Source organism: Ovis aries, chromosome 15 (assembly GCF_016772045.2).
Source record: "Ovis aries strain OAR_USU_Benz2616 breed Rambouillet chromosome 15, ARS-UI_Ramb_v3.0, whole genome shotgun sequence".
Classification (NCBI taxonomy): domain Eukaryota; kingdom Metazoa; phylum Chordata; class Mammalia; order Artiodactyla; family Bovidae; genus Ovis; species Ovis aries.
Genome location: NC_056068.1, coordinates 76210845 through 76349550, shown reverse-complemented (window position 1 = coordinate 76349550; position 138706 = coordinate 76210845). Strand labels below are relative to the sequence as shown.

The window sequence follows — 138706 nt, the reverse complement described above, 5'->3', positions numbered from 1 at the left end:
TCTTCTTTTTAAATACTTATGTGATTCATTTGGCTGCGCCTAGTCTTAATTGCGGCACGTGAGATCTTTTAGTTGCAGCCTGCGAGCTCTTAGTTGGAGCGGGAGGAGCTAGTTCCCTGATCAGGACCTGGGCCCTGTGCTGGGAGCGTGGAGTCTTAACCACTGGACTACCTGGGAAGCCCCTCCTTTTTCTTCTTTTAGATATGAGTTTTTGTGAGTTACCCGATCAGTATGGTAAACTTAGCAGCAGGATCATCTGAAAGACACTTGTTAATGTTAATATTTCCGAGTGTTAATTAGAAAGAGAAGTGAATGGGAAATTTACAGCCCCACCCCCCCCAAAATCAATCGTTTTAATTTCTGCCGATGAATAGGGTTTTCCTTTTATGTCCTGTCTCAGTGACACTACGATAGACCTAATCATTCTTTTCTTTTCTCTTCCTTTGTAGCATTACCAGGAGTGTGACAAGGCTGAGGTATGTTGAAGCCAGTGTGTATGCTTGAGCCCGTTTTCCCCGAAAGCCACTGCTGTTTGTTGTCCTCTTTAGGAAAAGGGACAAGCAGTCGGCTTTCCTTTTATCATGGAGAATGTTTTTATACAGGGTGGCCACCAGTGTGACCAGTTCTGTTGAAAACCATCACGATAGCGATCTTCCGTTTTGATTTCCAGGAGTCAGGATCTGGAAATGTACAGAAAGAAGTTTCATCTTCCTTTGACCGGGTTATCAAGGAGGTGAGATGGTTATGATCTCTCTGAATCAGAGCGGAGTGGCAGTTATGGAATCAGGATCATCGGGCCCGTATGTTCAGTGTTCCAAGGGAAATTAAACCTTCGATTCAATACGGGCTTTAGTGCATGCAGAACAGAAGGAGAAATGCATTGCTTGCTGTCTGGAATTGCTGCATTTCCAGGAAACATATTGTGCCCACTCATTTCATCTTTAATATTGAAGAGATTTCTATTGAAACTTCTTATAATAAAGTTGAAAATCTCTGGCCCAAAAGTGTTAACATATAGTAGCCAAGGCCCTGCATGTGATGGACATTATATATCTAGAAATGCTTTTACAACATCATTCTGACTTTGAAATGCCCTCATGATTCATTTCCCACCCCTGTCTTCTGCCGTTGGAGTTGGTTGCATGCCTAACTTAATAATACTCTTTTTTATTTCTTAGTCTTGACGTTATTTGATTGTCGATAGTAAGGTCATGATTTTCAGTAAAAGCTGCCCTCAAAAACATACTGTGGCTTTCTGGATGGCACAGTGGTAGAGAATCCGCCTGCCAGTGCAGGAGCCTCAAGAGATTTGGGTTCGATCCCTGGGTCGGAAAGATCCCCTGGAGAAGGAAATGGCAACCCACTCCAGTATTCTTGCCTAGGAAATCCCATGGACAGAGGAGCCTGCTGGGCTACAGTCCGTGGGGTCACAAAGAGTCGGACACAACTGAGTAGTGACTGAGCGAGGAGCACAGAGATACACGTATTAATATGTGTTTTGCATTTTCTTAACTGCATTGAGTTCATCCTGCGGCTCTTAGAACTACCCTTAGAATAGAGGTGAGGGATCTCTTAACTAAGTGCAGCCATGAGTGATAGACCTTCTGTATTTACGACCTACCTCCAAGTACTGCGATTGAATTTTCTCACTAACCTCTTTACAGAATCCTGGGTAAGAAAGATAAGCTGGGATAAATACAGGAGCTCCAGGATACTGCACAGTTGGTTACAGAGTTGTGGTCGAAAAACCAAACCAAAGTTGTTCTGCTGTCCTCAAGATGTTGGTGTTGATTAAACAGAGCCTGACATTTGCCTAATGTAGACATCAGAGTCTCTGAAATCACTCGCAATGAGAGAGCCGCTTAATAATCTAAACACAGTCCTCCGAGTTTTATTCCAGCCAGGTTACCACACCTCCTGCATTTCCAGCACAGACCGCCAGGGAAGTCCCTTTACCTGTTTCTTTGCTTTTGTTTTTCTTTGAGATGATAGTAGAAATCTGCTTTACAGGGTCGTTCTGAGACATGACATTGAAACCCCTGAGTGGGAGCTGGGCTAGAATGAGGTGGTGTCATACTGCAGCCTACTGGGGCTGCTCATCCTGACTCCAGGAAGGGCCTCCAGGAAGGGCAGGAGTGCTGTGCCGCCCGCTTTCTTACCCTTCAGTGCCCACCCGCGTGACTCTTGCAGGAATGTCAGTGTCGTTTTTTCAGATTTCACAAGTGTGTGTGTTGATTATTTCTAGACGACTCGGGAGATGATGGCCCGTTCTGCTGCTACCCTCATCACGCACCCCTTCCACGGTAGGTGTGCAGCGGGCAACTGAGATTCGGCTGTGTATCTCTCTATCATGACCTCTCCTGTCTATGTCCATAGGTGGACATGAGAGTTCACTAAAGTGCCTTGCCTGTGTGTTTTTGGTTTGCTTGTTTTGGTTTTTATCCAATTTATCCAGATACCAAAAGTGTTTGTAGGTGGGCAAACCTTTTTTTTTCAGGGCTATTAAAATTTATCTGGATGTAGGTTAAAAATCTTTCCTCTGTATTCTTTAGTGATCACTCTGAGATCTATGGTACAGTTCATTGGCAGAGAATCCAAGTACTGGTAAGTGTTTCTGTTTTCAAGTGTTACGGAGATCTGTTAATGCCAAATACTTTACATGTCTGTGATGCCTTAGAGCTTGCAAAGCAAATTCATATATCTTATATCATTTGACCTTCACACACCCCCACACACACACCCCCAAAGCTAGAATTCACCCTGACTCCATGTGACTACACCCTTAGGTAGCAGTATCTCCCCTTCTGTTTCTGAATTCATCTGTTTTTGCGGAATGAGGAGGGTAGAAAGCGGAGGAGGGTAGAAAGCGGAGGAGGGCTGGAGGTGTGACCTTGTCCAAAGTGGCAGTTGAACCTTGTAATCTGAAATGTACTTTACCTTTCCTCCTTCTAAACCCAGTGGACTTTGTGACTCCATAGCAACAATCTATCGGGAAGAGGGCATCCTAGGATTTTTTGCGTGAGTAAATTACTGATTTGTGGGTGTGATTTTTGTGTGAGTAGGAAGCTTTAATGAGAATGAGGACATGACTCCTTATTTCAGCCTCAGGGAAAATGTACTCTCTGGGTTTATTTCATGTTAAACTGTGTTTTGGCCCCTCTGACTTAAATGTTCTTGCAAGAGATCCCAAACTTTTGCTCTGCACATCTGAAATGGTTGAAAGGAGAGGGTTTTTTTAATTAATAAATTCATTCCAAGTTTCTACCCTCATAGTAAGTTCTCAGTTGCTATACAGTTGATGAAATGAGAAAAGTTCGTTTTGGAAAAATGGAAAGCCGTCTAATAGGCGTCTTTCTCCTCCTCAGAGTGTGTGTGTGCACCGTGTTCATTCCCTTGAATTTACTTGAGAGGAACTTAGGCTAAAGTAAATTACTACCTTAGTTCTGTTAATGACAAAAACTGCATTCTTAACTAAATGGTCCTTTTTAATTTTCAGTGTTTCTACATCGTTGATTTTTGTTTGAGTATCATAACTATTCTGGGAAATAGACAAGATAGCTATTATTATTCTCATTTTAGAGATTAAAAAAACAAAACTGATGCTCTGGGAAGTTGATTTGCTGATAAGTGGTAGAAGTGGCATTTAGTCCTTGGTCTTCAGTCTGAGAGGTAATCTTTGTCCCGTTGCTCCACACTGCCTCGCCTAGCTTACCTAGGCCCTGGAAATGTGTTTTCTGATGCCTCTCACCTGTGTCCATGTTTGGGCCATTTTCATTTTGTCATTTTTCTCATCTTTTGCATGGCCAAATTTGGATATCAAGTAGTCTAGCAGTAATCATATTTAAGTCTCTTCTCTGAAGTAGGCAAATTATTTACCTCCCTGATTATAGTTATTAATAGTAAAAGTTGAGCCATTGGCCATAGCTTAGAGGGATATAGCCTTTAAAATTCTCATTTTAAAAATGAGAATACAGGTCATTAGAGATTAGCTCCAAGAACAGTTGTATTAATTAGAATGAACTGGTTACGTTCTGGTATTCGGTTCCTTTCGGTTCTCTAGAATGTTTTAAAATCTCTATTTATTTTTTAATTGAAGGATAAATAAATTATTGTATGATTTATATAGATGAATATAAATGAGTGGATTATCTTTCAACTGATCAGACCTCTTGGTTCTTGTTTTTGTTGCTTCTTCACGCAGGGGTCTTATTCCTCGCCTCCTCGGCGACATCATTTCCTTGTGGCTCTGTAACTCGTTGGCCTACCTCGTCAATACCTATGCACTGGACAGTGGGGTAGGTTGGGCTCCTGATGAGATGTGCTGGCGCTGACTTCTCAGTCCCTGCCTGGCAGCTAGCTAAGATGGCAGTTGGTGATATGAGACTCACCATTATATAGCTAAATATTAATGGTCAGATTTTCAGAGGCTAGTGGAATGATCTACACTGCTTACCTCAGAGAGAGGCACCTGGAAAGGGTCTGGCAGGATGAGCCTAAGCTTCTGCAAGAAGATTGCTTCTTTATTGATACCTAATGTTAGAGGCCACCATGAAGCAGAACAATTCTGTCGTATATTCAGGGGTTTCGTCTAATTGGAAGTGCTAAGGGGACTCTTACGTTGCACTTGGTTACTGGAGTATAGAGCCTGATCTTCCCCACAGCATCTGGGACACAGCTGGGGGTATACAGAAGGAGTGACTTGGCCCTAAGAGTACCATCAACGTGGTTTCCGGGAGATGTGTTTCTAGGACATGGGAAAAGATTCCCAATCTCACTTCCTGGTGCTTTTGAAATCCTGAGGCCATTGTAATAGTTCCTAGAAGCCATCCTAGTCTTACATGAACTTGCCTGTTAATGTTGAGTCAAGGTGATCATTTTGACCACTTCTAGCCAGTCTTTTATGTTTTCATCCTGTAAATTAATTTTCAGGTTGTCAAAGAACTTGAATTCTGAAATAGACTCTTTTGATATGGGGAAGACAATTAGCTATTAATATCAGCTTAATTTTCTCACTCTTTCTAATAAAGGCTTTCTTCCTATTACAGGTTTCCACCATGAATGAAATGAAGAGTTATTCCCAAGCTGTCACAGGAGTAAGTTTTTAACCTCTTAACCTTTGAGGAGTAGTTTTGTTTTCTTTGAAATTTAGAATGTGTCGTTACTGTTCTTTGGTCAGAGGTATGAACAGCCCAGTGTCCCTGCATCACAGGAGCAGAAATAACAAACCCACATGGTTTGGCGCTGGTCAGCTTCCAGTGGGGTCAGCGGGCATTTCTCAACGCAGACCTGCCCCTCTTCCTTCTGTGTCCTGCCGAACGTATACTGAGCACTTCAGTCTCTTCACTCATGTGGAGCCTTCCAGTGGCTGACTTTTGAAGTGGCTTCCATTGTCTTTGGAAAGATGTTTATGTTTGCTTGTTTTCTTCAGGCTGTTTTGAAATGCTTATTGTACTTAGTTTTAAATGTTGAAGTTCAGTTGTATTTGAATGAGGCTCAGTCACAGAATAAGAGAAGTCTTCTGACCTTTGGTGAAAAGGTTGCCTGGTAAGAGGAGAAACATCTCTAGACTCCAAAATGTGTAATTTAGTCTTAACCTGGGATACAGAGAAAGCAAAAGCAGTGTTGGCGCATTGGACCGCTGCGGCGCTAGGACTAAGCGTGAGGAAGGAGAAACACAAGAGAGGCCGGGCGTGAGTTGATAACTGAGCTGTTTTTCCCTCTTGACAGTTTTTTGCCAGCATGTTGACCTATCCCTTTGTGCTTGTCTCTAATCTTATGGCTGTCAACAACTGTGGGTAAGTGCCTTGCGTTTCTTATCCTAGTAATTGGCTGCCTGTATGCCTGACAGGCAGAGCAGTCCTGGTAGAAATTTGGCAAGGATAAGTACAGGTGATGCTATGGATAGATTCCTAATTCTTTTCTGTCTGCCCCATACACCAGCAATGCCATCAATTTATATTATAAGCAGTCTCTTCATATCCTGTTTTGAACTAGAGAAGGGCACAAATAATATTTCTCAAGTACTTATAAATAGTTTGCACTTGCCAGTAGTCTGGGTTCTTTTCTGAAAATAGTGGAATAATGATCAGATTACTCTCACATCCTTTCCTTATATTAATCCTTATCCTCTCTTATGAACGTTATGAAAGGTATGTTAGGGATTGAATGACAGCCTGTACCTGTTTTTCATCAGGGCTTCATGGAAAAAGTGTTTTAAAGTAAGAAAAGTAGAAAATTTGGTTGAAAATGGAATGTTTCTTGACCTTTCATGTATTGACTGGGAAGGAGGGCCGGGGGTGGGGGTGGACACCATTGATTTCCACACGCCAGGTGACTACCAGGTTGGGCAGAAGCAGTTACCATATTCTGTCTGTTCTGTGATTTGCGGATCGGCTGCCACATTGTAGCCCAGAGCAGGCTTGAAGGATGAGATAAGTGTGTTCTTGTTACTTGCAGTTTTTTTTAGAGAAGTGGCTTCCCTGTGGCTCAGTCGATAGAGAGTCTGCCCACAATGCCGGAGACCTGGGTTTGATCCCTGGGTTGAGAAGATCCCCTAGAGAAGGAAATGGAACCCACTCCAGTATTCTTACCTGGAGAATTCCATGGACAGAGGAGCCTGGTGGACTGTAGTCCATGGGGTCACAAAGAGCCAGGCACAACTAAGTGCCTAACTTTCACTTTCAGAGAAGACAAGGGTAGGAGTTACACCTGAGTAAGAGCATGTAGTCACCGCAGTTTCACACCACTATCCATTGTCATGTTTGGAGTCTTTTGAACACCACATAGTTTTAAATTCCCTTTCTCAGCTCTTTAATCGTATAATTACTATGTTCTAGTAATTAGTAATTAGCTCTAATAATTAGAGCTTCCCTGGTGGCTCACATGGTAAAGCATCTGCCTACAATGGGGAGACCCGGGTTCAATCCCTGGGTTGGGAAGATCTCCTGGAGAAGGAAATGGCGACCCACTCCAATATTCTTGCCTGGAGAATCCCACGGACGGAGGAGCATGGTAGGCTACAGTCCATGAGGTTTCAAAGAGTCGGACACAACTGAGCGAGCTTCACAGAGAATTTCATTTGTCCACTAATTAAAGCCTAGATGTTTTAGAAAATGCATAACTAAAGTTTCTCTTTATGTGTTGATTCAAAACCTAAATGCAAGAAAGTGGTATCTGTTTTGGGTGCTCTGTCTTCCCCCTGTGCCAACAGAATTTGTCTCTACAGAACTGCTAAAATTGCTGCTCAGGGAACCTTCCAGGCAGAATATTTTGACCAAGATCTATTGAGCTCTTGAGAGAATGTTTTATAAATATTGACTTCGGTAACTAATCCCTTTTTCTATTTTAGGCTTGCTGGTGGATGCCCTCCCTACGCCCCAGTATATTCTTCTTGGATAGATTGCTGGTGCATGCTACAGAAAGAGGTACTTCTCTCTCATTCTCTCTCTTGCCCTCCCTCCCTCTCTCTGCCTCCCTCCCTCCCTCCTCCTCCCCTCCTCATATTTTCTGGAGTTTTTTTGCTTGTTTTCTTAAAAGTCTCTGGGATCCCAGGTTAATTCTTACAGGTTATCCTTTAGTTACCCCAGATAAATGCATCCTTCTCAGTGGCCCATATGTCCCTCTAGCGTAGCTGTAAAATATGCTGCTTAGAAAGAATCAGGAGGTGAAGAAGGAAGAATTCCTGGATATGACCTGGAACCCATTTGAGTGGTTGCATTCGAGTTACAAATAAGGTCTGGGCAGTCAGTTATTCTGGTTATTAAAATGATGCCCTGGATTTCAGATTACTTTTTCCAACCTCATCTTCTTGTAACTGGTCAGGATATATTCTGAAATTTATTTTCTAATATATTTAGAGAAGCTGAGAAGTAGTTGTTTGTTTACAACATTATTTGCCACCGTGCTGTCAGCGGAGCTGCTCTCTCGCTTCTGCAGTCACGTTAGTGGATGCGGTGCCCAGATTCCAGTGTGTTCTTTGCTTTTGCTACGGGGTAGGTCATCTCCAACCAAAAATTCTTGATCAGTCTAGGCAGAGCTTTAATAGGAACCAAAATAATGAGTGGCTGTGCCCTAAATTTAACATGGAATCACTTAGAGTGGCCATCAGTTGAAAGCTGTTTTTGAGTGGGAAGCACTTTGTAGAGGACTGTGAAGGAAAGTGTTTGAGGAAGCTCTTTGTTGCACGCTGTTAGAGCACTGTGACACCGATGAGAAAGGCCTTTTGTTCCCAGGGCTTAGGCTTCCCAGCCTGAACTCTGAATGTAGAGGCCTAAGCTGGGCGGCTTTTGCTCAGTGGACCCGACAAGCCCCTCTGTGAACCCAGGCCAGGACGCTTGGATGGTTGCCAGACAGCCCTAACATGAACATTCAACCCTCTGCTATAGAAAGAAACCAAATAGAAAATTATTAGGGTATCAGACACTTAACAGTTGAACCTTTACGTGCTTAAGACAACAGCAAATGTTAACTGATCATTCACTGTATACAAGGCATCATGCTAAGAGTTCTCCATGTTTCAGCTCATGCAACCCTCAAAATAACCTTGTGAGGAGAGAGACTATACTTTACCGTTCCGCCTCACATATGAAGAAGCTGGGACTTTGAACAGTTAAATGATGCCAATTGTGTAGCCCACGGCCACACATCTTGTATTTGGGAGAGCAGGATCTACGTGCAGGCTGTCTAACTTAGAGTCTGCTCAATTAAACTCACAACATGACTACTTTAATTATAAGATTTTATAAGTACTCCCTAGAGATCTGACCGTTCGTTCAAAACAAATAAAAGCTGACATGGGGACTTCCCCGGTGGTCCAGAGGTTGACTCCGCGCTTACACGGCACGGGGCACAAGTTCCAACCCTGATCAGGTGTGCAGCCGAAAAAAAAATACAAATAAGAGCTGGCACTTACTGCGTGTTAGGACTGTTCATGACCCTTGATATGAATTGACACACTTGATGGCCCAGCTAACTAGCAAACAGCAGAGCCAGAATCTGCCTAGGAAGATCTGTCTAAATAAGAAATCCTTGCCTTTATCCATGTGTCAAAATGGTAGGTAGTTCCACAGAGGCTCAGCTTGCGTCAGAGATGACACGTTGCTGGTCATTTCGTCATTTCATTTCCCAGAAATATGTCCAGTTGGATGTCTTTGCTGCTTTGGACTAGCTGACCTCATTTTCACGCTAGACTTTATTTGTATTTATTTTATTTTTCTTTCAGGGAAATATGAGCCGAGGAAATAGCTTGTTTTTCCGGAAGGTCCCCTTTGGGAAGACTTACTGTTGTGACCTGAGAATGTTAATTTGAAGATGTGGGGCAGGGACAGTGACATTTCTATAGTCCCAGACGCACAGAATTATGGGAGAGAATGTTGATTTCTATACAGTGTGGCGCGCTTTTTTAAATAATCATTTAATCTTGGGAAAATGGAGGTGTTTGGTGTCTGCCTTTTTTGTTCTTTTTCCCAGCACATGATTTACCACTGATCCTCCCCCTGAAATGGGACATTTTTACCCCAGGGTATTTTACTTAAGAAGTTGCATTTACCTAGAGGTACCGGCAAGTTGTCACGCAATTTGAGTCTCAATGTTTTGTAAAATGAAGAGCATACAGTCCCATGAAGAAAGAGAAATAATTCTGTAAAACTTAAGAAAATGAATAAGGCAAATGATACGGGAAGTTATAAATTACCTTTTCTTTGGTAGACCACAAAACTCAGCGGCATCCACTGGAACCTGCCTCCCAGCATATTATTCTTAGCACATTCAGTTAACCCTGTCTCATACCTCACAGAAAGGACAATACACGCCTAACCTACCCTAGAAAATCTGCACGCTGTTACTGCAAAGCAAGAAATTGTGTTGCCAACAACAAGAAAAAAGGACAGTTACAGAGAATTAGCAGGATTTGGAAAGGAAGTGTAATGTCTCCTTTTTGCCCCTCAAAGAAGTTCTTACTGTCATGTAAAGTGTGAAAAGCAAATACTGTAGCGTTACTTGCCAGTCCCTAAGTTACATCATCATACAGTTCTAATTGTATATAATCTTCTGTTCTTCAGTTTTTTATTTTGTTTGCATTTTTGTCATTGCAGAAGGTGAGTAGTTTTTCATTCCTCATGACACCCTTGGAAGGTGTACTTGTAATCTCACGTCTGATGGTGCAGACTTACATCCATAAGATTCTTAGACTATTGACCAGCTTGCATGTCATACCCTCAGTTAGGCATGTTAACATTCATAGTAGGGGGAAAAAATCATTTTAGAAGGAAATAAATTGTCACTCAAACACAAAGCTCTTATTTTACTCAGGCCTTTTCCAAGCAGGTTATAATGCTCTTAAGATGAGAAAGCATTTGGTTTTACTTATTTAAATAATCCACTGGGTTGTTGCCAAATGAGTAAACGCTTCATTTGCTGTTTCTCAGAAGAATTCGCTACTTCCCGTCAAAGCAGCAGCACCCACAGTGTTAGACTGAGCACGCAGGGTCTCCTCTCCACACCCCCACACCCCGAGTTTAAGAATGTAGCCTGAAGCTCGTGAGTAGCATAACTTACCTTGAAATGTCTTTGATGTCTCTTTGTCTCAAAAAGCAATGTAAATTTTATATTCTATTCAATATTATCTGCATTTGTTTTAATATAAAAATGTTTTGCATTACCTACTTTTTTTTCCCCCAAAAAAAATCTTCAAGTAAAGACGATCTAGGAAACTGCCATGTTTATGACCTGTGGCTTCTGTCTTCACACACGCCTGCCTAGTTCCGGGAGCTGGTCTGACTACGAGAACCAGTCTTCCACCAGGGGGCGCCAAGGCTCCGGTTTTGCCTTTGAAAGTTGGGCAAAGTTGTGGGAAAGTGTCACGGAGGCCTGGGATTAATCAGCACACTGGCTGATCCAGCTCACTGCATCCAAGCTATCCATCCGATAAGGGTGCTACATCTGTGCCTAGTTGTTCGGTTGTGTCCAGCTCTCTGTGACCCCATGGACTGTAGCTCCCCCAGGCTCCTCTGTCCATGGGATCTTTCAGGCGAGAGGACTACATCTGTGGTCCTCCATGAAATTTTATAAGCCATTAACAGAAGTTTATTCCGGGGCTGGTAAATGCAGGTAGGTAGGTGCTCTTAAGATACACACAAAAGAAATGATGAACTGACTCGTGTAAATCATGTAAACCTAGACAAGGAGTATCTTGTAGGCTGTACTTGTGAAACTGGCACAGGTGGTTTGCCTTGGCAGGGCTGAGCTAAGTTGCCAGGAAATACTCCCCCTGGGGAGTGTGCTGGTCACTGAAGCTTGACTGAAGGAGAGAATGTGGGGTTTCCTGGAACTTTGGGTGCTTGTAAAAGTACCAGGCTATACAGACAACTTCAGGATGAAAGAAACTTCAAACCTAGTCTTGTGTCCCAGCTTCTCACGTTACCTAAACATACCGTAATTCTGCTATAATTTCCTCCTCTGGAAACGTCCCGCTTCCCTCTCTCCCTTGAAGTGTTCCCTATGTGGTAAAATTCAGTTCTAGGGTCTTCTCTTTGTGAAGTCTCTCTTAAGTCCTCTCAGCTGGACAAGATCTTTGCCTTCAAACGCTTCCTCCCCCAAGGCTTGTAATGATATTGCCAACTAAGCTGACAGAAGAGAAGCTGCACCCCACACTGAGCTCAGGGCTTACATAGCAGTGGCATCACTTCTCTCTGATCTGAAAATCTGTGGGAAAAAATTATATTGATCCCTTTAAAACAGGCCCACGGAAACAGCAGCCTCCCCGGGCTTTGTAGGAAAAGTGTAGCTGGTGAAGTGAGTCGTGAAGTTGGTCAGTTTAAGGTGCCGTGCGTGGCAGACAAGGGAAGCGAGGAGAACAGTGGTGGTGGCTGTCCCGCCTGTCGTGTAAGCTTTTGGTACAGTAGGTATCTCCACTTGAGAAATAAAGAAAATGAGACCCAAGTAACTCATTCAGAATTATATAGCTAGTATGTTTCAGAGCCAAGTTCAAACCTGAGTCACATTCCAAGGCATGTTTGCTGCTCCCTAGGAGCAATGAAATGCCGAGAGAAAGTAGCCAGTCAGCCGAATGGTAAGGGGTTCATCCATCTGAGGACAAGTGCCCTCCCTCTTAGTCAAATCAGTGAACCAAAGGAAAGAGCCTTCTGCAGAATAGGGTAAAACAGTATTTGATCAGAAGAGACCTGTTTTTTTGCCTCTGCAGAATGATAACTAGGTGAAGCAACTGAAGATAGAAATGATCACCATTGCTTTCCTAGGCTACTGGGATTTATACAGCTCGGACACTTGCTGTATGGGAAGGCTTTATTCCTATGGGTACATCAGTCCAGTGTCTTGGAACTCCTACTCTACTTGAAGGCTAACAGTTTTTCAAAGTGATTTATTTATATGTCAGCTCGTCACTGGATTCTCTTTCTTTGCCTCGGTTCGTGGGATCTTAGTTCTGTAACTAGAGGTGAAACCTGGACTCTCAGCAGTGAAAGCATGGACTCATAACCACCGGACCACCAGGGAGTTCCCTCAGTGGATTGTTCCGAAACATACTTGCCTATTGGATGGGTTCATTCATGCTGCCTCCCTAGGTGCCATAGTAATTTGTATCTTTGGACTTCTGGGGTGGTTTTTTTGTTTGTTTGTTTTTCTTTTTAGTTTTGGTGGAGCCATGTAGCTCTGGGATCTTAGTTCCCCAACCAAGGATCAAACCTGTACCCTCAGCGGTGAGAACACAGAGGTCTGATCACCGGACTGCCAGGGAATTCCTCTGGAGTTTGTTTTTAAAAGTAGACAAAGATGTGTGTCTTTATCTCATCTGAAGTTTTTTGTTTTTTTTTTTTTTTTTAGGGTTAAGGATGTCACATGTGATAATCTCATTTTTTCTCCCTCTGTTGATCCCTCATTTTATTGTCTCATCAGACTTGAGAGAATCAGAATCTTGAACTCTTGATTTTTGTCCTAGAGAGGAAGTTGCAAATGAAAGGTCCTTTTGCCACCAATGCCCTCCCCCCCCGCCCCACGACAATTGCTGAAGAATATCTTGGCTAGTAACAGCAATTAGTTTTCTAAAGCAACTGTTTTCCCTTCCGACCAATTTTGTCCATATGAGTCAGCTTCCTCCTCTGTTCGCTGCCTTCCCACGCTGTCTTGGGGAGGCAGGTCTTCCAGACACACTGTCGTGAGAGGAAATGTTGAAAAGCCCACTTGCCTTTTGCTCTTACAAGTGGATTCCTCTGCAGCCGGGGCCCCAGTCTCCTGTCTGGGATCAGTTAGTCAGATCTTGTATTAAAAACCACAGTTGTTCTGGAACCAACTTACTACCACCCCCAAAAAGAATGTTTCCAAGTAGATTCAGATTAGTACCACACACCAAAAATGGCTGAAGGACAGTGCTTTGGAAAAGGGGGAGAAACAAAAATGTGACCTGGAGGAGTTTTTGAAGACTCGCCAGCTACCCGAGGGAGACTAAGTAATGAAATAAACCCACCCCGTCCCAAATCCAAGAAGCCACCTGGGGTGAGAAAACCTTTTCTAGCACTAATTTTTGCCTCCCTCAGGCAGCCAGAAGAATGGACTGTTCCCTGGTAATGCCACATTTCCACGGAAAAATCTATTAGGCTTTGCGGTTTTTATTTCCAGACTGAGTAGTGTGAAGAGCCAGAGGTGAGATAAGGACAAGCAGCAGAAGTGTGCCTACCGACTTTCCACCGAAAGTCCACCCTGTCTGCAGCCCTGCCCTGCTGGCACCCCAGAGACTGGTGAGTGTGTCCTCTGGCTGGAAGCGAAAAAGGAGGGTGAAAACGAAGCGACAGAGCTGCGCCTCACGTCAGACAGCTCCCCACCTCCTGCAGTCCAGCATCGCAGACCCTTGCTGCTGAGGGGACCACACTGAGTTTATACACACAACCGCAGCCACTCAGCACGCGAAGCCCTGCGCAGGGGCCGTGGGGAAGGTCCTACATCTCCACGGCCCCCTGGGCCTTCCTGTGCACTGAGGAGAGGACAGAGTCTGACGAGAGCATCAGAACTAGGGAAGTTGGGAGGATTAAATGGAACCACATGTGAAAAACCAGGGCCTGGGAGTTCCCTGCCAGTCCAGTGGTTAAAACTCCACGCTGCCAGTGCAGGGGGCGTGGGTTTGATCCCTGGTCAGGGAACTAAGGCCCCACACTGCGGCTTTTTTCTTTGAGGCCAAAGAACAAGTAGCAAGCCCTGGTGTACTTGCAGTGAGGCCAGTTGAAACCGAGCTCCCTGGGGCCCACAGGAGGAAGAGCTCACATCCACCTGGGGGACTCCGGGAAGACTCCATGGAGGAGTGGACTTTGAGCTGGTTCTCTAAGGGCAGGTTGGCGGGAGGGCAGCAATTCCCCCCTCTGTCACTTGGCAGCCCTGTGACCTGGGACTAGTTATTTGATTGTATTCAGCTTCAGGCTCCTCATCTCTGAAGTGAGGGTAACACTTACTGGAGCATAAATTCGAATCCAGTGTCATAGTAACTATCTGGAATGTGGTAGCTGTTGTGATTAAGGACTAGGAGGTACCAGTCCAGATAACGCAGGCAAAGTCACAGAACGAGGGAAGGCCGTGAGGGAAAGTGGAATTGCACCTCCATTGACAGTCCTCACATTTCTTCAGCGCTGCTTTTCTGCGCTATCGCAAGCACCCAGGACAGTCCCTAGCACACAGTCCTCAATAAATGTTTGTTCGGTGTCTTGAGATTCGGTGACATCTCAGCCCACCTCCCGAGCCTGCGCTGGTGCTTTACTCCGCGCTTGCTGATCACCCTGTTTCCCACGCTGAAAGCCCGGAGGTGACTCGAGTCCTGTCTACCCCTCCTTCTTCTCAGAAGTCGGGGCTGGATTCCCAGAAGTGCCTCTTGAGTTTGTCATCCTCCTTTGTCCCCATCGCCTCAGCGCGTCATCCCTGCTCAGCTGTCGCGGCAGCCTTCGATCTTGTCTTCCCGCCACCAGCGCAGGACAGTAGGCAGTAAAGCTGGGGCTCCGTGGCGTGGTCCGGTTATGGAGGATGGCTGCACCTTTCCTCTGCCGGAACAGGCGTTTGGCGAGGGACAAAGTACTTTCTGACGTAAGTTTCCTGAGACGTCCTGCCCCAGAATCCTTGAATTCATGCACCTGACCCACGTCGGGCAGGCGGCTCTCCTCCAGCCTCTTCTGCTCTGCGCATCTGTCCCTGGCTCGCAGCTGCTCTTTGTATCTGTTCCCTTCCGCTGGAGTCTTGTGCAGGAGGAGCAAAGCCGGGAGACTGGGATATTTATAAATAGAAAGTGGGTGTAGAGTTCTGCAGTGGCAAATGTTTTTTAAAATGGCTAATTCCATCTCCTCCACCATTTGAGCTTTCCACCTCCTCATCTTTCCTGTCCACCTCCTCATCTTTCATCTTTTCCCAAAAGTTTCTGCACTCTCCTTGGTCAAGGCCATGATCAATTGGGAAACCACGGTGGTTAAGAGGTGTCGCCTGCAAAGAGGTGCCCCTACAGACAGCCATACAGAGTAAAGCTGTCAAGATGGTGTAAGATGGTGCTGGTGGTTTAGTCACCAAGTTGGGTTTGACTTTTCTGTGAATCCATGGGCTGTAGCCCGCCAGGTTCCTCTGTCCGTGGGATTCTCCAGGCAAGAATACTGGAGTGGGTTGCCATCTCCTCCTCCAGGGGATCCTCCCGACACAGGGATTGAACCTGTGTCTCCTGCATTGGCAGGTAGGTTCTTCACCACTGGGGGAAGCCGTCAGGGAAGCCCTCCTTACCACCTAACGGTAGAGCATTTGCTGGCGGCCTGCTGCATCATCTGCCCATAGATCCATTAGCTTCAACCCATGAAACAGCCATATAAACAAGAAACAGTCCCATTTTATTGATGGAAAAGTGAAGCTCAGGTTTAACTGATTTACCCAAGACCGATAAATGACAAAACCAGGATCCAGATCTGGGCCTGCAAACCTGGGGAATATCTAATATGTCATGTGCATATACTGAGTTCTGTTTTTCTACATAAAAATAGGGAAACCGATTTAAATGAGGTAAAAATGAAATGATGAGAGAGAACTTGTGATCTTATAACCATGTGGATATATATATCATTGTATATCATGGTTGCATACTCAGAAGCCCAACAGACTGGCTTAATTAAGAGGTGGGATTTAGATAACTTCCCGGCAGTCCAGTGCTTAGGATGCCTCGAGTCCAATGCAAGGAGTGCAGTGTCAGGCTTTGGTCAGGGAACTAAGGTCCCACATAGCTCACGGTGGAGCCAAAAAAAAGGAAAGAAATTTATTGGCTCAAGCAACAAAAATGGCCAGTGGTTAACCTGTTGATGCAAACAAAGGCCTCAGGACTCCCACAGGCCACATCCCTCTGCCCCACCTCAGCCTGGTTTCCCTCAGACAGGCTCTCTCCACTAGGCAACTAGATGATAAATAGCAGCTTCATTCATGTGGTCACAGAGCTTGTAATTTCAGAGTAAAGATCTCGTAGGGAAGTTCCGTCTGTAAAGCGTCCATTCGGTATGTCTCGGGGATGGAGTACTCTACTGGCCAGAGCTGAGTCAGCCTCACTGAATCCATAGAGTCGGCCCTCTGTATCTGCAGATTCAAGGATCTAAGGGTCACGGGCGCGGTTCGTCACAGGAAGGCTCAGCAGGCACAGGCAGACACTGCAGGGTGTCCGGGAGGCCCAGCTCGGCCAGAAAGGGGAAAGAAGCAACGGCACAGTCCACCGAGAACGTGCGCCGTGAAGACCAGGAGCCTGAGGCCCGCACGGGTTGCTGGGTCCTGAAAACCTATGCACGGGGGTGTGTGTGAGTGTGTAGTTACTCGGTCACCCCGTCAACTCCGTAACATCCCCATTTTTCAAGTGAGAAAAAATGGAAACTCAAGAGAAAATTTGCTGGGAAGGGACAGGGCTAGAATTCAGATCTGGATAAGCTTGACTCCGAATCCTGCGTGTTTTCCGTGCAGCAGAATGGCAGCCCCGGAGAAGCCTCTAGGTGAGACTGGCAGGTGAGCGCTTGGCAGCTATGAGCCCTCGGGAGTTCACTTCCGCCTGCCCAGCCGCAGGGTGGGGGCTGGCAGCCGCAGTCCCACGCAGCTCCCTCCCTGCTGAGCGCCCTTGAGAGTGCCTCTCCCAGTGGGAGGACGCTCCTACCAGGGAGCAGCTCCGCCAGCCTGATCTCTGACCACGGGAGAGGACCGCCTGGCGCTGTGGGTGACACGGGGTCCGTGGACAGGTGAAGGAAGAAAGGGGTGTGCCGGCCGTGGGATGAGTAGGCGAGACAATAAATAATAGGGTCATAGGAAAATAAAGAAATGAGAGAAAACTTAGGATCTCACGTTCAGAAACTTAAATGGGAATGTGGCACCAGAGAGAGAGGAGGCTCTGAGATAGAAAATGAGGACAGCCTATCTTCGCTGATGGCTGAGATGATAAAGGAATCTGCTGGCGATTCAGGAGACCCAGGTTCAGTCCGCGAGGGTTAGCAGGATACTCAACCCCGATTCTCTTCACTCTTTTCAAAGAGCATTTCTAAACTGGAGTGAGGCAAGAAAATGTGGGATAGAGGAAACTGAAACTCCAGAGAAAAGACAGTAAGTAAGCCCAGACACTCATTTAAACAAGTTGTAAGACTTTCCTGGTGGCCCAGTGGCTTGGACTTCGCACTCCCAATGCACGGGGCACAGGTTCAATTCCCTGTTCAGGGAACTAAGATCCCACATACTGCGTGGTGCAGCCAAAAATAAATGAAATGGTGTTAAACGTTTGCAAAGAAGATCCTGGAGCCCTTGCCACTGCACATGAGGAAGCCATGCAGAAAGGAGCGGGCCCCCGTGGCCGATGGCTGTGAATGTCCTGGTGTGACAAAAGAGAGAAAGGTGCATTCTGGAAGCTCTAGGTGGGAACACTTCCAGGGAATCCCCAACCTTATTCTAGAATAGAATGAACTGGGTTTGAGAACACCTAGAAAAAGAAAGTGGCAGAAAGTGAAGAGGAACTAAAGAGCCTCTTGATGAAGATGGAAAAGGAGAGTGAAAAAGCTGGCTTAAAACTCAACATTCAAAAAACTAAGATCATGGCATCCAGTCCCATCACTTCATGACAAATGGGAAAAAATGGAAACAGTGACAGACTTTATTTCCTTGGGCTCCAAAATCACTGCAGATGGTGACTGTAGCCATGAAATTAAAAGACGCTCCTTGGAAGAAAACCTATGACAAACCTAAACATATATTAAAAAGCAGAGACATCACTTTGCTGACAAAGGTCCTTGGAGTCAAAGCTATGGTTTTTCCAGTAGTCATGGATGGATGTGAGAGTTGGACCATAAAGAAGACTGAGCACCAGAGAATTGAATTGTGGGTCATGGTTTTGGAGAAGACTCTCAAGAGTCCCTTGGACTGCAAGGAGACCAAACCAGTCAATCCTAAAGGAAATCAACCCTAAATATTCATTGGAAGGATTGATGCTGAAGTTGAAGCTCCAATACTTTGGCCTCCTGATGTGAAGAGCTGACTCATTGGAAAAGACCCTGATGCTGGGAAAGACTGAAGGCAAAAGGAGAAGAGGGTAGCAGAGGATGACATGGTTAGATGGCATCACTGACTCAGTGGGCATGAGTTAGAGCAAATTCTGAGAGATAGTGGAGAACAAAGAAGCCTGACTTGCTATAGTCCAAGGGGTCGCAAAGAGTCGGACACGACTTAGCAGCTGAACAACAAGAAATGAAAAGAACTGGTACCTTCACTAAAAACAAGATAATACCAACAGAAATCCAGTTTGCTATTATTTCTTTAGAAAGCCCCTAGGTACATTTCCTTGGACATACTGTACCCTGCTTCCAGTTAGACATCAAATGTCTTTCAATCGAGACAACCAGGAAAACAGTGGCTACTCCTAGATTGCCCATCTGGTGGGCTTCTAGCCCGTTTAACCACTGCGCTGCTTCCCTCAGGTTGCTTATTCAAGTGATGCAAATCCGAGGAGAAGCCTTAAAGTTCCTGCTTCTAGATTCTGCATTTGGTCAGCTCAGAGGCTGATCGTGTCTATCACACTGGGAATGCGGATGGCACCACGATGGGGAGGAAAAGCTAACATTTGGGTGTCAGAATCAAGACCCTAAAATATCTTGAAACAGTGGGCTGAAACTAACAGGGTGAATTTGAAAGAAGTGGAAAGACCTGTGTTTTTATGTATTTTTAAAAAATCAGCTGCGTTAGCACAAGATGAAGGCAGTTTGGCTTGACGGTGCATATGAAAAAGGCTGAGGGCTATCAGCTGACCTCAGGGTGAATAGGAGCCAGCAGGAACCCAGCAGCTGCTTAAAAAGATAGTGATTCTCCCTGCCTTTTTAAATTTTAGGTACAAAAGGGTGAAACACTGAAAAGGATGTCTTTCTCCCATAACCGTTCCTCTTGCCGGGAGGCAACTGCTGTTAATGGTTTCTAGAAGATTCTCTCAGAAGTATTCTATGCACAAAAAAAGCAAATGCGTACTTTAAAAAAAAATAGAAATGGCAGCATACTGTGCACTTTATTTCCTTAATATTTATTTCATAATTCATGAACCTGTTTGATTCATTACTCAAAGATATAGACCCAGTGTATACTCAGAAATGGTCATAAGGATCTCTCTCACCTAATAAACTATTACTTTAGAATTACAAAAAAGTTATTATAATAACTAACAGTATAGCTATAACACTTCCAGCATGGAGACCTGAACTTAAAGCAATTCTCAATTAAGTTTTGAATACAAAATGCATAACATTTAACAGATTTTCCAATATATTACAATGGGTTGGTCCTAAACTCCTCTTCTTGTTTAAGTGGAAACTCATGGGAACTCTTTCAGGAAAGCATCAGTGGAAAAGTGGAATTCTGGTTTAAAAAAAAAAATAAATTTTTAGGAAATTTGAGTCAGAGGAGAAAAGAGGTCATCTTATTGAAAGCAAAAGAGGTAAAATTATTTCCTTCCATAAAACTGTCTTCTCTCCATTTATAACAAGGGATGACTTTGAGGGCCAAGTACAGCCGGGGCAGACTTACGGAAAAAGAAGCCTGATGAGTAGTCTAGCCTGTACTGGAGTGCAGATTTTACATGACAGCAACAAAATAAAATTTCCAAACAATACCCATGAGGATCTTAGAGCAAAAGACGTAACCAGCATTCATTCAACAAATCTTTAATATGGAAGTCACATTCTAGAGTATATAGATGAAAGATATGTTAGAAATGATAAATTCCACGAGTAAACGGAAAATAGCAAGTTGTTGTTTGCTTTTTTTTTTTTTTAGGGGTGATGGGAATAGGACTGGGTTATAGACAGTTGTTAGGAAATATCGTCTCATTTGGTGATGTTCAAGCTAAGACATAAAGGAGATGAAAGACTCTCATGTAGAAAGCCAAAAACAAAAAGCCAGCCAAGAGTTGAATAATACTGTTTTAGGCAGGGGAGCGAATGTGAGGGAGAAGAGAAACGATACCTGCAGAATGCAGCTGCTATAATCCACGGCTTGTGGAGGCGATGCATGAAGCAGCTCTGAAAGACTTCAGATGACCACAGCTTGGCCGGACTGTAGTTCAGCTGCTCACCGATCGCCTCAGCACAAATGTGCACCTTGTTTTTTCCACTTAACAGTAAATCTTAGAGATCATTTCGTATCAATATGCAAAATGACTCCCCATTCTTCTATAAAGAGTTATTAGTATTCTATGTCTCAGAATTTATTGGATGGGTCCTGTGTTGTTATTGCAAACAATGTTGCAGTGAATAACATGTCATTTCAGATGTGGGTGTATATCAGAACAGCTTTTCAGGAAATAGAATCAAAGAGTTGAAGGGCATGCATATTTTAAAATTTGGTAGATAATGTCCAATTATCCAGCGGTACCGGTTGACCATCCCACTAAAAGGGTATGAATGTTTCTCCACCTCCTCACCAACAGAATATGTTATAAACCTATTGATCTTAGATAACGTGAGAGGTAAAAAAAGGATGGCATCTTATTCTGAGTTACTTGTATTTTCTTTTTTATTAACTGTTTGTTCCCTTTACCCCCTTTCCTACTGAGTCTTTTTTTCTCAGAGCTCTTATAAAGAAATTTGCTCTTTGTGCTATGAATTACAAACATATTTTCCAGTTTGTAGTTTGTCTTGACTTTGCTTCTGGCAGTTTGCTATGTTAATATGTTTTCCTTTTAAGCTGTAGTAAAAAGCTTAAATTTTTTTTAATGAATTCTGGATTTTATATCATACTTCAAACTTCACTCTGAAATTTTTTTAAATATCACTTGATTTTTTTTTTTGGTACATTTTTGGTTTCATTCTTACATTTAAATATGTGATCCGTTTGGAATTTGTTTTGGTATCAGGTATGATATATCAGAACATCTCCTGGAGAAGGAAATGGCAACCCACTCCAGTATTCTTGCCTGGGAAATCCCACAGACAGAGGAGCCTGGTTGGGTACAGTCTGTGGGGTCTCAAAGAGTCGGACGTGACTGAGCGTGCACACGTGCATGTGTATAAGATGTACGGATCCAACTTAGAGCTTTCTAGATGGCTGCCTAGTCGTTGCCATACAGTTTATTAAATCATGTGTCTTCTCTAAACTCCCACTTTTATAATATTCCAATTCCAATGTGTATTTGGATACATTTGAAAGAAATTAAAGTTTTTCTTGACATTTTAAATCACTTTTCAAATGAAAGGACTAAATATTCATTGTGGAAAATTTGGGAGATAGAAAACATTTTACAGAGTGAAATGTCCCTGAACCCACCATAACTAACTAGCTGTTTTGGTGTTCATCCAGTCAATTGCTGCGTAGTCATATTCTCTACCTGACTGATGACGCTATGTAAGTACCCACTCCCCCAATTTCCCAGCCCCCAAAGGTGGTGTGATCTAAGTGCCCAGAGTGGAACCAGTCATCATCAATGTCTGCCCCAGGCTGAACTCTTCCCTTCCGGTCCTCCCAGATGCCAGTGAAAGAGGCGGAGTCAATGCTCTTGACTCTTCCAGTTTCTTTACTTGCCCCTCACCTTCTAGTCACCAGGTCCTCCATGCGTTCCCTCCAGAGACTCCCAAGCCCTAAATTATGAAGTCTTCCCAGTGTACATCCACAGAAACCAAGACCCGGGGAGAGGAAATAACTTGTAAAAGTTGGAGTGTTTTTAACCTCAAGAAACAGAGAACTTACTCAAAATGGCTCCACCCTCTTCCATAGTGAGCGGGCCCTCGGGAGGGTGTGGAGTTACCTGTGCCTCCAATGCCCTCTGCCAACGTGGGCCAAGAAGGACCTGAAACATCAGCTCAGACGAGTCTGGGTTCGCGGGGAAGCTCAGTCAGTGTGCTGCCTCTTCAGTCCGACTGTGACACGTTCTAGCTCCCCCAGAGTTCCAACTGTCTAAGGCTGTGCAGTAACTCAAAAATTTCTGGTTTAAAACAGTCAGTTCTGTCCCTAGTGGATCTGGAAGAGCACTGGGTCAGCCAGGTGGGTCCCGCTTGGAGTTCTTTCGCCGTTGCCATCAGACTGTGCCTGGGCCCCGAGTCATCTTGAAGGCTTCCGTAGTCGTACTGCAAACAGTGGATGCTGGACCTCAGCTGGGGTCAGGGCCAGCGTCACAGGATGCCTTATACGACTACGCAGAGTCCCACACGTGGCCTCTATGCTTGGTGTAAGGCAGTTCTCACCACCTAAATTCTTAATTTTTGAACAAAAAGCTCTGTCTTTCCATTTTGCCCTGGACCCTGCAAATTAGATGACTGGTCCTGCCTCAGGCTGTTGGCCACCACATCCACACACAGCCTTTCCGTAAGGCCTGGGCTTTCTCACATCATGATGGCTGGATTCCAAGTGTGAATTTCAAGAGAGCGAACACCAGACTGAAGCGGCATCACCTTTTACGGGTGAACCCAAGGCCTCTTAGAGGGTAGTGTGTGGTCTCAGTATAAAAGCAAGGTGGGATGGGAGATGCCGTCACAGCTGTCTTTGGAAAATGCAATTTGCCACGTCTAGTCAGGAGCAGGCCTTGACCTCCCCATCTGCAGAAGGACCTAGGGATCTGCTTCTGGGAAAAGGGCCAACGGAGAGTTAAGAACTTGCTCCTCATAGCCACTCCCAACTTCCCCCATTCCCGGCTCTTTACCAAGTGCTCAGAGGGATTGGAATCAGGCGCCGTGGGGCCAGGAGCCCAGCCCAGGCGCTCTGAACGTCTGCTCCCCCCGGAAGGCTAAAATCTCCCAGGGAGGCAGGGACTCAGCGCCCTGACATCTGTTTCTCCTGCCAGCTTCTCTGCTTGGCTAATGATCCCTCCCCTTTTGTCTCTCCCTGGGGCTTGTTGTTGCCTTTCTCATTAGCTTCCCTTCAACTCCCAGCAAGGTCCCTCGACTCTGAGCTCTGCTAATTCCCCTGTAATCCGTCGGCAAACCAAGAAGCTAATTAAATTGTGAGCTTGTGTGCGCGTGTGCCCTCTGTCTCTGCAACTCTTCTCAGCCTCTCTTCCATCTGTTTCTGTCCTTTCGTTTCCTTTCTTACTAACCCTGTGTGGTTTAGATTGGACACTTTGACGTAGATTCTTATAGATCTCCCTGCCTCTTCTGTCCCCTGCCTTTCACTCTGTGGCTGGAACAATCTTAAAATACTGCTCTCGGCATGCTCCCTTCTGCTGCAGGTTAAACCGAGCTCCTTAGCTCAGCATTTAAGCCCCACACACCTTATCTGCCGCGTCTCTTCACAAACCCTTCCCTCTTCAACTAGCCACACACTGGCACATCCATGCCAGCTCCACGCCTTTGCTCAAAATTTTAACTTAGACTGGATCCCACTCCCTTACTCCTCTACCAGCACAATGTAAAATCCTCCCTGTCATTTGGAAATAACTCCTGTGACACCGCCCTGATTCCCCCAGGAGGCATTTCTGTACCTCTCTCCTGGTGCTGATCTCTTTTTACCTATTGTGGTTCTTTATACCCAAATCCCGCCGCTCTCCCTAAATGATCAGCTCCTTGAGAGCAGGATCTCTACATCCTATTCATCTCAGCTTCCTCCTGAGTACCCTATTTAACACTGTTTCAGAAAATTTCATTGTTGTCTCCTGGCCCAATGTGGCAACTGGAGCTCCAGCCTTCATGCATACATTCCAGGAAAAGGGAAAAGTGAGGGCAAAAAGAGTGGGCCTAGTCAGTCCCTTTAAACTACTTTCTCTCCTAATAATTTTTGTTGTTGTTATTTTATTTTATTTTATTTTATTTTTGCCAAGCCATAAGGCATGGGGGATCTTAGTTCCCCCACTGGGTATCGAATCCATACCCCCTTGCAATGGAAGTTCACAGTCTTAACCACTGGACCACCAGGGACGTCCTTCCTAATAATTTCTGCTTACATCTCACTGACAAGGCCTAGCTGCAGGAGGCACTGGATACATTGCCTCCCTTCATACTCAAGGGCTCATTCCCCATTTTACAGATGAAACCTAAGGCCCAGAGAGGATCAAAAAATCAGGAAGGCTGCAGAGGATAGAGGTCAAGAAGTGGGTTTGGAGCCAGATCGACCTGACTTTGAACCCTCTCTGTGCACTGACTTCCTTACTGCTCCTGTGTGAAACTGGGTTCGTGACATCTACTTCAGAGGATGTTTAGAAATTAAATAAGGGGACTTCCCTAGCAATCCAGTGGTTAAGACTCTGTGCTTCCATTGCAGGGGATGGGTTTCATTCCTGGTCGGGGAACTAAGATCTCACATCCCTCACAGCACTGCCATAAATAAATGGGAATTAAGGGGTGAAATGAAAAAGCACTTAACTTAGTTATGGTTCATTGTCTCAGTTTGAGATCCCCAAAAGTTGACCCTGAGAGATTTGGATACAAGTAGTTTATTTAGGAGGTGATCCTAGAGCAGGGTGAGCAAGTGGGGAAGTGAGGCAAGAGAGGAAAGCAAGCAAAGCCTACAGGGATAAGCAGGTCTTCCCCATGGACGACTTTGGTCCATTCTGCTGGAGTCTGAGACTGGAACACACCTGGGAATTGAGGATTGTCCCGCTTTCAGGGGGACTGAAAGCAAGAGGATTTACCCACTAACTCTGTACCCTCCTTGTTGAGGATTACCCTGGAGGGTGTTAATTTCCCACTTCCAGCCTGCCCCACCCTTGCCTCCATAGCTGGGAATGCCTCAGGAGAGACACGAGCAAGCTCAGGAGCTGCCAGGAGGTGGTCTCCACGTAGACCTGGCGGCTTGAGAGGGGGCCTGGTAGCATGCGCAACACCCAGTGAAAGGAACTTGCTATGAAAATTATTACTGTTGCTCCAACTTGTTCAGGACAGAGCTGGAGCAGGCAGGAACTGCAACTGAGCCCTGGGGCTGTTTGCTCTGAACCCTGCTGCCCCCTACCTTCCCTTCCGGGGCGCCCCACCCCCTAGATGCCCGCTAGTACATGGCATCTTCCTCCATATCTCCTTGCCAGGGGCCACCTCGTCCCATCCCTCGACGCAAACCCTGCCTCAGCCACCTGTCTCCACCCCCCACCCTGACTCCTCTGGTGAAACGTTTTGTGGACCCAGGGAGGGTCAAATGGCTTTCAGCCTGAGACAGAGCCCCACTGGGCTTAGCTGTTCTGCCTCTAGAGTCCTGCCTTCTTCCCAGTCCTCCCACCATCAGAATCACACCTTCAAAGCACACCTTCATGATGGCAACCTCAACCTCCTGGTTCAGAAGAGGCACTGGTGCCCTAAGAAGGGTTGTGGCTGCCCCAGATCGGCTTCCTGTCTTCCCCAGCCCTCCTAAGCCTCTCCCCACACCCCTCCTAGACCTTTACAGGCTGGTGAGGAGACAAAAGATAGTCCGGAAGGGCTGGACAGGGGCTTCATCCTGTGTTCCCCCGAATGCCCTGTGCCCAGCCAGAAGTGCCTCCATCCTTTCCTTTCTGTTCAGGTACATATCCATTCACCTCATCTTTCCCTCAACACCTGAAGAATATTTAAAGAGTTCATCACTGTCAACACCTTCATGATGACTAACCCATGCTGGATTAACTGGGGTCCTGTAGGTTCTGAGAGCTGCATGCAGGAGAGCTCCAGAGTGCAGGGGGTCACAGAGGGGCTGGGGCAGGACCAGGACTAGAACTTGGGCCTCCTGAGTCCGAGGGCTCCTGCTTCTGGCAGCTGGGAGTGGGGCTCTTCACGACCATCCATTCAGCCAGTGCATGCCCAGCACAGTCTTCAGGAGAGGACTGCAGCCTCCTGGAGGTGGGGTCAGAGTCCAGGGTGGAAGCGGTGGAAGGGCCCCGGAGAGTGCCGCGGTGGGACGGCAGCTGCTCCCAGCCCGGGGATCCTGCTGGGGCCTGCCCACCCGCCCTGGGCCCAGCTAGGCGGGGTGTCAGTGTCCCTCGGCACACAGACCCACTGAGGCCTCCCATCGCCTTTCTCAACCCCCTCCCTCCTTGCAGATGCTGTGAAGGCAGCCTTCCCGCCACAAGGCAATTCTGCAAGGACACCCCTCCTTCCTCGCCCCCTCCCCGGGGACAACCCCCTCACCCCCACCGGGCTGCCCCTCTGATGCCTGGGAGTTTGGTCTTCCTCCTTCCTTCCTAACCAACCATGGCCTTTTCCGATTTGGAGGGGAGGAAGAAAACGCGGTCGCTGTAAGCCCCTCCTTTCCTGGCGGCACTGACCCATTTATCCTTCTCTTCCCGCAGACCCCCTCCCCTGCCCTGAGCCTGTCCCCGCCGAACTCGCTCTCCCCTTCCGCTGCCCTTGCAGCCCCGAGGCTAGTCCAGTCTCCGCGCCCCGCTCCAGCCCCCTCTCCTCCAAGCAGGGAGGAGGCTGGGTCTCTAGACAGCCCCGAGCCACCCCGGGGCTGGGGACGGGAGTGGGGCGGGGGGGGGGGGTGGGCCTCTGCCTCAGTTTCCCCATCTGCTAACTTGGATTCCTGATGCCTGCTCTGCACACCCAGAGGCTGAAGCCCGAGGGAGGTCACGGAGGAGGACGAGGCGGGCGCTCGCGCGGCCCGCGCAGGGGGCCTCCGTGCGGTGCCCCTGGGCCCCGGCGCTCGGCGCGCCCCTCCCTCTCCCCCCCGGCCCGCCTCTGCCCGCCTCTCCCCGCGCGGGCCCGGCGGCTCGCTCCCCCGCAGTCCGCTTTCGCTCGCCGCCCCGCGCCCACCCGCCCCGGGGTCCCCGCGCCCCGCCCGCCCCCGGCGCCGCCGCCCCCGCCAGGCCCGGCCCCGCCGCAGCGCGGGCGGCCAGTGCGCAGCCCCGCGCCCGCCCGCAGCCCGGACCGGATCGCGGGCGCGGAGCGAACCCGACCGACCGCCGCCCCCAGCCAGGTGAGGGCTGCTCTGGGGCGCGAGGAGCCAGGCTTCCTCCTTGACGGGAAGCGGGGGCCGGGAATTGAATCCCTTTTTTTTTTTTTTTTTTTTCCACTGAAAGGAGGATCTGGGAGCTTCTACCATGAAAGAGGCTCAAGGGCTTTTCATCCGAAAGGATGGATGAAGGAAGGTCTGGGGGAGAGAGGGTCTAACGTACCATTTTCTGAGGGATTTTTTTTCCTTTTTTTAATGGGAAAGGATTAATTGGCTTCTTCCGAGAAAGGGGGACTCATCTTCTTGGGAGCCCGAGGGGCTTTCAAGGTAGGTGGAGAGGGCGCTTTGGGCAGAGCTTGAGGGAGGGGGTGACTGGGGAGTGGGGTTCGCTGGGAGGGTCTCTGGAATCCCCTTAGCCTGGCATGGCTGCACCTCCACGGTCGGCTCCGGGGCTCTGTCCAGCGCACCGTGTCCTAGTTTTTTTTTTTCTCTTTGAAGATGATTGTTTTGAGCCTCACCTGCACGAAGCCAGGAACAGCCATTTCCTTCCCTGGAGCTGTGACGCCCACCTGACACCCTCTCACCTCTGACCTGCTCCGGGAAGGGGGCTTAGGGAATGATGGGGACCTAGGGATCTGAGAAATGGGCAGGGCCCGGTACCGATCACACGGAGGACCCTCAGGCACTGGCAGGGTGCACGAGGCGCGGCAGGGAGATTACCGAGGGTCCAGTGGGCGGATGATCCCGGGCCAAGACCTGCTAGGAGAGCCGCAGGGTCAGGAAGAGTTGTGATGCTCCCATATTCCCAGGAGACAAAAACGTTAGTTTTTTTGGTTGGTTTTGCTTTCTTCCCCCTTAGCCCTAGATCCCAAGACTCATTCCACTTCTCTCCCCTCCTATTTTTGCAAAAAGGGAAACTGAGGCAGATAACAGGTTGGCTGGACATATCTACGTTTAGAAGGGAAAGGTGGTGGAGAGGAAAGCACACTGAATTTGGAGCCAAAAGGCCTCCATTCAAGGCTCGCCTCAGGGCCCCAGGGGTGACCGCGGGCCAAAACGCTTCCCTTGGTTGGACCTCAGCTTCTCCCCTGTAAAATGGGAGAGGGCCCACCCGCCTTGCAGGTTAGCTGTGACACCCAGATGGGTGAAGGAAGTGCCCTGGGAAAGGGACTGCGATGAATACTGGGAGGTGCAATCGTCACTGCTGCAGGGACCCCCACTCCCCCACTGCTGCCCTCAACAAGCGACTGGCTAGCCCAAGGGGCACCTTTGTAAGAATGAGGAAAGGTACTGTCTCTGGAAGGAGAGTGTTCAGCTGGGCTAGGGACTTGGGGGTCTTTCTTATGAGAAGCAGAAAAAGGCACACTCCCCAGCTGCAGCAGTTCCACACTGTTGGGCAAATAGGATGCGGGCCGCACTCCAGTGCCCACCTGCCTTCAGGTGAACGTCCTTGTTGAGCACAGCGCATCTGTGCGCCTGCTCCTGGCACTCCTTCTTGGCAGGCCCCCAGCATCTCTAAGCGACACAAAGGTACACACACTCCCAGGGCATTTCCTATAGTAGCCCACATCCTAGGCTGTTGCCAGCTCATTTTCTTTCCCGCTTTGCCTCCACTTCAGGGCTTCAGGGAATTCAGTCCCCAGAGCCTGTGCCCTACTAGGAAGCATTATGGAGGAAGCATCTCCCTATCTTCCGAGAGGCAATCCTCTGAGTCAAGTAGTGCCTTCACTAAGCTTCCAGGGGTAAGGGTTACTGAACCCTAACCCCTTATGCCAAGAACTTGATCATCAACTATACTCCAGTGTAATTTTTTAAAATTAGATTAAAAAAAAAAACTTGATCAGATCAGTTTTCCCCCAAAACTGACTGCACTGCCATCCAACAGAGGTGCTCACACCTGCTATCTCAGAGCATCCTCAGTAAGGTTGTTAGGCGGATATCCTCCCCCAGTTTATACAGAAGGGGCCGTGCCCGGAGACATTCGGGAACTTGCCTAAGGTTTCACAGCATGTAGAGTAGCGCCAGGACCTGAGCCCAGGTTTAGCTGCCAGTCTTGTACACCCCAGCGCTCCTACGGAGGAACCAAGCTGCTGACCTCAAAGGCCTGGCAAAGCCCGCTGGAACCCTCCGCCACTGTATCCCCAGCAGCCCCTGGCTCTCTCTTTCCCCTCAGGGACCAACCCCAAAGCTCAGAGGAAAGAGTCCCTTTCTCTTCTTACTCTGATTTTGTGGGGGGAGGGAACTACCTCAAAACCCAACTGTTCTGACCTCTTCAGCGCAAGAAGGGCCCCTGGTGATTCTGGAGGTCCAGTGTGGGAGCTGACCCTTCACTGGGTCACAAGCCAGGAAACGGGTCAGTTCAGTTCAGTTCAGTCGCTCAGTCGTGTCCAACTCTTTTCGACCCCATGGGCTGCAGCACGTCAGGCCTCCCTGTCCATCATCAACTCCTGGAGCTTACTCAAACTCATGTCCATTGAGTCGGTGATGCCATCCAACCATCTCATCCTCTGTGGTCCCCTTCTCCTCCTGCCCTCAATCTTTCCCAGCACCAGGGTCTTTTCCAATGAGTCAGGTCAGGGAGCAGCTATTTCCTGCCAAGATGGGGGCTTAAAAAGCAGCCATCAAGGAGGGTGCCAGTACAGACAGCCAGTGCCTGAGTGAGCTGCACGCTAAGGGCCATGGAACAGACCAGGAAAATGTAGCCGATTGGAAGCTGAAGATAACCCCGGACGCCCTGACCACCCTCTGTGTTTCCAGGGCCCCTGGGTGTCAAGGAGAAGGGCACATGGCAAGTGCAGCAGACAGGGCATTAGGACCCTTGAACCTGAGCATTTCCACTGGTATCTGCGAAATTTTACACAAAGGGGTTTGGTGGTTACAAAAAGAAAAAATAGGTCACTGATCTAATTGTTCACAAACTGTGGTGTCTGGACGAGCAGCATCTCTGCATTACCTCGGAACCTGTGAGCAATGGAAATTCTCAGGCCTCATCCTAGACGAGTGGGAAAGGAAATGGCAACCCACTCCAGTATTCTTGCCTGCAGACTTCAATGAACAGAGGGGCCTGGTGGGCTACTACTGTTCATGGGGCCACAAAGAGTCGGACACGACTGAGTGACTAAGCACAGCACATCCCAGGCGAGGCAGGGGCGTGGGGCCAACAATGTGTGTTTTAACAGGCCCTCCAGGCGACACCGAGGCCCACTTAAGTTTTGAGGTCTCGGTGTGTAGAAAACCAGAAGTCCGAGTTGTGGGTCAAGGGGGGGCTGTGCAGGGGGACCCGGCCGCCGGCCGCCCCTCCACAACCCTCGCCTCCCTCCCCCTCGTGCCTCCTGTCCCAGGCGCCATGCTGCTGCTGCTGCTGCTGCTGCTGCTGGGCCTGCTGAGCCCGGCGGCCTGCGGGGCTCCGGGCCCGGCCCCGGGGTCCGCGGAGCTGCGCTCGGCCTTCTCGGCGGCGCGCACCACCCCTCTGGAGGGCACGTCGGAGATGGCGGTGACCTTCGACAAGGTGTACGTGAACGTCGGGGGCGACTTCGACCCGGCCACCGGCCAGTTCCGCTGCCGCGTGCCGGGCGCCTACTTCTTCTCCTTCACGGCGGGCAAGGCGCCGCACAAGAGCCTGTCCGTGATGCTGGTGCGCAACCGCGACGAGGTGCAGGCGCTGGCCTTCGACGAGCAGCGGCGGCCGGGCACGCGCCGCGCCGCCAGCCAGAGCGCCATGCTGCAGCTCGACTACGGCGACGCGGTGTGGCTGCGGCTGCACGGCGCCCCGCGGTACGCGCTGGGCGCGCCGGGCGCCACCTTCAGCGGCTACCTGGTGTACGCCGACGCCGACGCGCCCGCGCGCGGGGGGCCGCCCGCGCCCGCGGAGCCGCGCTCGGCCTTCTCGGCGGCGCGCACGCGCAGCCTGGTGGGCTCGGACGCGGGCCCCGGGCCGCGCCACCGGCCGCTGGCCTTCGACACCGAGCTGGTCAACATCGGCGGCGACTTCGACGCGGCGGCCGGCGTGTTCCGCTGCCGCCTGCCCGGCGCCTACTTCTTCTCCTTCACGCTGGGCAAGCTGCCGCGCAAGACGCTGTCGGTGAAGCTGATGAAGAACCGCGACGAGGTGCAGGCCATGATCTACGACGACGGCGCGTCGCGGCGCCGCGAGATGCAGAGCCAGAGCGTGATGCTGGCGCTGCGGCGCGGCGACGCCGTCTGGCTGCTCAGCCACGACCGCGACGGCTACGGCGCCTACAGCAACCACGGCAAGTACATCACCTTCTCCGGCTTCCTGGTGTACCCCGACCTCCCGCCCGCCGGCCCGCCGGGCCTCGGGCCGCCCGAGCTCTGAACCCCGACCCGGAGAGCCGCTCGGGGTGGGGTGGGCTGGGGTGGGCTGGGGTCGGGGCGTGCATGCCGAGCCCGGACCCGCGGCCCGAACGCCCCGCCGGCGCGAGCATGACGGCCCGTCGCGCGTGGCGGACTCTGCCAATAAAGTGGGCCTGCGCCGGCGCCTGTCTGCTGGGGTCCTGCGCTTTGTCCTCACTGCGACGCTGTTGTCTTGGGGCGGGGCGGGAGAAGAGGGACCACCCCGGTGGGGGGTCGGCAGGCCGAGGGCAGGATTCTCCCTGGGCCAGCGAGGTGAGAATCTGATTGGACCCTTCCTGTCCGGTCTAACTCCGCGTGGGTCTCCCCTCTATGTCCGTTTCCAGTCGGTCCCTGTAGTTCTTCCCCGTTGAACTCCGACGTGATTTTTAGGGCCCATCTAGTTCCTTTTCTGTGACAAGGGACAACACCCCGCGGCCTCACTGGGTGTATGGGATTCAAGGAAACGGTACCTTCTGGCTCCCCGTAAGGGCGGTGGTGAATGCGGAAGGCAGCTGGTATCTGGTTGCCGATTCCTGCCTTCCCAGGATGGGTAGGGGGGTTTGCTCAGAGTCGCGGTTAACAAACGTATCTGACACAGAACGACACAGGGCTCCAGGAGGCCTGAACAGAACATTTTATGGGATGAGCTACACAGGATCAGAACCACTCCAGCCAGCCTCAATCTCCTCCCAACCTCACCCCCTTCTCTGAGCTTTGTTAGATGGACCAAAAAAACATTTCTCACTTCCCTGCCCCCCAAAAGATAATGTTTCTCCCCCTGCTTCCCCTCATTCTTCCAACAGACTGAACTAAAAATGTCCAGTCTATTCTCCTAGCCTAGATGGGATACTTGGGCAACTTAGGGACCCCCAGAGCCTTGGTTGGGTTTAAAAGAGGTATCTACGTAAGATTGGGCACTGGGCACTTAGAAGTTACCTGGGCTAGCAGGGCAGGAGTTGGAGGGTGGGAGCTTCCTTTTCAGCATCTCTTAAACACACTTCTCAAACACGCACACTGCCTGCAAGTCCTGCCCTTAGGTCTGTGCCTGCCGGTCTGGGCCCCAGAACCTGGGCCCGAGGAAGAAGGTGGGGGAGGGGTAGACTGGGGTCCAGTTATACAAGGCAAGCCCAGAGACCCGAACACAGCGGCAAGACCCGGCTGCCAGATGGAAGCCCCTGCCAAAGGTGGGTCTGGCTCAGGTTGGGGCTGGGGGGGAGGGGGAAGGAGGGATGGCAAGCAAAAGGGGAGGGTTAGGGGAAGGGGTCAAGGATGGAGGCCCAGGGCCCCAGAGAAGGGGGCTGGCCCTGGGGACAGAAGCCCTTGCACAGGTCCCAGAGTGCTTCCTGTGCCAGGAGGGTGAGGACCTGGGCCCAGCGGCCTCTCTCCTCGGCCTCGCTAGCCACATGGAGCCGGTAGACACAGGACACGCCTGTGAGGAGCAGATGTTCAAAGTCCCAAGGGCTAAGAGGAGGTCCCTTCCGCAGGTCCTGGAGCTGCTGCAGCCGCTGCTCAGCGCCCTCCAAGTCCCTGGGCACCTGGTGCTGCAGGAGGAGCCTGAGCCGGCGGCCTGGACGTGTGGATGCCAGTTCCTCGTCCTGGAGGCGCAGCTGCCCCACGATATCCAGCTCCAGCCCCGCCCAGAGCAGCTGCAAGGGGAGCCACGTAAGGGGCGGGCTGGGGCCTAGGGAGCAGGTCAGCGAGCAGTATTGTGCTGGGGGCCACAAGCAGGCAGTAGGACCCATGCTGGGTTGCCCCCTCCCCCAGCAGACCCAGCTTGAGGCATCCCCCTTCCCGGCCCTGAGCTCGGGGACCTCTGGATACTCCCACCCCCACGTCCCAGGCTGGAGGAAAGACCTCGAACATCACTTCCGGGGCCTCTGGCTCCTTCGGGCCACCTCCCACGCTGGTGCTGTCCATGGGCTGCCCTGGGGCAGCAGAGAGGAGTCAGGGCCCTGCCAAGCTCCACCCTGAACACCCCAGCATCCCCAGAGTGCCCCTGAGCTGCCTGGTGGGGGTGCCCAGAAGTTCTGTCTACAAAAGAACAGGAACGCCACCCCATGTCCACCTCCCCCTACACACACCCACATAGACATTCACTCTCCAGGCATCATCCCGAACCCAGATACCATCTCGGCAAATGTCCAGGACTCCTCCTTGCACTTCTACAGTTCCCCTGGCCAAGAGCTCCAGGCCAACGAGTCACAAGACACTTCACTTCCCATTACCCCTCCCTATCATCATCGGGGGACAGCGTGACCTGAAACAGTGCCAGTGACCCTCCCCAAAGGTGAAGACCCCTTTGAGAAGGACCTAGTCCTTTCCTGCTCCTCAGTAAGTGACTATGCAAGACGGGAGGCCAGGCAAAGCAGGATGTCTGCCGCAGCTTCCGCATCTCTCTGGGGTGCTGCCTAACCCTTGGAATGTCTGCCCTCAGCCCAGGGCAGTTCAGGAGGTCCTACTTTGCACATCAGCCGGAAGAAGCCCGAGGCCCATTGAGAGCACCAAGGGTGAACCACCCTCACTTCACCTAGACCTTTCTGGTTGAGTGAGGCCCATATCATTCTGTCCCCCACTCCACAGAGCAGCCTGGCAGCTATCACACCCACAGTTCCTCAGCCCTGCTGGGCTCAGATAGGACCAAGTGTGACTTCTGTCAGCCACCAGCCTGCCTTAGCTCCCATCCACCCCACCATAAGGCCCAGGTACCTGCATGGTGGTAGGTTGTAGTCACCTCGGGGAGGAGGCAAATGGCTACCGTCAGCCAAGCCAGGAACTGCACTGTCCCAGCCATGCCCCACCAGGCCCTCTGAGTCCTGTTCTTCGCAGGGTCTCTCTGCACCTCCATCCGCCTGGCACACACTGGGGCTCCAGCCTTCCACTAGGCTGCTCCAGCTGCTCCCTGCGTTGCGTGTCATTCTTCAGAGCTCAACAGGGAGGGGCGGGCTCTGGCTTCCTAGGGGCTCTTTCCATCCCAGAGAAATGTGAAATCTGGTTGTTGGCAGTAGGAGCCTGGCTCCCAGCTTGTCAGGCCCTAAGCCTATTCCTGCCCAGATGGGCGGGATGCTTAGTTAATAGGAAAAAGGCATTTGGTAGCAAACAGCTCATGCTTGGCCCTCCCAAAGAGGTAGGTGAGACCCCAGGCAGTAAGACTGCCTTACTATCTGTCCTCACCCCCAGAACACTGCAACTGACTCTAGCCTCTGACACTCAGTCTGGCCCAGCCTCCAGGAAGCCCCTCAGTAGCCAAGAACAACAGCCGCAAAGCGTGATCTTCCAGCTGCCTGGTGGGCTGGCTGAATGGCCCCTGGACAGGCAGAGAACTCTTCCCCTCAGGCACTCAGCCACTGGCTGGACAGACCCCAGACTGGCTGGAATGGGGAGTACTGTTTCCTGGCGACAGGTCGGCAGCTCCTGATTGTCTTTGGCCCCAGACTGGGACCCTCCTTTGCTTGTTTACAACATTCTCAGCTCAGACCAGAGTCCAGGAAGGTTCCCTCAGCCCAGGCCCGATGCGCTGTCAGGGTGCAGGACACAGGGTTTGAAATGGGCTGCGGCGCGCCCTGGTCCTGGCTGTCGGCTCTTGGAACCTTGTGGTGTGAACAGGATGAGGGTGGGTGGGAGCTGCCCTATTTTCATGGGCCCCCTGGACCCATGAGCTGCCACAAGAGTCTGCTGTGACAAAGGGCTTTCTCCAGCAGTGGCCAAGATTCCATGCCACACCCGTCCTAAGCCCTGTGAACTGTGAGAACTTTCCATTTCAGTTCCAGGATGTCTCAGAAGTATATCTAGGCGTGCAAGTTACCCTGTCCACAACTGCAGTATTTAGCCCCACTGAAAGAGATTCCCAGTTTGGAAGAGTCTCTCTAAGGGAGTCAGCAAAACCCCTGCCTGCACCTCCCTCCTCTCCTGAGTCCAAGCTTCACTTCTTATGGTAAGCACGCAGAAAGTGGTGAGTCTAGTAGGATTTTATTTACAGGGACACTCAATTATAGGTAAGGCGCTTTCTAGGATACACATGCCTTCCCTGAAACTACTTGGCTTCAGGTTTCTTGTCTCCGGCTTCAAGCTTGAGACTCTCGGGGGGCTGGCGATAGGCAGGGAAAGCCTCCCACGGGCTGTTCAGATCAAACTTGCGGAACTCTTGAGCCAACTCCACCGGCTCAGCCACCACCCGCTTCACCTCGTCGTCATAGCGTAACTGGAGAAGAAAAAGGCAGGCTTGAGCACTGAGGAAAGCCTGTTACAGCCACGAAAGGCCCACTTTCCCAAACCTATCCTCAGCCCCTTTACTCCTCCGTCCTTGACTCCTGTCCCAGTCTCTTTTAGTCTCCATCCTCATCTGTGTTACCCATTAGGTGGTCACAACCCAACCACCGTCTCAAATGGCCTCTACCTCAAGCTCTGCCATCACCCAGGCAGGCTTCCCAGCCCATTACCCCACATCCTATGCTCTGAGCTCCTCTTCCACCAGAACTGACCTTGCCCACCTATCCACATACTCCTTTTGGTGGGACCTTCGTTCTCCGACCAGGGATCAAACTCGGGCCCATGGCAGTGAAAGCATGGAATCCTAACCACTGGACCGCCAGGGAATTCCCTCCACACACCCTGTAAGTTGATGGTAAGCATTTGCCCAGGATGAGGGAGCAAGTCAGTGGCTGAAAAGAATAAACCTACGCTGACAAGCACTCAAGTTCAGGCCTGGGGGCCTTGGCATTATCACTGCCAAGGTGCAAGGTAGTAAACTTGGCATGACTTTTCCTGTTACTGGAAAATCAGCAGCTGGATAAGCTGAGGGCAATCCGCTGCTACAAATGGGACCATGCTAAATATAAGGAAACAGAAGAGACCTGGGTACTGAAGAGAAAGGGCTGGATTGTTACCGCCTCAGTGTTTCTAAAAAGTTACTTTGCTACAAAACCACAGATGTATACATACAATAACCCAGCTTCCTGCTGGAGCCTGCCACACACGGCAGTGCTGAGTAAAGCACTGAAATCCGAGGGCTGAACATTCAGTGTCTTGCCTTCTCCAGAGATCCAGGCAGGGTAAAGAGACACTCCACGTTCAGATCGTGGTGACAAACTGTGTCCTCAAATCTGCCTCAGTCATTAAAATGACCATTAAAACCATTAAAATAATGGGTGACAACAGCTGAGCATTTACAATACACCAGTTTTAAACATACACCAATTAGTTTACTACAAATTTACTGTTGTTAAGTACGACTCTTGTTCCCATTTTGCATATAAGAAAACTGTGTCAGAGTGGCGCTCGGATAGAATGCAGTATTGATGCTCTTAGCCCACCACGATCCGCTGGCCATAATTCCTCCCAGCATCCCTTCCAGTCCCTCGCCCTCAAGCCTGCGGCCTACTTCCAAGGCTCCTACCTCAACATAGCCAGACAGCGGGAAGTCTTTCCGGAAAGGATGTCCCTCAAAGCCATAGTCTGTTAGGATTCTTCTTAGATCAGGGTGGTTAGCAAAGAAGACTCCAAACATGTCCCAGATCTAGAAAAAAGAGGCAACTGGCTATCACAGGGGTGAGGGGCTGCACTGCGTCCACTGAATCCAGTGCGTTTTGCAACTCTGGCCCAGGTGCAGGGTCCACCATGTGCAGAGACTCACCTCCCTCTCATACCAGTTGGCTGCCTTGTACACAGACACAGAAGACTCGACGGGCGTTAGCTCATCTGTATAGGTCTTCACACGGATCCGCGAGTTGAAGCGCAGAGAGAGCAGGTTGTAAACAATCTAGGGAGAATGGAGGGAGCTGAGGACCAAGAGGACCACAGGCTGAGGGGTCTGGGACAGAAGTCCTTGAGTGGGACCATGAGGGGATAAAGTTCCACCCTGTGAACCTGCCTTCTGTCCTAAAGCTCAAAACCTCAAGATGCTCCAATACTCACAACTACTTGCAAACGCCTAAGCTATAGCTCCGCCTGTCAGCATGCTCATCTTTGCTCCCACTACTGGATGTCTCCCAACTCCTCCTCCCCGCCACCCCACCCCCATGGGACTAATACCTGGTTTCCTAATTATTCATCAAGAGTCAGCACAAATTTTCTCTCTCCCTTCATAAAAGCCTTCTAGACTGGGCTAAGTGCCCGTCCTGTGTTCTTATAACATCCCATGAATTGTGTGATTAGAGTAAACTTTAAAATATATATATATCAATATGTTGAATCTACTTTGTTCTTATAGGCTTTTCTCGAGTGTAATTAACAGTCACTGTATCTGCTTGGTGGGGGTGGTTTAGTCCCTCAGTCGTGTCTGACTCTCGAGACCCCATGGACTGCAGCTCCCCAGGCTCCTGCGTCCATGGGATTTCCCAGGCAGGAATACTGGAGTGGGGTGCCGTTCCCTCCCCCAACAGTAAACTGCTCTCGGTGTCCTCCTTCCTCACTAGAGTGGGGGGGACTTCTGGAGGGCAGGTATTGGGTGTTACTTCTCTCTCGATCCCAGGATCTGGCAAAAAGTAGGTGACGAGGAAACAACAATAGCTAAACGTACTGAGAACGTACTGCGTGCTAGCAACCTACCTGAACTATCTCCATGAGTACTCACAACCACCCTGTGAGGTAGGGTGTTTCACACTTTTTAAAGATACTTATTTTGCACATAAGAAAAACTAAAGCTTGGAAAGACCAAACAAAATGTTTGAAGTCACACGGCTTATTAATGGCAAAGCTACAACTAAAACTCAAGGTCTCCCTGATTCAGAGACCCCGCGTTAACTGCTGTGTTGTATTTGTTTGACCTGAACTGAAACTAAGGCGGCCACGGTTCCCACAGGCAGCTGTTACCCTGAAACTGTTCTGTCCCTTTGCCCTCCTTCACGCTCCAAACCTCAATCTCCTGACTGACCTCAAAACGGTTCTGCCGGGTGGGGATGTCCACCGCCGTCAAGTCAGCCAAGGATTTGAATTGTGCGTTGCTGTGATCCCTGAGGAAAGTCAGCACTGGGATGACCCCGTCAGGATGGATGCAGATCTCTAACTCACTGAAGCAGGACACCTGGCGACACAGAACAGGAGAGGAGAGGGAACAAAGCTACAGCCGGAGCAGGTAACTTCAAATGGAACCTCCTGGTTTAAGGCAGAGAGAGAGGACCAAGCTGGGATGGAGGAGTCTGTGCTTTGACTCCAGGCTGCCCACTCCCACATGCCCTGAGAACACGGCTCTTTCTTGATCTAAATCCAAACACCAGCAGTGAATATTACCTGAACTTGCTGGACATACTTGGGCAGGATTTCAGCCACATACTCTCCAAAAGCTGAGAGCTGCTTGTGGGCCACATCATTCCGTGGTCTGACAGTGGCTGGAAAGAGAAGGCATATTTTGAAAAGGAAAGTAGAAGGCAGCAATCAGCCCTGCAGACTGAGGCCTGAATAGTCTCTTGAGCTTGTGAGGCATGCTGTTCCCCAGTCAGGACTCCCTGAAGAATCCTGAGAAAGGTGGAGATAGAAAGTTCCTCTTCCACGGAACAGGAAGTGATGAAAACGTCGGGGAGATGCTACCTACACGATCCACAAAGACTCACCTATTATTACAGCTGGGGTGTTTGCTTCTTCTCAAAACTACTCCATGGTTTTTCCTTCTCAATGCCTGCAACTCTGCTAAAGCAGCATGGGTCTCAGTTCTCTTACCACACCAGGAGCTCTTTAAGTGTGAGAACTAGAACTTTTATGATTCTCTGTATCTCCTTAACATCTGGCTCATAGTAGGTTCTCAAACTAAGAACTTCAGGGCTTAAAAGTTTTCACAGATTATGTAGTTGAAACCTTTTTTTTTGGCACAGAGCAGGAAACTGAGGCCCAGAAAGGGGGAAATATCAGGTCTCCTGATTCTCAGGTGGCTTATGTTGACTGGAACTTATCTCCACACACTCATTCGTGTAACACTAAATCACTGGAGCAACTACAAACCATAGGCTGCAGAGTATTGTTTTCTCCGCCTTTGGCAGCAGGCAGGCCTTGCTTTATCACTTACTAGTGCTGTGATCCTGGTCAACCTCTCTGCACCGTTTCCTACTCTACTGTAGAAGAGCATGATACTATCTACCTCGTAAGATTGTTGTGGGAACTATGATCATTAATCGCTTAGCAAGGTGCCTGGCATACAATAAGCACTCAATTAACGGGAGCTACTATTATAATAGTGCTCAGCGGCCCAGAGTCTATGCTTCTCATTTTAGAGAGCTTACAGTTTAATCAAGGAGAAAGAGAGAAATGGACAAACGGCAACAGGGCCGTAACAGGCCCAAGGACACAAGGAGGACGCGTGCAGTCAGCTCTCCAAGGACAAGCAGAGGCTTGCCGGGAGGACGCAGAGAAAGACAGGCCAGGACGAGGCAAAGCAAACATTTGACAAAGGGAATGAACGCGGCCCCGCCTGCAGTCCCGAGAAGGGCCGGTCTCGCACATACTCACGGCGCGTGTCGGCCGAAGCGCTTTCCCGCCTCACCGGCAGCAACAGCACCGAGGGTCTCCCGGCCACTGCATGGAAAGACAGAGACACTGAGGCGCAGGATGAGGCCTGAGGGCCGCCCTCCGCTGGGCGGGTCGCCGCTCCTGCCCCGGGCTTCAGCCGGCTGCCCACTGGTCACCTCTGGCCGGCGCCGCGGACCCCACGAGCCTCTGCCAACAACCCCGAGCCGCCGCCGCCGCCATCTTTACCGGCTGTACACAAGGCAGCCGAGGCCAGGCCCGTAGGACACGGAGCCCCCAAGGGCACGGACCGGAAACGGAAGTGTGCATCAGACCTTCTTCCGGGCGGTCGCGGGGCCAGAAGCAGAGGTTCCAGGTACGGGGCTTCGGAATGAAAGGAGGGAAGGCAGGTGAGAAAGCGAAGCCCGCAGGTGGGGAGACCGTGAGGTGAATGTGGCCCTAGCTTGGCGTGACAGAGGCTGGAGAGAAGGCAAAGATCCTAAAGAGCCAGTCGGATGAGAGGAGAAGAAGGGACGAGAGGTCTGGGTTCCACATTCCACACCCCTCCCCCGCTCCCCGAGCTAAGCTTTTGCTGAGGGCCGGCGGGCCAGGCTAGGGGGAGGGGAAAGACAAGAACGGTTTCCCTGGCGACCGTTTCCCGGGCGACTCCAGGTGGAGAGGGGACACTGCACGTGGCGATGGGCCGCCGCTGGCCCCTTGCCGGAGACGGATCGAGCTCCGTCTCGCGTTCTGGGACGAAGTCTTGGGGAGTCATTAGGGCGAGCAGGGAAGTGCCAGGGAGAGGCTCAGAAAAGAGCAGATGGGGAGCTGAGAGATGTCCCAGGCTGAATCTCATATTGTAAGGTCTGGATTCCCTGCGCCAGGGAAGAGGAGCCTGGCTGCAAGGACATAGGGGTCTTCTTGTCGGGTTCTGCTGCTCGGAGCCTCCACAAGTTTTACGTCCAGGGGTCATTTGGTTGGGCTTTTTAAAATCACAGACTTCCTCCTTGCTCTCATATGTTGACCTAAATACCAAGCCTTTTGTTACATCATGGAAAAGGAGTTTTCCATGTTTTCTCAAGGAAATACCTCGCGTAGGAAATCTTGATTTTATTAGGTATGTGATGTCACTGTGAGCGAATGAGCCCAGCTTTGGTTCAGGGAGATCATCAGAGTTGTCATTAGCAGGGCCAGGACTAAGGCTAATCTGGGTCGACTGTGCCCTCCTCCCTTTTCCCTTCTCTCTCCCTGAATTGGACAGTTAGATTCATAGACTGTGGCTTCCTTCAGTTACTCAAGGTGGTGGTGTTTTACAGACAGCTGGCAGAGAGAGAAGTTGGCTACCACCATGGAATCACCAGAGGAACCTGGAGCATCCATGGATGAGAACTACTTTGTGAACTACACTTTCAAAGATAGGTCACACTCAGGCCGTGTGGCTCAGGGCATCATGAAACTGTGTTTGGAGGAAGAGCTCTTTGCTGATGTCACCATCTCCGTGGAAGGCCGGGAGTTTCAGCTCCACCGATTGGTCCTATCAGCTCAGAGCTGCTTCTTCCGGTCCATGTTCACTTCCAACCTGAAGGAGGCCCACAACCGGGTGATTGTACTGCAGGATGTCAGTGAGTCTGTCTTCCAGCTCCTGGTTGATTATATCTACCACGGGACGGTGAAGCTCCGCGCCGAGGAGCTGCAGGAGATTTATGAGGTGTCAGACATGTATCAGCTGACGGCTCTCTTTGAGGAATGTTCTCGGTTTCTGGCCCGCACAGTGCAGGTGGGCAACTGCCTGCAGGTGATGTGGCTAGCAGACCGACACAGCGATCCTGAGCTCTACACCGCTGCCAAGCACTGTGCCAAGGCCCACCTGGCCCAGCTGCAGAGCACAGAGGAATTTCTTCACTTGCCCCACCATCTACTCACTGATATCATCTCGGGTAAGCAGAAGGAGGGGGAACGCCATACCCAGCTGCACGCGTGTGTGACGGCCGCTGAAAGTTCTCGTCTAGGACAAGGGTACCCCCAGGCTCCTGGTGTTAGTTTCCGTTATTATTCTTGATAAGAATTTACTTAGATACCTTCTGAGAGAGAGATTGAGTTGACATTTAGTAGTTAATGTCAGAGACAGAGGCCCTTCCAGAGGAAGAGATTAGGAAACTAAAGCAGCATTTCACATTATATGCAAATATCTATTTTTTTTTTAAGCTGCACTTAGCCACGAAAGGTAGTGAGGAGCTACCTGCATTTATATTCTAACCTCTCTTGTGTGTAAGTGTTCTCATCGGTTCTACACTTCGCCTGTATATGTGGGACTTGTTACCCGAGTAAATTGACAGTGAGTCAAGATAGTTAGGGGCTTCCCAGGTGGCACAGTGGTAAAAAAAAAAAAAAAATCCACCTACCAATGCAGGAGACACAAGAGACATGGATTTGATCCCTGAGCTGGGAAGATCCCCTGGAGTAGGACATGGCCACCCACTCCAGTATTCTTGCCTGGAAAATCCCGTGGACAGAGGAGCCTGGCAGACTACAGTCCATAGGGCTGTAAAGAGTCAGACATCTAAATAAGAAGCTTCTCAAGTGACTGGCCAACTTTTAGGTAACAATGCTAACCCTGCAAGTAAGGTATAACTGTACTTCAAATGTGAGCTTTATAGCCTAGTAGATTGCTTCCATGGCAAATAAGAGAATAAGTCATCCATTTTGATTAAGGGAAAAAAAAGGGCAATTTTAGGTTAATTTCTCATACATACACATACATATATATACATGGTGGTAGTCTAACAAAGAGATTCACATTTTTAAAGCCACTGACTCTAAATATCCCTTGTGAAACCTCAGACTGCCATTGACCAGACCTTTCCTCTGACTTGCAGATGGAGTTCCATGTTCCCAGAACCCAACAGAGGCAATAGAAGCCTGGATAAATTTTAATAAAGAAGAAAGAGAGGCTTTTTCAGAGTCACTCAGGACTAGCTTGAAGGTAAGGCAGATTTCTTTAGGGTTGGGACACCATACTATAGATGCATTCTAGCTGTCTTGTCAGCTTGGCCTCTTTGATGGCTGGCAAGTAAGTCTCTGGCTTAAAGCTGATAAGAGCTGGGGTGGAGGACATGTATGTGAGCCTAGAAGCCAGCAGCCTCTGGGCACCAAAGCTCCTTGAGAGAACTGCTTTCATCATTGCATTAATGACCAAAGCACCAACTCATCATAGTTACAAAAAAGGCTGGAAGGATGAGTGTGACAGGTTTTCTGTCCCAGCATAAGGTACCTGAAAGACGGTGATCAGAGGAGAGTCGGGGTGACACACAGTAACTAGAAGGGAGTGGGTCAGAGCGAGATACGAGGGTGTGCGTCTCAGCTGCGCCTTTAGCCTCGAGCTGATAGGTACCGTTTATGACTTTAATTTCGCCAACAGGAAATTGGGGAGAACGTGCACATCTACCTGATCGGGAAGGAGTCCTCTCGCACGCACTCGTTGGCTGTGTCCTTGCACTGTGCGGAAGACGACTCCATCAGTGTGAGCGGCCAGAACAGCCTGTGCCACCAGATCACAGCAGCCTGCAAGCACGGCGGGGACCTGTACGTGGTAGGGGGATCCATCCCACGGCGCATGTGGAAGTGCAACAACGCCACCGTGGACTGGGAGTGGTGTGCCCCTTTGCCCCGAGACCGACTCCAGCACACCCTGGTGTCTGTGCCTGGGAAGGACGCCATATATTCACTGGGTGGCAAGACACTGCAGGACACCCTCTCCAACGCGGTGATCTATTATCGGGTGGGTGATAATGTCTGGACGGAGACAACCCAGCTAGAGGTGGCGGTGTCAGGGGCCGCTGGTGCCAACCTCAACGGGATCATCTACTTACTGGGGGGGGAGGAGAATGACCTGGACTTCTTTACCAAACCGTCCCGACTCATCCAGTGCTTTGACACCGAGACAGACAAGTGCCACGTGAAGCCCTACGTGCTGCCCTTCGCAGGCCGCATGCACGCAGCCGTGCATAAGGACCTGGTGTTCATCGTGGCCGAGGGGGACTCCCTGGTGTGCTACAACCCCCTGCTAGACAGCTTCACCCGGCTTTGCCTTCCCGAGGCCTGGAGCTCTGCCCCATCCCTCTGGAAGATCGCCAGCTGTAACGGGAGCATCTATGTTTTCCGGGACCGGTATAAAAAAGGAGATGCCAACACCTACAAGCTTGACCCTGCCACTTCAGCTGTAACTGTCACCAGAGGCATTAAGGTGCTGCTGACCAATTTGCAGTTCGTGTTGGCCTAAGGCTGTTGAGGGCAGGAGCAGCTGGCATTTGCCCTCCCTCCCTCCAGCACCTCCCTATCCAAACCCAAAAGTCCCCGGAGGGCCCCCCCCCAACTCGGGTATTATGTTACTTTCTGATACATGTTAGAAAGGCAGCGCCTCAGCCCTTCCCTGAACTCCTAAAAGAGTGTTCTGTCTGGGGCTTTTTAGACTAATGCTACTCAGCCGGCTGCTAGAACTGAGAGTAGGCCAGCCTGTTCTCCACCCCCTGTAATCTTGAGCCTCACTCACTACAGATTGCTTAGAGCCTGCCTCTTCTCCACCCTTAGGCACAGCCTCCCCTCTCTACCTGATCAATGTTAATAGAAGCACCCCTGATCCCGGGACAGAAGGAAAGATGTCCAGTCTCCGTTTTTTTCTGTAGCCTGCAAAGCGGCTTGTTGGTCATTTTCCCACAAATAATTAGGTGTTAGAGTTCTCCTTCAGGTGTTGCTTGGAAAAAATGGACTAAACCGAAGGTGTCCTTCACCAGCAAGAGGCTACACTAGAATTCAGGATGTCCGTCTATTCTTTTTCATCTCTCCGTCAGAAAATGTACACTTTGGTTTTATTTTTGGCTAATTCCAAGGAGTAAGCCAGAAAGAAGTAGAAAGGATTATTTCTGGTTAATAGCAGAAACTTTTTTTCAAACTCAAATATATAAGGTCACTACTCTTTTAAAAGCTCTAAGATAAATCAAGAGCTAGGAACTGTTCATACAAATAAAAGTTTTTGAAGGGATATATGTGTGTTTTGAATTCTAAAGGGGTGACTTCCTAAGGGGAACTGGCTACACACCCACACACTTCTGAGTCGAAATACTGATGGAATCCCATGCTTCCTTTCTACATACAGGATGACTGCTCCAAACTCGAGGACAGCCACGTAAGGCCAGTGGACTAGGATCCTGACAGTGGGCAAGAGCCGGGGCTGGATGTTTCTCTGCCCTTCTCCTAATGCTAAACGTCTTTGAGTTACAGGGCTAAATATTAGGCACAGCATCAGGTGCACGACAGATTTCTTTGATCTCATAAACCTTCAACCTGGTCCCATCTCCCCATGCCCCATGAACGGAAGCCATGCTAAAGCTAGCCATACAACAGTGTTATTTCAGGAAAATGAAACAAGACAAAGGGAGCAAACCTGACCACCACTTAGCACATTCCTATTAGGTCAAGTCGGGGCTTACGCCCCTCTGGTCCTGTTGAGCATTTTCATTCTGCAGGGAGCAGCGCTGGTTTGCGTTCTTCCTGATCCCCCTGGGTCATGTCAGTGACGTGCGATGGATCTCGTTCTTGGCTGCCTCTGCAGCGGTCACCTTGTGGAACTCTTTGAGCACTTCTAGCTGGCCAGGCCTGATGTAGACGTGGGACCGGATCTTGGTGATGGCTCTTATGGCCTCCTCTGGAGTCCAGTGGTACACCTGAAGCGCAGGGTTGGGAAGTCAGAGAGAGGAAGGAGCAGGTGTTAAGGGGTCCTTGAGCTGATAACCGGTGCTCAAGGGCTCTCAGCATTTCTTTAAAAACAAAAACCATGACCCACATATAAGTGAGAGAACACTTCAGCCCCCTCAGTCAGCCAGTCCCACAATTTTGTGCAGCAGGCTGGTGGGTTGAGGGGGACACAAGTCAGTCTTTCTACCTAATGTCTTGTTCTGCCAAACCCTGGAAAAATAGGTTGAACACATGAAGCTGAGGTCCTAAATTCATGCAGGCCTAGGCCTACTAGATACCGTCTCTGAGCTAGGCTGTTGGTTACAAGAGTTTCCTGGAAAAGTACACAATTGATGTCATAACTTGTCACTGTGGCTAGAAAAGAGTACTTTTAAAGTTTTTCAAGGAGGGCTATCTTCGTGTCCTCAAGATACTTATTTGTTTAGAACTCAACAGAACCAAGAAAGTAGATTTTTAGTCTGCTGGTTCAATTCTCACTTGGCCCAAAATATCTCCTGACACCCAGTTTCCAGCAAAACAGACTCCTAACGATCACAGCTTTAGTATTGTTAAATCATATATTCACCAGGCCACGTAACACAAGGCCAGGCTGTTTATCTTTACATTTCCTTTTACCTTAAAAACTGTCTAAATTACTTAGTCAGTGCTCTTCAGGGGCCTCACAGGTAACAAAAATGAGCTGAGGGTGTGTAACAGGAAATGATGCACTAGAGAGTGCTGGCTTCTAAATGTTTTTAAAAGCATCCCCGCTGCCAATCATCAAATCGATAGGCAAAATTCTGTGGGAGCCACTGTTTCTAGAAACGAATAACCAGGACTGTACTCTGAAATGCTTAACAAAATGTGAGTCCTCTAGAGCTGTGATCAGCACTGTTACCTACAGCACTGTATTTCCTGACATACCGTTTATAACAAAATGTTTCTAGCCTTTTTGCTTGTATTAACATCCTTTGCAATTCCATTTTTTGAGTGCCTGCTCTAGGTCAGTGTTTGACATAGTTCTTATTTGAGTTTTGTAACACATTTAGTTTGAGGAAATTGAGCATTGGAGAGGGTAACCCGCTTTTGCTGAAGGTCACACAGGTGGCAGGTTGCAGCCTGTCTGCAAATTTCAGTTCTTTTCCACCTCCCAAAGGCCTAAAATTAGGAACGCGGCTCCTTCCAGCAAGGTCCGCCAGTAGATTGGAGATCTGCTGTATAGGGGACCAGTCCATTTCCTGGTGGCCCAGTGGTAAAGAGTCCACCTTCCCATGTGGGCAATGTGGATGCACTCCCAGTTGGGGAACTAAGATCCCACGGGCTGCAGGGCAAATAAGTCCACCCTGCAACGAGAGAAGCTCACGAGCTACAGTGTAGACCCAGCACAGCCAAAATAAAAACAAAAAGAGGGGCTTCCTTGGGGGTACAGTGGTTAAGAATCCACCTGACAATGCTGGGGACATGGGTTTGATCCCTAGTTCGGGAAGATTCCACATGATGCAGAGCAACTAAGCCCAAGAGCCACAGCTATTGAGCCTGTGCTCTAGAGCCCAGGAGCTCCAACTACTAAAGCCCCTGGGCCCTAGTGCCTGTGGGTGCGTGCTAAGTCGCTTCAGTCGTGTCCGACTCTTTGCAACCCCGTGGACTGTAGCCCGCCAGGCTCCTCTGACCATGGGATTCTCCAGGCAAAAATACTGGAGTGGGTTGACATGCCCTTCTCCACGGGATCTTCCCGACCCAGGGATCGAACCCAGGTCTCTTAATGTCTCCTGCATTGGCAGGTGGGTTCTTTACCACTAGCGCCAGCTGTGAAACCCAAGTACAATGTACAGAGTACAGTGCCTATACTCGGCAATAAAAAAGAGGCCACCACAGTGAGAAACGTGTGCACCTCGATGAAGAGGAGCCCCCACTCACAGCAACTAGAGAAAGCCTGCAGTCAGCAGCGAGGACCCAGTGCAACCAAAAGATAAAAATTTTAAAAATAATAAAGTAAAATAAAAATCAGATTGCTTTTAGAAACAAGGTGGGGCGGGGGGCACCAGTCCAGAAGGCCCTCTCCTACCTGAATGAGATACGCAGCCACCATAGTGGCACTCCTGGAACGCCCAGCCTTGCAGTGCACGTAGACAGACTGGCCCAGTGAGTGGTACTTGATGGCAAACTGGACTCCTTTCTGGAGGTTAGCCAGGGTTGGGACCCCAGTCATGTCGACCGTGCTGAGCCGCAACTGCTCCACTCCTGCCTTCTCCCACTCCTGGGGCCAGGTCCGCCAGCACAGAAAAGAAAATGAAAAACGCCTGATGTGAGTGGCAGGAAGAGGGACTCCTGTGAGACAGCAAAGCAGCAAGGAAGGTTCGTGGTGAATGGTAATATATGCGGTATATGCTTGCCTAAAAAGAAACTTCTTTCAGAAATGTCTTTAAAATGACTGACTTACATGGTCTTTCATCACACAGCAATGCTTCTGAGTTAGAATTATGCCCAAGCTTTAAAGCATTCTTAGTATTTGAATCTTTAGCAACAAAACACAAACTGTATAAAATTCATCTACAAGAGCTGCGTCAAGTTTTTTTTGCGTGACTTTGGCGCTTGTGCAGTGATCCAGCTGCAGGGTTAGGTTAGAAGGTTGCAAGGCCTTCTATTTCTCTGCCCATAAGTCTTCTCTTTTTTACCACTTTTTTGGAGAGGGGTATGTGGTAGAAAATAAGAGTTATTTTAAAATTTAAATAACGCACCTACTTTTGTTAGTGCAATATTACTGCTTAGAAGGAAGAAAAGAATCAACAGAAGAAATAAGGCCTCTGGCAAACTGGGCAACTTTTTAATTTTTTGCCATAAGACTTCAGGTAGACTTTTTGTTATTAATCTCTTCAGCAAATCAGACACATGACTCTGAATGAAGGTCAATACATTACACAGCTCACGAAATTAACCAAAAACAGCAAAATCTGGCAGTGTGTTTTTACACATCAATTACATCAAACACTTGGGGAGCCTGCTACTTAGTCACATTCTTAGGCAGTGATTTAAAGTTCCTGAGAGTTGAACCTAGGAATGTGCTGTCTTAACAGACAGCTGGATAATGCTTCCCTGGGGCTTCCCTGGGGCTCAGACAGTAATGAATCTGCTGCAATACAGGAGTCAGTCAGTTCAGTTCAGTCACTCAGTTGTGTCCGACTCTGCGACCCCATGGTCTGCAGCACGCCAGGATTCCCTGTCCATCATCAACTCCCAAACTTATGTCCATCGAGTCAGTGATGCCGACCAGCCATCTCACCCTCTGCGGCCCCTTCTCCTCCTGCCTTCAACCTTTCCCAGCATCAGGTCTTTTCCAATGAGTCAGTTCTTTGCATCAGGTGGCCATGCAGGAGACAGGGGTTCAATCCCCCAGTCAGGAAAATCCCCTGGAGAAGGGAACGGCAAACCACTCCAGTCTTCTTGCCTGGAGCATTCCATGGACAGAGGAGCCCGGTGGGCTACAGTCCATAGGACTGCAAAGAGTTGGGCATGACTGAGTGACTAACACCACTACTACTAGATAATGTTTAGCCGTATTAAAATATCAGAACCATTGCCTTGGAGATTTCTTTTCTCTAGGCTAGTGAGAGAAGATAGCAGATCTCGATGCCTCACACCCAGAGACCAAGCACTTTCTGTGGCTTGCTCCACAGGACCGACCACACTGAGGCTAACAATGCTTTTTGGCTAATAACTCCTGAGGTTCTGTGGGAAATCCAAGGAACTGCTATCTATTCTTTAAAAATGTATGCCATCACTGATCAATAGATTTTAAATGTGAGTCACAATTATTTTTTTAGATTTCAAAAAAGATCTATGGTTTGAAATAACTGCATGTTCATTAGGCTCTATCAGTACAGTGAACAGGGAAGATAATTGTGCAGTGCTAATAGAAGTCAAACACTAGAAAGACAGGGCAACACCTAATAACCATCATGGAGAGTTCCACCAAAAAACCACTCACATCTAACGAAAACTAGGTTTTAGGCTTGAACTGCATTTATCACCATGCTTTGGAGTTCCACTATCATCTCTAACATATAAATGAAATTCCCTCAAATAAAAACCAAATGAATTCTATGCAGTTTTTACAAAGAGTTTTATGATACAGTTATCAGGGATTGGGGGTAGCTTTCTTTTTTACAGTTTATAGGGCCTTCGTCTTGAATATCGAACAGTGTCCGATCCATACTTAGTGCTCATTAAGTGTTGAATGAATGAAAGCAAGGCAGAGAAAAGTTGCCTTTCTGGACTTCCCTCGTGGTCCGATGGTCAGGACTCTGCTCTTTCAACTGCTGGGGTCGCAGGTTTGATCCCTGATTGGGGAACTAATATTCCACAGGCTGCGAGGCGTAGCCCAAAGAGAAACGTTGCCTTTAAAGTTCTAGTTACTGATGTGAGTAACCAAAACCGAGAACACACGTGCGCAGAAAGGAGTAATCGAAGTTGGGCAACTCTACTGTGAAATACCTTTCACATCAATTTCTAATTCGCAAATTAGTTTCTACCCTCCTCTAGCCGCAGGACCAGCTCCTCAGAGGCAAAAAAAAAACAGAAAAAAAAAACAAGCCTGGGACGCTCGTGTCTGCGGCAAGGTCACCTACAGCACAGCCTCCCCCGAACCCCCTCCGGGCTCGCCCAGACCCCGGAGTGGTAGAGGGGTGGCGGGCGGGGCGCCGGGCCCGGAGCCTCACCTTGGAGGAGTTGCACAGAAACCTCGTCTCATACTCCTCGTTCATGGTGATCACCCCGCGCACGTTCTCGTCCTGGACCAGCTGCCGAGGCAAAGAGAGGGCTCAGAAAGGGGCGGGCGGCCGAGGCCCGGGCGGCGCTCGCCGGGCTCGCAGGCCCCGCCGCGGCCCGGCCCGGCCCCGCCCGGCTCACCCGGCGCGTCATGCTCCGCAGCGGCAGCGCGCCCAGCAGCACGGTGGAATCGATGCGGTGGTACCAGTCGCGGTGCGCCCGGCCGGGCATCTTCCCGCGGAACAGCGTGTAGAGCAGCGTCGGGTAGTAGAGCACCCGGGCCAGGCCGGCCTCCAGCAACGAGCCGGCCGCCATCCCGGCCCAGCCGGCGCGGCGCAGCGGCGACCCGCCCACCGCCGGGCAGGAGGCGGGCGTCCGCGGGCCGGGCCAGGGGGGCGGCGGGGCGGCCGCGGCCCCCAGCGAGGACCACCCGGCCGGCGCGGGCCTCTCGAGCGTCGCGACCTCGGGCCCGGCCCCCGGGGACTCGCCGGGGGCCCCGGGGACCCACACCATGGCTCGGGAGGAGGGGCCGCCGGCCGCCGTGGGGAGGGGCCCGGGCTTCCCGGGCGGGAAACGGGGCCCCGGGCCGGGGGAGGGCCCGTCCCGCGGACCCGAGGCGGCGAGTCTGCCGCGTGTGGGAAACTGCGACCCCGGCCCGTGGCTAGTGAGCCCCCGCCTCCCGAGGGAGGGGCTGTGACTCCAGCGGGCGGGTGCAACTGTGACCCCGGCCGGTGAGCCCGGGGCACCTTCGCCAACCACCGGCCAGAGCGAGGGGACGCTGACCCCACCGAAGGGCGGGACAGGACCGGGAAGAGGCTCTCGGCCAGGGAGTCCAGAGCTCAGAGCCGAAGGGATAGTAAGGAGAGGGGCCTGATCCTGGACAAACAGGGGACCTGGGTTCGTCCGGCCCTTCCCACCCCATCCCCACATCTGCCTGGAGTCCTGGCTCCCGCCTCCTAACTAAACTGCAGTAAGTATGTGTGTGTGTGTACATAGTGAAAAATAGATATCAGTTGAGTTCAGTCGCTCAGTTGTGTTCGACTCTTTGCGACCCCATGGACTCCAGCCCGCCAGGCCTCCCTGTCCACCCCCAACTCCCCAGAGTTTACTCAAACTCATGTCCATTGGGCCGGTGATGCCATCCAACCATCTCATCCTCTGTCATCCCCTTCTCCTCCTACCTTCAATCATTCCCAGCATCAGGGTCTTTTCAAATGAAAAATAGATATAAGTGATATCTGTTCTATTTATGAAGATATATTAATATTAAAAATATCATCATAGGTAGTTTTCTGGCGATCTAGTGGTTAAGACTGTGCCCTCAGTGCAAGCAGCACCAGTTCCATCCCTGTCAGGGAAATAAGATCCCACAGCCTTGCAGAGGCTAGACCAAAAATTAAATAAAGGTTTAAAATATATATATATTATGATAAACATAAAACCTACAACCTGCAAATAAGCAAGAGGAATAGTTGTCACACTGATTATTTACAGTTAAATAGCACTCTGAAAAAGTACATCTTGTGCTTTTTTTTCTCTTGCTCAATCATGTCCCACTCTTTGTGACCCGTGGACTGTAGCCCTCCTCCGTCCATGGCATTCTCCAGGCAAGAATACTGGAGTGGGTTGCCATTTCCTTCTCCACATCTTGTGCTTTTTAAAACAGCTTTTCTCCTTGTACAAATGACACATATGAATAACGACCGGAACATACAGGAAAGCAGAATTTAATCACCCATAATCCTACCACCTCAAGCACATTTTTTTCTTTTCATGTGTTATCATTAAATTTTTTATAATAGTTTTATTGAGATATAATTCACATACCATACAACTTATTCATTTAAAGTGTACAGTTCAATGGCTTGTAGTATATTTGCAGAGTTGTACAACCATCACCACCATCAATTGTAGAATACTTTCATCATCCCCCAAAGAAACTCTACACCAATTAGCATAATCACGCCCTGTTTTCCCTCAACCCGCCAGGTCTTGGCACTCATGAGTTTACTTTCTGTTTCTGTATACAAGTTTTTCTGCGGTCTTAAGTTCTCAATTTTTTGGATGCCTATCCAGGCATGGGATTTTGGAGTCGTATAATAGTGCCGTGTGATTTATGTACACCATTTAAAAAATCACTGGTGTCGTTTTGGTAAAATTTTTGCCACCATGTTTGTTGTCTCGTTCCTTTGATTTGGCTGCTGCCATGGGGTGTGTGGGACCTGATTTCCTTGACCAGAGATGGAGCCCATGCCTCACTGCTGCCATGGGGTGTGTGGGACCTGATTTCCTTGACCAGAGATGGAGCCCACACCTCACTGCAGCGGAAGCCTGGAGTCAAGCCCTGGGCCGCCAAGGAAGTCCCCATGAGCACTTTCAATATTACCACATTATTTTTATCATTTATAACGAACCTAGTTACTGTACCATAATGTGATCATTCTATTCTTAGACATGCAGGATATTTCCACATTTGTATTATAAAATATTTTCAACATGGAATTTTTTCTATTTTTTATATTTAGAACTACTATATTAGGATACGTTCCTAAAAGTGGAATTACTGTGTCAAAAGATAGTTTACAAGTTTTGCTCTATATAAAGTATATAAACCTTAAAAGTTTCATCCTTACCCCCAAACCCACTCTTCAGAAATACTGATTTTTTACATGCATATCTTTTTCTAACATTTTGTGATGAAACTTTTCATAATAAAAAATAGATTCAACAGGGAAAATTCATATAATCACTATCCAAACTCGACAATTCATTTCATTGTTTGTTTTATCACATTCATCCACTAATCCTATTTTTGCTACATTGAGAATATATATATTTTATAAAAATTGACTCATCCTATACCTATTGTTCTATCTCCCGCTTATATTTATAAGTATTATGTCAATACAGATAGATGTACATTTTCTTCATTCTTTTCAGACGCACATCGTATTCCAATATATGGATTCCCATTCAATTAAAAAATATTTATCGACTGTCCTATATATTCCAAACAATATTCCAATACTTAGGATATGTCAGTGGACAATATCAGTGAAGATTTTTGTCCTCTCTTGCCTTTCCTATATGAACTATATTTTGGGGTAACCAAATACCTCCAGTTGGTGAGGGAAAGTTATTTACAGCAGACTTCCTGTAAATACATATGGAAGGAATACTGAAGTTAGAAACTCAGGATTGTGCATTTCAGCCAGTGAATGTGGAAGGAGAGATAGGAATGGAAAGACAGCATCTTGCAATTTCTAGTGAAATAATTGATACTGTCAACGGTCACCAATGTATGAAAGCATTAGATAAGGTGATGATAGGAAACTTTACCGTGGACAGATCAGGCTGATTTACCCAAACCGCAGATAAATCTCTGCGTTGCTGAAATCAGGACAACCTACCTGAACATCACATTTCCAGAGGTAATGCAGCATGATGTTCGCAGCACCAACCTCAAAAAAGTCAGGCCTGACTTTTACCAGGCCTCTAGGGCTAAAGTTCATTTATAGGAGATGTAGGTGATAAGGCCTTCCCAGATGGCACAGTGGTGAAGACCCGCCTACAATGCAGGAGACACAAGAGACGCTCCTTTGATCCCAGGATTGGAAAGATCCCCTCAACTCCAGTGTTCTTGCCTGGAAAATTCCATGGACAGAGGAGCCTGGTGGGCTATAGTCCATGGGATCACAAAGAGTCAGACATGACTGAGCGCACCCACAAGCACACACACACACACACACACACACACACACACACACGCGCGCACGCACAGAGGTGATAGAAAAGTGAAAGTGAAAGTTGCTCAGTCCTGTCTGACTCTGACCCCATGGTCTCTACAGTCCATGGAACTCTCCAGGCCAGAATACTGGACTCAGTAGCCTTTCCCTTCTCCAGGGGAATCTTCCCAGCTCAGGGATCTAACCCAGGTCTCCCGAATTGCAGGCAGATTCTTTACCAGCTGAGCCACAAGTGAAGCCCAAGAGTACTGGAGTGGGTAGCCTATCCCTTCTCCAGCAGATCTTCCCCACCCCGGAATCGAACCAGGGTCTCCTGTATTGCAGGCAGATTCTTGACCAACTGAGCTATCAGGGAAGCCTTAGGTGATAGAAGGGTAAGTGAAATGTCATCATAGTGGAGCAACAGACAAATCCAGAATTTGGGACACCTGACAGGAACAGCTGACTCAGTTTCTGCACCAAGTCAAAAACATGAAAAGAAAAAGGTGGGGGGGGGGAGTATAACTGACTCACTTTGCTGTATACCTGAAACTAATATAAGTTTGTAAATCAACTATACTCCAATGAAAATTAAAAAAACAAAAAAAAAGAATGAGAGAGCAGCTACCTCAGATTAGGAGTCCTAGAGGCAAGACAACCAGAAGTTAAACACTTGAACTGTTTAGATCCTAATTCAAATTAATCAGCTATTAAAAGTCATTTTTCGAAATGACGAGACAATTGATTACGGACTGAAATAATACCAAAGAATGACTGCTAACTTGTTGATGTCATCATGGCATTGTTACAATGTAAGAAAATGTCTCTAAATATATTGACTACACGCTTACTAAAGTAAGTAGAAATAGATGGCATATGTGGGACTTGCCTCAAAATACTGCACTGAGGAAAAAAGATGGATTAGACAAATATGGCAAAATATGAATCATTGTTGAGTCAGAGTAACGTTCGTTTAAATTTTATCAGTTTCTGTTTACTGGGGCTGTATTGGGTCTTCTCTGCTGCCCGGGCTTCTCTCTGGCTGTGGCGAGTGGGGGTTCCTCTCTAGTCGGGGTGTGCGGGCTTCTCCTGTTGCAGAGCGTGGGCTCCAGGGGCTTCAGCAGCAGCAGCAGCAGCTCTAGAGCACAGTCTCAGTAGTTGGGACACACGGGCCTACTTGCTTCTAGGCACCTGGGATCCTTCCGGACCAGGGATCGAACACGTGTCTCCTGCATCAGCAGGCGGGTTCTTTACCACTGAGCCACCAGGGAAGCCCCAGAATGATGTTCTTTGGGGGTTCATGATGCCCTCCTGCCTGTTTTTTTAAAAAGTATTTTCAAACTACAAATTTTAAATAGGGTTTTTAGCACATCAATGTGGCTTAATGAAAATGATAGCAGATAATCTTGTGTGACTTTTTCCATTAAAGATTCCACCACATTGTTGTGTGTAGGTACTATTCATTAAATTTTCCTGCTCTCTAATCCATTATATGATTATACCATCATTTACCTCCCCATTCTCCTGTGATGGAAATTTAGATTGGCGGAGAAGGAAATGGCAACCCACTCCAGTATTCTTGCCTGGAAAAGTCCATGGACAGAGGAGCCTGGCGGGCTGCAGTCCATGGGGTTCCATGACTGAGCGTGTGGGCATGAGGGTGGAGGGTGATGGGTTGGTAGCAATAAACGGGTAGAACTAAAAAAAAAAAAAAGAAAGAAAGAAATTTAGATTGGTTTCCATTTTTATTAATGAAGAATGTATCCGTAAGTAGTTTCACCTTTTACGTAGTCAAATATTTTTTGTTGTTGTTATTCTCTCCACCCTGGATTTGCTTTTTAGTTTCTGATTATAATAGTAACACATGCTTATTATAAAAAATGCAAGCACTTCAAAATTACATAGTATAAAAAGTAAATGTCTGCTGCGATCTCAGCTCCAGAGAAAACCACTCATATGCATATTCCCCCAGGGATTTTTTTTTTTTTTTCCTTTTTAGGAACTGTCCACCAAAATTCTCTTTTTTTTTTTTGGCCGAGCGGTGTAGCATTTGAGATCTCACCTAACTAGGGATTAACCCATGCCCACTACATTGGGGACCCAGAGTCTTAACCACTGAACCTCCAGCGATACAGGAATCAGTTCTATCTCCAGTGGAAGGTGAGCACCAGTAATGTCTGCAAGGATGAGGACCAGCGGATCTGGCCCGTAAATCCTCCACAAATCTCTCCCATACCGTTTTTCTCTTCTTGTGAGATGAATAGCAATGATGATGGCTAGAATCATCATGCCAGGAACCAGTTACAAGTGGCAGAGTCCCCATTAATCTGGGTCACCAAGAACTACTTAGAGTAGAAGCCACCCATCTTCATCCTCCCATTAACCGGGAATATCTGCTCTCATCTGTTAAGGGAGAGAGAAATAAATTTCTCATTTGTTTCAGCTATTTATTTTAGGTCTAACTGTTGCAACAGCTTAACTTATCCTAACGTACGTGCATTACTCAGTTGCAATGTGAAGTCCAACTTTTTTTTTTCTTTTTACCATACCAAATATATGTACTATAAAATACACCATTTAAACCATTTTTAAGTGTACAGTTCATTAAGTATCTTCACATTGTTGTTAAGCCATCACCACCATCCATTTCCAGAACTTTCCTCATCTTCCCAAACTGAAACTCCACACCCATTGAACAAACTCCCCACGTCTCCCTCCCCTCAGCTCTTGGTAACCATCACTGTAGCTTCTGTCTCGATGTATGACCCTGAGTACCCTAGGTACCTCATATAAGTAGAGTCATATAGCATTTGTCCTTTTGTGACAGGCTTATTTCACTTAGTATAATGCCCTCAAGCTTCATCTATGCTGCAGCAGGTGTCAAAATTTCCTTTCTTTTCAATGCTGAATAGTACATATATATAGAGAGAGAGGGGCTTCCCAGGTGGCACTGGTGGTAAACAGCCTGCCTGCCAACGCAGGAGACAAGAAATACAGGTTTGGGTTTGATCCCTGGGTTGGGAAGATCCCCTGGAGGAGGGCACAGCAACCCACTCCAGTATTCTTGCCTGGAGAATCCCATGGACAGAGGAGCCTGGTCACATTTGTTTATCCATTCATCCCTTGGGTTGTGAATCCCAGCCCTTAATTAGCTTGGGCAAAAAGCTATATTGAATTTTCTTCTTCTTCTTCTTTTTTTTTTTTTTTAATACTTATGGCTGTGGTGTTGGAGAAGACTCTTGAGAGTCCCTTGGACTGCAAGGAGATCCAACCATTCCATCCCCAAGGAAATCAGTCCTGAATATTCATTGGAAGGACTGATTCTGAAGCTGAAACACCGATACTTTGGCCACCTGATGCGCAGAACTGACTCATTGGAAAAGACCCTGATGCTGGGAAAGATTGAAGGCAGGAGGACAAGGGGACGAGAGAGGATGAAATGGGTGGATGGCATCAGTGACTCAGTGGACATGAGTCTGAGCAAGCTCCAGGAGTTGGCGATGGCAGAGTCGGACACGACGGAGTGACTGAACTGACTGGTGGGTCAGCACTGCAGTGCACAGGCCGTCTCCAGCTGCAGCAAGTGGGGCCGCTCCCTCTCTGCGGCGCTCAGGCTTCTCATGGCAGTGCTTTCTCTTATTGCCGCTCACGGGCTCTAGAACTCTGTGGGATCTTCCTGGATCAAGGACTGAATCCGTTTTCCCTGCAGGGGAATTCTTTACCATTGAGCCACCAGGGAAGCCTGAGAGACTATTTTTAATAACTACTGTTAAATTTTCTTCTGACATCGCTATATCTGCATACATTAAGCGCCTGTTGTATGTTTTTTCACAATTCTAGCAACCTTCTAAATTTAATTATTTAATTTAGAGGACTTCCCTGGCAGGCCAGCGGTTAAGACTCTTGAGTTTCTATGGCAGGGGATTTGGGTTTGGTCCTTGTTTGGAAACTAAGATTCCAACATGCCCTGTGGTGTGGCCAACAAGTTTTCTGAAAAGAAAATTACTTAGTTTGTTTCCCATGCTGACAGTAAAAAAAAGTACACATTGTTTTAATTAGAATACCTTAATATTCACGAGTTAGGTTTGAACATCTTGCCTTTGTCACTATTCCTATTCTTCCCAGGCACTGTGTGTTTATTTCTTTTGCAGGTCTGGCTAATGGGTCGTTTGTTGTTACCCTCCCTGGCCATAGAACCTGCACAAATTCTAAGTGTATGGCTTGATAAATTTTATATATCTACACACCCATGTGAACTCCACCCAGAATAAGATATAAAACATTCCAGTACTCCAGAGAACTCCCTGGAGCTCTCTCCAATCAATAGTCAATGCCCTCTCCCTAGCAAAGTGGAAGTGAAGTCCCTGAGTCGTGTCCGAATCTTTGGGGCTCCTCCGTCCATGGGATTTTCCAGGCAAGAGCGCTGGAGTGGATTGCCATTTCCTTCTCCAGGAGATCTTCCCCACCCAGGAATCGAACTCCTGTCTCCCGCATTGCAGGTAGACACTTTACCTTCTGAGCCACCAGGAAGATCTAGACCTCCCTAGCAAAGATACCCTCTATTCTGACCTGTCCTCCTTTTTCCCGCCCATATTCAAATTTCAGTTGAATAAATGCATACAGCGTATGCTCTTTTCTTGTGATTTGCTTTGCTCCATTTTATGTCTGTGCAGTTCATCCATACTGTTATATACAGTTGTGGTTTGTTCCTTTTCATTGCTTTGTAAGTAGCCTGTTGTAAGTATATTCCATAATTCATTTATCTATCATTTCCAGTTTGGGCTATTATTAATGAAGGTACTACAAACCATTTGTTTTGGGGGGGGTGGGAATAAGTATTCACTTGTACTGGGAGCAGAACTGCCCTTGTCACGGGGTACAAGGTCATTTAGCTCGTTGAGTTTAGTGAAAGTGAAAGTCGCTCAGTCCTGTCCTTTGCGACCCCATGGACCATACAGTTCAGTTCAGTTCAGTCGCTCAGTCGTGTCTGACTCTTTGCAACCCCATGAATCGCAGCACGCCAGGCCTTCCTGTCCATCACCATCTCCCAGAGTTCATGGACCATACATTCCATGGAATTCTCCAGGCCAGAATACTGGAGTGGGTAGCCTTTCCCTTCTCCAGGGGATCTTCCCAACCCAGGGATTGAACCCAGGTCTCCTGCGTCTACATTACAGGCTGATTCCTTACCACTGAACCACCTGGGAAGCCCATATGTTTGACAAGAAACTTGTATTCAAAATATGTAAAGAGCGCCTCCAAAACAAACAAACAAAAAGACAGAGAGAGAAAAGAGAGAAAAAAGATTGAATAGGCGATTCACGTACACACAAAAATATCCAAATGGTCAGTAAGAATTATGTATGTAAAGTAGGCATTAGGGGGGAAAAAAATTAAACCATGATAAAATATCACTCCACTTGTACCAGAATGACTAAAATTAAAGGACTTGAAAGCGGCTTCCCTGGTAGCAGAGTGGTTGAAAAATCTATGAGCCAATGGAGGGGACGCTGGTTTGATCCCTGGTCTGGGAAGATTCCACATGCCTCAGGGCAACTGAGCCGGAGTGCTGGTGAGCCCGAGCTGCACAAGAAGAGAAGCCACTGCAACGAGTAGCCCTCGCTCGAGGAAACTAGAGAAAGCCCATTCGCCAACAACAGAGACCCAGCATAATTTAAAAAAAAAAAATCTTAATTAAAAAACACAGAAAAAATATTTATTAAAATATTAACAGAGCCTCCTACTCCTCACTTGGTATGATCATCCTTTTTAAAAAAAAATTTTATTTTTGGCTTCAAGTCAGTAGTTGGAACACTCAGGCTCAGTAGTTTCAGCTCACAGGCTTAGCTGCTCCAAGGCATGTGGGATCTTCCTGGACTAGGGGTCGAACCTATGTTCCCTGCATTGGCAGATGGTTCTTAATAACTTCCCTGGTAGCTCAGATGGTAAAGTGTCTGTCTACAATGCGGGAGACCCAGGTTTGATCCCTGGGTCAGGAAGACCCCCTGGAGAAGGAAATGGCACCCCACTCCAGCACTCTTGCCTGGAAAATCCCATGGACAGAGGAGCCTGGTAGGCTACAGTCCATGGGGTTACAAAGAGTCGGATGCGACTGAGCGACTTCGCTTTCACTTTCTTAATAATTAGACCCCCAGAGAAGCCCTCTTTCTGGGTTTTATCTCTCTCTCTCAACAAGCACACTCTCTAATAAAGACAGGATCTTAGTGTACCTATTTGTCACCTGTTTTATTTATTTGATTGTGTTGGATCTTCGTTGTGGCACCCAAGACCTTCGCTGCATCATGCCAGAACTTTCATTGCCGTGAATGGACTCCCTAGTCATGGCCTAGCTGTGATACACACTCAGGCTTAGTTGCTCCGCAGCAGGTAGGATTCCTAGTTCCCTGGCTAGGGATTGAACCCAAGTGCCCTGCACTGCAAGGCAGGTTCCTAACCACTGGACTACCAGGGAAGTCCTATCACCTGTTTCATTCACCAAGTATGTGTCATGAACATTTGCCCACAATTAAATGTTTTTTCTGTATTATTATTTGAAAAAAGCATATATATATATGTGTGTGTGTGTATATATATATATATAATATTCTAGGCTATGGATATATCATACTTTATCACTTTTTGTGTCAAATTTTATGCAATTCTAACAATGTTATGATCCCTCTCTAGTCTTATCCTGATTATTTTCTCAAGAAATGCTCCTAGAAAGATATGTAAACTTTGAGATTCCTCCAGACAATCTGAATTTTACTCCCACCAGCACGTGGAAAAAGGCTTGCTTCCCTGAACTCTCATTAACATTTTTAAAAACAAATCTTCCTCAATTTGGAAGGCAAAAAATTAAATGGGAAATTTTCATCCTTGTTTACCTCACATCAGGCTTTTTTTGCATTTGGACTGTTGAGTGTTTTTGTCTATATTGGGAAGCCCTTTGAAGTTCAAACAATCTGTAGTCTTCACGTAATTGTTCTGCCGCCCAGCTCTGGGCTTAGTGGTAATTAGAAAGGACTGGCCCTACGTCCGGCGGCAGATAGATGGGGAAAGATTCTGGTTGCCCGTCCAGAACTGTCTATTGAGCTGGACACTGTGAGAACCAGAGAGAGAAGAGGTTAGCAGGCCAGGTGTGGCCGAGGCTCACGGCAGGGTGCAGGGCTGACTGAGGGGGAAACTGGGTCTTGTTCTGATGGGCGGGGCCATGCTCAGTAAATCCTTAATCCAATTTTCTGTTGATGGGCGGAGCTGTGTTCCCTCCCTGCTATTTGCCTGGGGCCAAACTATGGTGGGGCAGCGCCACTTCAGACACAACTGGAGATGCTCAGAGAGCTCAAACAAACCTCATGCGCACAGAGGCTGAGACAGAACTGTGTGTGAGCATCTCCTGCAGAGGTACGGGCGGCGGCCGCGGGGACAGGGGCTCTGGGTGCAGCAGACTTGGGTGTGGAAAAAGCCCTCTTAGAGGAGGTTGCCATTAACCCCACCGTAGAGCTGCCAGGACGTACACAGGACTGGGAAATAGGCTCTTGGAGGGCACAAACAGAAGCCTGTGCACCAGGACCCAGGAGAAAGGAGAGTGACCCCACAGGAGACTGCCCCGGACTTGCCTGTGGGTGTCCGCGAGTCTCCTGCCGAGGCTGCTGCAGGGCTGGGGGCGCTGAGTGCAGCAGTGCATCATGGGACCTTCTGAAGGAGGTCGCCATTCTCTTCATTACCTCCACCATAGTTTGGCCTGGATAAATAGCAGGGAGGGAACACAGCTACACCCACCAACAGAAAATTGATTGAAGATTTACTGAGCATGGCCCCACCCATCAGAACAAGACCCAGTTTCCCCCTCAGTCAGTCTCTCCCTTCAGGAAGCTTCCATAAGCCTCTTAACCACAGTCACAGAAAAGGAACCAACCTAATCACATGGACCACAGCCTTGTCTAACTCAAAGAAACTATGAGCCATGCCCTGCGGGGCCACCCAAGACGGGCAGGTCATGGTGGAGAGGTCTGACAGAACGTGGTCCACTGGGGAAGGGAACGGCAAGCCACTTCAGTATTCTTGCCTTGAGAACCCCATGAACAGTATGAAAAGGCAAAAAGATAGGATACTGAAAGAGGAAAGCCCCAGGTCGGTAGGTGCCCACTATGCTGCTGGAGACCAGTGGAGAAATAACTCCAGAAAGAATGAAGGGATGGAGCCAAAGCAAAAACAACACCCAACTGTGGATGTGACTGGTGATGGAAGCAAGGTCCGATGCGGTAAAAATACTGCATAGGAACCTGGAATGTTAGGTCCATGAATCAAGGCAAATTGGAAGTGGTCAAACAGGAGATGGCATGAGTGAACATCAATATTCTAGGAATCAGCGAACTAAAATGGACTAGAATGGGTGAATTTAACTCAGATGACAATTATATCTACTACTGTGGACAGGAATCCTTAGAAGAAATGGAATAGCCATCATGGTTAACAAAAGAGTTAAAAACGCAGTACTTGGATATAATCTCAAAAATGACAGAATGATCTCTGTTCATTTCCAAGGCAAACCATTCAATATCACAGTAATCCAAGTCTATGCCCCAACCAGTAATGCTGAAGAAGCTGAAGTTGAAGACCTACAAGAACTTCTAGAACTAACATCCAAAAAAAGATGCCCTTTTTATTAGAGGGGACTGGAATACAAAAGTAGGAAGTCAAGAAACACCTGGAGTAACAGGCAAATTTGGCCTTGGAGTACAGAATGAAGCAGGGCAAAGGCTAATAGAGTTTTGCCAAGAGAATGCACTGGTCATAGCAAACATCCTCTGCCAACAACACAAGAGAAGACTCTACACATGGACATCACCAGATGGTCAACACCGAAATCAGATTGATTATATTCTTTGCAGCCAAAGGTGGAGTTCTACACAGTCAGCAAAAACAAGACCGGGAGCTGACTGTGGCTCAGATCATGAACTCCTTATTGCCAAATTCAGACTTAAATTGAAGAAAGTAGGGAAAACCTCTAGACCACTCAGGTATGACCTAAATCAAATCCCTAGTGATTATACAGTGAAAGTGAGAAATAGATTTAAGGGACTAGATCTGATAGACAGAGTGCCTGATGAACTATGGACAGAGGTTCATGACATTGTACAGGAGACAGGGAGCAAGACCATCCCCAAGGAAAAGAAATGCAAAAAGGCAAAATGGCAAAATGGTTGTCTGAAGAGGCCTTACAAATAGCTGTGAAAAGAAGAGAAGTGAAAGGCAAAGGAGAAAAGGAAAGATATACCCATTTGAATGCAGAGTTCCAAAGAATAGCAAGGAGAGATAAGAAAGCCTTCCTCAGTAATCAGTGCAAAGAAATAGAAGAAAACTATAGAATGGGAAAGACTAGAGATCTCTGGAAGAAAATTAGAGATATCAAGGGAATATTTTATGCAATGATGGGTTCAATAAAGGACAGAAATGGTATGGACCTAACAGAAGCAGAAGATATTAAGAAAAGGTGGCAAGAATACACAGAACTGTACAAAAATGATCTTCATGACCCAGATAATCATGATGGTGTGGTCACTCACTAGAGCCAGACATCCTGGAATGTGATCAAGCAGGCTTTAGGAAGCATCACTACAAACAAAGCTAGTGGAGGTGATGGAATGACAGCTGAGCTATTTCAAATCCTAAAAGATGATGCTGTGAAAGTGCTGCACTCAATATGCCAGCAAATTTGGAAAACTCAGCAGTGGCCACAGGACTGGAAAAGGTCAGTTTTCATTCCAATTCCAAAGAAAGGCAATGCAAAAGAAAGCTCAAACTACCGCACAATTGTACTCATCTCACACGCTAGTAAAGTGATGCTTAAAATTCTCTAAGCCAGGCTTCAATAATACATGAACCATGAACTTCCAGATGTTCAAGCTGGTTTTAGAAAAGAAGGAGGAACCAGAGATCAAATTGCCAACATCCACTGGATCATCAAAAAAGCAAGAGAATTCCAGAAAAACATCTATTTCTGCTTTATTGACTATGCCAAAGCCTTTGACTGTGTGGATCACAATAAACTATGGAAAATTCTGAAAGAGATGGGAATACCAGACCACCTGACCTGCCTCCTGAGAAATGTGTATGCAGGTCAGGAAGCAACAGTTAGAAATGGACATGGAACAACAGACTGGTTCCAAATAGGAAAAGGAGTATAACAAGGCTGTATATTGTCACCCTGCTTATTTAAATTATATGCAGAGTACATCATGAGAAACACTGGGCTGGATGAATCACAAGCTGGAATCAAGATTGCCAGGAGAAATATCAATGACCTCAGATATGCAGATGACACCACCCTTATGGCAGAAAGTGAAGAACTAAAAAGCCTCTTGATGAAAGTGAAAGAGGAGAGTGAAAAAGTTGGCTTAAAGCTCAACATTCAGAAAACAAAGATCATGGCATCTGGTCCCATCACTTCATGGCAAATAGATGGAGAAACAGTGGAAACAGTGGCAGACTTTATTTTTGGGGGCTCCCAAATCACTGCAGATGGTGACTGTAGCCATGAAATTAAAAGGCGCTTACTCCTTGGAAGAAAAGTTATGACCAACCTAGACAGCATATTAAAAAGCAGAGACATTCCTTTGCCAACAGAGGTCTGTCTAGTTAAGGTTATGGTTTTTCCAGTAATCATGTATGGATGTGGGACTATAAAGAAAGCTGAGAACCGAAGAATTGATGCTTTTGAACTGTGGTGTTGGAGAAGACTCTTGAGAGTCCCTTGGACTGCAAGGAGATCCAACCAGTCCATCCAAAAGGAGATCAGTCCTGAGTGTTCATTGGAAGGACTGATGTTGAAGCTGAAACTCCAATACTTTGGCCACCTGATGTGAAGAGCTGACTCATTTGAATAGACCCTGATGCTGGGAAAGATTGAAGGCAGGAGGAGAAGGGGACGACAGAGGATGAGATGGTTGGATGGGATCACCAAGTCAATGGACATTCAGTTCAGTTCAGTTCAGTTCAGTTGCTTAGTTGGGTCCCACTCTTTGCGACCCCATGAACCTCAGCACACCAGGCCTCCCTGTCCATCACCAACTCACGTAGTTTACCCAAACTCATGTCCATTGAGTCAGTGATGCCATCCAACCATCTCATCCTCTGTCATCCCCTTCTCCTCCTGCCCTCCTTCTTTCCCAGCATTAAGTTTGGGCAAACTCTGGGAGTTGGTGATGGACAGGGAGGCCTGGTGCACTGCAGTTCGTGGGGTCGAAAAGAGTTGGACATGACTGAGCGACTGAACTGAATTGAGGTTGCAGGAAGTTTTTGAAGACTAGACAATTCATTCTTTTTTTTTATACTCAGTACCTTGATATGTCTTCTTGTTAATTCAGCAATGTTTATTGATGAATCGGGGAGCTGGATGAAGGTGGTCAAAGGTACAAACTTGTCATTATAGATACTAGCAATATAATGTACAAGGTGATGACGATTGTTAGTTGAAATCTGAAAGTAGTTAAGAGAGATCTTGAGAGTTCTTATCACAAGAAAAAAACATTTTTTCTTTTTCTCCATCTGTATGAGATAATAAAGTTAATTAAACTGATTATGGTAATCATTTCACAATATATGGAAATTTAAAAAAAAACACAATATTTATTGATCACCTACATGGCATAATTTTAGGCCCTGAGGATGGGAAACAGACAGAATTCCTATGCCCATAGAGTTTACCTTCTGGTGTGGGAAGAGTACAAATAAGTAAAATATGAAGTGCAAAATATACTATGTTGGATGGTGATAAGTGGTTCAGATAGAAGATAGAAGCAAAGCAGGAAAGGGGGATTGGAAACATGGGGGTATGTGTGTGTATTCTGAAATAGGGTGGTCAGGGAAGGCCCAACTGAGAAGGTGACATTTAAATCAAGACCTGAAGGAGGCGAGGAGGTGAAACACATGGATATCTGGATGATTCGATGGTATACAAAAGAATGGAAAAGATTCTCTGCTTAAACGGTTTCTACAATCTACAGCAGCTGGGAGACAAATATAAAAATAATTGTGGTAGTGTACATGACTAAGCGACTGAACAACAACAACATATGACAACCTTCTATAAGCTGTAATGGTCTATAAATGGAAGACGTTTTCAGTAAATTACACATAAAACTATTAACAAGAACAAGATCATATATCAGCATTATTTGTTGTCACTAAGTCCTGTCCGACTCTTTGCAACCCCATGGACTGCAGCACGCCAGGCTGCCCTGTCCCTCACTATCTCCCTGAGTTTGCTCAAACTCACGTCTGTGGAGTCGGTGATGCCATCCAACTATCTCATCCTCTGTTATGCCTTCTCCTCCCGCCTTCAGTCCTTCCCAGCGTGTCTTTTCCAATGAGTCAGCTCTTCGCATCAGGTGGCTGGAGCTTCTGCTTCAGCGTCAGTCCTTCCAATGACTATTCAGGGTTGATGTCCTTTAGGATCGACTGGTTTGAGCATCGGGCTTTCCTGGTGGCTCAGAGGTTAAAGCGTCTGCCTGGAATGTGGGAGACCCAGCTTTGGTCCCTGGGTTGGGAAGATTCCCCTAGAGAAGGAAATGGCAACCCACTCCAGTACTCTTGCCTGGAGAATCCCATGGAGGGAGGAGCCTGTTAGGCTACAGTCCATGGGGTCGAGTTATAATGTATATAAAATGATAAACTATACAACTAGAAAATCTGATAGTGTACAATTTAAGGGTTAATTGTTTAGCTCTACATGGTACTAGAAACACTGTGACTATTTTTTTTTCCTCCTAAGAGAGGAAAGAGGTGCTTCCAACACATGGGAAAACCCTTGAGGCCTGTGCTTGGGAGTCCACTTATTTTTTGTGTGTGTGTGGTAAGGTAGGGTATAATCAGTATTTGTGGGTAGAATAGTTATTGCTCTGAGAAGCCAGATGTTTCGGAGAAATCATTTGCAAACCCACGAGTTATTTGCATGTTGTTGGGGTCAAAAGGTCTTAGAACTAAGTTTTCTTTCTTTCTCTGCATTTTACTGTCCCACAAGATGTAGAACTTGTGGGAATAAATGACGTTGACCTTTTAAACAAACAAACGAAAGAAAGAACAAACTATTGAACTATTTGCATTCACCCAGATCCTGGGATTTCTGGGTCACTCTGAAGGAGGTCTTCAGGAACCTAGCCTTGGTTACAGAAAAAAAAAAAAAAATTTTTTTTTTCACCGGAAGAAGCAGGTTAGGGCTGGAAAAATCAGTCTTTTAGTAGAACTCTTATGAGCTTCCTGGCGCTCCAAGGATTTTTGCAAGGTTGTGAGTTCACCCAGCTGATCATCCTGCCAGAGGGCTTTCGTCTAACTCTGAAAGCTTGCAATACACTTACAGTCCACGTCTCAGCAGACAAGGAAGGCCCTGATCCCGTTGCTTATCGGCTGGGTTAGAAGGGAGGGTGTGTCAGGTGCCCAGCGCTGGCCAAGCACCATCCCATTCACTCACCCATTCATTCAGCAAGTATTTTATTATGCGCATATTCAGCGCCAAGCAGAGGTCGGCGCCCGGCCAGTTCGTCCGGAACTCTGGCGGGTGAGGGGCGCAGAGCCGAGAACTTCCAAGTTTTCAGGCCGGGGGTCTTCCCCGCGTCTTCCCTCCAGCGGAGTAACGAGACAAAGAGACTTGCCCTCGCCGGAACCCTCGGCCCCCGGGCTCCCGCGCGGCTGCGTCTCCACTCCCCCGCCCGAGGGGGCGCTGCAGCGCCGGGCGCTCGGCCCGCCCCTGCGCCGGGCCCCGCTCGGCTCGGCGCTGCGGGCGGCACCGCGGTGGTACGTTCCCCCGAGCCGCCCTCCCCCTCCGCGTCGGCCCTCCCCGCCGGTGGTAGGCGCCGGAAGTGCCGCCATTTTGGGGTGTTCTGCTCTGGCGGCGGCGGCAGCGGCGGCGGCGGCGGGACGCGGCGGCTCCCCCGGGACTCGGCCTCAGCAGCGAGGCGGCGGCGGCGGCGGCTGCGGAGGCGCAGGCAGCAGCTGAGGCGGCGGCGGGCTGAGGTGCAGCCGCTGGTGAGTGCGGCGGCCGCGGGATAACGGGCCGCGCGGGTGGGAGGGAAGGGGCAGGAGGGAGGCGCCGCGGGGCGGGTCCGGTCCAGGCGGCCCCGCGGGGTCACCAGGGCCCCTCCCGGCGCGGCCGCTCCGGCTTCCCCGCGGCCCCTGGAGGCAGGTCCGCGGTCTCTCCCCGGGTGTCGGGGTCCTCCGCTGCCCGGGTCCCGGCGCGTGCCTCGGCGCCCAGGGAGACCCGCCCTCCTCGTGGCCTTGCCCCTTGCCCGCGCCCTTTGCCTTCCCCCTCGGGGCTCCGAGGGCTCGGTTCCCTGCCCCGGGGGTAGCTCCGTCCTCCTTTTTTCCGGCCGCCGTGCCAGACCGAGGCTGCCTGCCCGGGACACCCCTTCCCTGCGCCTGTCGCCCCACGTGTTCTCGGTGCTTATCCTTGGGGTAGGGGTGGGGTGTCCCCAGGACCCCCGCCTCTGGAGGGCCGCGCTGCTTCTCTGGAGCTTCGGGAGCCCCCCAGTTCCTCGCCCCAGATCCGCTAGGGCCTTGGCTCACCCTCCCCCCACGTCAGGTGCTCACCCAGTCATGGCCTAGTAGCTGGGCTGGATTCTCGCACCCGGGAGCGCCGAGAGCACGGCCGGGAGCTTTCTTCCTTCGCTAAAGGACCTGCTTTTGGAATTGAAGCTTCTGGCGTCTTCGGTTGCGGTTCTCCGGGAAGGATGTTGTTTTAATTCTCGAGGACGGTTGTAGGCTTGAAGCAGCTTCTCTTTGGTTTAGGCTCATCCCCGTAGTGGAGGGGCAGGTGGTAGGGTTTTGGTCGGAGGAGGCTGCTTTAGCAAAATGGAATCCTTTTTTTTCTTTTTCTCGCCAACAAAGTTAATGCTGTACTTTTATTACCTTCGAGTGAGAAGGCTGCCTGGTAGTGTCAGACAGCGTGGAGTGCTTTATAATGCTTGCAGTGTAAGAGGTTACAGACACCCGATGAATCCTTTGCGAGAACGTCACCCTTAATAAAGGTCTTTTCGCTTTCTTTGATGCTCTGTAGGTTGAAGAGGCTTTAGTTGGATTCTCTGGCCTTTTCCACAAGTGTGACATCTCTCGGAGGGGTATTGCCAAGTTTCAGTGTCTCCTGAAATTCTCGCTGAGGAAGGGTCGTCTCTGAGAACCACCAAGGGTTCTTTCCACTTTAATGTTCACGAGTCCACTTGGAAAATAATCCAGTTGCCATAGCGTGCATAAACTATTGCTCCAGCTCCCTCCCCTACGGCTGTGTTGTTACATTCTTCTAACTTTACTTATAAGTCTGCGGTTTCTCCTCGTAAGTTAGCAAAGATTGAAGCACTGCTGGTAGGGAAGCGAAGCCGGAGCTTTCAGCTGTTGCTTCAACCAGGAAGTTGAGTTTCCCCAGCGGGCTCTTGGCTCTTGACTGTCCACAGCCTCATTCCATTGAAAATGGCCCTTGACCCAGAGCACAGGCCTCAGCTTCTTTCCAATTATTCATTCATTTTTGCCCACGGGGTTTTCTTCTCCTCAGTTGGTATCTAGACTTAAAATCCATTCGCTGCTGAGGCTAGATGAGCTGGTGAGATAGAATAGCTTTTCCAACCACTTCACTTTTCAGATGAGGAAACAGAGCCTCAGCTTCCAGATTACTTGCTTAGGACAGTTTCAACATAGATTAAATATATATATATATATGTATATATATGATGAGCAGTAATGCAGATTGCTCTTTAAGATGTGGTGGAACGGAAAGGACTTGAAGTTGGAAGGCCTTAATTGTCATCCCTGCTCTGTTACTAGCCATACAGCCTGGACCAAGTGTCTTGCTTTGCACCTCAGTTCATTCTCGTCTGTGAAATGTAGGGAATCATGACTGTTTCAGTTCAGCTTCAGTGCAGTAGTGTGGTATCAGAGGTAGACAGTGAAATTTTAAGCCAGAATGATTTATTCTTCTGACAGTTATATTTCTTATTACAGAAGTTACAAATGCATTATTAAAAATGCAGATATGCCAGAAAGGGAGAGCTTTACCCTTAGTTCCACCACTCAGAGGTGATTGGTAATGTTTAGTCTTTATGTCACTATCTCTTTTTATATGTAGTAGAAAAGTTTATTATTTTATCAAAATAGGCTTATCCTAGTTAATAGTTTTGTGATGTGTTTTTAGGATTTAATAATAGGTGATAGGCATTAACAACTACATATTAAATGATGCTGTGTTTATAGCTCCAGCACATGTGAGTTAGGCCAGAGGCTATCCCAGCATGGGAGCTGAGAATTTGCTCTTTTAAATATGCTGGGTTGAAAGGAGAGGAGAGGAAGGGCAGAGACCTGACATTTATTATATGTCTACTGTGTGATTTTTTTTTTTTTCCTTTTTAAAAATATTTTGGCTCTGCTGCTGAACGTAGAATCTGAGTCTTGAATTCTGTGCCCTTTCCTGTGACTGCCAGTGTAGCTTCTTTAACTTAACTTTCCTGGGAGGCCAGACATAGTACATAATAAGGAACTGGGAGGTTAAAGGTGGTGGTGATGTGCCTTGGGGAGGGAAGGAAAAGGGCTGTCACATGGAGGCTGGGGTGAAGAAGTTGGAGGAAGCAGAAGCGTAGGATCCTCTCTGAGCTCCAGGATCTGGGTACTTCCAACATATTGCGCTCTTTTCTTAAACCAGCAAATGATAGAATTTGGTTAAACTCTGTTTCCTCTGCTTTTTTTTTTAACAGCTGTATTGAGATGTAATTCACATACTGTACAGTTTTGTAGTTTTAGTATAGTACATTATTTTAAAAATTGTGATAAATCTAACACAGTTTTGCCATTCTAATCATTTTTTTAATGTGGCATAAAGCGCATAACCTGAAAGTTACCGTCCTAATTATTTTTGAACGTATGGTTTTGTAGCGTTAACTTGTGATTGCCAAGTGGTGTCTGACTCTCTTGCAGCCAGATGCACTATAGCCCACTAGGCTCCTCTGTCCATGAAATTTCCCAGGAAGGAAAACTGGAGTGGGTTGTTGCCGATTCCTCCTCTAGGGGATCTTCCCAAACCAGGGATTGAACCCATGTCTTCTGCAGAGAGGAGAGTTGTTTACCACTGAGCCATCAGGGAAGCCCCTGGCATTAAGTACATTCATATTAATGGAAAATAGATCTCCAGAACTTTTTCATGTTCTAAATCTGAAATTATATATCCATCAAACAACTCCCATTTTCTTCCTCTTCTCCTCACCCCAGCCATTCATAACTGCCATTCTGCTTACTACTTCTATGAATTTGACGACTTTTCTATTTATAGGTGGCTATTTGTGACTGGGTTCTTTCACTTACTAGAGTGTCTTTAAGGCTCATCTGTGTTGTAGCACGTGGCAGGATTTCTTTCCCTTTAAAGGCTGAATAACCTGTTATGTGAATATGCCACACTTTGCCTGTATATTTGTCGATGGACACGGGTTGTTTCCACCTCCGGGCCATTGTGATTGGCGCTGCTGTGAGTATGGCTGTTCAGTCTCTTCCGGCTGGTGCTCAGGAGTGGGTTGGCTGGAGCGTGGGGTGGTTCTCTGCTGAAGTCTTTGAGGAGCCTCCGTACTGTTTTCCAAGGATTGCACTGTCACACCATCCCACAAGCAGTGCGCAAGAGTCCGTCCATCTCCCCAGGCTCCCCAGCGTTTGTTTTCTTTTTTTGGCCACACCATGGGGCATGCGGGATCGTAGTCCTCCCCCGGAGACTGAACCCTGCCCCGTGGCTGGAGCACAGAGTCCTCGCCACTGGATGCCAGGGTTCTTCTCTGACCGTAGTCATTCTAACGGGTGTGAGGACTCCCTGTGGTTTTGATTTGCATTTCTGACTAATGATCAACATCTTTTCATATGCTTGGTGACCATTTCTATATCAGCTTTGCAGAAATGCCTGTTGAAGTCCTTCGCCCATTTAAAAAAATAAAAAAATTTGGGTGGTGTTGAGGTGAAGCTCTTCATTTGCTCTGAATGTTGGCCCCTTAGCAGATGTCTGAGGCTCACACACACTTTCGCCCGCGCCTTTCCACTCTGTCGTGTCCTTTGCTTTTGCTTTTGTAGCCTGTGCTTTTGGTGTCTCATCCCAGAAACCACTGCCCAGTCCAGTGCCATGAAGCTTAGCCCCTGTTTTCTTCTCCGAGTTTCATAGGTTTAGGTCATTTTCACCTTTTTTTTTGGCTGCTCCATGCCACTTGGCTTGCAGGATCTCACTTTCCCGAAGAGCAGTTGAACAGGGGCCACAACGGTGCAAGCCCGAAATCCTCAGCACTAGGCCGCTAGGGAGCTCTCCCCGTTTCAAGAGTGCAGTGCAACAACACGAAGCACATTCGTTGCGCAGTCGTCGTCTCTGCCTGTTTCCAAAGTGCTTTCTTCAACCCAAGCAGAAAATCTGTAACCATTAAGTAATAACCATCCATTGCTCCCTCCTCGCGCCTGGTAACCTCAGGGCTACTGGCAGTCCCTGTGAATTTGCCTGTTCTGGATATTTCATGTAATTGGAATTGTGCAGTGTGTATCCTTTTGTGTCTGGCTTATTTCATGTAGCCCAGTTTTCAAAGTTTGTCCATGTGTAGCAGGTATTAGGACTTTCTGTGGTTGAAGTCCTCTGCTGATTGAAGTCAGGGACATCTCCTTCATCTTGGTATCTTGCCCTCTCTTGGTGCTCCCTAAAGGCTCTTGAATTGGTTAGAATGCTTGCTCTTCATGGGAATTGCCAATTACAGGGGGATGTCCACAGATTCCCTCAGATCTTTGAAACGTATCAGTGTGCTTAAAAGTATGTAACAGTAACCCAGATCACGATTATCAGCATCACTTCTAATTTGTGGTTTATATGTACAGGAGAAGTACCACATGAAGAGAAAGAAAAGGCAAGTTTCTGCTCTTACTGTGTAACTTGCACGAGTGCTTTTTGCTCAGGAGTGGGCTGGTATCCCGGTAGTCCATACTGTGCAGAGGAAAAGTCTATAGACCTGGCGTTTAATGGCCTACTTAGAAGTAATAATGAATACTTTAAGGGTTAGAGCCTTCTGAAGGTTATCATAAGCCTCCGAGTCTGTTTCTGTATATTCAGAGTATTCTCATGGTGAAAGGCTTTCTTCTTACGATGAGCTTTTCCTTGTTTATTTGGAGGCTTATAACTGATTTTGAGCTGCTTGACTGTCTACTTTTCCTCTCTGCTTTTTGGACGTAGCCTCCAACTCCTTTTTTCTTCCTCTCCACTAACAAAAGGAGCGTGATTAATATTAATTCTTGGGACGTGAGATGAACTGGAAGTTTTATTTGGTTAACTCTGTTGTCCTAAAGAGGTGTTACAAGCTTCCCAGTACTTGATGCACAGGATTTTACTGTAGTGTTAGTGAGGAATTTATATACCCCCCTTTTTTTTTAATGATTTATTTAGGGTCATAGTTGCTGCGCTCAGGCTGTCTAGTTAGAGAGAGCAAGGGCTACTCTTTAATTCTGGTGTGTGGGCGTCTTGTTGCGGTGGCTTTCCCAGTGGCAGAGCACGGTCTCTTGGGCACACAGGTTTTGATAGTTTTGGCTCTCGGACTCCAGGGCACCCAGTAATTGTGGCGCATGGGCTTAGTTGCTCTGAAGCATGTGGGATCTTCCTGGTCTAGGGATCAAACGGGTGTCCCATTCATTGCAAAGTGGATTCTTAATGGCTTAACCACCAGGAAAGCCCCTTACATTCCTCTCTTTCAAACAATATGAACCATTTTTTTGTTCAGAACTATTCCTTGATTCTTGATTATTTTTGGTAATAGTTAAAAGTAGACTGTATCATGGAAGTTCAAGTATTTCACTATATGTTTGAAATAACAATTAACTTTATATGTAGGCCTTGTTAGCAAAACTTACAAATTCTGCTAATTGATTGCTATTAATATAATCTTGTATTTACCTGCACACCTCTTCCTAGAGGTGCCATGGCCTGCTGAAATGTTCAAAGAGCAAGTAAAATACAAACAAAATTTTTATACTAATTTTTTAATCGAGGTATGGTTGATTTACAGTATTATATGTTTCAGACGTACGACAGTGATTCACAATTTTTAAAGGTTTTGCCCCATTTATAGTTATCAAATATTGACTGTATTCCAAAACAAGAAATTTTTTAACAAAACGTGGAGAATTAATCTCATAATTGAAAGTTGATTCTAGGATTTTTGAGTTTTTAAAATTGTTTTGAAATCTGGTTTGAAAGAATGTGACTTGAATAGGGTTTATGAGCAGAGCCTGGCAGGGGTAGGTTTGACACCTCCAGCTCTGGGCCTTAAATTGGTAATATCACTGTGTGACCGTAACATTTCTGGGCTCCACCCCCCATCTTTAAAATGGAGATCACCTGGAGTGGTGATGTGAGGATTGATTGAGATAACTTGAGCTGGGCGCTGAGTCGTGCCTGGTACAGTGCTGATAATGCTGTTCCCTTTTTCCATCTGTAAAAATGGGCCTACTGCTCCTTCGTTGCTCAGTAATGCAGTTAAGCCAAATGAAAGACGCAGTTAGCATGGCTCGTGGGCCGCACATAGACGGTAGCTATGCCAGCGTTCCTTCCTTTCCCCTCTTTCAGGTGTTTTCTGTTGCACATTTTCCTTTGTTCATTGTGGCTTAGGGATAAGATTGTTTCCTAAAGCCTAATTTGTGCATCTGAATTGTTTTGCTGGGAAGAGTGTGCTTTCCTATGGAAACTTTCAGCTCATTGTTCCCTGTGGAATGCTTGGCTAATGTGGTTCCGTGACATCTTCACTTTGTGTACTTCACATGGAGTTTGTTAATAGGCAGTCTTCTGTGTTCATAGAAAACTGAAAAATACAAATGAGTATATTACTGGATTTGCTCTAGGGACACCTGGTTATAGATAACTAGTTTTAGGCTTGTGGAGAGGGTGGACTCTAATATTTAGAGTTGTAATGACAGAGGATGAGATGCTTGGACGGCATCACCGACTCAATGGACATGAGTTTGTGCAAGCTCTGGGAGATGGTGAAGGACAGAAGCCTCGTGTGTTGAACACCATGGGGTCACAAGGAGTCAGACAGCTGAGTGGCTGAATGAAGAGTTGAAAGAGTTAATTGGTTGTAGCTATTTGCTTAGTAAACTATTGTATCAAGAATCCCTATCTCAGTTTGTAATTTACTGAAGACAGTTTTCTTGATGAGATCTTTGTAATTGTAACTTGTCCTTGCCTTGAAATTGGCAGTTGGCAAAGTCTCCTTAAAGTACTGGTTTCATAACAGAGTTAATCAACAGAACTGTTGTGTAGTTTGTTTGGATTTTCTGGCGGGTGCACGCAGCTTGTGGGATTTTAGTTGCAGTTGCCCAACCTGGGATCGAACCTGGGCCCACTGAAGTGGAAGCCCTGAGCCTGAAACACTGGCCCGCCAGGGAATTCCCGTGCTCTGTAGTTACTGTTTAACCTGCTGCGCTGTGGAAGCCGCGAGCATACATTTATTTTTAACTTCTTTGAGTTCCAGACCTGTAAAAATTTTCAAGAATGTTTTGTATCCATGAACTCCACATTAACTTAACACATTCTTTCTGCTAAGGAAATCTTTAATTCCTCAAAAAATGTTACCTCACAGGCTAGAAGGATAAATACCAAAGTTTTTTTGGGGGGATTGCAACATGAGCAGTTTTTCTTTTCTTCATACTTGCCATTGTTTTTAAATTTTCATACAGAGAACATGACTTTCATAAAAGTTACATTAAAATTAGCCTGTATGCTCAGGAGATGAGAAAGTCTAGTTTGGGGAGACCGAGTATAAAATATCTTACATTAAATGATTTTAAAGCATTTCAATTCTTAGAACTTTGTGAAGTTCTGATGTAACCCTCAATCAGCTGACCTTTTCCCCACTTTACAAGAAATGGACTCACTTTTAGAACAGCATTTGAGTTGTAACATTTTGATTTTTCTTTTACTTCACTTAGAAAATGTGGCAGAAGATAGGAAGAGGAATGGTGAGTTCTGGTTTGGAGGCGGCAGTGAGATCTAGTGGATCTCAATTACTTGGTTTTAATATGCCTCTTTGGGGATGTGCTTGTAGGTTAGGGGTGTGGCTTTAGAAAGAACTGTTGGCTAGCTTTTTCTGACCTCCATGGCTGTGTTCAGCTTTGAAAAAATGGAGTTAAATATCACTTCCCCCTCCACATTGAAACTCCATTGAAATTTTATCCCCAGATTGGGAAATGTCTTTAGTTTGGGGATTATACAAAATGAAGTTTTTTTGGTTCTAAAGCTGTTTAATTTTATAGTGTTAGACATTTAATTTGGATAGGTCTGTAGTTTTCATTTCCATAACATTGTTACTCTTCACCAAAGGAACCAGTGGATTAGAAACTGTCACCACTTTCTCGTTGTTGTTTTTACCTTTTTGTTTCTTGTGAGATTGAAGCAAGCTCTCGCATGTGGGAATGTGTGACATTTTGGTGATAATGTGGGGTAACTAATAGTCTACTGTGAGTAGACTGTCTTTTTTAACCCAGTAGTTTTTGGACATCTGTTAAGTTTTTGCTAGTTTCTGTTTTGTACAGATAATTTAGGCTTTTCCCAGTTGTTTTGTGCTTACAGCTTTTGTATGTGGGAAACATTGCTCTTTTCTGTTCCAGTCCCCTCCCCACACACTACTGTCACCCAGCTCAGCCTGAGTTGTCTGCGTGGTAACCGTGCTGGGTTGGGTGGGATATTACCAGTGAGACACCTGTGCTGCCCTGGCGGCCACCTGAGCCAGAATCTAGGGGGTCCCGGGGGTGACAGGAAGTCAGGGTGGTGGTGACAGGCTCAGGGGGGTGGTGACAGGCACCTTGAAAATGCGTGGCCCACGTTCGGCAGCGGGCGGGTCACTGCTGCACTTTGAAGCAGGACTGCTCTGTGGCCTATAATCCTTTTAAGCCTTACAGCACGCTTTCAGCTAGGATATTTCACAGAAGATCTTCATGTGGTAAGAGACTGTCTGTTCCTTAGGTCCCTAATTCTTGGACGTGTCGCCGAAGCGAGAGGAGCAGGCGCTGCATGCTGTGCCCCTCGGCCCTCCCTGAGCACGGCTCTATTTCCGTGTGTCCTTCAGTGCACAGCTGGCCTCTGTCATGAAGCTGTTCCTGCCCGTTCACTCTGTAGTGTGTCATAGGCTATTATTTAGTATTAATATATTTTTTCAGTGAGATTTTAAGTTTCTTTTTGAGGATGCAGACTGCCTTATTGCTTATTTAGTGTATTACACATCTTCTGAGGAGTCAGGCATGCAGTCCCTACACTCTGTGACCTAGCTCTTCTTTTAACAGTTTACTGGACCGCGGGCAGGCACTTAGCCTAAGCTGGGCAAATCAGTTTCTCCTAGGAATTTGAGACTGGAACTGAGACGCATGCCTTCAGGGAACAAACAGGTCCACCTGAATTCAGAGAACTTGGCACAGATAGGCAGATGCCAGGGCACTGCCAAATTCAGGCTTGTATCTGTGGAAGCAGGGAGCCCAGTATGGGGGGGTGGGGGGTGGGGGTAAGATTTACGCAGAAGGAAGCGCTGCTGAGAGGCTTACATCTGTGGAAGCAGGGAAGGCCAGTACAGGGAGGGAGAGGTAAGTGGATTTATCCAGAAGGAAGCGCTGCTGAGAGGCACAGCCCTGGAGAGAGACCCACTGCAGACACGTGTGGAACGGAAGCCTGGGTGTATAAAGGCTTTCCAGGTGTGGCCCTGTTACACTTCCTGCCTTTGGGTCCTGTCTTTTCAGTTAGTGCCTCTTTTGCTTAAGATAGTTTGGAGGAAATTCTCCGTAATTACAACCAAAAGAGCTTTGGCTAAGATGCTTACTGCAGAGCCCTGCCTAACATTTCTTTTTTTTTAAATTTTAACATTTCTTAAAGTCATTTGAATCTTAGGATAGTCAAGCCTGGGATCATGGCTCTTTGGAATGTTGCCTTTTCCCCTCCACTCCCTGCCCCGCCCCCCGGGCTGCTTGGGCCTTTTCTTCCCCACCTGTGTGGTGCAGACATGCATTTGTGCTGTCCCTTCTGGTGCAGAGTGCTTCTCTCGCGCTTTGCCAGCTCAAGATGGAGGGCTCGGGCTTTTTTAAAAAACAAGTTTCTAATGATTATTTGTTTACAACTCGTTCTTAGGCATGTAAGACTGGTAATAAAGTAATACTGCTATTTAAGATAGGAAATTTAAAGTGAGCCATCATTTTTAAAGAGTTTTTTGTGAGGCATATGAATTAGATCCTTTATTCATTTTCTAGTTAAATAACACATTTGCTTGTTTCCTGATTGTTTTCTCTTTTGAGAAAATTGATGGACTTGAGTGGAACACAATAATGTGGGTTGAACGGCAGTTGAGACTCTAAACAAAGGGTAATGGTGAGTGGCTGTGTGCCCAGTTGATGGAGTCTGTCTGGTCTCAGCTCAGTTAGGAGCTTCATGAATGGTCTGTAACGGGGGCATCACAGTGATGTTTTTCTGTTTGAGAAATGTTAAGGAGGGGGAGAGGGAAGCTCTGAGAAAGAGTTTAATGCTTCTAATTTGACTTCTTTTTCTTCCTGCGATCATTTGGTTTCTGTTAAGTTGAAAGACTTTATGCCAGAGAAATGTAACATTGCTCTATACTATTGAAACAGGAAAAAGAAACATGGATTTGTATACAGCCAGGAAGGTATATAGATGTGCAGGGCAGGAAGAGCTGAAAGTCACTATTTTACATTGAAACCCAAATTGTTGCAAATACAACCTCAGTAATGCTGTGCCTTCACCTTGTGCCACAGCGTGTGTATAGTACTGAGCCAAGCGCTGTTCATAGGAGACGTTTACATTTTTACAGTCCAGAGTGCTTACTGGTATAGGGCCCTTGCACAAAGTAAGTAATCGGTAAATATTGAAATACTGTATATCAAATGACAATTTTATGTTTGAGACAGTTCAGTTGTAAAGATTAGAAATAGGAAGGAAACTTTTAAGACTGAAATTCTGTGGCTCCATTTCTTTAAATCATTTTCTTTTGAAAATTGTCAGTACCTTAAAGCTCCAGAGAGTTTTCTGGGGGGAAAATAAAAGCCACTTTACATTGAAAGAACATTAAGTTGGCTGAGATTTGTACTATAAAAGCCTTTGTGTATCCTAAAGCCTCACGCCGCCGTATGCTGCCTGGACAGAGTCAGAGGCTCCTTGACAGCCCGGATTCTGGCTCTGTTTTCTGCAGCTCCAGAAAATAAGAAAAGGAGAATCTGATACTGTTGGCAGTCTGTGCTCTCTTGCTTTTCTGGGCCAAGACATGCATTTAAAAATAAAATCAAGGAAATTGTAAACCAGTAGTAAAAACAAATAAAGCACCCAAGAGTTTGCCTCTTAAGTCCTGTGACCTGAGTCTCTCTCTGTCTCTGGATGTCTAATAGTAAACGAATGTGTCAACACTCTGCTTTGGGTTTGTCTTTTGTTCTTCCAATTTAAAGTTTATGGGAAATGATCACGGAAAGACGCCATGTTTACTATTTCATTATTGTTTGTATCGAATGCCACGTTCCTTCAATAGCCTCTGGATGCAAGTCTTTTTTTTTTTTTGCTTGCAAACTTTACTGAAATAATCTGGGTTATAGATTGTGGAGATTGGATTGGGAAACTGCTTAAAAATAACCCTCTTGGACCTGCTCTAGGAAAGCTTGGGTGAGTAAATACATCAAAACCGGATGGAGTGTTTCTGTGGAATATCCTGATGCCTGTTGTTTACTTTTAGTTGATAGTGTAGCTTGTCTCCTTAGGTCTTCCTTTTTTTTCCCTCTTTAGACTTGTAAATTTGTGATTTGTTTTTTAGGTTATGAATTCTGTTTCAACACATTTTATCTTACTGGTGTTCATATTTAGGTTTTTCAATAATCATTAGTGTGAGATCAAAGAAAGACTTTTGTGAGTACAGGGGCACGTCTTTCAGCTTTGTTGCAAGCACCTTGTGGCTCTTGGGGTAATTGTGCATCAGGCCTGGGGTAGGCGCAGTTTCAGACTACTACTGAGAAATCGAGCGCTATTCTTATTAGTGTTAATTTGTCTGGTGTGACTTTGCTTTGGGTTAAGTAAGGCATAGAGAAATGTTTTATTCTGAATTCTGACGGCTCCTCTTTTCTGATCAAACCGGATCCACAGATTAGCCTTGTAAATGACCTTCTTTCTTAAGGTATCTTCTAACAGAATGGGTCTCGGGGGAGCCTGAGCCCCAGCGCACACTTAGCTGGGAGTGACAGTCCATCTCCCTTTGTCCATACACAGCAGATTTGGAGGCAGACCTGCAATTTAAACTCTGTTCTGGTCTGAACAGTGTGGTTTATTTTATAATAAGTTTTGTTTTTATGATTATTCTCTGTGACGTATTTCTGACAAAATCGTGTAGCGAAGCTGAAATTTCTTGAGGAGAATCTTGATTTGGAGAACTTTGAAGTCTTGATGGGAAAACACTAAATACAGCTCCGCAGTGCAGTGATCTGAAAAGAAACGACAGCATGCACAGGTCATGAGCCTTCAGTGGGCTTGTGCTTATTTGCTTCTATGAGTAGAGAGATTAAAACTTGACTAACTCATAAGAGTGTCATTAAAACAGGTAATATTTTGTCAGAATTGTATGCCACTTGGGAAATGATCACAGAAAGACACCAGTGTCTCTTCTATCGTTATTGCTTTTATCGTGCCATTTTTAGTAGCCTCTGGATGCACTTACAAGTCTGTTTTTAAGAATGTGTGTTCATTTTCGGCTGTGCTCGGTCTCTGGTGAGGTGCACGGGCTTCTCACTGTGGTGGCGTCTCCTGCTCTGGAGCTGGGGCTCTGGACTCAAAGCTCCTGGGCTTCAGTAGGTGCAGCTCCCGGGCTCTGGAGCACAGGCTTGGTGGTTGTGGCGCGTGGACTTAGACGCCCCATGGCCTGTGGGATCTTCCCAGATCAGGGATTGAACCTGTGTCTCCTGCACTGACAGGCTGATTCTTTAGCACTGAGCCATCAGGGAAGGACCCCCCACACACACACACACTTTCTTTTTAAAGCTTGCAAACTACTGAATTAATCTGGATTACAGATTGTGGTGATGGGATTGGCAAACTTCTTAAAAAATAACCCTTTTAGACCTGCTACATTTCTTAAAGGCAGCTTGCCGAAGAAAAAATAGATCAGGCTTTCTGAATTGGTAGATCCAGACCATCAAAAAATGCTCTGACCAAAAGGGGGGAAAGCCTGCTGGATTCTCCCCCCCACCCCCCGCCCCGGGAATCCTAATGGGTCCCCATGGTAACGACCTCCTTGCTTACAACTTGTCATTGTAACTGTCACTGGAGTTCAAGAAAAGCCAGTATATCAAGAACTGTGTGGCATTAACTACTCCTTGGTAAAATGCTGTTGCACATTTGCAACAAGCCAGAAATAGAAAGTTAAAGGTTTTAATTTCTGTGTTCCATTAATTAGATGCTTTAAAAAGCTGCCTAATTATGGTAAGGTGCAGTAGTGGGAAGGTGGTGGGTGGCCGAGGCAGGCATAGGAGGAAGCCGTAGGCTCAGAATGTTAGGATCTTCATTTTCTTCTCTCAGTCTTTCATTTTGAAAGAGGAAAGTGAAATGCCTTATTTAAGTTCACATAGAAGTGGAAGCGGGATTCCAACCTTGGCTTCTAATTTTCCAGCGCTCTTCTGCTCTCTGCCTACACATCACACTTGCTTTGCTTCTACTTTTCAAAAACCGAGTCTCAGTTTCTGAGGTTAGCAAAAGACCTTAGAGGTCATGCAGGGAAATTTTCCACCCAATGGAGGAATCCCTCCTACAGCATCCTGAGCAGGTGGCCTCTGCCTCTTCCCTCAGCTGGGGTTTACCTGTCTAGTTAGCGAAAACCCCACTTCCTAACTTCAAAGAGAAGATAGTTTTACGTTAAGCTTTGTTTTTCAACCTTACAAAATAGCAATGGAAAATCAGACCTGAATAGTTTTCATTAGCCTGTTTATCTCCAGTTAAGTCATCTTGTCAGTCATGACAAGACAGAATAATTTGTTGAAGAATTATGTCGTGCCTAAATCGTAGAACTTGGAAAAGATCATGCCATATTTGGAACAAGCTAGTCCTTTAACAGCTGAGAGGGAAGAGATAATAAATGCTATATTCAGCTTAAAGTATTTTATAATGTGCTTATTAATAAGATGAAATGATGGTGAGCTGAAGAGTTTTGCTGTTCTCAGAAGGCCTCAAAAGAGGCCTCAAAGTATTTTAAAAGCAAAATCAAGAGCTAAATAGGCAAGGTGTTTTGTGGGGGTTTTTTTGGTGGTACATTTGTGACCATTTCTGTCATTGTTTAGAGTAGATTCATTTACACAGAAGTGAGTTTTGGATTCAAAACCAGTATTATTTTGGTAATTATTAATTGCATGTACCAAAAAAGGATTTTTTTAGGTCTGTTTTCTGGATATCGTTGTTGCTCAATATGCCAGTCATTTGATGTCCCATCAGTAAGTGCTTCAGCTTTTATTTCACTTTTCTTCTTTCCTAACTACTGGAAGGGTAGTAACAGGTAAACATTTAAGATTATTAGCCTGAGGTTTTGTTTTTTTTAATACCTTTTAAGCAAAGCATAAATGCATATTTTCTAATAAAGTATATAAAAATGATTTCAGTTTCTTATAACCATGGATATTTTTTCCTCGAAGAATTTAGCATGTCTAAAAATGGAGAATTTGGCTCCAATGTTAATTTTTCTTTTTGTCTTACCAGAAAATTAAAGTGAAAATGCTGTTGGCAGTCTTTTGCTGTCTTGACTTCAACACAGTAGAGAATGCTATAATGAAAATGTGGCTGAGTTTTTAGTATTCTGGAATTTCATGACCACCAGCACCTCTTGGTTATGCAGCCAGGATAATTAAGGTAATCAAATATTTTAGTCATTAGCAGGTGCGGCCTGGCTCTGAGAGACATATCTAGTCCCAGCTTCAACCCAGTGCCCTTTTTCCTCATTTACTCCGGAACATATTATTTTTGTTGGTTCTGGTTCTTAATTCGACCCGTGGGTTTTTGCATGAAAGTTCATTGTACAGTTTTTCTTGATAAGAAAGTATGCTGGATTACAGTGTAGTGATCGAGACCAGCTGTTGGACCTCGTGTTTCGGGTGGGAGGTGGGGAATGAGAGAGGAGGGAGGAGAGGAGGAGAAGGATGAGACAGAGAGAGAGGGAGAGATGGCTGCGTCTGTGCCGAGTTATAGGCAAGAGAACTTGGGTTGGGAACCTCAGTGAGGAGGGTGACTCATTTGGGGCATCCAGCTATCAAGTGGTAGGTCAGGGCGGGACTTTGAGTCCACGCCCCAAATTCCGTGCCATTTTCCTTTGCTTTTCTTGCTTTTAGAGGCTCAGACTCATAAAAATAATGAAAAAATTTATTTTTATAACCACTCTTTTTCATGTGGCAGTAAATTTTTAATTGTTAATCAGTCCTGTAAGTTCAGTGTCTCATTTTAGAAGTTCTTACCTTGAGTTAAGGGGGAAAATGGGCATGTCTGTGAACTGCTCTGACAAGGTTGGTTTGTGTACCTTACCTAAGCTGTTTTTACCTGTTTTCTTGTTAAGAAGTAGGAGTAGTTTAACCCTAACAGAAGTGGCATGGAAGTAATGGTTTTAAGGTAGGTAGCATTCATAGCACCTTCAGGTCTTTGCAAAGAAATGTATGGCATTCCTATGGGCAAATAAATGAGGGCATCCCTCCCACGGGTCATTTACTAGATGAGAAAACTAGAAGTTGCATCCTTATTTGGTTCCTTATGAGAAATGGTGTGGCATGAAAGGCTGCTGTCTCCATTCCCCCTTCTCCCTTCTCCCTAAGGTCTGGCCCTGATCTCTGCTCCCAGGCCCACAGCCGTCCTCTTGGCTGTGACATCACCTAATCCTAAACAGCCGCCTTCCACGAGCCCCTAGAGAGAGAGAGATGGCCAGTCTCTCCTGGCTGGCTTGCAGCCAGTGTCGCCTCACCAGGTGGTCTGCTCTGCGGCCGTGTCCTCTTGTGGCTGGGCCCACATTAAAGCCTGTCCCAAATGCCGTCTTGATATGTATGTCCTTGCTAGCAATCTTGTTTTTTAAGCCTCCATTTACAGGTTGATTCCCAGTGGGGGCAGAGCCATGTTCAGAAACTTTCTGATAGCCTGATTTTTCTTGTCTTTCATCTCTTTGCTTCTATTTATGTTCTTTGTGCCTCTTTCTTGAGCTTGCACCTTCTGCATAGCTGACTCTATTATATCATCTTTGAGGCTGCAAAATAAAAGTTGGAAGATTTGAAAGTTAAAGTTCCCAGAATAATGTTGTCGCCCACATTGCACATATGTCACATTTCGAGTTTACTAGTTAAGCCTCTAAATATGCGCTTTATATACAGTATGTGCAGTGTGATGACTTTGGTTGCCATGAGAACCTAAAAATTTTAGGCTTAAATGGTTCAGTAACAGACACATTTTTTTTCTCTTTCATTGTCTTAGAGGTAGGCTAGCTTTTTCTTTGATCTAATGTACTTTTTACAAATTGAGGTATTAGTCAATGTCTGTTCTCAGGTATCACCTCTTGCTGACAGGGTGGGTAGCTTCTTTGTTTCTCTATTATCAGTCTCCTTTATTCCAGTCTTCCATGCTCTAGTTTTTTCCCTGTCTGTCTCCTATTACTTTGCTACAGGATAGAATTAGAAGTAGGAAACTGGAAGCCTTGCCTTCTTAGAAAAAACAGTATACCTGGTAAGAGAGGAACTGTCTAGTGGGACAACCCTAAGCACATCTACCGAATTCCACTCTCATGTAAGCCTACTGTGATAAGCTGTGGTGGTAAAATTTGCTTAAGGGAAAAAAAAAATTTTTTTTCCTGAACCAATGTACTAGACTTCTTCTTTTTTTTTTTTTTTGTAATTGAGGTATGGTTGATTTACAGTATCTTGAGAATTTTTTAAAAAGAATTATGATGTTAGTCTTTCATCTAAAACAATTCAGATTCCACTTGATTTGGAATATATTATTTTGAATAATTTCTTGGCCAGAGTGACTTGTTTATTTTTGACTAAGTTTAGTCATGAAGATTCCCTCTTTTTTGGACTAGGAAGTAGAAGAGGAGATGGCAGTATGTTAACAAACTGTATATTGTTTGCTCTTTGATTCTTAAACCTGTTTTGCATCATAGACCCCCTTTGATAGTTCATGGAACTATTTCCCTACAAATACAATTTAAGTACATAAATTTTTTTGCATCTGTATGTAAACTTTTGCACATAGTATAGTAAAATTTATGGAATCCATGAAATACCCAGGAATTCTGTAGGTCTGTGGACCCTAAACACGGACTCCTGATCTGGCCCAATGCCAGTTTTCACCTGAGAATGTTGGTATCAGGAAAGAAATGACTTGCCAAAGGCCAAACTATAGGTGTGTTTAGCCATGTTGATTTTGTGGTTGTGCTTTAATCACCCTTGGTGTATATAGTTGTGATGTTTTGCGTTGTGTTTATTTTTACATAAGTAATCTTAATGGATAATTAAAGCTGTGACGTCATCCAGAAAGTAGCATATTAGTCCACAGTACGCTACATTTTGGGAAATCAAAGTTCCTGTAATAGGCCCGGTCAGAATAAATTAAGTGTATAAGCCACCAGCATGGCTACCAGGTTTTTAATGAAACGTTGAGCAGTTGCGCATCTGCGCTTTGTGGGACATGCCTGGACTGCCTCTGCTGCTGGGATCCTGCTGTGCTCTTCTGCAAGCACATCAAACAGGGTGTGGAAAAGGCTCTGCCTTGCACCAGGGGATCCAGGAGGTGGGATTGAGAGATCAGTGTATCTGTGATTGGGCCTTTTGCTCATCAGTACTGAATTATGTACAAAAGGCACAGGGAAGATTTCAAATGGTTAGTTTGCTTATGAAATACAGTAAAGTAAATAATTACGGTGGACCAATTAATTTTAAGGATTTGAAAGGTTTTCCTTTTTTGAGTTTTAGGGAAAGCATTTTGCTGGGGTGCTACCCAGTATGTTTGAGTATTTATGTCCCATAAGCTGGAGGATTGTGCACACACGTAAAGCAGGCATTTCAGTGATAGAGAGAAACTAGGCAGTGCTGTCTTCTCCAGAGCTCCCCTTCATGACTGGGTGACTTAGCAAGTGTTTTGTCATCAAAGATATTAAAATACACACTCAGTATTGGTTGATTCATTGAGAGCTAAAGTACAGAATCTTTTGAGGCCATCAACAACGCATTTCTTTCATTCTCTGGCTGCGGCCCCCCCCCCGCCTTTTTTTTTTTTTTTTAAACCATGCATTTCTTATCTGTGGAGAGTTTACTCTGGCCACAAATGAAGCTTTTCATATATGCTTTACATTGAGATGAATGTGAATGAGTTGTTCCAAGTGGAATAATTTTTAGAACATAAACATTTGATGTTTGGGAAATACATTTTAAAAGTTACACATTGTAAAAGTTATATCAGGATTTATTTTAACTTGTAAATCAGAAGAGCACAAGAGACCCGAAACGTAGTCTGAGAGTTGGAATGAGAGTTTCATGCTGAAGACACAGCCGAGGGGCCTTCACACAGATGCGGAATAACGTTTTTTGCATGTTAAATTCCAGAATTTAAATGACCAATTAAACCTTGTGGGGGCTGCTGCTGATCGGGTAAGACGCTGCCCTGCTAAAGTGCTCACAGTGTCTTTCCTGTCTCCTGTGGCAGGGGGATTCTTGATGTATAAGTGGCTGAAATTATTGGGAGGTTCCTTGGCTGAAATAGAGTCTCAAACCTTTCTTCGAGTAACAGCCTGTGTGTTTCTGTTTTTCGTCTGGAGCATGTGAACACAGTGCATGTGTGAGATAGTTGGGCTTTCACTGGCGGCCCCCTTTCAGCAGCCATGTATGGATGAAGCTGTTCAGGTCCCTGCTCCTCCCTCCGGCGCAGGATCTGTTCTGCTGAAGCTGCTGCTGCGCTTCTCAGCTTTCTATATTTGTCCCGCATCGGCAGGGGCAGCCCATCCTGGCTTGGGCCGGCTCAGGGCCCAGCCGAGGCTTGCAGCGTGTGCTCTTACCTGCTTGCATCTGCCTTTGTACATATCTGTCGGGGACTGAGTTTTCAGATTAAAGAGGTGACCTGTTTGCCTTGTTTTGTATTGTTTTGTCAGTTATCAATGGTAAAGAATGTTTCAGAATCTTGAGGGTGGGGTGAGGAGGAAAGATTTGTATTATTTAACAAAGTATATTAGGGAGAGGATGCCAGACTGATTTTAAACATAGTGTCAGAGGTGACTTTGTTCTCTTAGAAACTTTTCTCATTAAAGTAGTAGCATTTTTTCCCTTTCGTTTTTCACTAGTCACAAGGCCCAGTTCTTCGGGGTGAAAGTGAATTCTTTTCCTGGCACGTGAATTTCCTGATATAAGAATTGAGTAAAAAAGGCTGGGACATCTACCTCCTTATGAAATGATCTCATACGCATCTTTTTGTAAGAGGGGCTTCCCTGTGTCTCAGACTGTAAAGAACCTGCGTGCAGTGCAGGAGACCTGGGTTCGATCCCTGGGTCCAGAAGATCCCCTGGAGAAGGGAATGGCTACCGACTCCAGTATTCTTGCCTGAGGAATCCCATGGTCAGAGGAGCCTGTCGGGCAACAGTCCATGGAGTCTCAGAGTCCAACACAACTGAGCGATTAACACTTTTCACTTTTATGAGTAGGGGCTAAGCCTCTTCCTTTGACCTTTTCTTGGAAAAGGAACTGGGAAATGCCCCATTTCTCTGGGCTTTGCAGTGACGATGCTGTTTGCACCGTTTCAGAGGGCTTTGTCTAGTCTGGCCTTACAGAAGGCTCGTGATATTTTTTTGGTGTCATGTCTATTTAAGGACATGACATGTAGACAAGAGTTCAGGTTATTCCAAAGAGTATTGGGTTTGTTATATATTTAAGGAGTACTCTCTTGCTTTGTTGTAAGGTATTCTAATTAGCCAGAAATACATACCTCATTCTTGGTCAACTCAAGTCTAAATTCAAGTTGGTTTCTTTGTTTTACACTTGCCTTTTACTCCCCTCCCCCAACTCCCCATGAGTCATAAGCATGCCAAGTTGGGAATAGACCTTGTCAGCTGAGTAGGGATGAGACACTTCTCTGCACATATTTGTAACTGGCTGGTGAGGAAGGTAGAGGACTTTAAATGCTAGAGAAATGCGTTCACTGAGGCAGCTGCTTCTGTGGCTGTGTAGTGTGGCTGCAGGGTTCCGTGTGACTGTTGACTGATGCAGTCTGCCTTTCAGTCCCTTAGGAGTCTGTTGTCCTGTGACTCGTTTGCCTGTGACTTGTCCGTTGTTGCCTTCAGGGGTGTGTATTTGTGTAGGGCCTATGACCTGGTACTGAGTCTCTCATGGGTCCCATTACTTTCTGAAATTCTGTTGTGTGTCACTGAGTCGGCTTCACCTTCTCCTTGGCAACTCTTAGTCCCTGTCTCATTTTACCTTTCTACTAATGTTTTCTCATTTATACCGTGAGTCACTGTATACTCTCTTTAGGGGCTGTCACCGGAGATTAAAATCAGTGGCAGCTCTCAGATTTTAGAGCTCAGTCTCAGTAAAGGACACCATGATTTAGCACATCTCTTATTTCAGCTTTTCCTTGATCTTCTAAAAACTTTTATAATTTCCCTAGTCTCGTTTTATTAGTTGGTATTTTTTCATTGTATGCTTCCATAAACCCTTTTTGGTATGATGGTAATAAATAAATGTTTATAAATAAATAAGTGCTTTAGAACAAGGGGTTCAGTCTTTTGTAAAGAGGGTTACACCGACACTGGACTCCTAACAGACGCAGTTGGAGATTTGTCTGCCAGTCTTTGCCTTCGTATCTCCCTCCCTCCCTCTCTTTCTAACAGGTGTTTCTGTATAATCTTAGGTGCTCCATTTTGCTGGGGTTGACATCTGCACACTGCAGTATCTAAAGTAGATAACCAACAGGGATCTACTGTCTAGCACAGGGAACTCTGTTCAATATTCTGTAATAAACTGGATAGGAAAAGAATTTGAAAAATAATAGAAAAATATCTCAGGTGCTCAATTTTGAAGAGAAGCAATCCTGTCCTCCCATAGGCGCCAGCCTCAGTGCCTGGCATAATCATGATAGCAGAAGTTTATTGAGTACCCTGTGTGTGCCAGGCACGGTTCTAAATGTTGTATATCCATGGATTTTTAAATTCAAACAAACATCTTCTAAAGTAGATACAGTTGCTGTGACCATTTGCCAGATGAGGTAACCTATAGAAAAGCTAAGCAATTCACCCAAAGCTAAACGTGGCTAGTAAGGTCGAAATTGGGACTAGAAAGCAGTGGTGTGACTCCAGAGTTTGAGGGCAGGGTGTATTACTGGCTTTTAGTACGTATTTGACTATTAATTTTATTAACATTCTTAATTTTATTTGGAGATTTTTGAATCATGAGTCATCTAACCTGTTTCATTTTAGAATTTCCTTCTAAAAATGACTACAATATATGACTTTGGTTTTGCAGGTCACTGTCAGCTAATTCATTTATTGATAAGAAGCTGGAAGGCAAGTAAAGTAGTGAGCCTGCAAAGCACACGCCAGATTACTAATTTATCTCTGCTAGTGCCAGACTGTGTGTTGAAGATACTGAAAGCAGAGTTAATTTTAGCTTCTTTAACTCTGGGGCCCTACACTACCCGTCTTTAAGAGATGCCTTCGTAGGGGAGCATGGGGAGCGAAGCCTGGCAAATTTTGCCTGATCCATTAGCTGTAATCTATGTGATGGTAACAGGATAATAAATATATTTAAAAGAAATGATGATGGTAGAATTATTGGTAGGCAGAGTAATTTCAGTGGAGGGTAGCAAAAATGTTATTCTAATCTTAGACAGTGTGGTTAACTAGCTCGGAAGTGTGATTTAGACAGCGAAGGAAGGAAGGGCCCGCTCTCCTGCAGTGTTTGTCTCTCTTGAATTGATGACAGATTTCCCCTAACCATATATGCTTTTCCCTTATATATATGCTGTCTGTCGTTTGTTTGCATAAATCTTGTCTTCTGAACAAGGACAAGGATTGGGCCTTTTTTGTACCCCCTCTGCTTCGAGAGTTAAATGTTCTCTATGTGCATTTTTTGATGGATAGCTCTCACATTTTGTAAGGAGCTTGTTTTTGTAAAAATGAAATCAAAGCACTGACAAGTTTAATTTTGTGGAACAGTGGGATTTTTTTAGAAGTGATTTGAAGGAGGTGACAGAGATCATATAAATGGGTGTTTAAATGTGAGAAGCACTTTTAGGAGCTCAGTTCGAGAGTGATGAAAGCATGATAATTGAAACCGCTTTTTTAAAAAGTGACAGTATTAAAGAGATATATAGAATTTGCCCTAGGGCTGCACATCCTTTGGGACGAATCAAGCCATGCTGAACACGTGCCCTGATTGGCTGAAGTAAAGGTATGATTTTCGTATCTCAGGGAGCATCTGCACGGAACGAAGTGGTTTTTGGTTTTGTAGAATTATGACCTTAACAGAAAGAGGTTGAGTGGAGTTTCCTGCTTTCCAACAGAAGAGGACACGCCTCCTGAGACAAGGGCGTATGGAGGCGTCCTGCTCGAGCACCCTGTGCTGAGGTTGAGGTTGGGGCAGGTGGTGCAGGCAGGGTTCCTGGCCGCTTGGTCAGGGATTTTGGAGATGGTAGGAGTTAGATGCTAGGCTGTGGAAGGACCGTTGAATGTGATGCATATTGGGCATGTCTGCCTAAGAGTTGAAGTGAGCTCAGTGAGAGACTATTGATGTATTTGGGAGTGTGGGGATAAGATAAGGGAAGAGATAGGAAGACGCTGACTTCAGTGATACCTCAAATTTGATCTTAACCTCCTGAGATTAGGAAGAAGGAGACAAGATACGGTGTGAGAAGCAGGATTCCAGATCCCTGGCCTCGCTTGTTCTCTAGAGACTTCAGGTAAGGTACGGCAGGACTGTTCAGTTGAGCCGCTCAGTCATGTCGACTCTCTGTGACCCCATGGACTGCAGCACACCAGGCTTCCCTGTCCTCCCAACTTCTGGAGCTTGCTTGAACTCACGTCCATTGAGTTGGTGATGCCCTCCAACCATCTCATCCTCTGTCGTCCCCTTCTCCTCCCATCTTCTCCTCCTGCAGGACTGTAGGATTTTTCTATTTAAGCTTGAAGCTGTTTTGATCCCTTTTTGAGATACTAGGCCAAAAGCTGTATTTATAGAACTTGTTTTGACATATTATCTCACCCTGTCCCCAGCCTTCCTTACTGGAATCCAGCTAATGTTGCACTCTGCCTGGCAGGAAGGATTGATTGAAGAAATGTACACATATATATACAGCTGAGTGATTGAAAATAGCTCCAGACTTTGTAAATAGGCCGGCTATAAGGTTTGCAGTCAGTCAAGTTGCTGGAATAACTTCACATGGTGTAATTCCTCAGCTCACACGTGGTGGGTATACTGCTGGTTCACCTGGACATTGGCTGTTTCCACACGTTTCTGGAAAGCAGGAAAAAAAATTGAAAACAAAATGCTTGGTTTGTAACAGATTGAGTTAGGATTTTTCTTTACTTTGTCCCTCATAACTTCCCAGAGTTTTCTTTTAAAAAAAAAAAAAATTCTGTAGGATCGATACAGCGTGTCCATATGTGGGCGATTCAGTCAGTATTCCACTGCTGCAGCCCTGCTAGCAGTTTTTCTTCATCTGTCGAGAGATGCTCTATTCTGTTTTATAAATATTCTCTTTATTCTTTTTTTTTTTTTCCTTTGGTCAGACTGCGCTGCTTGTGGGATCTTAGTTCCAGGGATTGAACCCAGGCCCTGGTGGTGAAAGTGCCCCTGGACACAAAGGAGTTCCCGGTCCTCTCCTGTATAAGTACACCCTCCTGATCAGTACTTAGTGGTACACTGAAACTACCTTTTCTGTTTAATAGCTACAGAGGTATTGTGTCTCTATGCTACTGGCAACCCACTCCAGTACTCTTGCCTGGAAATTCCCATGGGCAGAGGAGCCTGGTAGGCTATAGTCCATGGGGTCACAAAGAGTCAGACACGACTGAGTGACTTCACTTTTCACTTTCACTACAGTTTATTTAACCAGGATCCAACTGATAGGCGTATGTGTTTCCCTTTTTTTTTTTTAACTGTTATAAACAATGTCCTTATGAATGGCCTTTTGTGTATGTCAAGTATAAGTTTATTTGGAGGCTGTATTTCTGGAACTGGAGTTGCTGGATTCAAAGTGCGTATATAGTTGTCAATATTGATACACATACTTAAGATCATTTTTTATATTTTGCAAGTGATGTCTGTTGAAGACTAGAAAGATTTTTGAAAATTTTTATTAAAGTATATTTGATTTACAGTGTTGTGCTGATTTCTGCTGTACAGCAAGTGATATGTATATTCTTTTTCATATTTTTTTCTATTATGGTTTATCACAGGACATTGATTATAGTTCCCTGTGCTATATACAGTAGGACCTTGTTGTTTATCAGAGTAGAAAGATCTTAATGCAGTGGCAGTCAAACCGCTAGCCCAAACGATTACTGGAATGAAGAGCATATGACCTGAAAGGGAAGATTTAAAGAGACCGTCCTGAGATAAGCTGAACTATCAAAACCAGCAACCATTATTGCTGGAGAAGAGCCACATTGCCTAGAGCAGGCAGGTGTAGCCCCTCCTTTTTTAAAGTTTTTAGGGAACATGGTGATGGTAGCTGAATCTGTAAGCCAGATATATTTCTTTTACTCTCAAAATGTTAGTTTCACCCATTTATGATCTCTGCCTTAGAAAAACATTTGTGGTCCATATCTCATTCAGTCCTTGTCTCTTTCACCTTCTCAGGTGGATGTCATGAGACCAGTCACAAGAATCAGCCAATAAATTCCAAGTAGTTGTTATACCTAAAGTTTAATAATCACCTCAGGAAATAAAAGCAATAATATTTTGAGTGTGCCCCTCCCCCCGCAAAAAAAGCACAGTTTGCAAGCAGGTGTATTTTACCAGATAAAGCCCTGTGAGTCCAGAATGTACAGGCTTCACTGGCTGGCTGTGGAACCTGCGTCACTCAATCTGGTATCTTCACTTTAGTTTCCTCATCTGGAAAATGGGACTAAAAATGCTGAAGAATCTCTTTTGAGCACTCAGAAGAATAATTATAAAGTCGTCTCCAGAAGGTTGTGTATTACAGGAATGACTCTTCAGAGATATCAAGATTATAAGGTAATTTAAAAAGTAACTCTTGACAGTGTTTTAGGGAAAAAAATCAGTCACATTCTGCCTACATGGTACTAACATATGGCACAGCCCTCATGAGCTGCACAAGTGGGCTGAAATCAAAATGCAGTTGGAGAGAGGAGCAGCAGTGACTCACTAGGTGAGACAGATACGGCCTTACGGCAGGGCAGGGGAGCCAAGACGGAACTGGTGGTCTCCGAACATGCCAGATTTCAGCAGAGGATACGCGAGGATTCCAGGGCAGGAGAAGGGCTGAGCCCCGCGATTCAGTGCTCCGGCAGTGAGTCAAGCCCCGAGGCCCTCTCTCCCCAGTGCCCCGACTTCTTCCACACCGTGGGGACCCTGCGCTGCCTCGGACTGCTGTGTCTTTGGAGGTGGAAGCCACTTGGGGCTTCCCTGGTGGCTGAGATGGTGAAGAAGCCACTAGGCAAATATTTAACATTGTTATCACTGGAACATCGGGTTCAAACTAGAAAGGCATGTAGAAGAGTTAGCAGTTCTGCCCAGAGAAAGCTGCACGGAAGCTTAGCCACCATATGTCAGTTGCTCCTGCCCCATCAGGCACTTCTGTTGGCCAGGACTGACAGTGCTGCCAAGGAAACAGGAGGAGCTGAAGGCAGAAGGAGATTCTTACTCACTGCCCCCACCCTCCCCAAACAGAGAGCTGGGTGGGGAGCAGAGGGGAGCGCTTAATGGGGATCTGAGAATCACTTAGAGATAGAGGTGCTTGGGGAGGAAGTACGAAGAGGTGTGTTTTTTTTTTAATGTATTTTGCATTTCCTGTCTGCCTCACCAGAGCACCTCCAAAATGGAATGGAGGTGAACTCTTGTTTCCATGTGTATGTAATCATGTGAGAAGGTCATGTGACTCAACAGGAGATGAAACTGCAGATCAGGGGAAGGAAGAGCAGAGCCCAGCTCACCACCATGCAGCTTCTTTTTTTTGGTGCCGTTCTATTTTGTGGACCACTTTTTGTAACAGTTTCAGAAGATTTAATCATTATGTTGGCTTTGTCAAATAGGTGTTATATTTATTGATTTCTGCATACAGATGATATTGGCAAAGTCAGGCTTTATACCAATTGTGACTCTTAATTCTTAAATATGCGCTACTCACAAGAAAATGTTTATAATGGTCATGTTTTCTTTTTTTTTTTTAAGTGTTGCTATATTGCGTGATAGTGTTAACACTACTGAAAGTGAAAGTGAAGGGTCTCAGTCGTGTCCGACTCTTTGCAACCCCATGGACTGTAGCCCACCAGGCTTCTCCATCCATGGGATTTTCCAGGCAAGAGTACTGGAGTGGGTTGCCATTTCCTTCTCCAGGAGATCTTCCCAACCCAGGGATTGAACCCAGATCTCCCGCATTGCAGCAGACGCTTTACCATCTAAACTGCCAGGGAAGTGTATACTAAAAAATGGTTAGATGGTAAATTTTTTGTTTTGTTTGACCCTGCTGTACCTTACAGCATGTGGGATCTTTGTTTCCTGACCAGGGATTGAGCCCGCGCCCCTCTACATTGGAAAGTCCCTGTGTATGTATTTTTTACCACATTTTTTTGTTTTCAAGCTGGAGAAAAGTTGTTGCCTCTAAAGAAAAGATGAGCCTACTGGCCAGTGGTGAAGGAGATGAGGTTGAGATCTGTTTATAAACTTCTCTCCTAGGGTCACAGAGAGGACACACACAGATGACTCAGTCAGTAAAGAATCAGAAACCCCAAACTTGAGTCTGAATCATGGAAATAGTAGCCACAGAGCAAGTGTCGTAAGGCGGGGAAATGGTTTTTATACACCCCACAGAGAAAGTGTTGAGTTTATCCCTGCTGACCAAGACAAGTCAGAACTCGGCCTGATATAGTGCAGGACCCAAGCTGTTTAACATGAAACAGTTTACTTTGTGGAAGGAGATGCTCTGGGAGTGAGGAGAGTGATGGGGGGCATTTTTTTGGTGTTTCCGTGCATCTGTTTAATTTACCTAATCGCCTCTGTTTTACAGATGAGCGAAACAGTTAGTGGTTAAATAGTTTCTCAGTCTTGTGTCCACCTATTTGCTGCTGAGTTCTTTTACAAATGTTATTTCATTGAATGCTTAGATCACTGAGGTGGGTTCTACTCACTATTGGTTGTGGCATGTGTGCCCAAGATCCTGGATTAGGATCTGGTGGCAACTGCCGTCCCCCTGCTCCAGGTTCCTGAGGGAAACAGCGGCCAATCTGGGCAAACCCCACGGGATTTAGCACTAATCCCGGTGGGGTTTTGCATCAGGAAGAGCTTGGTTAGGTAGGATAGCTCCCAGAGTTGATCCTCTCATCTGGCTGTTTGGCCTTTTAGGGTGTGGGGGTGGAAGAGCATGCAGTTTCCCAAAGCAGTGAGCCCGACGTTCTTACTGACCCAGCCACACGACAGGAGGAGAAAGACAGACAGGAGGGCACTGCCTGCAATCTAAAAAGTGACAGACAGTTTTTAAAGGAGCACAATTTTTTTAAGTCATTCCTATTATTCGTTTCCTCTTCCACTGAGAGACTTGTACAGTGACTTGGTTATGTTCTGGGCATCCATTTGGTTCCTTTTGAGGGGGGTAAAGTTAAGTTCCCTTTTACAGGTGGGGAGACTGACCCTTAAGAGATGTGAATGAACTTGATCAGAGTCACATGTCTCCTGAGTAACAGGAAGTTTTCACTCTTGCTGCTGCTAAGTCGCTGCAGTCGTGTCCGACTCTGTGTGACCCCACAGATGGCAGCCCACCAGGCTCCCCTGTCCCTGGGATTCTCAAGGCAAGAACAGTGGAGTGGGTTGCCATTTCCTTCTCCAGTGCGTGAAAAGTGAAAGTGAAGTCCATCCATGGGATTCTCCAGGCAAGAGTACTGGAGTACTCTTGCCTAACCCCAGTCAAATCTGTCAAGACCGTTGAGACTTTGGACGTTTACCTACTTACAAGATTTGCCTTAGAAAAATGGTCAGATTTGGCTTTAGGGAGCTCAGCGTTTACGCAGTCTTTTCTGTGGTTTCTGCACAGGATCTTCCTTATAGACAGCTGGAGTGAAGGAGAGGCTCTGGGAAAGATGGGACCTGGAGACTAGAATTGACGATGGGTTTCAGTGTGTCAAGGGTCCAACCGCCTCTCTTTATGTTCCATCCAGCTCCGTTATTGCCTGGATTCATGTGATCTTGAGAGTTACTGTGTTCTTTGTGCCTCATCTTGTCTGTAAATGGAGATAGAATAGGCAGGAGGATTAAGTATATAAAGGACCGAAAAGCACCGCATGGTGTACAGTAAATACTCAGAACGTGTTAACTTCTGTAATTGTAGCCTCTTGTACATGACTGGACATTTCTCCCTACTTTCTGGTGTACAGATTTTAAATACATATCCCATTGGTTTGAGGATGCACACACTTACTGCCATTGATGGCATCTTAAATTCCTTGATTTGTGATAACCTGTTAGATTCACAGAGAAAAATCTGTTCAAGAAACTATTCATCCCAAAGCTAGACATAAAATTGGTGAATTACCTATTGTTTTGAATTATCCAGGCCTGTTAATCAAATTTCCCAGGAGACCTAGGGTTACCCTGAGGGCCAGAATAGGCAAACAAGTAGGATCTGCCTTGCCTCTGTCTGTCTGCCACCTGAACAGCTTTACGTTTATGTTTATGGGGAAAACACTTCATTTAAAAACATTTCAAAAACCCCTCATCTGGATCATTGTTCTGTTCTTCTTTAGCTCCCTGCTGTATTATTAACATATTAATCATGTCCAGGTTTTGTTAAGAGCACTTGCTCACAGTGGTCAGTTAGTGAGTCATGCTGGTGAGGCTGGAGTCATGGGTTTAGGCCTCATGCAGGTCTGAGCATCCCTGAGCCTGGTGCCAGCCTCTGTACCTGGAGTCTGCCTCAGTGCACACGGTGTAAGAGCTGTTGGTGGAGATTGAGTCAGTTGACTCTCTGTCTTCCTTTGAAGGACTGTGTTCTGTTCTTCAACATACAGGCCAGCAGAAAACTCTAAGAAATAAGGTTCATTACCTTGCCTACACTATGGAAGGTGTGCAGGAGATCTGGGACCTTTCCTATCAGATCTCCCTGTGAGAGGAGATACTGTTCATTCACTCTTGCATCCTTGAAACATGTCACGATCATATAAAAGTTCCAAGATATATTCCAAAACCGAATATAAATGCATTCCAGATTGTGTGTTGTGGGATAAGTACTTTGTTTTTCAGAGTCCTCTGTCCCATTTACTTACAAAGTATAATTTTAACTCGAGCAGGTCATGCTTTGAACATGTGAATATCACAAGCAGACAGTCCTGCTTGTTTCCCTCAGTGCTGTCTTGCCCCCACCCTTGTCTGTTGCCCCCTCACCCCAACCCCACCCACCTTTTTGGTACTCCTTTTCTCCCTTGACTCTTCTTCTTTACCCCTCTTTGAGACTACTTCTGTGCCTCCGCACATGGTGATTGAGAATATGAAGGTAATGTTCATGGAAACAGACGTTGTGGAGCCCCAGGGAAGCATAGAGCAAAGGCAGGTCAGGCTTCCGCACAGCTCGCAGTGCATTTTGTTTGGTTCCCTACAGAAACGAAAGATGTAGAAAATTCAAACCTAGGGGCTTTTCTGGTGGTCAAATGGCTGGGACTCCGTGCTCCCGAGTTCGATCCCTGGTTGGGAAACTAGATTCCACTAAGAGTTCGCATGCCACAACTAAGACCCAGCACAGCCAGATAAGTGCATAAATACTAAAAGAAAGAAAGAAAAAGAATATCAGTTAAAGAAAATCCCTCAAACCTAAAGCTTTTAATTTCCGCATAGCTTTCCTGTCTCCCCAAAGCGTTTCTGCTCTTTTACAGACAAGGCAACAGAGTGCAAGAAAAGTAAAGCTGAAAGGACAAAGCTTCTCAGAGAAAACACCTTGTGAGCTCATCTTCACACTGTCCTCCTTCAAGTGATGAGGGCCTGTGTGGAGGAAGACAGTGTGTCCTTTTTTTGTGCGCTTAAGTTTCCTTTAGAAAGTCTTTGGGTGACTTAGTAGGATGGTTAATCTCCTACTTATGTGTGTGTGTTTAAATAAATAATTCCGTTTTCCTTCTCTCCTGGCTCTGCACTTAGGCGTTCCTAGTCCCTGCAGGGCTGCCGTGCTCGCTGGGGCCTTGGCGTGTGTCCTTCCTACTTTAATGTGATTGCTCCTCCTTAACAGCCCCAGCCTGCGTTTGGCTCTTTGTGTCCTGGAGGTTCCCCAGCCAGCATGCAGTGTGGGTCTGGTCTCACATGGTCACACAACAGTAGTGTTTCTCAGCTGTTCCGTGCAATATATCGGGAAACATGACTTTTATCTGGTCTTTTATCTGCCCTTTATATCTTCCAGAATCAAACTGACAAGTAGACATTAAGCTTGTTCTCTACTGTCTTAACAAGCACCCAGAGCAAGCTCAGCACAGACACTGTCCCTATACAAGTCTGTGCGGCCTGGATGGGTTCTCTGTTTATCAAGAGAGATGGACTGTGGGCTCTGAACTTAGAATTCCTCATGTATTCAGTAGATTACTTTAGCTTTTGAATTCCGAGAGTAGTCCCCACCTTGGAATGGCCATAATGATACAGGATTGAATGAGGTTTTATGAACTTCCTCTTAATAACTTTTGATGATGTAGGCAGGTCCAGGAGAGTGCTTTTAGTGTTTTTGTGTGTGTGTCTTAATGTAAACTTTACATTAAGATGGTTGGAAGCATCATTACTTGATTAGCAAAATTGGAGACTGGTTAAGTCTGTATGAAGCGTCAGTTAAGTATTCATGCACCCATTTTATGCCAGTGAAGAAATGTCTTTGAGTTCAGGGAGGGTAGGTAGAGTGCAGTGTCTCGTGGTGAGTTCTGGTTCTGGCTTTGTCTTTCAGAATTCTTCACACTTTGCAGTGTAGACTTGGTGACTCTGCAGCTCTCTGTAGCTGGGGCCAGACAGAAGTACAGCGGCAGGAGTTGTAGATGGACTTTCGTAGGAATTTGGGCAACTGTTATAGGATCAGTCTTTACTTGCAAGATTGTTCCATATGTGTAACAATGAAGTAGATTGGTGTTTTGGTTCCTCTGTTTGCGTTTACCTTCAGTTAACTTCCCCATCTTCTGGTTTTGTTTTTTTTTTTTTGGTTTCAGTGGTTCACCACTTTCCTGGGGCCATCAGTATGCATTTACAAGGCAGGAACTGCGGGTTACTTTTGAAGAGTTTTATACCTAGCACCAGCCTGTTCAGGACGATTGTTTTGGGGAAATAGCATGGCTTTGGGCTTGCCTTGTGGCTCAGCTGGTAAAGAATCGGCCTGCAATGCGAGAGACCTGGGTTCGATCCCTGGGTTGGGCAGATCCCCTGCAGAAGGGAAAGGCTACCCACTCCAGTATTCCGGCCTGGAGAATTCCATGGACTGTATAGCCCATGGGGTCGCAAAGAGTCTGACACGACTGAGCGACTGTCACTTTAACTGCTAAAAGGATTATACAGCCTTTAGCTTTGTGGTAGTTCCCACCCAAGAGCAGATGCTAAAAGTGATTGTTTCGGTGACCTAGATGTGCTGTAGTTCAATCTCATAAATTCTAGTCATTGGTTTGCTATTTGTGGTGACATTTTGGGGTAAGCATCTTTTTAATAAACCTCTTAGCACTTTAGTTCTCCATTTTTAACTAGATGGTGTTCGTAAATTAATTTGGAGGTGTTCATGTGATTGTGTGTTGTGTGCTTTCACGTTGGGAGAGGGAGTGTTTACCTTCAGTCTCGGTGACAAAGGTGCTTTTGTTTGAAAAGAAGCTATGTATCTGAAATTGTGAGAAATACAGGCATGGTCCACTTATTTTTCTCTCCTTGGTTTTTTAGAGTGAAGACAGTAGTCCAGAGAGGGAGGTGGAAAGCTACAGGTATGGGCTAACTGCTGGGTGGTTGTGCTCTGGTTAGCTTTTTAACCTTCCTTCTTGCATGAGGCCTGTTTTGCAGATGTGAAAAAATTGCCTTCAGAAAGGTGATGGCTTTTTTTCTACATTTTGGGATTAAATTTCCTGTTCCTGGGAAGCTAGATTTTTTTTTTTTCTCCTTCCCAACTTTCTCCTTAGCTGTTTACCAAGGCAGGCTTATCTCCCATTTGAACTAGCTTCTGCCTAGTTCAAATAGTTGGAGCTAGGCGGAGGGTGGAGAAGGCATGGGGAGAGAGGGAGGGCACGTATGTATATGTGTATATATCTACACACAGCAGCTGCCTGGCTGGCTTCCTTTCCCCTCTCTACTTCATAGCTGGAAAAGGATTCGTTGCTCAGTGCTGTCCGATTCTTTGCAACCCCATCAGCTGTAGCCTGCCAGGCTCCTCTGTCCATGGAATTCTCCAGCAAGAACAGTGGAGTGGATTGCCATTCCCATCTCCAGGGGATCTTCTCGACCCAGAGATCGAACCTGGATCTCGTGCATTGCAGGCAGAATCCTTACCATCTGAGCCACTTCATACTTAGAAGACCCTAAAAGTGAAAAAGTGAAGGTGCTCAGTAAGTGAAGTCCTCCCGACCGAGGGATCGAACCTGGGTCTTCTGTGTTGTGGGCAGACGCTTTACTGTCTGAGCCATGGTGGCTTATTGGAAGACCCTAAGTAAACTAGAGCAAAGATGAGGGTAAAACTCATTGAATTTCACAAAGATGATACAGCCCTCTTGGAACCAGAATTTGTTCAACATACTGATTCTTAAATCAGCACTGGAACCTAAATAAAGCTTCAGCTTACAGTATATTGTTATCAACTAACAGTTATACTTAAATTCCAGAACTAGTTGGGGACCTGAAAATATGACCTGATTTAAGGGGTGGTCACAGTTTGACAGGATGATTTATTTGGTCAGGTGTGTCCCAGAAACTCCGTGGACGTCTCTGAGCTGACACTTTTGCTGAGAAAACTAAGCATAGAAGAATGTCTTTCTGCTCCGACTTTGATGCTGACTGGGGAGGAGATAGGTGATTAAAGACAGGGAAAGGAGATAGAACACTTTTAGATTTCAAAAGTAAATATTCCTCCCTTCAGTCTTGTCCTATCTTTTTAGTGTACCATATATAATTTACAGGCAAACAGTCTTAGATGTAACAGTTACTAAACTTAGTGCTTTTGGTCTTACTGTGATTTTAGATTTGGAATAGAACTTTTTGTTTTTTAAACAATACTTCTATTCCTTCTTTAACCCCCTAATTCCTTCTTTAACCCCTCCACCCCCCTCTTCGGAATTTTTTCATTGTCTAGACTCTCATGGAAACCCAACAAAGGTTTTCTGTTTTAAGATATGCTCAACTCTCACATGTTTGCAAAAAGTCTCCCACAAAGTGAGATGTCACAGAGATGATTAGCAATTTAGGTCAGTGTATTTTTGCATATGCAAAGTACTAGCTTGGGAGTTTCAGGAGACCCACTAATTACATTAGAGGTACTAAACTTTAGAAGTGAAATTCAAGTCCAGAAAGATTTTAGGCTAAATTTTAAGTTGTTCTGGTTGGTTATTTTCAAGTAGTATCAGTTCGTTGCTTCTGAGGGGATATCCAGTCCACTTCACTGTGTTAGGTTATGACTTTTCCCTGGATTTTTGCACTTTTCCTTAAATAGACTAATGATGGAGTTTTTTTAAATAACATAGGCTCTCTTTTATAATTTAGTAGTAGGCTCTCATTTTCCCTATGCTCATATAACCAGACTTCACATTTTTGCCTTTTAAAACACATTTAGGTTATTGAGATGGAAGTATAAAATTCCTTCACCTGTCATTGAACTCCTGGTTACATCAGTCAAGATCGACAGCCTGACATTTGCACGTTCCATGTGGGCTTTTTTGCTTAACTATACTTTGCTTTTTCTTTTGACTAATTGAATGCTGTGATTCTAGCATTTCTGTCTTCTAATCTGGTTTTTGAGCTGTTTATTCCCTTCTGATGCTCTAAATGCAGGGTGCGCTGCTCTTTCGAGGGTGTCCTAGATCCTCTGGTAGTATCCACAGGGTTCCATAGGAACACAGGGCAGAGCACCTGAGGGATTCAGGAAGGCTTCCTAGGAGAGATGATGTGTGTGTGCGTGGGTGCATGCGTGTATGTCCTAAGGGATTCAGGAAGGCTTCCTAGGAGAGAGGTGTGTGTGTGTGTGTGTGCATGCGTGTGTGTGTGTGTGCATGCGTGTGTGTGTGCCCTAAGGGATTCAGGAAGGCTTCCTAGGAGAGGTGTGTGTGTGTGTGTGCCCTAAGGGATTCAGGAAGGCTTCCTAGGAGAGAGGTGTGTGTGTGTGTGTGTGTGTGTGTGTGTGTGTGCCCTAAGGGATTCAGGAAGGCTTCCTAGGAGAGATGTGTGTGTGTGTGTGCCCTAAGGGATTCAGGAAGGCTTCCTAGGAGAGAGGTGTGTGTGTGTGTGCCCTAAGGGATTCAGGAAGGCTTCCTAGGAGAGATGTGTGTGTGTGTGTGCCCTAAGGGATTCAGGAAGGCTTCCTAGGAGAGATGTGTGTGTGTGTGTGTGTGCCCTAAGGGATTCAGGAAGGCTTCCTAGGAGAGAGGTGTGTGTGTGCGTGCGTGCACGCGTGTGTGCCCTAAGGGACTCAGGAAGGCTTCCTAGGAGAGAGGTGTGTGTGTGTGCGCGTGTGCATGCGTGCATGTCTGTGCGCACATGCGTGTGCGCGCTGTGTCCGACTCTTTACGACCCTCTGGACTGTAGCTCGCCAGGCTCCTCTGTCCATGGGATTCTCCAGGCAGGAATAGTGGGGTGGGTTGCCATGCCCTTCTCCAGGGGAACCTTCCCGACCCAGGGATCGAACTCACGTCTCCTGCCTGCGTCTCCTGCATTGGCAGGTGGATTCTTCACCACTGAGCCACCTGGGAAAACCCCAATATCTTATCCTCTGATCATTTTTAATGATTTGGGTTCTTACTGTTGTAACAGATAACAGACAGACTGCTCCTACCCTCACGTAATCAAGCCTTGAATTATTGCCCTTAGGAAAAAAGAGAATATTCAAGGCAAAGAAAACTGAGACAGCCAACCAGGGGAAGAAGAGGAAACCATGCATGTAAATTCACAGACGTGGTTAAAGAGAGACTGAGGGAAGGTTAGGGCCTTCTGTTGCAGTGGACCCTGGATTTTAGGCCTAGGCTGTGTTTCTGATTAAGAACTTTTAAACAACTGCTTACGGATAGTTTGCTATGAATAACTTTTAATTCCCCTTTTTAATTTCCCTCTGACAGCTGCATTTTTGTATTTCCATAATTGTTTTTATCGTCACTTTGTGACCCTTTTCTAAAATGGAGTGACTTGTGATTAATTTCCGTTCTTTCTTTTCCTACAAGCATGTTGAATTTAATTATACCGAGATAATTCTTGTGACCTGTTTAAAGAGAATTCCCCCTCCCCCCATGTAATAACATTTCCACCTTGTAGGTTTTTAAAACATTGCAGCCTTATCCATCATAAAATGAATTTTTTAAAACGTTACAACCTTTGACTCGGTAAAAATTACTATGAGGAGTACACATCCTTTGATACACTGGCCAGTACTCTCATTATAGTTGTGATTCTGATTAAAATAGAGATGTAGTTAGGAGTCATGCATTTTTGGTGAATAATAAAAGCATAGCAACCAGTGGACTTCGTGAAAACTTGATTCATTTTTAAAGGAATCCTGGAACTAGAAAATCTAATTTGATTAACTGATCTCACACAGTTACTCCTTAGTCAGGTGCTTCCCTATAGGAAGAGGCGTGTGATCAGTTCCAGTGCTCTTAGAAACGGACCAGACAGGCCAGTCGCTCCGCCAGCTCCAGCTGGGGCTGCCTGCTTTCTCTCGGGCAGTCGGGCTCCGCGAGCTCTGGGTGCCGGTTGCAGGCTCCTCACTGGCAGCCTGGTTCTGCTTCCTCTGTTAATAGGGTGGCAGAGAGCTCCTGTCACTTCTGTCTCTCTAGGAGATCGGGTAGGCCAGGGTCTCTGACAGAGCGGAAAGAGCAGTTACCTACTATTTTAGTTCTAAATTTTGGGTGGTTGTGTCTGGATATTGGACAGAAGACACAGCTTTTACCTTTCTCAGTTAGATGTAGACAGGTGTCAGCAGACTGGAACATTTAGACCTGTGCCGTGACATAACTGCCTTTCATTATTTTTTGTTTTAACGTCATCCTGTATCTTTAGTTCATTTGTTTACCTCTTTACATAACTTCTTTTTTTCAAAGTTCCCTATATTGTGATCTGAGCTTGAGTGAAGTGAAACCTTTGAGGTAAGGCAACCCTAATGGTAAAAATGGAAAGAAGTCCTGTGAAATTTGGGAGCCTTCAGAGATAGTTTTAGAGTCACTGCCTAAATATTGAAATGCCACCATTTGTTGTTTGGAGGGATGTGGAGCTAAATTGAGAATGAGAGTACCACATCTGCCTTGACTGCTAAGTTTATCTATCTCTGCTGCTCACCCATAATGGAATTTTTATGTGTGCATTCATTAATCTTGGTTTTAGGAACAGTTTAAAAGAGGGCAGACAGTGAAGAGGCTTGGTCTGCGTTCCTCTCTCCTTTAAGTATTTGAGCGTTCGTCCCTGGTAGGCCCCAGGTCGTCTTCACTATCATCACTGTGGTGGCTTTTGTTTGTTTTTCTTTTGTTTCTCTAGAAAGGTTAATACTGAATAAACTGTTTCTTAGTACTCTGTCAAGAGGCAGAATATACTATTTTTATTTTTTGTTTTTTAAATTTTCTGACAAATTAAGATTCAGAGTTCCTAAGGAAGTTTTGCCTTGTGCTCCCTAAGTGAATGCCGCCGCAGCAGCACTTTTTAAAGCCCTTCACTGCGATAAAGATCATCAAGAAAGCAAAGTTGGTCCAGCGCAGAAGGTAATATTAATATAAGAGCAATATGTTTCTGGTGGCCAGTTCTTCAGCCAGCTTGCCTCTGGCCTGCTTCTGATGGGTGGTCTGAACCATTTAAGGAACTCCTTAAATGACTCTTTGGAGGTTAGTTTGGAACCCAAACAGTGCGTTCATTCCAAGGCTAACCCACCCAGTTCTTTCTAAAACGTTTTCAGACTACATGATGTGAACCGCGCCCCCCTCTTCCTTGTGCTCAGGTAGTTCAAGGTTGGGGGGTTCCTCAGAAGCTGCTCGGCAGGGAGCAGTTTGGAAGATGGAAGCAAGTCTGTGTCTCTTCTGCTCTGTTAGCCGCTGCTCTCTTCATGGGTCTGACACTGTTTATCTGACAGTGCGCTTAGTACTGCTTCGCCAGGGAAAATCACACAAAACCAGCCTGGCGCATCAGCACTTCCATTGTGTGCGGGGCTGAGCCTCCCTCCACATGCTCACACCCCCTGTTTAATCCCCTGCTCCCTGCCCCTTCCCCAGTCCTGCCTGCTTCTGTGGCACTCACTGCTGGCGTCCCTGAGCTCCTGTTTCCACTTTGTGTTTTTTGTGGGGCCCAGGAAGCTAAAGCTGTGTATATTTGTGGATCAGACAAGTGCAGCAAGTTAATATCGTTGGCTTCTGAAGGGGAGAGTGAGGTGATGGCTGCGTTTAAATTGGATTTCCTTCCAGAAATGATGGTGGATCATTGCTCTTTGAATTCCAGTCCTGTGTAAGTATTTTTGTTGTCTAATATTTATCATAAGTAGAGGACTTGGGCTGTTTTCTTTGTTACTTGATAAAATGAGTCCCTTTGCTTAAAAGAGGGAAGAAAAAGACTGGGTGAGGAAGCCAAAGTCCACACTATTGTTATTTTCCTATTGTAGTCTGATTCTCTCATTACTGCTGACTTCCTGTAGCTGTAACTAAGTTTTGTACGTAAGGATGCATTTGATGTGTGACCAGCAGCGTCAGCTCAAGTGTGCTGGGCTTAGTTCCTTCTGTAGTTTTCCTATCTGATAGATTCTAAGGTATTTTTTTAAACCTTAGATTTATTGCTTTGGGTTGGGTACACAATTTCAGATCATCTTTTGGGAAGCTATTTATTTATGTATGTTTTATTTCTAATGATCTAATTTTTATACTCATATCACAGAGTGATAGCTAGGGTGTATTTAGCAGTGTATACAGAATACTGTATTGATGTGTAAACTAACCCTGAATCTTGACCCTCCCCCCCACCAACTAATTGAACACTCAACACACTGTGTGGTTTTGGGGACATCAGATGTGCCCCACCCCAAGGACGGCAAACTGAATTAATCTCAATTGGCCAATTGCCTAAATAAATTTTGAACGTAAAAAGTGAGAAGCCTAATCAGTTTGCGTTATTGTTCACCGTTGTATGCAACTAAAATGCCAGCCTGGCTCTGAGTTGTACCTGTAGGGAGCCTGAATTCTGGGCTCTGTATTCAAGAGCACACTTCTAACCCTTGATTTGAGTTACTTTCACCGGGCTTCAGAGTACCTTGTAACCTAAATGAAGGAGACTTAAGTCATTCAAAGCCAAGAATATTAAATGGTAGAATACCCCCTAGATCACAGGGGGAGTGCAAGTCTTTGACATTAGGCCTCAGTGTGCAGATCTGCCTTGGGATTTGGTGTAACAAGTGTGGTGGTAGCAGATTCTCAACAGTTCTTTGTGGGGTAGTTTTGGGGGCCTCAAACAGAGTTGGCTCGCTCATTTGAAACGGGTCCTGCGCCTTCTCTGTAGTCTCCAAAATAATGGTAATTTAGAAGTGTCTTTTTATGAGAGTTCTCTTCACTGCTAAAATAAAACTTTAGCAGTAGATTACAGGTGAAATCACAGTGAATGCTGTCATAAAAACTTACTGTATAATAAAAATATTCCCACATACCAGATGGACGATCCCTAGAGTTAGCTGTCTCCCGTTGTCTGTGCATTGCCGTTGCCTGGTGTTCAGTCCTCCGATCCAGTGCTCTTCCTCAGCCTGTTTCCTCATCTTCTACTAGGTCGGCCTAATTCAGTATCCCATGAGATCTGGATCATGGACCACTCTGTAAAAGTCACCTGGAATTAAAAATGCAGGTTCTGGACCCACGCGCTGATAATTCTCATGCTAGAATGGGCCCAAGAATCTATTTTAATAGTGTCCCATGTGGTTTTTATGTACACTGAAATATGAAAACTAATGGACTTAGTACAGTGCTCATTCTGAGTAGAAGAGAGTACTTTGTTAACATTATTATTTTTTTCCAAGAGCATTTGCTTTTGTTTTCATCATCCATCTTCACAGAAACTTTGTGAGGTTAATTGGGCATAGGCTATTGCCCCTGTTTTACAGATGAGAAACCCAGCTGAGAGAGGCTATGGCTGACTGAACTGAGGACAGTTGGTATCAACCTTGGGCCTAAAATACAAGTTTGATGGTAGCCTCTTTGTTCTTTGCCTGCTGGACTTGGCTTCCTCGGGTGCCACTAAGCAGTTGTCACCCGCTCTTCTCATGACTGCAAGCCCTCTGGCCCACTCGCAGGGGCACCACACGAGTGGAAAGAAGAAGGTTCTGGAGAATGGTGGGTGCTTGCCACCTCTTGGATTCTCAGCTCTTCTTTTCACTCAGATTGCTTTAGCAGTCGGCTTGATACCACTGGTTTTCTCTCTGAAGCGACACTGCCTGGGAGTACGACCTAGCAATGTATCTGTTCTGCAGTTTCAAATTACAGCAGACAAAAATTGCTGCAGGAGCTGTGGAAGGGCTGCGGGGGCCCGCTCTCTAGCTCCCTTTCTTGTTTATGGAAAGAGGTGTTGCCGATACCTACTCTGTGTAATAGAGGAACGGAAGCTGAGGGGCACTTGGCTTGCGCCCTGGGACAGAGGTGTTCTCTAGGCTGGGTCATGTCTCAGCCCGGACCTCTTAGCGTCCCTGTTGTTTAAGGGGGCACTGGTGTGCTTCTCTGATCCTCAGGTCTTCATGACTGTCCCCTGATGTCCCTTGAGTTCTGTGTACCTAGTCTCGTTCCCCTAGAGAACAGCTGGTAAGTAACTTAGGCCAGTGTTTCTGGGTCCTCTTCATGCTGATGTTCTTCTGTGCACATTGTGAGCCAGAGGACCAGGTCAGGGTCACGGGTGTCTGGAGACTAGGATGCAGCAAGTGTTTGTGCCTGCTGGCGAGGTAGACGGAGTAGTAAGTGTGTGAAATTTTTCTGCTTGTATAATGAACAAATGGAGGTCACCAGGTAATAAGAAGGGAAGAGGGGAAAAAGTGAGTGAGTAAAGATTTTGGAAATGATTTTTGAACAGTTGTGAAGGTAGTATTTGCCAGCTGATTTGGCTACAAGGAACAGATTCCACTCAAGCTAGTATATATGAAAGGCTCTTCCTGTAAGGACGCAATGGGCTGGACTATAATATATCAGGAACTCTACCCCTCAAAGACGCGAAAACTCCAGCTTTTGGAGCCAGGGCACACGTTCGGCTGTCTGCATGTGCCTCTGCTGTCCATCTCCTGGGTGGTTTTGGTTGCAGTGTGACTTGGCTTTGCCATTGCATTTCCAGGATGTCTTGACACCGCCCGTGCCCCCCCTCCCCCTACCATGCAGGTATAATTAACACGACACAAAGTTTACCCTTTTAAAGTGCACAGTATCCGTGATTTTTTAATTGATTTTTTACTATATCCATAAAGTTCTGTGATTATTACCACTGTCTAATAACAACTTTTTCATCACCCCCAAAAGAAACCCTGTACCCTTCAGTGAGCATGCCCTCCCTTTCTCCCCGCCTCTAGTTCCCATTCCCAGGCAACCACTAGCCTGCTTCCTGTCTCCATAGGTTTGCCCATTCGTTTCACAGATGTAGAATCACGCAATATGTCACTTTTTGTGATTGCTTGATGTTTTCAAGCTTCAGCTGTATTGTAGCATGACTCCGGTTCTTTCTTGCCACTGCCCTTTCATCTGAGCTTAGCTCAAGCTGTCCTGAGTTGCAGCTTTTCCTCTTGCAAGTTCATCACTGACTGCCTGTTTCTGTCAGTGGGTTCTAGGTTCTGCAGAGCAGTCCTGGGCAGCAGAACTTGCTGTGACGTTAGAAATGTTCTTCTGAGTAGTCCCTGCTGGTCCAGTACTTAGGACTCCAGGCTTTCACTCCTGAGATGCTGGGTTCAACCCCTGGTGAGGGAACTAAGATCCTGCAAGCCGCACAGCATGTCCCCACCCCCCAGAAAAGTCTTCTGTCTCTGATATCCTGTGTAGTCGACACTAGTCACATGTGGCTAGTGCCAGTTGAGAAGCTGGATTTTAAAAATTAAATAGTCACACGTGGCTGGTGGCTGTTGTCTTGCTCAGGGCACCTATAGGGTCTTGCCTAGCTGGCCTGTGCTTCTGTTTTAAGCATAGGGCACAGTCTTGGGTTTCTAGCCAGCCGGTGGACCATCTTGTTAGGTTAGGATCCGCCTCCTGGTCTCGTCATCAGGGGCCAAGGGATGGGAAAAAAAGTAGAACAGAACATTAACTCTGCCCTCTGAGCTGGGAAGTTTTGATAGGAAAAGGTGAAGACAGGGGTTAAGAGTTTTGAATGGAAATGTACTTTGGCGACACAGCTCTTCAGTTCCCCGCCCCGTCTCTTCCAGATTGGTTATTTCCCTTTTCTGTGGCGGGTTCCATCGGGAATCAGGTAGACAAGACAGCCTCTTGTCCTGATCCCTCCTAGTTTCTCGTTCTTAATGAGTCGCGAGTTGCTGCCAGAGCCAGAAAGATAAAAAGAAGCGGATACCATGCCTCTTTCCTGAGATGCTGGCTGCCTTCTCGTCTCCCTTCTTCCCCTGTTGCCGTGGGCCTGCTCTTCCCTATTCCACGCCACTCCCCGGTCAGCACTCCACTGGCTGGCAGTGCTCCCACAGAAGATGAGGAGGCGTCTCCACTGACCGGCCTCTTCGGAATGACAGGGACGTCATAGATGACTTCTCCAGGGAGTTTGTTGAATTCACTGATTCTTGAATGAATGCAATAAATATTTTTAATTTATGATTACTGACTCTGAGGAGCTCTCCATCAATGGGCAGGTGAGACACAAATTTGAGAATGTAGTAGGTGATGTGCAGAGTAAAGGCCATACCTGGATATTGTGGGATCCTTGGCATGTCACGCTGGGAGTCTCGTCCCCAGGTGACTTTTTTATGTAGTGGTTACTTCTAAGGACAAGTATGTGTCCTTCTAAGGACTAGAAGTATGTGTGGAAGGTTGAGAATGGAAGAGCATTGTTGATCATCTCTTCAGACACAGTAACAGTTGATGATGAAGTTTGTGACTGCTTACTACATACATATGTGGTTGCTTTTCTCTTTTTTATCTCTAGCTGATACTGGCACTTACCTTTCTAATTGTATCTTCGTGTGCTCCAGAGAAATACCCCGTGTTTTCCTTATTCACTGATGCATACCACATCTTGAGCTCCCCTTGTAGCTCACTCAGTTGGTAAAGAATCTGCCAGCAGTGCAGGAGACCTGGGTTCGATCCCTGGGTTGAAAAGATCCCCTGGAGAAGGAAATGGCAACCCACTCCAGTGTTCTTGCCTGGAGAATCCCATGGACAGAGGAGTCTGGTAGGTTCCCAGTCCATGGGGTTGCAAGAGTCAGACACGGCTTAGCAACTAAAGCACCACTGCCACACCACGTCTAACGCTGTGCTTGCGCTGTGTGAAGAAGAAGAGCTCAGTAGTAATGGGAGGAAGAAGTCAGTCAGTCCATAACTCCAGCTGGATGATGTCCACTGCATCTTGAGCGCGGCCTGATCATTTGCTGTGCTCTAGAAGTGCTTCTCAAACTGGTGAAGGACCATGTCCCATCCTCCCTCCACCCAGCTTGTAAAATACAATAAGATAATTTCATAGAAAAACAAAATAATGAGGTAAAGGCTTACATTTTGCATATCTTTTTAATATTCAGTTAACCATATGTAAAATTATGGAGTGTGGTTCTTGTAAAAGTTTCTGATGGTTAAGTTTAAAGATTGCCCAAAGTTCTTAGGGGAGTCTTCTGGTTCTTGGATAGGTATACTCAGGGGGAAGGGTGATTCAGGCAGAAGGTGGACATGAAATGAGCGGGGTTTGGAGAGTAAAGAGAAAAAGGAAAGGCACTTGTCTGGAATGCTGAATCTCCACTGAACTTTTGGATAAATCACAAATCATATAGATCGACTACATTTATGCTTTTGCACTAAAAAGCAATGTAAAAACTTAGAAGTGGTACACAGATACAGAAGGAGGGGACAAACTGAGAGCCTCCAATGTTACACAAGCTAATGGGCTCCTGCCTCTTCAGAAATAGCTCTCTGCTTCTTTATGGTCAAAACATTCTAAGCACCATTTATTTGGGTGCTATGTTAACCCTCCCTGGAATAGAAATGTGATTAAAAATTAGCAACATTTTAATAAAATATTAAAGTGAAAGTAAAGTCGCTTAGTCGTGTCCGACTCTTTGCAACCCCATGAACGGTAGCCTACCAGGCTCCACAGTCCATGGGATTTTCCAGGCAAGAATACTGGAGTGGGCTGCCATTTCCTTCTCCAGGGGAACTTCCCAACCCAGGGATCGAACCCGGGTCTCCTGCATTGCAGACAGACACTTAACCGTCTGAACCAAGTGGTAATTAAAGTTGTGGAGCACGGGTGGTAGGAAGTGATTCCCATTTTCTCACTGGTCATAGGACTTTAAAAAAAAATTCATGATAGAATGATTTCTGTTACAACATTGGGATTAATCTTTTAGAAGTAGCTATATTTCTGCAGCAACTTGCCAAACGTGGTTTTAAATTAAAAGGGAAAACCAGTAAAACAGTATATTCCAAAATGCTTAAAAGGGGGGGGGAGGTAGATTATTCCTATGACAGTCAAATAGTCACAGGAGAGAATACCTGCTCTCTGGTCTGTGAGTCCTTTGTGCACAGCATTCATTTTTATCAGGCTTAGGTGCTTAAATGAAATTGTTGAGAACAAGAAGTGCTTCCCACCCCACATCTGGGTAGTTACTTTGAACCAGGCACCAGTCCCAGGTGTGACTATAAGAATATGAAACGAAGCCGCTTCTGCCCTCGAGGAGCTCTCAGTCTTGCTGGGAGAGGTAGCTGGAGCCGGAGCGTGCTAAGAGCTGTTCAGTCCTGTAACCGAGCTGGAAATTTGGTGCTGCGTGAGTCTTGATGGAGCTGACTAGTTAACCTGGGGGAGAGTGTGGGGAACCCTCATAGACAAAGCAACAGGGATTGGTTGATATGAGGTTTATCTTACGCTTTTTGATGTTTAGCACCTAGACATGAAAATAGCCCTGTGTTCAGTTACAAGAGGTGTAGAGATTAGAGGATGAGCTGCTAGATTCAGCATTCTCGAGGATTTGTAATTGCCAGTCAGAAGGCAGCAGTGTGAGAAAACGCGCTGCTGCTAAGTCGCGCCAGTCGTGTCCGACTCCGTGCGACCCCATAGACGGCAGCCCACCAGGCTCCCAGTCCCTGGGATTCTCCAGGCAAGAACACTGGAGTGGGTTGCCATTTCCTTCTCCAGTGAATGAAAGTGAAAAGTGAAAGCGAAGTCGCTCAGTCGTGCCGACTCTTAGCGACCCCATGGACTGCAGCCCACCAGGCTCCTCCATCCATGGGATTCGCCAGGCAAGAGTACTGGAGTGGGGTGCCATTGCCTTCTCCTGGTGACAAAACTGGTGACAAAACTGTTTTTCTTTTAAAGAAAAGTGGTGTTTTATTTGAGGTTGAACATTAGAAAGAATGCATGAAAGAAAGAAAGACACATTCGAACATGGTGATGTAATTTCTGGATTTATCAAACACTGACAAAAGTTAACCATGCTAACTATTTGGAATGTCAGGTGTTACTAGTTTGGATAAATGCTCAGAATAAGATTGTGAAAAGGTGGTAGGAGAAGCACTTTGATTCATTCTGAATGGAAACATTTAATAGTGTAAGCGTTTCCCCCATGGTTCTTGACAGTGGCAGGGGTAGGAGTGAAGGCATTTAAACAGGAGTGTTACAGGTTTGGTGTGATCAGATTCGAGGAATTTGTGGACATTATAACAGTTAGAGTTGGTAAGGGAATTAACTGGTAAAATCTTGGAGAAATAGCAGCAAATCGGATTACTTAGAAACAGAAGACCCTAGAATGATGACATCGTTGTTTATATAACAATCGTTTGTAAAAGTTTAAGAGGTTTTATTTTGTTTTGATTGGAGGGCCTCACTCAAGAGTACCAGGATTATGCATGAGACAGCAACACCCAAAGATTAATGTTCTAGTCAGTTCTTAGGCCTTGGAAGTCCTGTGCTTCTGTTCTGACATCTACTGAGAGAAAACTTTTCACCCATCATTGTGTAGATTGAGAATCCTGAATCCTACCCATAAGCAGTAGTCTTTTGTGATTTTGTGGACATTTTATAAAATTTTATTAGCTCTACTTAAAAATGATTAAAGCTTTCTTTAGGAACTTTACCTCTTAAGTTCTGAGACTTCTCTAGCTAGACAAGGAATGACTGGCGTTCGTTTCATGCGTTAAAGCCCAGGGCACCCTAATCAGAGTGGTGCCTTTAGTCTGGGGTCAGATGGAAGGGGTGGCATAGTGCGGGGCGGCTGGGGGCCCTGGTAGATTGAATGTAAGTAGTGAAAAGAAGTAGGCTTTTCCCCCTTACTTCTTCAGGAAGTAGTTGAGACTTTTAAAGAAAGGAACTTTCTCTTAGAAACAACATGGATACATAATAGAAATCCGTTTTATGCAGCTCAAAGAAAATGAACGGCACCCTGGACCACCCAGATCAACCGGATCTTGATGCCATCAAGATGTTTGTGGGCCAGGTTCCAAGGACCTGGTCTGAGAAGGACTTGAGGGAACTGTTTGAACAGTATGGTGCTGTCTATGAAATCAATGTCCTAAGGGATAGGAGCCAAAACCCTCCACAGAGCAAAGGTAAGGAAGGGCCTTGGGTTTATGTGTATTTGCAGTCACGCGCATGCTCTGTCTCGTTGCCAGAATGCACTTGTGGTCATGGCGGGGGGATCTGACTGTCTTTTTGTTGCAGCTATATCTCCCAGTGCAAACTCGTTTAATGGCTTAAAAATAAAAGAAAATCCTCATGAGTGACATCATGAGGATAATTTGTAAGTTGGATCTTGGGCAGTCATTTTCAAGATCTGTAAAGTCAAGAGACAGACTCCTGTGAGTGTCTCATTTGACCTTGGTAATGGAATGACAGAAATAAAGTTGAAGTAAACCCACCACGTAGGGGGTTTTTAGTATTTTAGCTAGGGTAAGTGAAAAGGGGAAGACTGTCCAGGTACTCGTGGGCTTTTGTTGGTGTTACAGAGGCCTTCTGGGATGGCTTAGCAACTAGGAGGGGCTTGTTTATAGATCACCTGGTTGTTATAGCCTACAAAATGAACAGGGGAAGGAAGGCAAGCTGCCTCTGGAAATACCCAGCAGAGGAGAGGGTTTATAGGACTGATAGTAGATCAGGTGTTAGCTTTGCCCCTAGACACATGCAGATATACACTTGTTTTCCCAGATAACCCATTTCAGAGTGATTTTCTATGGAAGCTGTCCTATAGTACAGAGGTAAGCAGGCGTGATTGTCGTGCTTAAACCAGCTTAATAGCGAAGGGTCTAGAGCTGAGGAATTATTTTTTCTTTGTGGCGTAGTTAGCCAAAAGTAAAAGGTATTATAGTTTCCGAAAATGACTGTCAGTGTAATATACAGTAATTTAAAATCTTAATTGCAGGGTGATTTTAAAAGAAATCTATATCATATCTTATGGGACTGCGGGCCTAAGATTTACAAAACATACTTATGCCCTCCCATCCCCAGTAAAAACACAGAGCACAGAGTCCCAAGGTCTCCTCAGTCAAGTGCTGTTGGACATGTAATTATATTTGATGAGACCCAAGAGTCCAAGAAATAGATACTAAGAGAGCCTTGCGCTTAAGTCATTTTATAATTTAATAAGTGATGATTATGTTAAGGCATATGGTAGAAGCTGGCTGCAGTGTAAGGCCTGTTCTGAGAAAGGAGGAGTTGTAGACCACAGGCTGTAAGAGGGCGAGGCTGAGTCTTTGTGCCCAGCGCACTGCCTGGGCAGTGGAGGGCGGGCTGAATGGCGTGGTTCTGTGACCTTTGTAAGGACAGCCATCTTGCCAGCGAAGTTACAGGAGCAGCTAAAGAAGAAGACAACCAGGTGACGATAGCAATAAAGAAAATGGTAGAAAATCTTTTTTTTTTTTTCTCTTCCTTGTTAGATTTTCTCCATCTCCCTCCCTCCCCTCTCGCCACCCACCCACCCACCCATTTGAATAAACCCAGCCCTGGCTTTTGACTTTCAATGTATCCCTGGAGGAGGGAGTGCTCTCGTAAATTATCTCCTTTCAAAGGACTGGTTTGATTTCATTAAGTATTGTTTATTGCAGGGTGCTGTTTTGTTACATTTTACACCCGAAAAGCTGCATTAGAAGCTCAGAACGCTCTTCACAACATGAAGGTCCTCCCAGGGGTAAGAAACTTCTACTAGTAAGTGGAACCGCGGTGGCTTTGACGTGTGGAGCACACTTATGGGGGGAACGGGGTGACTGCCACAGCAACTGATGCAAAGGAGGAATAAAGGGAATGTTTCAAAGAAGATAGATTGAAAGTGATTCTCAGCCGAGAGAATTTTGACTTGTTGACTCACATTCTATTTTGAGGTTCTGCTGAGGAGAGATAATGAGGCAGGCGTGAGTTCAGAGACAGTTCTTCCTTTCTTTGGTGCGTCGGGTCTCGGTTGGTTGCGTCATTGCAGCGTACGGACCCTAGTTGTGGCGCATGGGGTTAGTTGCTCCAGGGCATGTGGGATCTTAGTTCCCTGATCAGCAGTTGAACCCACGTCCCCTGCATTGCAAGGTGGATTCTTAGCCACTGGATCACCAGGGAGGTCCCCAGAGACACCTCTTAAAGCTCGGTTTTGGTATTTCCCTGAGAGTCCTCATCTGTGTTTCCGAATGCCTTCAGTGTGTGTAATGCTAATAGTCAGGTGTCTTCCGTTTTAGATGCATCATCCGATACAGATGAAGCCTGCCGACAGCGAGAAGAACAACGGTAAGCGAGCACGTGCGGGAGTCCTCCCCGTACGCGGTTCCTGCGGGTGTGTTTGCTGCCCTCAGGCATTTGGGTTGCCTCGTGCGCTGATTGCCCTTCTGTGGAGGTATAGTGGCGCATGATATGTCAGTTGCAGCTGTGCAGCATGATGATCCAGTGTCTGTGTGTGCTGTGGAGTGACACTACAGGAAGTCTCGATCTGCCACCATGCACAGTTACCAGAGTTATTCTTCTTGTGATGAGAACTCTAAAGATCTGCTTTCTTGACAACATTGAAACGTGCAATGCAGTATTAACTATAGTCACCATACGTCCTCGTGACTTATTTTAAAACTGGAAGTTTATGTATAATAAGCTTATTAATACTTCTTGGCCTCCTTTCCCCATTTGGCCTGCCTCCTTTCCCTTGCTCCCGACAAGCACCAGTCTGTTCTCCATGAGCTCAACTGTTTTTTTGTTTGAAATATTCATATTTAAAAGAGAGCAATGCAGTATTTATCTTCCTGTGACTTACTTCACTTAACTGAATGGCTTCACGGTGCATTCCTGTTGTCACATGGGCCCAGATTGCATCTCTCCTGGCTGGAGAATAATCGTGTGTGTAAAATGCCCCTTTTCCTGTATCCCTTCCTCTGTTGATGGATACTTAGGTTGCTTCGGTGCCTTTGCTGTATAAACATGGGTGTACATAGATCTTTTCAAGGAAGTGTCTTCATGCTCCTCAGATGAGTGTCCCAGGTGGGGTCGCTGGGTGATACGGCGGCACTCATCCCGACGTTCCGGAGACCTTCTGTGCTCCTTTGCACAGTGGCTGCGCCACATCGGTCCTGCCAGCAGTGAACAAGGGCTCCCTTTTCTCTACAAACTCACCAACACTTGTTCTTTTTTGTCTTTTCGATAATAACCATTCTAATATATGGGATGATATCTCACTGTGGTTTGAGTTCCCTTTCCCTGATGGTTAGTGGTATTGAGCGTCTTTTGTGTCTCTGTTGACCCTGCATTGGAAGTATGGAGTCTTAACCACTGGACCGCCAGGGAAGCTCCTGGGGAAGCTGTGGTTTATTTATTTTTGTTTGTTTGTTTTTGCTTTTGGTGTCAAATCAAAAAAAAAAATCATTGCCAAGACTCATGTGAAGGAGTTTACCAAGCCCAACTCACCTAGGAGTCTCATGGTTTCAGTTAATCTGTTACTTACTCAGAATTAATGCATTTTGAGTTAAGTTTTGTGTCTGGTGGAAGATAGTGATTCAGTAGGTAATCTGTCATCTGAGTTGTTCTTTAAAATAAGCATGGTAAATAGAGGCGATAAATAGAGTTGACGGGGAAACATCACAGGAACATCTGAGAGTGAACTGGAATGCCTCTCGTCTGCATAGTTCCTTACCAACCAGAATAAGGAGGGGAACTGAAGAGATTCCCTCCCTAAAAAATTAGGAAGAAAAGCTTAGTCCTCAAGAAGATAACCAGAATATGAAAGTGGACCGTTACATTCACTGAGTGTGTGTGCTGCTGCTTTTGTCTTATCAGTTAAGTGTGAGCACTCATCCTTTGGTACAGCAGTGTTTCTGGTGAGAGCAGACCTCGCTAAGTACGAGGCAGGATGCTGAGTACTTGGTGTTTAATACCCACAGCAACCTCCGAGGTGAACCAAGTTTCCTCTAGTAATCACACGAGGAAACAGGCACAGAAGGGTTAAGTAACTTCCATGAGACCCTGAAGCTACTGTATTTCATCTAAGTGCTCCCAGTTATGACTTATAAGAGCAGGTGCTAAGTTATGAAACAGAATGCATCTTAAAGTCAGTGCTGTAGGTTGGCAGGCACAGCGCTCTGCTGCACCGCCTCCTGCAGTAACGGCCAAGCATTTGTGTTCACTCTCTCAGCAGTGGAAGACAGGAAGCTGTTTATCGGTATGATATCCAAGAAGTGCACTGAAAATGACATCCGAGTCATGTTCTCTTCGTTTGGACAGATTGAAGAATGCCGGATACTGAGGGGACCTGATGGGTTGAGCCGAGGTGGGTACACTTATAACTTTTAAAAGTACCTTTAGTACCTTTAAAAGTATTTATCTTAAATTTGGAGTTATTTTTAATTGGATCAATGGAAACCAGTGATCTCCAGCCGCCGTGAATGATACTGTCAAGATGGAGAGGGTTGAGTATGGTGTTGTTTCTAGGTCCCGTTGTGATTCCTGTCAATTGATCCCAGTTCCCCTTAGGAATCTACATTCTGCACTTAAGTGTCGTGCATTAAAATTTTCTGTTTCTGTCCTTGGAGAAATTCTGTGCCCAAGTGCGAACACCCCTTTTACGAGAGAAACTAGAGAATGTGACTCCTCCTCTATCTGTCAGGCACCTTCTCTCCAGTTTGTGCTTCCCTGATTTCTCCCGGAAGCGTGTATCGCCTGGTGGTAACACATCACCTTCCCCACTAGATCGTGGACTCCTGAAGGCAGGAATCACGTCTGTATGGGTAGCATGGCACTTGGGCACGTAGTAGGTGTTCAGTAAATGTCGGTCAGATAAATCATTAAGTGAATGGACGAGCTATTTGCTCTTCTCTCACCAGGTTGTGCGTTTGTGACTTTCACAACAAGAGCCATGGCACAGACAGCTATCAAGGCGATGCACCAAGCGCAGACCATGGAGGTAGGCGCAGGCGGGTGAAAGGGAGGGCTCCCCAGCGCCAGAGCGCCAAGGCCACTGAGCGCCGAGGCCCGGCAGCGTGTGTAGCATTTGCTTGCCCTGAAAGGTGCTGTGTGCGAAGTCACTCTAGTCACGTGCGACACTTTGCAACCCCGTGGACTGTAGCCCACCAGGCTGCTCTGTCCGTGGGATTTTCCAGCCAAGAGTACTGGAGTGGGGTGCTGCTGCTTCCTCCAGGGGCTCTTCCCGTCCCAGGGATCGAACCTCGGTCTCTTAGTTCTCCTGCACTGGCAGGTGGGTTCTTTCCCACTGATGCCACCTGGGAAGCCCTGAAAGGTAAGCCAGCCAAACATCCGAAACACTGGTGCTTTCTTTAAAGTTAGCATAGTGCAGCTAGTTCACCCTTTCAAGTTACCTTTTGCCACTTGTGTCTGTCAAAGAGGAGAATCATTTGGCACTGAATAAAATGAGAGTGCAGCCCATGGGACCCTGGAAAGGAGGATTTCCCTTCACCCAGAATGAGGAATTTGACCCTTTGGTTTTGGTGTTTTCGTAGGGTTGCTCCTCCCCCATGGTGGTAAAATTTGCTGATACACAGAAGGACAAAGAACAGAAGAGAATGGCCCAGCAGCTCCAGCAGCAGATGCAGCAAATCAGCGCAGCCTCTGTGTGGGGAAACCTGGCTGGTCTAAACACTCTTGGACCCCAGTATTTAGCAGTGAGTCCTGTGGTTTGCTTTCTGCAGGCTGTGCAGGCTCCCGGCTGTTTCTTCTCCTGCTGTCCCTAGCTAACACATATAATAGCACTCACAGCTTTTAGCGTATCCCAGGTTTTACAGAAAAATTCAGGCCACACGGTGTCCTTGTCACGTGAGTCTCGCGTATGCGCTGGCTCGCTCTCTCGTCACACATCGCTGGTTATATTTTGAGCTTCTGCTCCAATTAGAATGAATTCCTAATTTCCTAATACAAAGATTTGGAAACGTGTCCCTGTCCCCAAGGAAAAGAATTCCTGGGGACTTCTTAGCTACCAAGTATCTCTCTCCATCTCTTTCTTTAGTAGATGTAGAGGCCATCAATAAAATTCTTCCTGAGCCTTCCATGAAGAGTATGACAGTAGATTTTCCCATTGACAGAGAGGTCAAGAGATTAACATGGACATTATTAAATGAGTATTACAGGTGTCTATTTGAGTTCACTAAATAGTAAATAGATTTCCTTTAATTTGAATTCTCTCTTGTCAAGTTTGAGTCATATAATCCAAAAGCAGGCTCTAATCTGTTAGATTATTAGGTCTGCAGTGTATATTACAGGGGATTATCACTGCTTTAACCCTCAAAAGAATCACAGATGGCACAAGACACTTAAAACTGTCTCATCTTAGAATCAGAAAGAACAAGTCATCTGTGAAGCTACCAAAGAAGGAAAACAAATGGTGAAGCCACTAGGTTAGTATGGATAGCCTAAGAATACACACAGAAGTATAGTCATTCATTCCTCATCCTTTAACATATTATTTTACATGGAGACAGAAGAAAGGCAGTGGTTTCGGCCCTCGGTGCCAGGTTTTGGCTAATTTGATGCCCTCTGGTTTCTATGTTTCTAAAATATTAGAAGAATTATCTTTGCTAGTATTTCTCTGAAATCAGAAAGCCTAGATGGTGGTTCTATTTCTGCAGATTAAATTGTTCCTTGGTGCTAGAACATTGCTTATAAGTTGAGAAAATTCAGATTTTAGTCTTCTGCCAGAATGATAATGCTTTGGAAATTATCTCCATGGCATGTGCTTGCTTTTCTTAGAGGGTTTGGCACCTTCTTTTAGGGAAGACTCACCTTTTTGTCGTCATTACCACATCTAGCGGGCACATGATGGTATATGTTGAGAGCTGTGGCCTCTCTGTTTCAATTCAACATGATCCCTGCGCTCAGAGCTGGTCTCGTTTAGGGAGGAAGTGCCAAGTACAGTATGTACAGCCCACTAGTTGGGACTGAGCCCATTGGCCAGGGTATTGAAGAAGACAGAAATAAAGACGTGTGAGTGATGGACTGCGGACGTGATAGCACGCCATCATTAATTAGGATGCACTAGAATGTGTCAGCTTGAAACCAGGGCAGTAGTTCTTAAATCTTCCAGGTTGTGGAGCCCTTTGAAAAGCTGATAAAATTCTGTGTGTGCACACTTTTTCATCCTACTTCTGGAAGTTTGTGAACTTGCCTGAAATGCCTGTAGACTGGAGAGATTCATGATGACAGAGGAGCCAGGTCAGATGTTTCTAGGAATGGGTAACAGATTGAACCGAGGATCCAGAAGCAAGAATACCAGCCATTCAGTGATTGGGTTTGAATGGAACAAAAGGCTCCCGCAGGTTGTTTAGATCAGGGTTCAGTTTGCCAGGTACAGGGTAAGGCCGTGGAGGTTCATAGCTTATGGACAGGTCCTCTCGTTGTATTTGTTACGGAACACTCGTTGAAAGAGAATGTTCCGTGGATGAGTGCAGCCTGCGCCGTCATTTGGTCATCTGCAACAGTGAGGTGAATGGGGCTAGATGAACGCGTAGTATTTTAGTCACGACAAGGTTGATCTAGTCACACCTTCATCGTGGCTGGTAAAGGATACTCTGAGAAAGAGCCTGAAATGGTCCCACTTGGCATTTTAAGTAGTCGGCTAAAGTAGAAATTAGGTCTCCAGATGGGAACAGCCTATAAAATAAGGTGTATGGACCTGATCAAGGAGGATTTGGGAGAGAAGTTAGACATGGCAGTCGCTCGTCTGCAGACGCTCCTGAAGTGGGCTGCATGGCTGCCTGAGCTGAGCTCGGGTCTCCCCTCGCGCTCTGTCCTCTGCTGCTGCGCTGTGTTGCCAGGGACTCGGGCCTGGCTTAGGACGCAGCTGACATGGCCGTCCTCTGCGCCAGGGCTTCAGCTGGGTTGTGCTGTCGTAAGCCTCATGTTTTTGTTGTGTTGGCTTGGGTTCTTGTCTTTGACTTTCTTCTCTCTGGGGGCCTCTGCACTCTCGCTTTGCTGTGCTGTAGAGTTATCCCAGATGCAGAACCAGCCCTCACTCTCACTCTTGTTCTGTTTTTTGGTGTAATGTCTAGCTTTATTTGCAGCTCCTTCAGCAGACTGCCTCCTCTGGGAACCTCAACACCCTGAGCAGCCTCCACCCGATGGGAGGTAAGTGTTTCACCGCTGCGGAGGAGCAGCAGCAGCCAAGCCAACAGACGCAGCTAACAACAGTCTTGAGAGTTTTCTACTGTTCGTGCAGGAAAAAAAAAATTCCCCCTCCTTACATAAACCTGACATTAGATGAGCACCCTGGGACTCATGCCTCCTCTCTCGAAGGCGGCCCGTTTAGTTACTGGTGTCATAATGCTCTGCAGCTGTCTGCTCCCCACCCCTGTAAGTCTCTAGTAAGAAGAGCTGTTAGTACCTGCAGACTGTCTGCAGCCACTTTGATAAGGAGAAAATTGCACGAATTATTTACACAATAAAGTGACTTTTCCAGTGATTCTCAGAGGAAAAGTATAAGATGGCTTCTGTGTGTGTGGCTTGCCCTGCAGCTGCTAGAACCTCGAAAGTTAGTGTCTGATACATGTTATTCCTTAGGTAATTACTATTTTTGGTGTTAACAAACACCAGAAACTTAACTGACAGATGCCCAAGTTGTTAACAAAGACGGCTCCACAGACAAACCTGAGGCAGGAACAGGGCCGCTCCAGAGCCGCCCAGCCCCACCCCCTCAGCACTGGGATACGGCCAGGCAGGTGCATCTGAGGAAGGGCTACTCCTAGGTGAGGTGCAGCGTGCCACTGGGGAAGTCTGATGGATTCATTTTTTGTCCCAGGGACTCAAAGGTTGCTGTGTTTTCAGAAAGTTGCCGGATTGTAAATCTGTGCTGCAGCCTCTCTCTTCTCATTAATTCCCCACCCCTGCCCATCTGCCTTTCCCCTACCTAGTGAATCGTTTGCCACACGTTGGTGCAGTTCAGATTTTTTCTCTCTTTTTGCCAGTGTTGCTGGGTTTCACTTGGAGGTCTTCTCCTCGGAGTTTGTTTTCTCTTGTTTTTCTGATGATTAGCCTGCTATTCAGGTGGTGGTTCTTTCTTTGTTCTCTCTGCTGTTGCAGTTTTGACATGTCATCCCTCCATGGTCTTCTGGATCTCTGCTACATTTTCTGCTTGGTTCGCCTCCATTGCAGAGCAGATCCCCTGTAAAGCATGAGTGAAGGCTCAGATACAGATGTATTCTCTGCCTCGGGCTTTCCCATTGTTCTCTTCAGTCTGCCTGTCTCCATGGTAGACAACAGAATCCACCCCTTTTTTTCTGATTTTCTAATTGCCCATCCATTTATTAATGCTCACTCACTTGGGCTGGCCTGCTATTGTATTAGACATGTCTTATCTGAGGAAATGTCTAGTTTCTTAATGAGTTGAACGGTATCTGAGTCTTTTTGGAGCTCTGTAGTATTGCCTGTAAGGCTTATACCTAGAATAGTTCCACTTTGGGATGAGCCTTCTGCCAGTCTGCACGGTCATTGCCGGAGTGGATATAGGGCACTCTTAGCTGCTGGCTGATCGCTTGCTTTGGATGTTGCAGGGTTAAATGCAATGCAGTTACAGAACCTGGCTGCACTGGCTGCTGCAGCTAGTGCAGCTCAGAACACACCCAGTGGTACCAGTGCTCTCACCACGTCCAGCAGTCCCCTCAGCGTACTCACCAGTTCAGGTAAGCATGTGATAGCGGCTGGGCGCCCTTGTGGGCCTTGGCAGAATCCCACGTGAGGATTACGTTGTTCTGGAGAATAGTTAACACCCATTTCCAAAGGGGTCAGATCATGAACAGTAAAGTCTCAAATGTCTTCTTCTGAGTTAAGAGAGCTCTCATAGTTTTCAGTTAGTTGTAATCATCGCTTCTGTGTACTGCAGGAGCATGTTGTTTCCAGAATCATTCACTGGGGCGAGCAGAGGGTGGGGGACTTGGTAACCGAAAGCCCCCCTATAAAGAGAATGAAGAGTTGAGTGACACGGCTTGTGTTTTGGCTCCTGTTGACACGGGAAGGCAAGTGTTGGTTTGAGTTTAACTGGTGGGTGTCTGACAGCAGGGTCCTCACCGAGCTCCAGCAGCAGCAGCTCCGTCAACCCCATCGCCTCCCTTGGAGCCCTGCAGACATTAGCTGGAGCAACAGCAGGCCTCAACGTCAGCTCTTTGGCAGGTGAGGGCCAGTCCCTGGAAGTCATCCAGTCACTCTGTGCAGGTAGCACATTTTAAACTACTCTGGTAGGGACACTGAGAGTGAAGGGTGGGGGTGGCCCAGTGGAGTTAGAAATGATCGTGGGGTTTTGAGTCAGGCCTGACCCTGTACCTTAAGACCACCTTTCGAAGGGCATTTTCTGGTCTGTGAAGTGGGACTAGAGTTCTCTGAGGATTGTCAGGTAAAATGAGAATCCAGTGCAGTGCTGAGCACATCACCTAGTACAGTGTCTGACCGTGGTGCATGCAGTAAACGTTGGCAGCTATCCCGATGATGGGATTCACCCACATCTGTCATACAATGTATGTGCTCGTTTTAGGCCCCAGGCCTGGGACTATTTTACCACATTCCATTCTTAGGAGAAAATGGCAGCAAATCCAGAGAAGAAGTGGGGCAGGTCACGAGTCAGTGGTATCACTTCTTGCGCAGGTTGGAGGATGAGCTGCCTCTGGGTGTGGCCGTTTAGCATGTCCCCCTTAGCCATGGGCCCTGGTGACTGTCCTGAAACCTGACCCGTCAGATGGCTGTTCCTTCTCAGGGAGAAGCTAAGGAGGAGATGACAAGGTGTACTTGGGCATTTGTCTTTCCCATCAGTTGAGTCTTTCCGATTTGTCGCTCCTCCTCCCCCACCCCACCCCCACCCCCACCAAGGGATGGCTGCTTTAAATGGTGGCCTGGGCAGCAGTGGCCTTTCCAACGGCACCGGGAGCACCATGGAGGCCCTCACGCAGGCCTACTCGGGGATCCAGCAGTACGCTGCCGCAGCACTCCCCACCCTGTACAACCAGAGCCTGCTGACACAGCAGAGTGTCGGCGCCGCTGGGAGCCAGAAGGAAGGTGAGTGCGGGGGGACTGGAGTCAGGGCGGGGTGGGCACACACTCTGCACCAGCACTGAAGGGCAGTCAAAGCGCAGGAGAGCTGTTGAGGTGGTGAGGCCAGCACTGCTCTTTGGCATTGTCAGGGGTGGACTGAGAAACTGTGGTCTGCGCTGGAATGTGTTCTGGTTGTGGCTCGTCTCAGAACCTCTGTACACCCTCCTCGAGTGGGGCTACAGCTTTCAGGCGAGGAAACATACTGGCCTCACTGTGTCTGGTGCCGTTTGGCAGTCTGTTTTTGAGAGGAAGTCTTCTCTGTTAGAAGTCTGCTAGAGGAAGTCTCTCTTAGAAGTCTGCTAGAGGAAGTCTCTCTTAGAAGTCTGCTAGAGGATGCCTTCTGCCTAGGTGTCCCCTTAACCCTGTCATTTGGCGTTTTCCTAACTTTCTCATCTGTGCTTTTCCTTACTGAGGACAAACCGAAGGATGATGAGACAGAGTTACAGCCTGTGGGCTGATGGAGTGGGGAGTAGGTGCTTTGACACAAATGGTATTAAGTTCAGGAGAGGCTTTCTAAGCATAAAGAGGCCTGAAAGTGGTTTGTGTGAGTAGAAAACCCTGCTGACATCTCTGTGCTCTTATTTGATGGGTTTTCATATTCAGGAGCTGGCAGGATCTAAGCGTTCATGTAGGAAAAGACAAGCATCCTCTCTTGCCTTAGCCCCAAGGAGCCCCGGTGCAGCACCCCCTCCCTGCTCTAAGCTGGTCATTTACCACCTGCCCTGGGTTGTGTTGACAGGGAGCTCCTGGAACCCTGGAGACAGGCGGTGAGCAGAAGCGTGAGGTGTTCCAGTGGTGCTCTGAAGAATAACACACAGGAAAGCAGAATAGAGTGCCAGAAGGATAGCATTTTCCATAGAGGTTTCTCCAAATGGACGTTTTAAGCGCAGACCTTAGGGAGGGAAGGAGCGAGCCGTGTGTGTATCTTGGGGAAGAAGAGGAATGGGGCAGAGGGGCAGCAGCGCAGAGACCACGAGGCAGCGTGTGCCACAGTATCTGACGACAGCAGGGAGGCCGGGGCGGCTGGAGGCTGGCTGGACTGCCACTGTAATAAAACTCATCTTCAGTGCGTGGTGCGTGTATACAGCAGGCTGTACCCAGCCGTTAGAGAGAATGGAGTAGTGCCATTCGCAGCTACATGGACGGCCCTAGAGAGCATCGTGCCGAGTGAACTAAGGCAGAGAAAGATGAACGTGGTGTCGCTCATGGGGGGAGTCTTTAAAACATGCTGCAGATGAGCTTATTCACAAAGCAGGAGGAGTCACAGATGCCGAAGACAAGCTTGTGCTGACAAGGGGGGAGGGGTAAGGAGGGGCAAGCAGGGAGACTGAGGCTGACGCACACACACCGAGACACGTGAAGCAGACCAGTGCGGACCGCCGTGCAGCACAGGGAACTCTGCTCCGTGCTCTGAGGACCTGTATGGGAAAAGAGCCGCAAAAAGTGGGTATACGTGTGTATACGTAACTGATTTACTTAGCTGCGCAGCAGAAACTAACACCACATTGTAAATCAATTATACTCCAGTAAAAATACTTTTTAAAGCTTTTCTTTCGTTGGGAAGTCCTTGAGTTGAAGAGGAAAACATATTCTGTTTTTGAGCTTTGGTTACTTATCATATATAGTGAAAGTCACTCAGTCGTGTCCAACTCTTTGCCACCCTGTGGACGATACAGTCCATGGAATTCTCCAGGCCAGAATACTGGAGTGGGTAGTCTTTCCCGTCTCGAGGGCATCTTCCCAATCCAAGGATCAAACCCAGGTCTCCTGCATTGCAGGCAGATTTTTTACCAGGTGAGTCACAAGGGAAGCCCAAGAATACCGGAGTGGGTAGCCTATCCCTTCTCCAGCAGATCTTCCAACCCAGGAATCGAATCAGGGTCTCCTGCATTGCAGGTGGATTCTTCACCAACTGAGCTATCAGGGAAGCCTGATTGTTTATCATAGGCATGTATTTTAAAAATACATGTTTACTGAGGCACAATTTACTTATGGTAAAATTCACCCTTTGGTGAATATAGCTCTGTGAGCTCTGACGAGCACATGTAGTCACGTTCCTGCCACCATAGACGTAGAATATCTCCATGACCCCTAGAAACTCCCTCCTGTCTCTCTGTTGTCAGTCCCTGCCCCACTCTGGCGACTACTGACCTCTTTGCTGGCCCTCTAGTTTCTAGGCACTCTTTTGAAACCCATTTTACTTATAATCTCTTTCTACTGGGTTTTTTTTTTTTTTTTGCTCCAAATGCAAGTCTGCCTGCTACTGTCCCAGCATGCCATCTTCCCACAGGGTCAAATTCTGCCCTCTGTCGGTGAGACAGAGCATGAGAATGGTGAACAGGGAAGAGGGCAGGAACCTGTTGCAGAGATTGCCCTTCAGCTCCCTGCTTTGTGTTTGGAGAATCATTTTAGTTCTCCAGACACATTTCTGTGTTTTGGGGGATGCTGAGAGTTTTAACACAGGTGGAAATGGGGCTCAGCTGGTGCGGGGGAGAGTGTGCTTGACCCTGATGCCGTTTCAGTCAGTGGGAATCTTGCAGGTCCGGAAGGAGCCAACCTGTTCATCTACCACCTGCCCCAGGAGTTCGGAGACCAGGACCTGCTGCAGATGTTTATGCCCTTCGGAAACGTCGTGTCTGCCAAGGTTTTTATAGACAAGCAGACAAACCTGAGCAAGTGTTTCGGTATGTTGGTGCTGCTTCTGGTGTGGGGAGGGCTGAGTGCCCAGTGAGCGAGAAAGAGAAGGGGCTGCCAGCAGAAAGAGCTGAGTCTGACTCTGTTTAGGCTTAGTTTAGCTTTGCTCTGAGTAGATCACATCATCTCGTTTTGAGCCTCAGTTTAGTTTTCCATTTCTCTAAGTGGGAATGGTGATTTGTACCCACACTGTCGCTCCAGAGGTAAAAATAATGTATGGAAAATGGCTTGGCCAAAAAATACTTGAGGATACCGTGTAGATGTCAGCTGGTACTGTTAGGGACCTGATTCGTTTCATGTGATGTAGTTTCAAGAAGTCTTCCTGCTGAGAAGAATTGAGATTTGAGACTCAGCTCATGTAAGGATCCTGCTGCATAAGGAGGACTGAGGCTGTCCTTGCCTCTTCATGCCCCTCACTGGGTTTCTGCTCGGACACACAGGTTTTGTAAGTTACGACAATCCTGTCTCGGCTCAGGCTGCCATCCAGTCCATGAACGGCTTTCAGATCGGCATGAAGCGGCTTAAAGTGCAGCTCAAACGTTCAAAGAACGACAGCAAGCCCTACTGAGCGTGCTCCCCTCTGAGACTGGAGTGAGAGGGTCTTCTGGTAAGTGGGGGAGGAGCACCCTTAATGATTCGAAGCCCTAAGGCTGTGTGTTGACAGCCCTGGACCCTGATCCCTGCCACTCTCGCAGGCACAGCTTGCCCTGAAGACTCAGCTACTGCCTTCTGTGGGAATTTCGCTTCGTACAGAGGACAAGTTTGTGCTTTGGTTTCCAGTGTTTTACTTTGGAGTTTAGGTGCCATATCCTGAGTTTGTTTTTTTTTTTTTTTTCCTTTATTTAAAAGTTTGCTGTGTTTGTAACCAGTGTGTGTTGAGAAGGACCAACATCAAACTGCCCTGGGGGAGGAGGGGAAATGGAAAAACATTAAGAAAGAGGATCAGAATTTGCCCCAAACTATCCCAAGAAAGAGGACGAAGTTAGACGAAAGTGGACCCCCAGAATCTTCCTGAGCACGAGAGTGGGTGACGTGAGAGCTGATACCCAGCAGCTTTTGGGGCATAGCAGGTGGGGTTGGCTTTGGAGAAGGAGAGTGACTTGAAACCCGGCAGCCCTGGGAGCTGGAGGCTGAAACTCCTCTGTAACCGCCTTCACTGGAAAGTCTGCATTCTTGCCAGCGATTTTTTAGATTCTCATCTAGGATTTCTGCCCGCTTACCTAAGAAGGGGTAACAAGTCTCTGGAAATAATGCACCTATTAAATTAGCCTAACATGCAAAAAGCAGGGATTTGTCATCCGTTACCCAGCCAGCCATTGGTGTTGGATCAGCCCTTCCTCCCTGGCTGGTGGCTCTTAGGAAGAAGCAGCCAGTCCAAGGGGTCGTGTATAGTTTATTTCAACACCAGACCGCTAGACCACGGCCCACGTCCACCAGGCCCCTTTAAAGAAGGCCTCTCGGGAAGACACTGTCGGGTTTCCTGTTTTGGAATTGACCACAGCAAGGAATGTCACTTCCACCCCCAGCCACAGTTTTCTCGTGAGGGTAGATCCAGGAAGGGCTATGGGATCTGGCAGAAGGGAGCACCTCTCCTGAGCAGAGCGATTAAAAGCTGTCGCTGGGGGAGGAGGAGCCTGCTTCTCAGTGTACCTGAGTCCTCGGGTTCCTTTGAGCCGGTGCTGCATTTCCCGGTGGCCAACACCCAGTTCTTAAAAGGATTAAGCGATCCGCGGTTGCCTCCTTGGTTGAGATGGCCCAGGCGTGGCGTCTGAGTGGAGACAGGCCCCTCTTCTGCCCCTCCAGCCCCGTGCTCTGCTCTTGGTGACAAAGGCGACGGCAGGACGTTTACAGCCTCCGTGTGCGCTCAGTGTTCATTTACCTCAGTAGCACCCTGTTCATTTTCGTCCTCGTGCTTACAGTCAGCTCCCTGCTGCCTCCCGCAGGTCTCACTCCTGCCTATGACCCACACAGCCTCCGGGCTCAGCCTCTGCTCCAAGAAGCGCTGGTAGTGGGGAGGCCCGGGAAGGACCTGCTGTCGGGAATGTGTCCCTGGGCAGAAGTGGCCCTGTTAGGATATGACCCGCAGCCAAGGCCAGGGACCGTCCCTGGGGTCCTCAGCCTCACAGACGTCAGCCGTGCCCCCTAGCGGCAGAGGCGAGATCACAGGGGTTGCTTTGCTGTCAGTCAGGGGCGGTCTCCTTGCCATTCTGTCCTTGGGCCTCAGGTGAGCGTTGACCGGCTTGCTGTTGTGCGGGTGGTTGGTGGTGGTGGATTATCCCATTGAAGCTGGGACAGCTGTTCCCTTCTCATAGTGATAACTTGGGTCTGTTGTCCTCTAAGAAACATGAAACATACTTCTTAAGCTGAACCACGTAAACTTGAATTCTGCGCACTGGGAGAAATGTGTCCTGTGTTTCAAGGATAAAACTGTTCCAAAGGCTTCCAGGGTCATGATGGGATTTTTTAAATAAATGCAAAAAATAAAAATAAAAAAGAAAAAACAAAAAAAAGAAAAAAATGCTAGGTTGGGGAGGCGCTGTTCTGAATCCCAACCGGCTGGAACCAAGAATGTCGTTTCTATTTTTATAGAAGTTTTATACAGCTCCGGGGTGGAGAATATTTATTACCTAAATTATATCTCTGGAAAAGGCCAGGATTTTATAGAATCCAGAATGTGATTGTTGTACACACAGGGTGCTGTGTATGATTGAAACTACTGACTTTCTGTGGCCGTCTGCAGCCCAGCTAATCTGCCCGAGGGGGAGGCGTTAACGCTGTGAACTGGCGGAGGAGAGAGCTGTGCTCCCCAGGTTGCTGCGGTCTCGCCTTCTGTTCTGTCCTCCTCCTTGGCCCGCGTGGGGTTTTCCAAAGCCCGGAACCCCACTCTGTGCCCACCTCTGTCCCTGTCCCTCCCTCCTCCCCCATTTCACTGTTACTTGCATACCTATTTGTCCTGGGCTCCGGAACCCCTTTGCTATTGGCATGAAAGTTAAAGGTGTAATCCGCCTGCCTCTGATACCAGACCCCGAGGTTTCCTGCCTGCAGTGGGTTCCCTCGGCTGCCCCGGCCCCGCGAATTCCCACAGCAGCGCCGCCCTCGAGCACAGTTCTCTCCCCGGGCCAAAGGTGGTGTTGTGGAGAAGCTGCTCCCCCTACAAGTCTCACGGTGTGAAAAGGGTTCAGCTCGCAGAGGGGAGACTCGCAGTCAAGTCTCAAGCAGTGCTTTTCTGTTGTGGGGGTCTCACTTACATAATTGTTTTCTGCTGCAGCTTTGTTTCTTCCTTGGGTTTCATCGTGAAATTGATTTGCCTTGAATGCAGCCAGACACTGTCTCCTGGGTCCCGCAGGAGTGGCCAGGGCCCTCGTGGAAGCTAAGAGCTTGGATTTCTGGCAAGAGGGCCATCCCTATAGGAAGGGGGGGGGAATTCTGGCCCTCTCCCCCAAAGAATTCGCACCCCCCACAAGCCAGCAGCTCCAGCTGTCTCCCCGAGTCTCGACCAGGAGTGAGACTCGGGAGGCTGAGGCTCTGCTCCGCCCGAGAGCTGCTTTTCGGATGCGCTTGGGTGCTTCTGGGGAAATCCAAGCCTTAGGTTCCCCGTGTTTCTGGCAGTTGGATGTTTTCTTGGTGTCCTCCATGTCCTTTTTGACTTTCCCGTGTCCATTGTTAGCATGTGCAAGAGTTCCGTCATTGCCCAGCCTCCCCTGCCCGCCTCCTCATTTCAGGGCTGTACACAGTGAGTGTTCCTGTTCTCTCTCTCTTTGTTTGGATGTATTGCTCTGTGTAACTCAGTGGGTCTCCCTCTTTCTGGTTTGTTTTTTTTTCTAGATTCCTGCCGTTTGTTCATCGTTGTGCCTAAAGCATGTCGATGTGGCGTCAAGTACATCGTCCAAATCCCTGTCTCTTCAGCTTCTCTGATGCTTGAACTCTCACCTTTGACCTTGTGTTGACCTTTGATGCTGATGTGTATTTTTATTATGTTTGTTTCTTTCTTTGTTTTTTCTTTTTTCTTTCCTTTTTTTTTTCTTTTGTGCTGCCAAATTGGTTTTGCTAGAACGACTGCTGAAGGGGAAATATTTAAACTTGCATTTGAATATAAAAAAATCTATTTTTCTAGAACTTCATAAGATAACCACTTGATTTTGTGATTCCAATTCTTTGTAATTGTCTTCAGAGCAGCCCTACTAGCACATACCGCGTGGTGTTTGTATTTCTGTGAACACACAGCCAGTCCGCTTCTAGGCTTTGTTTCTCGGTGTGTTTAGTTTTAAAGACAACTTTGGAGTAAACAATGAAATAAAAGATGTCACTAAAACCTTTGAGGCTCCTGAGCACATTTTGCTGATACAGTTTGTAGGGCTTGAGGAGACTGCATGTGTTCCTATTTTTGTTTTTTTTTCTGAGTTCGCAGCTGCAGAAAGCCCCTGAACCCTTTTTCCTTTCTGACCACCGGCTGCAGCTGGGCCCAGGCAGCCCCCGCCGCCTGTGGCCCTGCCGGGGAGCGCCCTTGTGGGGAGCCTGCGGGCCCCCAGCCCCGCCGCGCCCGCCCCACACCTGTTCCTGCCGTCTCCGCAGCAAAATGTGATGCTTCGGGTTTTTTCTGTTTTTGTATTGTTTTTGTGTTTTTGTTTTGGATTTTTCCCTTCCTACTAAGATTGTGCCCAGAAACCCGAGCTCTGCGTGTTTCCTGCTGTTTCTTCACACCTCCGTGTTTATCACCTCCACCTCTCTGTTTTCTATAGTTTGTGCAAAAACTGACCGATTTAAAAGGGTTTCAAAGAAGCTGTTTTAAATTGTTGTGGGGTTGATTTTCCCCGGGTTGTGCTGTTGTGTTCTGAAGCGGCAGCTTCCTCCTCTCTCGCCCTTAGAGCGCGCGCCTGTGCATTTAGACTGTCTCCCCACCAGGCCTGCAGGCCTCGGGGGGCCTCCGGGGCCGGCTGCTCTGCTCAGAGACGGGTGGGAAGGGGGTCCAGAGAGGCACAGGAGCAGAGAGAGCACCCCGGGGCGGCTGTGGGCAGCAGGAGGCTGAGCGCGCTAGGGGCCCCAGGCCTCCCTCGCCCCCGGAGGCGGAGAGTGCCCTGAGCCTCTCAGAGGGGGCCGTGCCTGCACCAGGCGCCAGTGCCCCTGCCAGCGTGCTGTGCAGCCCCCGGCCCCCACCACCCCACTCTGGCTCTTCACTGCAGCTCTGCTCTTGCTTAGCTGTTGGGGTGGGGGTCAGGGCGGTTTTTTTGTGTTTATTTTTTTTTAACTGGGTGAAGAGCCAGATAGCTACTGTCCCCGGGTGCCAGGCAAGCCCCGGCCCTTGGTCCCCTGAGGGGAGCCTGCCCTCCTCTCTTGGGGCACCATCCAGCCTCAGGGTCTGCAGGGACTTGAGTGAGAGTGTGCATGGTAAAGGGTGAGGCCAGGGGAGACGTGAGGTCGCAGGGTGGGTCTGTGGAGGTCAGAGGTTGCAGGGCGGCGTTTGGGATAGCTTCCACCCAGGCCTGAGCGGCTGGTGGGCTGGTGGGTGAGTGAGCGAGCTGGGAAGCAGGGCTGTCCAGGGAGGGGCGGGGAGGGTAGAACGCTGCCCGGGTCCTCCTCGCTGCAGGTGATGAGGAAGGGTCTCGGCAGCGTCTCTGCCCCGGGACCGGGCAGGCAGCCTAGTGTTAGCTCGGGGGCCCCTTACCCAGAGGAGAGGGTGGCCAGGTGGAGGCCCAGTGGATGGTAGGCTGCTTCATTTCTTCAGAGGGGTGAGTGGATGGAAGGAGGCCAGGAACCCCAGCCTGAGCGAGACCGCCGCGCACCCCACAGTCTGACTGCACAGAGCGGCCTCTGTGGGCAGAAGGCGCCGAGGCTCCCCTTCCTGTGTATTCAGAACCCATGTTTGCCAATATATTTTGCTTTCAATTCCAAGAGGAGCTCTGGGAAAACCTGTGGATAAAACCAAATGCCAAATGTTGGACGTTGTTTCCTTTTCCTTTTTCTCTCTCTGATTGTTTTAATTGTTTTGTGGTGGTTTTAATGGATTTGAGACCCTGGAGCGGCAGCTGCCTTTCTGATTTCCAGCTGCTTTTTGTGAATAATTTAAAAAGAAAAAAAAAAAGAAACTTTACATTTTGGAGACAAACCTGTGTGAGTTTTTTATTGGTACAAACGTTGTATTTAACACTAGGGGTTTTGTACAGTTTTTTGCCTTTTCTACTAGAAAACAATGTAAAGTGATTTCACAATGTGAAGAGAAAAAATTGCCACTATGACCAAACGCACAGTCTGTTCTGCAGCAACAACGGGATTCAATCAACTCAAAGTCGTGATTCAGCCGTAGAAATGCTTTTTCTTTACCTTGTTTGAGCTTTTCCTTTCTTTCCTGTTTTGATTTGCAAAAGAAAATGTCTTTTTTGTGTGAACTTGTGTTGTACTATGTAGAAAATTATGGATTTTACTTTAATGGTTTAAAAAAAAAAAAAAAAAAGGCAAGAAGAGCCCCTGTAGCTTTTCTGACCTGATCACAGAGTTTGTGTAGTGGATTAAAAAAGAAAAAAAAAATTGTTACAAGTTTGGAGCAAGGGAGTATGTGTTTAAAAGGAAATCTTCCTTTTTTGTGTGTTTTTCCTTTTGTCCCAATGGGGAACCTAAAATCTGTTTTAATTGCACAGACACACGGACAAAAAGTCATTTTGTATCTGCCAAGTGTGGTACCTTCCTTTGTTTATTTGCTATTAAACTGTTTGAGAAGAACTGCCGTTGTCCTCTGTGTTACTGATTGCTGGGGCAGGGGTGGCCTTAGGGGCAGATTGGCCTTCCTGAGGGAGGGGTGGGCACTCTAGTGTGGTTTCGCTTTGATGTGTCTGTTAGTATCCAGTGGGACCACCTCAGACCCCTGAAAGAACAGGATTTCTTTCAGAAAAGTGCCTTCTGTATGGATCCTGCATTCTTCTCAACGGACCCACTAACCAGGAGGCCCTTATACAGCTTTTCGGCAGCCTTCATTTCTATGCTTCTTCCATCGCCAGTAGTGGCCGCCACCCTGCAGGACTGGCCCAGACCTGTGAGTGCAAGTCCCTTCCTTGGCTGCAGGGTTCCTGCCCCCAGGGAGGCAGCCAGCGAGCACCGAGGTGCCGCGTCGGGCCTTCTCGCTCCAGACCAAAGTGCGTGGGCTCCTTTTCCCCTCTTTCTGACCTTAGGACAAGGTCACATTTCTAGGGTTTCTTGGGTTTACCTCTCAGTAATTCTAGATCACTTTCCAAGTGAGGCCCATACCGAGGCTTCCCCTCCTGCCTCTGTGGACTGTGGATGCAGTCAGCCCCTGGGCCGGGAAGCTCGCCCCCTGGCTGAGGCATGAGCTTGTCTTGCCCCTTCCTACCGCCGTCAGCATCACTCCCCTGGGAGGCCCATCCTCGTGAAGCTGGCGCCTGTGCAGGGGCCTGCAAGCAGCTCTGGCCAGTAGGTGTGCCAGGCCTCAGCCTTCTCATCAGGCTGGCTCCGTGTGGGGTGGGTATGGAGTAGCGTTTGCCACAGTGGGTTGTACTGGGTGCTAGTCCACCAAGTGTTTATGCAGTCATTGTCCCAGCTTGTGTTCACTGACCACCGTCCTAATGCTGCGGGGAACACTGGACGCACTAAACGCTCTCGTCTTTATAACCCCTGGGGGGCCTACTGTTCCCATCCCCACTGAGCAGATGAGCAAACTGAGGTTAAAAGAAATTGGGTTGTGGGCCTCTCTGGTGATCCACCGGTTAAGACTCCATGCCTCCACTGCAGGGGGCATGGGGTTGATCCTGCGTGCCACATGGCATGGCCCCCAGGATAAATAAAAATAAGAAAAATACTTAAGAAAAAGAAATTGTATCGGGGTGAGGGGAGCATTAATCTTGCCCTCTGCCAAAAAGATAAGTCAAGTTTATTTACAAACGTCTAGTATGTTGAGTTCAAGAGTTTGATCCTTTTTTCAAAGAGATTGCACCTCTTAAAATGCTCCCCTTCATATCTGTCTCCTGAATTCCCCACCCGGCCCCAGCCGTGCCGCACAGCTTTTGGAGTCTTACTTCCCCAACCAGAAATTGAAGCCCAGGCCCTCAGTGGTGAAAGCACAGAGTCCTAACCGCTGGACCACCGGGAGTTCCCCTCTTGGATTATATTTCAGGTCGTGAGTGTCTTGCTATGAAGGTCAGCAAATCCAGATCCAGGCTACAAAGTTCACAGCTAGTAGCTTCCACTTGTTTTCCCCCGAAAGTGGGGAAATCTTCCCACGGACGCTCTGTCCCAGCGTTGCAGCGCCGGTGGATCTCTGCGAAGGTCTTGGAGCCTGAAGGTGGAAGTGACCGCAGCCACCCAGCAAGACCGCCTTTCCCAACCACCCCATCCCCCTGTGTCCAAAGTACTGCCATACTCCGTTGAGTCTTTTTGTCCTGTGCACATTTTAGAAATAGAACTAGGAACTGAAAAAAAGGAGGCACCGAGTTGCTCTTGGGAAGTGGTGTGCACCGAAGAGTCAAACCAGGTCTGCCTGACTTGCAGGCCCTCATCCTAGAGAAGTAACTCCGTAGAAGCGACTGAGTCTGCTGTGCTTACCTGTGCGGACTCATCACGTGTGATCAGCGTGCTGTCCCCTAGGCTCGAGGGGAGGGACCCTACATCCCTCTGACTCCCTCAGTGGTGCATTTATCTCAGCTTTGTCCTCAAAGTGACTCTCAGTCACTTTAAGGGATTCACTCGTAACTCAGTCTCCAAATTGTTGGTCAGCATGCCCCTGCGAGGTGCCACTTCCCTTGAATACTGGGGTGCTTCCTAAACGTCATTCCTGCCACACAGTTCTTTCTTTAGATCAGTTCAGTCACTCAGTCATGTCCGACTCTTTGCGACCCCATCAGCCGCAGCATGCCAGGCCTGCCTGTCCATCACCAACTCCCGGAGTTCACCCAAAACCATGTCCATCGAGTCAGTGATGCCATCCAGCCATCTCATCCTCTGTTGTCCCCTTCTCTTCCTGCCCTCAATCTTTCCCAGCATCAGGGTCTTTTCCAGTGAGTCAACTCTTCACATAAGGTGGCCAAAGGATTGGAGTTTCAGCTTCAGCATCAGTCCTTCCAGTAAACACCCAGGACTGATCTCCTTTAGGATGGACTGGTTGGATCTCCTTGCAGTCCAAGGGACTCTGATCTCCTCCATCACCTGTTGCCACTTAAGCTCATCTTTACCTTGTGTTTAATTTTTTTTTTCTTTTTGCATTGTGGTAAGTTAACAATTTCCTATTCACACCATTTTTAGGTTAACAGTTCAGTGACATTCAGTACATTGACAATGTGGTACTACCATAGCCACTTAATGTTTTAAGTCAGCTTGAAACGCACCTTTTGTAATTTCACCTCCTTCGGGCCGTTGGTATTTGTGAAGTCACAAGTTCGATGCCCTAGTTGTATGTTTTAAGATAACACATCAAGGGATTTACCTGGCAGTCCCGTGGTTAAGACTAGGGCGGCACAAGTTCGTTCCCTGGTCAGGGAACTAACACCCCACGTGCTGCTCGGCCAAGATAAAAAACACCTGAGGCTACGTGATCATCGGGACACAGAAAACGGCCACACGGCACCTTCTCAAAGGATCTGTGTTTCACACTTTGGGAATTTGGACCAGGGTGAAGAGTCGGGCTTGCCCATGGACTCTCTGGGACCTGTTGCCTCTGAAATTAGAAGGCGCTTGGTTGAACCTGAAGCTGTCTCCCGCCTGACCCGGATGCTCTGTGATTCACAGTAAAGAATGAGGTGGTAGATCTCTTTTGAAGTCCTTGCATTTGGACTCCTGCATTCCTGAAACAGAACTTGACTTTAAAAGTACGACTTGAACATCTTCTAGTTTAACATCATACTTAAAGGCTGTTATTTCTCTCTAAAATTTACCAGAAAGGGATTATGTCAAAGGTATTTTGAACCTCAAAAAATTTTAGGCTGGTGCATCTCTATAATCATATAAACTGTTTATATATATATATGTTAAAAAGCTCCCACTCAGTCACCTTTATTTTTTTTTTAAATAGAGTCCTCAGGCATCTAATTTTGCCACACTCCTAGTTCCCAGCTTACTGGCTTTCTCAGTCAGCACATGACGCCCCCTAAATCTCCCAGGAACATCACGTACTATGCTCACCTGAGCATAGCAGTCCCAGATGAAGATGAGCCATCCGGAAGGAAATGAGAACGCAGGTTTGTCCATTCACCTCTGGGAATGTCAGACTAATGTATGATAACATTGCCCTTTTATGAGGGACTGTGACTCGGCTTTCTCTTGGACCTCCTGCATTTTTCAAGCTCTTCCTCAGGAGCCCTTTCCAGCCGCCGCCGCCCCCCCCCCCCCCCCCCCAATCTGGTGTTCAATTTCTTTTGCATACGCTGACTTTCTCTTTACTGGCACAGGCTCCGGCTATAGAAAGGGCTCTTGTTCTTCTAAATCACAGTCAGATCTGGGGATGGGAAAATGAACACATTTCGGCCAGGAAGCCCTCGCCCGATGCTCCAGCCAAGTCCATAGGACCTCAGCCCCACTTCCATCCCCACGCCCCCATGAAGGCTCCCAGGGACCTGAAGCCACCTGTGGTTTTGAGTGTTTTCGAACTGCTTTACTGAGATGTAATTCACACACTGTAGAGTCTGCCCACTAAAGCAGCCAGGTCTGATTTTGAGTATTCTGCACCATCACCATAACCTAATTTTAGAACATTTTCATCACCATAGAAA

The 138706-nt window shown here is 47.0% G+C and overlaps 7 protein-coding genes and 2 long non-coding RNA genes across 50 annotated transcripts in view; 5 read left to right on the top strand and 4 right to left on the bottom strand.

The window, feature by feature from the left end:
* MTCH2 (mitochondrial carrier 2) overlaps window positions 1–10713 on the top strand; it is a 17254-nt gene extending 6541 nt beyond the window's left edge. The window contains exons 4-13 of one of the 2 annotated variants that reach the window (XM_027979771.3): window positions 450–476; window positions 671–733; window positions 2246–2303; window positions 2553–2604; window positions 2959–3018; window positions 4202–4295; window positions 5046–5093; window positions 5728–5795; window positions 7349–7424; window positions 9221–10713. In XM_027979771.3, the coding sequence (XP_027835572.1) occupies window positions 450–476; window positions 671–733; window positions 2246–2303; window positions 2553–2604; window positions 2959–3018; window positions 4202–4295; window positions 5046–5093; window positions 5728–5795; window positions 7349–7424; window positions 9221–9307 (633 nt within the window). In that variant the 3' untranslated portion in view covers window positions 9308–10713. Of the gene's footprint in view, window positions 1–449; window positions 477–670; window positions 734–2245; window positions 2304–2552; window positions 2605–2958; window positions 3019–4201; window positions 4296–5045; window positions 5094–5727; window positions 5796–7348 lie in introns of both variants that reach the window. The other variant, XM_060400137.1, reaches the window with a different exon arrangement.
* A 16409-nt stretch (window positions 10714–27122) lies between these two features.
* On the top strand, window positions 27123–31798 carry C1QTNF4 (C1q and TNF related 4). Its single transcript, XM_027979769.3, has 3 exons — window positions 27123–27318; window positions 27559–27621; window positions 30636–31798. Exon 3 carries the CDS (start codon window positions 30641–30643, stop codon window positions 31628–31630), a length of 990 nt encoding a protein of 329 aa, XP_027835570.1. The 5' UTR covers window positions 27123–27318; window positions 27559–27621; window positions 30636–30640; the 3' UTR covers window positions 31631–31798.
* A 27-nt stretch (window positions 31799–31825) lies between these two features.
* On the bottom strand, window positions 31826–34508 carry FAM180B (family with sequence similarity 180 member B). 4 transcript variants are annotated; one of them, XR_001020998.5, is made up of 4 exons: window positions 34354–34508; window positions 33502–33572; window positions 32584–33293; window positions 31826–32268 (listed from the first exon to the last, which is right to left on the bottom strand). XR_001020998.5 is itself a non-coding variant. In XM_004016460.6 (3 exons), exons 1-3 carry the CDS (start codon window positions 34490–34492, stop codon window positions 32898–32900), a joined length of 606 nt encoding a protein of 201 aa, XP_004016509.3. In that variant the 5' UTR covers window positions 34493–34508; the 3' UTR covers window positions 32267–32897. The 4 variants fall into 4 exon arrangements, 3 of the variants coding, with proteins under 3 accessions (XP_004016509.3, XP_027835569.1, XP_042089474.1); XM_004016460.6 differs by having other exon boundaries at window positions 32267–33293; XM_027979768.3 differs by lacking the exon at window positions 33502–33572 and having other exon boundaries at window positions 32267–33293.
* Window positions 34509–35594: 1086 nt separating this feature from the next.
* Window positions 35595–40401, bottom strand: NDUFS3 (NADH:ubiquinone oxidoreductase core subunit S3). Its single transcript, XM_004016458.5, has 7 exons — window positions 40257–40401; window positions 40081–40146; window positions 38872–38969; window positions 38516–38665; window positions 37277–37402; window positions 37040–37159; window positions 35595–35845 (listed from the first exon to the last, which is right to left on the bottom strand). The coding sequence occupies exons 1-7, from the start codon at window positions 40318–40320 to the stop codon at window positions 35678–35680; spliced, it is 792 nt and encodes a 263-aa protein (XP_004016507.1). The 5' UTR covers window positions 40321–40401; the 3' UTR covers window positions 35595–35677.
* A 2-nt stretch (window positions 40402–40403) lies between these two features.
* On the top strand, window positions 40404–45115 carry KBTBD4 (kelch repeat and BTB domain containing 4). 3 transcript variants are annotated; one of them, XM_012096405.4, is made up of 4 exons: window positions 40404–40453; window positions 41394–42014; window positions 42954–43060; window positions 43496–45115. In XM_012096405.4, the coding sequence occupies exons 2-4, from the start codon at window positions 41426–41428 to the stop codon at window positions 44354–44356; spliced, it is 1557 nt and encodes a 518-aa protein (XP_011951795.2). In that variant the 5' UTR covers window positions 40404–40453; window positions 41394–41425; the 3' UTR covers window positions 44357–45115. The 3 variants fall into 3 exon arrangements, with proteins under 3 accessions (XP_011951795.2, XP_004016506.3, XP_011951794.2); XM_004016457.5 differs by having other exon boundaries at window positions 40443–40487; XM_012096404.3 differs by having other exon boundaries at window positions 40443–40617.
* Window positions 45116–45457: 342 nt separating this feature from the next.
* Window positions 45458–51105, bottom strand: PTPMT1 (protein tyrosine phosphatase mitochondrial 1). The gene is made up of 4 exons (XM_012096635.4): window positions 50713–51105; window positions 50523–50603; window positions 47873–48064; window positions 45458–45797 (listed from the first exon to the last, which is right to left on the bottom strand). The coding sequence occupies exons 1-4, from the start codon at window positions 51082–51084 to the stop codon at window positions 45639–45641; spliced, it is 804 nt and encodes a 267-aa protein (XP_011952025.3). The 5' UTR covers window positions 51085–51105; the 3' UTR covers window positions 45458–45638.
* Window positions 51106–51139: 34 nt separating this feature from the next.
* On the top strand, window positions 51140–60525 carry LOC132657889 (uncharacterized). Its single transcript, XR_009596676.1, has 2 exons — window positions 51140–51541; window positions 57532–60525. It is a non-coding gene; the product is annotated as an uncharacterized LOC132657889 (long non-coding RNA).
* Window positions 52283–67971, bottom strand: LOC132657890 (uncharacterized). Its single transcript, XR_009596677.1, has 2 exons — window positions 66577–67971; window positions 52283–55994 (listed from the first exon to the last, which is right to left on the bottom strand). It is a non-coding gene; the product is annotated as an uncharacterized LOC132657890 (long non-coding RNA).
* A 189-nt stretch (window positions 67972–68160) lies between these two features.
* On the top strand, window positions 68161–134714 carry CELF1 (CUGBP Elav-like family member 1). 36 transcript variants are annotated; one of them, XM_060400119.1, is made up of 17 exons: window positions 68161–68321; window positions 100404–100444; window positions 105277–105400; window positions 105982–106133; window positions 114192–114379; window positions 115871–115953; window positions 116486–116534; window positions 118423–118554; window positions 119108–119187; window positions 119741–119902; window positions 122282–122357; window positions 123779–123907; window positions 124284–124394; window positions 125085–125270; window positions 127847–127990; window positions 128441–128607; window positions 131826–134714. In XM_060400119.1, exons 4-16 carry the CDS (start codon window positions 106063–106065, stop codon window positions 128566–128568), a joined length of 1539 nt encoding a protein of 512 aa, XP_060256102.1. In that variant the 5' UTR covers window positions 68161–68321; window positions 100404–100444; window positions 105277–105400; window positions 105982–106062; the 3' UTR covers window positions 128569–128607; window positions 131826–134714. The 36 variants fall into 36 exon arrangements, with proteins under 36 accessions (XP_060256102.1, XP_060256099.1, XP_060256111.1 ...); XM_060400116.1 differs by having other exon boundaries at window positions 118420–118554; XM_060400128.1 differs by lacking the exons at window positions 100404–100444; window positions 105277–105400 and having other exon boundaries at window positions 122294–122357.
* The last annotated feature ends 3992 nt before the right edge of the window (window positions 134715–138706 follow it).

Bases quoted from the DNA above. Each gene is read 5' to 3' on its own strand.
- C1QTNF4 (XM_027979769.3), top strand. From the start codon at position 30,641: ATGCTGCTGCTGCTGCTGCTGCTGCTGCTGGGCCTGCTGAGCCCGGCG.
- FAM180B (XM_004016460.6), bottom strand. From the start codon at position 34,492: ATGGAGGTGCAGAGAGACCCTGCGAAGAACAGGACTCAGAGGGCCTGG. The intron at 33,573-34,353 runs GTACCTGGGCCT...CTGCTGCCCCAG, and splicing joins TACAACCTACCACCATGCAG to GGCAGCCCATGGACAGCACC. The intron at 33,294-33,501 runs GTCTTTCCTCCA...CTCCCCTTGCAG, and splicing joins CCCCGGAAGTGATGTTCGAG to CTGCTCTGGGCGGGGCTGGA.
- NDUFS3 (XM_004016458.5), bottom strand. From the start codon at position 40,320: ATGGCGGCGGCGGCGGCTCGGGGTTGTTGGCAGAGGCTCGTGGGGTCC. The intron at 38,666-38,871 runs GTAATATTCACT...CTGTGTCGCCAG, and splicing joins AGTATGTCCAGCAAGTTCAG to GTGTCCTGCTTCAGTGAGTT. The intron at 35,846-37,039 runs GTAGGAGCCTTG...TTTCTTCTCCAG, and splicing joins CGCTGTCTGGCTATGTTGAG to TTACGCTATGACGACGAGGT.
- KBTBD4 (XM_012096404.3), top strand. From the start codon at position 40,593: ATGAGAGGAGAAGAAGGGACGAGAG. The intron at 40,618-41,393 runs GTCTGGGTTCCA...GGTGTTTTACAG, and splicing joins AGGAGAAGAAGGGACGAGAG to ACAGCTGGCAGAGAGAGAAG. The intron at 43,061-43,495 runs GTAAGGCAGATT...TTTCGCCAACAG, and splicing joins CACTCAGGACTAGCTTGAAG to GAAATTGGGGAGAACGTGCA.
- PTPMT1 (XM_012096635.4), bottom strand. From the start codon at position 51,084: ATGGTGTGGGTCCCCGGGGCCCCCGGCGAGTCCCCGGGGGCCGGGCCC. The intron at 50,604-50,712 runs GTGAGCCGGGCG...TTGCCTCGGCAG, and splicing joins TGCGGAGCATGACGCGCCGG to CTGGTCCAGGACGAGAACGT. The intron at 45,798-47,872 runs GTAGGAGAGGGC...CCTGCGCTTCAG, and splicing joins TGGCTGCGTATCTCATTCAG to GTGTACCACTGGACTCCAGA.
- CELF1 (XM_060400106.1), top strand. From the start codon at position 106,063: ATGGCTGCGTTTAAATTGGATTTCCTTCCAGAAATGATGGTGGATCAT. The intron at 106,134-114,191 runs GTAAGTATTTTT...CGTTTTATGCAG, and splicing joins TCTTTGAATTCCAGTCCTGT to CTCAAAGAAAATGAACGGCA. The intron at 123,908-124,280 runs GTAAGCATGTGA...GGTGTCTGACAG, and splicing joins CAGCGTACTCACCAGTTCAG to CAGGGTCCTCACCGAGCTCC.